Source organism: Panthera pardus, unplaced genomic scaffold, assembly GCF_024362965.1.
Source record: "Panthera pardus isolate Hobbes unplaced genomic scaffold, ASM2436296v1 HiC_scaffold_3, whole genome shotgun sequence".
Taxonomy (NCBI): Eukaryota; Metazoa; Chordata; class Mammalia; order Carnivora; family Felidae; genus Panthera; species Panthera pardus.
In genome coordinates, this window is record NW_026526876.1 from 7,816,380 (window position 1) to 7,952,799 (window position 136,420).

Genomic DNA, 136,420 nt, shown 5'->3' on the forward strand with positions numbered 1-136,420 from the left:
TCTCTCCCTCTTTCTCTTTCCCTCCCCCACCTGGACTCTCTCTCTCTCTCTCTCTCTCTCTCAGATAAATAAATAAACTTTAAAAAAAAAAAAAAAAAGGAAGAGAGTTGGGTGTGGGAGGCTGTGGGGGTGAGGAGGCTGGTGCAGGAAAAAGGAGGCAGGAGGGAGGAGAAGAGTCCGGGGAGCAAAAGGGAGAGGTCCTGAGGGAGTGAGATGATGGGGGAAAGGATGGGGTGGGGAAGGGTGACCGAAGAGCCATGGAAGAGAGAAATCGAGTTGGAAGCAATTGGGGAAGAGAGCATCTCTCAAAGTGTGGTCCTGGGACCCTGTTTGACAGGTAGGTTCTCAGTCTCACCCTAGACCTTCTGAACCAGGGACTCTGGGAACTGGGCCCATTTGTCTGCAGTGCAAAAAAAAAAAAAAAAAAGAAGTCCCCCTGGGGATTCTGACACAAACCTCATTTTGAGAACTGCTGGGATGAACGGCTGGCTGTATTATTTGAAGCAGCCGTGCTTCCCCACGATCCTGGGTCTTTCCAGTGTTTTTGAATGTCTGCCTTGGGCACAGTGGCTTGGAAGAGAGGCCAGGATGGCCTTGATGTGACTCTCACACATACTGACCGCCTCGTGCTCTTGACCTAACGACTCCCTGCACCTGCAGAGACTGTGCCCCCCCCTTGCCCTCCGTCACCCCCAATGCCCCACCATTGGTGCCACCAGCCTCCCGCAGCTCTAACACTGAGCAGCCTTTCCCCGGAAGGTCCGTGGGCCTGGAAAGAACCCTCGGGAGCCTCTGATCCTGCGTTCCTCCTCAACTGATTCAACATCAAGGCCCTCCCTCCTTTATTATTTCTTCCCTGCATCTCCCTCGCCTTGAAATATGTTGTCTGCTAAGGAGACTAATCATTAAGGAATAATTAATTCATTTCCCCATGATTTATTAATCAAACAGCCATAGATGGGTATGCAAAGAGCAGAAAACAGGTGTATTATGATTTCCATTAGAGTTCTGAAACCTTCAAAACAATCCATTCCAACTGCCACGAGCCCCGAGGGATCCGGGGAGGAACAAATGAAACCATAGACTGCAGATCTCAACCGCCTGCAAAGAGCAACCAGGAGAACGAACTCACAGGCTGTTGGGCGGCTGCTGTTCTGCCCCTTCCTGCCCCCCGCTTTCCCAGCAGGAGCCCCCTCGCTTTGCTAGCGTCCCTCCCTGGTTGCCTGGGAGGCTTGTCAACCAAGGCATCAGGACGCAGAGGCGACAAGGGGCAAGACCGGGGTGGAGCTGGGAGAGGCCTGCCTCCAACAAGGAATTTCTCGAAAAACTTCTGCTCTTGAAAAGTCGCACAAATGTTGCCTTTTGCTCCATGACACATTTGTCTTGCTCACTACTTTTTAATTAATGTTTATTCATTTTTGAAAGAGAGAGAGCACAGGCAGGGGTGGAGCGAAGGGGGGGGGTACACAGAATCCGAAGCAGGATCCAGGCTCTGGGCTGTCAGCGCAGAGCCCGACACAGGGCTCGAACTCATGAACCATGAGATCGTGAGCTGAAGTCAGATGCTTAACCGACTGAGCCACCCAGGCGTCCCACTACCTTTATTTTTTTTAATGTTTATTTATTTATTTTGGGAGAGAGACAGAGGGTAAGCGGGGAAGGGGCAGAGAGAGGGGTGGGGGGGAAGAGAGAGAGAATCCCAAGCAGGCTCCATGCCGTCAGCACAGAGCCTGATGCGGGGGCTTGATCCCATGAACCGTGAGCGGAAATCAAGGGTCGGACGCTCAACCCACTGAGCCACCCAGGTACCCCTTGTTCACCACCTTTAAAATATCCCCAAGTCTTCAACTGGTTTCATTTCACCTGTGGGTTTACCTTCCCCACACTCCTGACACAGACCCCAAGGGGGTCACACAGCACAGGTGAGAAGTGGTCCTCATGGTAGGTAGCAATCCGCCCCCACCCCCTGGAGGCTCCTCAAGCCCACGGCATGCAGATGCGCCCCAGGCCCTCCAGGCAGGAGGCCGGGCGGGTCCAGCCACACCTAGAACCCCCACTCACAATCAGGGAGCACCTCTCTTGCCCGAGCACCTATGTTTCCACGTGAGAAGGCTGAGGCCCCAGCACGTGAAACAACTCACCCAAGGCCACACAGCCTGCTACTCACAGAGCCTGGATGGGAACTTAGGTTTTCCCTCCTCGTCTGCTGCCCCATTTCTCCTCTCTGGGTGGACACACGGGGCTGCCAGTGACACAGGACTCTCTCAAGGCCCGAGAGGGCTGCTTGGTGGGTCAGGCTGTGTTCAGCGAAACTTCCGGAGCCCCTTCTATAGGATGGGAGGATCAAGGCCAGCACGACGTACTTCAGACGGCTGTTTGAGAAGAATGCTGGGCGACACACGTCAGGGGCTTTGGAAAGGTACAAACAAGCCAGCGAAGGCCTGCGCGTAGCTTCGCTCATTCAGTCCCGTCCTTTCTCTCGCCCCGTGTGCGACTCTGGGAGGCTGACTCTGACAGTGACGGCCAAGGCGGCCCACGAACCACGTGCCCCGACACGTGGTCTCTAAAGCCAACGGAAGGCATCGATCAAGGGTCGCGTCACAGTGCTGTGGGCACGTCACGGCCTTCACCCAGGACTTCAGGGGCCTGAACTGCCTCCGGTAGAGAAACCCACTTATTGCCCTCGTCATTTAGTTGATATAAGCTGACTGTCAGGGGTCAATTACCCACCCACAGCAATGGGCAGACGCCTATAAATCGCCCCGCCCTCCCCCCAGCCATGCCCCATGCCACCAGTGGTTCAAACCGGAAAGAACCCTGGTTAATTACAAACGTACCAATCAATATAGGTCTACTTAAGTTCTAGACATTTGTACTTCCATTATCCTTCATTCCCAAACCCTGCTTGGTCTGCCTGACTTGGCGAAAGAGAGTCTTCATGCTTTTCATGTACCAACTTTTCAAATGGGTTTGATAGGCGTGGTGCACAGAACAGAAAACAAAAAACAAAACACCCTGCTTCCCCACAAACCAAGGAGGCTTACAAAGAGAGCTCAGAGAAGGTCTGGGATGGAATCAGAGTATAAAAGCAAGAAAGGGAAATCGAAGAGGAGGATGGCTTGGAACAGGCAGTTAAGTGCTTCGAACCCAAACCCGACAAGCTAGCCGAGTGGCCTGAGCTTGTGGGCTCATTACTTACCTTGTCCATAAATAGACCCTATTCTGTATTATAAATAGCTTTGCACTTGAAGAGTTTCTGAATGTGCTAGAGCGGCCGGGAGGGGGCGGGATGGAGGGAGGGGGCAAAGCTCATAAATCCAGAGCCTGCCCTTCCCCCAGCACACACATGCTTCCAACTCCCTGAATCCTGGAGGCCGAGTAAGAGCCACACAAGAGACATCCACACACATCATTTCCAGCAGCGGGGGCTTTAGTTTGGAGTGCAGTCTAGGACTTAGCATAACATAAAGCACCACCATTTGGTGGCAACCCCCACGAAGCAGAAAGCTGATAGGTGATTTGGCTGTCTTGCAAAGTGTAATGGGGAGTTTCCCCTCATTATTGCAAACACACACACACACACACACACACACACACACCCTGTGGTCCCTCTCCCCCTGCTGGTGGCCCTCCACCTGTCTTTCAGACTCAACGGAGGTAGAAAGAGCCTTGGACTGGCTGTGAGACCTGGGTTCTAGTTTTTTGTTCTTTGTTTTTTAAGTTTATTCATTTTGAGAGAGAGAGAGAGAGAGAACAAGCAGGTGAGGGACAGAGAGAAGGAGAGAAAGAATCCCAAGCAGGCTCTGCACCATTAGCACAGAGCCCGATGTGGGGCTTGAACTCACAAACTGCAAGATCATGACCCGAACCGAAGTCAGATGCTTAACCAACTGAGCCACCCAGGTGCCCCCTGGGTTTTAGTTTTAACCGTGCGTCTCACTGGCCAAATAACGGTTTTGCTAAACTCCCTGGGAGGCTCCAATGTCACCTGCAAAGTGGGATCTTATACCCATCGAGTGAGATAATGCATAGGACAATAACTAGCTTTCGTTGTTTACCACGTGCTAGCACTTTGCATGGCTTATCCTCTTTAATAGTTATTATAACCCTGCAAGGGTGTTATAATAGATGATCCAGAGGTTCAGCTAGTGACAGGCAGGTGTGGGATGGGAACCACGCAGGCTGACTCCCCAGCACTGTGAGATCTCCAGAGCCCACTCGGCCTGCAGGTCCAAGGTGGACATAGGTCTACATTCAGTGCGTCGGGGTTCCGCACTATGACGCAGATTCTTTTCCCTCCCCAGGCCCCAGCATTACTGGTAGGAGCATCTGCATTTTCATAAGCCCCACCAAGTGATTCTTATATATGCCAAAATTTGAGACCCTCTGGATTAGGAGTAAATCATGAAGTTTCACTTCTGGCCAAGATGGAGGGACAGAGATGGGATTTACCCTCCTGTCTGGAATGACCAAAAACAAACAAACAAAACATGTGAAATGACAACTTACTTATAAGACGTTGGGCCTCAGGTAATGAAAGGTGGAGATACATGAGAGACGGGAAACGAATAGGGTTATCCCAACAACTGCCCTGTCTTGGTGCCCGGAGGGAGTTCCCAGGCCACGGTGCAGGCGGTGGAATCCAAGTGAAGGCCGGCAAATGCTCGAGGTGACAAGGAAGGGAGGGTTCAAAGGTAACAAGGCGGCAGAGTTTAAGAACGAAGTACCACAGAGAAGAGCTGTACAGAAAGAGATCCGCAGAGGCTCCCAACTGACTTCCCGGCAGGCACAGATTGGCAAGGGTGGGTGGAAGGAAATTACCTAAGGCTGCGGAAAGAATCATCTGAGAAGATTTTTTTTTTTAAGTTTATTTATTTATTTTTGAGAGAGACAGAGACAACGTGAGTTGGGGGAGGGGCAAAGAGAGGAGGAGAGAGGGAATCCCAGCCAGCTTCCGTGCTGTCAGCACAGCGCCCGACACAGGGCTTGAACCCACAAAACCATTTAGATCGTGATCTGAGCCGAAACCAAGGGTTGGATGCTTAAACGACTGAGCCACCCAGGCGCCCCCATCTGAGAAGGCTGTAGATGGCACAATAAAAGGTGTTCGATGGGGCCAGGAAGAGTATCTGTTCCAACAAACCGCTCTGAAAACTCACACATTAAGGGGAATACTCGGGAGGGTCTTGCTTCCCTAGTGGCCAGAACTGGTTCTAGGCTGAATGCTACTGACAAATTTAAAGGCAAACCCCCAAAGGATCAAATAGTTTCCAAGCAATTTAACTGTGTCACAGAACAAAGTGTTCTAGTTTTTAACTGTGCAACTCGCTGGCCAAATGACATCGTCACTAAACTACCCTTGGAGGCTCCAATGTCATCTGTAAGGTGATTTAACCATGTTACCGAACGAAGCTCAAAAATATTTAGAGGAGTACAGGAACACCCAGCACCAAACAAGTTAAAGTTCACAATGCACAATGCCTGGCACCCAATAAAAGATTACGGGAGATGCAAAGAAGCAGGATAATATGACCCAGAATTCGGAGAAAATGCAATCGTAAGAAAGTAGAAGAAAACTGTACTAAGGCACGTCATACAGAAATTGCTCAAAACCCAGTGAGAAACTGAAAAGCTTAAAAGTACCAGAGAAAAGACAAGTTACCTACAGAGAAACAAACATAACAATGACAACAGATTTCTCATCAGCAACAATGAAAGTGTGAAGACTTTAAATTTATTTTTTAATGTTTATTTTTTAGAGAGACAGAGCACGAGCAGGGCAGGGGCAGAGAGAGAGGGAGACACAGAATCTGAAGCAGGCTCCAGGCTCCAAGCTGTCAGCACAGAGCCCAATGCGGGGATTGAACCCATGAACTGCGAGATCATGACCTGAGCCAAAGTCGGACGCTTAACCAACTGAGCCACCCAGGCGCCCTGGAAGTGTTAACACTTTAAAGTGTAGCAACGTCTTTAAAGTACTAAAGAAAAAAAACCTGACAGCTAAGATTTCTATATCCAGCAAAAATATCTTTTAAAAACCAAAGGCAAAATAGAGATGTTTTCAGAAATTCAAAACCTGAAACAATTCATCACTAGCAACACTACAGGAAATTATAAAAGAAGTCCCTCAAGCAAAGGAAAATTACATGAGATGGAAATACGGATCTACTCAAGGAATAAACGTAAAAAGAGTAATAACTATATGGGTAAATATATAAGATTTTTAACGTATTACTTAAATCTCTTTAAAATATAATTAACTGAGCCTGGGTGGCTCAGTGGGTTAAGTGTCTGACTTCGGCTCAGTCATGATCTCACGGTTCATGGGTTCGAGCCCTGCGTCGGGCTCTGTGCTGTCAGCTCAGAGCCTGGAGCCTGCTTCGGGTTCTGTGTCTCCCTCTCTGTCTGCCCCTCCACACTCACGCTCTGGCTGGCTCTCTCTCAAAAATAAATAAACATTAAAAACATTAAAAAAATTATTTTAGAGAGAGAGCAAGAGTCAGTGAGAGGGACAGAAGGAGAGAGAGAGAGGGGATCTTAAGTTGAGGGACTGAGGGACTGACTGATAAGCCCCCAACATGAGGCTTGATCCCATGACCCTGGGATCATGACCGAGCCAAAATCAGGAGTCAGACACTCAACCGACTGAGTCACCCTGACAGACACCTCTGACAAAGTAGATTTTAAAGCAAAGAAAATGACCAGAGATAAAGAAGTTCATTTCATAGTGATCAAGGGGAATAATGCATTAAGAAGACCTAAAAATGCACCTGATTAACAAAGCTTCAACATACATTAGCCAAAAACTAATGGTACAGCAATGAGAAATAGACAAATCCACAATAATAGTCCTAGATCTCAACATCTTGTCACAATAACTGATAAAACAAGTAGATAGAAGAACCAGCAAGGAGATTCAGCACTTGAACAATATCAACAAACTTGACCTCATTGGCATTTATAGAACATTCCACCCAACAGCAACAGAATATATTCATTCTTCTAAAGTGAACATAGCACATTTACCAAGACAAACCATATTCTGGGCCATAAAACGAGTGTCGATAAACTTTAAATCATTCAAATCCTACCAAGCACATTCTCTCACCACAATAGAATTCGGTTAGAAACTAATTACAGAAAGATATCTAGAAAATCTCCCAAATATTTGGAAAGTAATTATTACATGTTTAAATGGTTCATGATTCAAAGGAGAAATTAGAAATTAGAAAGTATTTTGAGTTGAATAAAAATGATACCCCACAGGGCGCCTGGGTGGCTCAGTCAGTTGGGCGTCCGACTTCAGCTCAGGTCATGATCTCACAGTTTGTGGGTTCGAGCCCCATGTTGGGCTCTGTGCTGACAGCTCAGAGCCTGGAGTCTGCTTTGGACTCTGCGTCTCCCTCTCTCTCTCTCTCTCTCTCTCTCTGTCTCTCTGCCTTTCTCTCTCTCTCTCTCAAAAATAAATAAACATTTAAAAAAATGATATACAACATATCCAAATGTGTGAGATTCAGCTAAAGAAGTGCTTAGGAGGAATGTACAGTTTTGAATTCTTATATTAGGAGTTAAATAAACAACCAAAACTTCCATCTTTAAAAAAAAAAAAAAAAAAAACAGCAAAATAAACCCAAATGAAGCAGAAGGGCAGAAAAAAAGAAAGATCAGACTAGAAATCAATGGAATAGTAAATTAAAAAAAAAAAGAAGAAGAAATCAATGAAACCAAAAGCTGGTTCTTTAATAAATAAAATTCATCAACCTCTAGCCGGATGGATTAGGCAAAACAGAGACACAATTTATCAACATCATAAGTGAGAAGAGTGATATGCATAGATTTTATAGAGATTTTAAAAATATTAAAGGACTAACACAAACAACTTTATGCCAGTAAGTTGGACAAATTAGGTGAAATGGACAAATTCCCTGAAAGACACAAACTATGAATGCTTACTCAGGAAAAAAACAAAATCGATAGCCTGTATCTATTAAAGAAATTGAATATTTAATTTTAAAAAAACATCAGAGAAAGGACATTTCTTTACACTGAAAACTATAAAATACTGCTGAGAGAAATGAGGGCTCAAATAAATGGAAAGATACATCTTATCCATGGGTCAAAGGATTTAACATTCTTAAGATGTCAGTTTTCTCCAAACTGATCTACAGAGTTAAATGACCCTAATAAAAATCCCAAAAGACTATTGTTTTAATTGGCAAATTCATTCCAGTATTCATATGGAAATGGAAAAGACGTAGCATCACCTGATTTCATGACTTGTTATAAAGCTGGAATAATCAATATCATGTGGTAAAGGCACCAAGAAGAAAATTCAATCAACATAACAGAGTCCAAAAATAGATCCAGAGATATATGAAGGACTTTTTTTTTTATTTACAAAGGTACAAATGCAATTTAGTCAAGAAAGGGTTAGGGGCACCTGGGTGGCTCAGTCGAGTGTCCAACTCTTAATTTCATCTCAGGTCTTGATCCCAGGATCATGGGATTGAGCCCTGTGTTGGACTCTGCACTGAGCATCAAGACTGCTTAAGATTCTCATTCTCTCTCTCTCCTTTTCTCTCCCCCGCCCCCTGGTCTTCTGCCCCACTTATAAGTTCTCTCTCTCTCTCTCTCTCTCTCTCTCTCTCTCTCTCTCTCTCCAAAATAAAAAAATAAAAGGGTAGTCATTTCAATAAATAGTATTGGAATAACCAGATATCCACATTCAAAAAATGATCCATGTCTAACACCTTGTACAAAAATAACTCAAAATGGATCATAGATCTAAACAGGATCCTAAAAACTAGAAAATTTCTAAAAAACAAAACAAAAATATTTGTGAACTTGGGGTAGGCAAAAGTTGTTGGACATATCAAAAGTACAATCCAAAAAGAAAAAATTAATGTATTAGACTTCTTAAAAATTAAAAACATTTGTTCTGGTGCACCTGGGTGGCTCAGTTGGTTAAGCATCTGATTTTGGCTCAGGTCATGATCTTGACGTTTGTAAGTTTGAGCCCCACATCGGGGTCTGCAATGACAGCACGGAGCCTTCTTGGGATTCTCTCTCTGTCCCTCTCTCTCTCTGCCCCTTCTCCACTTGGGTGCACGCTCTCTCTCTCAAAAGAAATAAACTTAAAAAGAAAAAGTTTGTTCTGCAAAAGACACTGGTAAGGGAATTGGAAAACTTTGCAAATTACGTTATCACATAAAGGACTTGTACCTAAAACATATAAAATACTCGCAAATTTTAACAACGAACAAGCAAACAAAGCAAAATGGGCAAAAGACACTTCACCAGACAGGAAGGCAAGTAAGAACATGAAAAGATGTCCAACGTCATTATCCATTAATAGGCACATTAAACCCACAGTGAAGTATCCTTACATACGTCTTAGGATAATGAAAATGCGAGAGACTGACGTCCCCAAGAGTTGGCAAGGATGTGGACTAGCTGTGATTCTCACACATTGCTGATGGGAATGTAAAATGGTACAACCCCATTGGACAAGTGTTGGACAGTTTCGCACCTTAAACAAACACCTACCAGATGACCGAGCCACTCCAGTCCCAGCGATTTACCCAAGAGAAAACCAAATACACATCCGTACAAAGACTTGGAGGCAGATATTTGTAGCAGCTTTAGTTGGAATGGCCAAAACTTGGAAACAACTCAAATATCCATCAACACGTCAACAAGTGAGTACATACACAAACTGCTGTGTGATCCATACAGTGGAATACTCCTCAGAAATAACAGAATGAATTACCGATGAAGGCCATGATGGGGATTCATCTCCAAATGCTAACGCTAGGTGAAAGAAGGCAGGTGTAAAAGAGTATGTATTGTGTCATTCCCTCTACATAAAACCCGAGAAAGTGGAGACTAAGCTATAGTAATGGAAAACAGATCCCCGGGAGGGGGGCAGGTGGGAGGGAGGGGGTTGGACAGGGAGAGAGGGATTTCAAAATTTAGTGTAGGGATTAAGGGGACAAAGTGCCTACTTTACCCCATTCCAGATTCCATAGCAGATATTGCCAATGTTTGGGCATCGTGATGTTTTCCTATGTACCTGGGCACGTAGGACACCCATTTATGTTTGTCCCAAGCCCTTCTCCTTGGGTCTTCCATCATGCAATGAGAACCTGGCACTCACTTCCTCATCTTCTCTGCAGAAAGGTCACATTTATCCACTACAAAGGCTCAGACTCCCGCCCAAGGCCAGTTTGGGTGGTTTGAGAGGTGTCTGGGAAATTCACCACTTTCCCCCTCTTGCCCACCTCCCTTTGCTGTAGTCCCTTTCTGTAGTCCTGGTCTCCCAAAACAAAGGGCTGGCAGAGAGAACATGAGGGCAACAATTGACCACAGGGATGACAAAATTGACTTGTGGGCAAACAGATGGGCGGTGGGGGGGGGGGGCGGGGTGCTGTTCATTGGGGGAGGTAAGCATGATGGCGGAGATCTTTGTCTATTTGGTTCTTTGAAATGTTCGAAATACCTAGAACACTATTTGGCACATAACAGATGTTCAATAAATACCCACGGAAGGAATGAACACTAAACATCTTAAGTTCTTCTTCTTTCTCTTTTTCCCATCAAAGGACTGTTTGTTTTTTTCATTGTTTTGTAGCTCTGCTTCTCCACTGAGAGCAAAGACCAATCTAAGATCATCTGTTCACAGCCTATCATTGCACTGCAAATGATTTCAAATCAGGGCCTGGCAGATTGGGGGCCATCGGAGGTATCTTACCTGAGACATTCGGTACTGGCAGTATGGAGCCTAGGATGGGGACGGGAGGGGGCCTGACAGAAAGTGCCAGACTTCTGAGTCCTGGGAATGCTGAATGCTGGCTTTTGGGGAGTTGGACCCATAGGTCTCTGGATTCTGTTGAAGGGTACTAGCGGTGTCTTTCTGTGATTGTGGGTATGTCATGAAAATTAAACTACTTCAGCATTGTTTATCAGCTGCATGATGCTAACTACCTATTTACATGAGCTACTTACCATTAATGCTGGATTAGCATACACACAATGAAATTGCACGTACATCAATCGCATCTACGTCAGATGAATTCCAAGGCTTCATTCGAGTAGGAAACACCATGAAGGATTTTGTCTCCTAAATGGCTCAAGCATTTGCCCACAACTTTAAGAGGCTTCGTTTAGCGAATTTCAAATCCCAGCCAACATTAGCCACTGTGAAATAACATGATATCTGGGATTTGCTTTAAAAATGATCCGGGACAAAAAAGGGGCTGGAGGGGGAAGGGTACATGAAACAAGATCAATGAAATCGATTTGGTAACTGTTGGGAGCTGAGTGATGGATGTTCATTAAATAATTACCTCTATTTCATGTATGTTTGAAAATTAGCTCAATAAAAAGATGTGGCGGGGGGGGGGGGGGGGAGGCTACTTTGGCATAGCTTAGGAGAGTATAGACCACACTCAAGGAGACCTGGAGATAGAGATGTCTCAGTTACTAGACACCTGCATTTGCACATTTGCACCTCCTATAACCAAAAAGTTCTCACTTGAACAATGAATTCTCAGTGATCCATTCTATCTATCTATCTATCTATCTATCTATCTATCTATCTATCTACCTACCTATCTATCCATCCATCCACCACCTATCTACCTAGCTTATCTATCAATCTATCTACCCACCTACCTATCCATTCATCCATCCATCCATCTATCCACCCACCTACCCACCTATCTACCTATCTTATCTATCTATCTATCCATCTATCAATCATCTGTCTATCCATTCATCCATCCATCTATCTAATCTCTATCTATCTATCTACCTATCTATCATTTATCTGTCACTCTTGGATCAACTGAATCAGAACATCTGAAGGAGGGGCCAAACATATTTTAAGGAATCCAGGTGACTCTAATGTGCAGCCAGAGCTGAGAAACACCAGTAAGGGAAAGTTTCTGAGGGTGAACCTCAGGTCAATATTTTTAGAATAAAACAAGCTGCTTTTACATGTCTGTGAGGGCACAGACTACACATAGGGAGGCCTGGGTGGCAGTAATAATCACCACCATTTATGAAGTGCCTCATTCCTTTATGCACAGAAACTCTTATCACCTCACAGCTTTCTTATAGGGAAAGTATGGCTGGAAGAGGGGAGGTAAATCTCACAGAATCAAATGGCTTCCAAGTGGCTGGGCTGGGATTCAAACTCAACCACCCAAGTCTTTCTGCTCCAACAGAAAAATCAAGAGGTCCATGGCTCTTGAACACTCTCTCCTCCTCAGCCCACCAGGTTTCTTCATCTCCCCAGTCTCACCCGGATAACCTATTTCCTCACTCTTGTGACATTTCAGCCAAAGCAACATCTTCTTCCCCGTTTCTCCAGGTTTCTCCCATTTCTGCTTATGAATGTTCAAAATCAGTTACAAAATGGCAGCCTTCTGTTGCCAATGCCCACTTTGGGTGTATCTATAAAAATCTATCCTTTTTTCCTTTATTAAAAAACATGTTCACCACATTCCATACGTCATGTTTCTAGCCTTGGATTTCTAGCCAGGTATCAGAGTGGTGGGACATCAAACAGACAGAGCTGAGTAACCAAAATTAATTCCAAAAATAACTCAAGTTCTTGACCGCAAGTTTAACGTGTAAGATATATGATAACTGTAACATAAGGGGAAGGGCCAAGGCACCTACATTATGAGAAGGTCTCCATGTTCCGTGAGAAGTGGTACAATATTGATTCTAAGTAAAGTGAGAGCAGGTATGTGCAGTATGTATACTGTAATCTCTAGAGACACTAAAAAAAACCCTATTTTTAAAAAAATTTTTAACGTTTACTTATTTTTGACAGAGACAGAGTGTGAGCAGGAGACGGGCAGAGACAGAGGGAGACACAGAATCGGAAGCAGACTCCAGGATCTGAGCTGTCAGACCGATGTGGGGCTCAAACTCACGAGCGGTAAGATCATGACCTGAGCTGAAGTCACATACTTAACTGACTGAGCCACCCAGGTGCCCCTAAAAAAACCCATTTCTGAAAAAAAAGGTAGAGTCAAAAACACAAAAGTAAAATTGAAGTGGAATTTTAAAAAGGCAGGAAAGTGGAAACCAGGGAACCAATTTTAAAAAGAGTCAACAAAGAGAAAGCAAATAGTAAAATGGTAGTCCTAAATCCAATACATAAACAAAAAGATACTGATTATACCAAGGGATTTTTTAAAATTATCCAATTATATGTTGTTTATAAAAAACTCACTTCAAATATGATATTAGTATGTTAAAAATAAAGGGATGGGAAAAGATACAGCGTGCAAACATGGCCACCAAAAAGTTGGAGTGGCTATATACATTATAAAATTATAGTAAAGTAGAACGAGCAGATTTCAGAGCAAAGAAAATTACCAGGGATGAAGAGGAACATTACATAATTATAAAAGGGTCAATTCACCAGAAGACAGAACAATCATAAATGTATATGTACCTAATAACAGAGCTTCAAAAAACATAAAGCAAAAACCTACAGAATGGAAATGCGAAAGAGAAAGGGACACATTCAGAGTCTGTTAGGAGACTTTACTTCCTCTCTGAGTAACTGAAAGAACTAGTAGAGAGAAAATCAGCCAAGTGTCAACCATAAAGTTGGAATTTTCCATCAGCTCAGAACTGATAGAACTGAACAACTATAAACCAACTGAATCTAATTAACATTTATAGAACACTCCACCCAACAACAGCAAAAATGAATGAAAAGACATTCTTCTCAAGTACATGTGGAACATTCAAAAGACAGACCATATGCTGGCTCATAAAACAAATCTTAACAAATTCAAGTGATTTGAAATCATACGATGTATGTTCTCTGATCACAACAGAATTAAACTTAAAATCAGTAATAGGAAGCGACCAGAGTCTTTAGTCCTTCCATGCTTTGGGGGTGGGGCTGAGGGCTCAGCTCAGCTATCAGACCTCCAGTCTCTAGTTTGCTCCGCCTTGAGGCCCTGCCCACCCTCTCACTTATTTGCAGGTGAAACATGCCTTTCTGACCCAAGGCAACCCTAAGGAGATCCTCACTCCAGGACAGGGAACACTCAGGGTGGCTGGGACCAGATGGGAACATGGGAAGAGAGGCAAATTAGGGAAACAGTGAGGGAGGTGGGAGCCAGGATACCTGGGAGTGTGAGTCCCCCAGGGAGCTGTTAAAATATACAGATGTCCCAGACTCCAACTCAGGCTTTACGAGGTCCAAGCACTAGAATGTATTAGAAGCCCAAGGCAATTAAAAAAAATTTTTTTTAATATTTATTCATTTTTTGAGAGAAAGAGAGACAGAGTGTGAGTGGGGGAGGGGCAGAGAGAGACAGAGAGAGAGAGAGAGACACAGAATCCAAAGCAGGCTCCAGGCTCTGAGCTGTCAGCACAGAGCCCGACGTGGGGCTTGTACCCACGAACTGTGAGATCATGACCTGAGCCGAAGTCAGGCGCTTTACCGACTGAGCTCCCCAGGCGCCCCTCTCCAAGGCAATTTTAATGTGCAATCTGGGTTAAGAAGCTTTCTTAGGTCAGGGATCACCAAACTTTTTCCATAAAAGGCCAGATATTAAACATTTTAGGCTTTGCAGGCCACATGTGACCACTGTCACGTCTCCCATTCCTCCTTACCCCCCTCCTTCTTCTCCTCCTTCTTCTATAATCCTTTAAAAACGTGCAAACCATGCCTAGCCCATGGGCAATACAAAGACAGGCAGCAGGCTGGACTTTGCTGATCTCACTCCTAGGTCAATGACCTTGAAACATTAACCCTTGGACTAGAAATGAGCAGACTCTGTGGCATATGGGCAAACACTGTGCTCCACGTGAGGGACACAAAGGTGAATGGCACACGTCCCCATCTCCAGGGAACGGGGGAAAGGAAGGGTTTCCGGGTGGTTTAAAAGGAAGTTCTAGAAAGAAGGGAAGACAGGAAGGTGTTGTGAGAGGGGATTGGCAGGGAGCTGGGTGATGATCCTGAGGAACTTGCCCACCAAAGGGGAGGGCATGAGTTGAAAGAGGGAGACTGACAAGAGATCACAGTGAACCGCCTTGTTCTAGTGACCAGAAGACACACAGACTCCCAGCCTCCACTCAGGCCAGGCGCTCTCCCTGCCCACACTCAGTCACCACTCAAGCTAATCTTCCCGTTGGGGCCAGTGAAGACATCACTTTGACAGCATCTGGCAATTTTCCCAGGAACCTCTTTCCTTGGTCCCTAACTGAGTACCTCATCTGTGCCCGTGAGCTCCCATAAGCTTAGGAAAAGGACCGTTGGGGATTTGGACTCCTAGTCAAGATGGTGGGGTGGGGGCGTCCCCTCCCTCTCTGTATCTATTCTTTGGGATCTGACACAGTGAATTAAGGCTGCACTGGATCACTAAAGAATCCCCCAGCCTCCCCTGCCACAGAAGATTTTATGGAACAACATGGACCAGCCCAAACTGTTAGTCCCCTCCGCAGAAGCAATTATTAATCTTTGTCATGTGTGTTGTTCCAAATATTTGGTGTATTTATACCAACTGGGCCATAACACCCACCACTGTGTATTTCAGATGTCTGTTCAAACAGTTAGGGGTGGAGAAAAAAAAAAAATCAAACAAACAGCCCACTTAGGTTCTCGTAAGAAAACCTGATGAACGCTGCTGGGTCAGCTGCATGAAAGTATTGGGTGATTTCATGCAAAGAAATTCTGTCCACGGGGCTCAGTTTCAAAGACAGCGGGAATGAAGGGTTGAGTTTCCTTGCCAAAGTCTCTCTTCCTTAATTGCAGGAAGAGAAAACTATCAGTCAGCTTTTACAATTACCCGTCCCCGGGACATCTCCTGATCACTGATCACGGAAAGGCAAGAAAGCTAACATGACTTGCAAAGAATGAGCTCCTGGGGGAAGAAAATCAGATTCTCCCCCTTTAATGCAAGGGGGCGGGGGGGGGGGGGGCAGGGGGAGGAGCAGAGAAGGCTAGATTGATGGAAGAAGCAGCTCCAGGACTGATCAAGTCTGCACAGGAGCCAAGCAGGCCTCTCCCTGGTTCACTGCCAGCAGCAAAGCTCCCCGTGTTGCCATGAGATGTGAGTGGGCAAAGAGGACTTCAGGCCCCAGAAGGAGGGTCTATGTTACTATTGCTGGACGTTATCAGGAGAGGAGGAACCGGAAACCCGGTCTCTGCCCAGAATGAAAGCCACCACCTGATCGGGCAAAGACCCCATGAGAAGGGTATCTAAGGGCTTGTCTTGATATATAAATGCTTATGTCTGTAAATAATCTTATTTTCATCCAAGAGGGCAAAACAGGTCCTCAAATACAGATCAGGCACCACCCAGTGGCAGCTCCTGGAATTACAAGCACAGGTGTTACTGGATTTGGCTACTTTCTTGCAAAGCTAACTCCCAGAAGTGAACAAGAGTACAGAGCACCGCCAGACCCCAGCTTGTGTTTCACTACAACCTCGCTGTAATTATGCACCCACCTCTGGCCTCATGTTTTGGTGTCTACAAAGGGCTGACACAAATAATGCTAATAATATTCCCTTGCATCCGCGTGGCCTTCCTTTCAGAATGTACAAAACTTTCACATAAATGACCTCAAACCATGGGCAGCAGGTGGGCAGGAAGGCATAGTGACCAGGGAAGTACCCAGGGAAGGGACAGGAAGGCGTAGTGACTCCCATTGTATTAAGAAAGGAAATAGGGGCTCCTGGGTGGCTCAGTAGGTTGGGCGTCCGACTTCAGCTCAGGTCACGATCTCGCGGTCCGTGAGTTCGAGCCCCGTGTCAGGCTCTGGGCTGATGGCCCAGAGCCTGGAGCCTGCTTCCGATTCTGTGTCTCCCTCTCTCTCTGCCCCTCCCCCGTTCATGCTCTGTCTCTCTCTGTCTCAAAAATAAATAAACATTAAAAAAAATTTTTTTTTTTAAAAGAAAGGAAATAAAGGGGCACCTGGGTAGTTCAGTAGTTTAAGCATCCAACTCTTGATCTTGGCTCGGGTCATAATCTCATAGTTTGTGAGTTCAACCCCACATCAGGGTCTGCTTGGAGCCTGCTTGGGATTCTGTCTCTCCTTCTCTCTTGCCCCCTTCCCTGCTTGTGCGCTCTCTCTCTCTCTCTCTCTCTCTCTCTCTCTCAAAAAATAAAAATAAATAGAAACTTCCCCCCCCCAAAAAAAAAAAAGAAAGAAAGAAAGGAAATTAAGAACCAGAAAGACAAAGTAACCTGCTCAAGGTCAAAGATGAGTTAACGGCGAAGCCAGCACTGAAACCTCCCCGGTTCAAGTTCAGTGAGGCTCCCTCATGATGTGCCCCTCACAGGTGTGGCTGACCGACACACCTGGCTGTAGCTCGAGCCACCTGAGGAGCTCCAAAAACATCCCAGTGCCCAGCTCCCACGTCCAGGAACCGATTTAACCAGCATGGGGGTAATACCTGGTCATCGGTGCTTCATAAAACTCTGCAGACGAGGCTCGGGTGCAGCCAGGGTTGAAAACCATGGTGCTGGAGAAATCGAACAGAAGGAGATAAAGGAATGACACTCAGTCTCAGAAAGCTTTATCGCCACTAAAACGCCACATACACCAGGGACTGTCTTAAGCATCACGGAGGCGGAATCCAGAACCGCCCTTCTGAGACCCATCCCTCGGTACACACGGACACATCCAGACGCACACGGACCTCTGCCTAAGACACACATGCAAAGTCACATCCAGACACACACACACGTATGACACCTCGATGATAACATAAAGGGTACATTATGCTTTTCTGTATTAGGACTGGCCCTCTTTTGTAAATAATTCATACCCACACCTCATGGGGGACTACTGGGTTCCTACCACTCCAGGATTATAGGACCCGCCCCCTCCTCCCCCCCCCCCCCCCCCCCCACTGCCTGCTGCATCTACTGGATGTTCTTCGTCACCCGTGTCAGAGAGCAGAAGTCGGGAAAGTCTCCCAAGCCCTGGCCCATCCCCCGCTTTCTCCCATCTGAGGACTACAGCATCCAGAGAGGTCTCGGGTCAGCCCGTCCACACCACCCAGGAACAGGTTGCTGAGTCAGCAGGGTTAGCTGTGGGTTCAAGGTCAGTCTCGTCTCTACACCCAGGGCTGGGAGACAGCACCCCCAATACGGGTTCAGATCCTCTGGGCACCAGGGCAGAGCGGTCGTTCATTCATCCAGCTAATATTTATTAAGCACTTGCTATGTGCCAGGCCCTGGACAGTGAACCAAACACACAAAATCCCTGGCCTCGGGAAGGTTCCACTCTAGTTGGATGGGCAGACAGGGGCGGGGGGAAGGGAAGATAAAAAACAATACATGTGCATATTAGCAAGGAATTGAGGTTAAGAAATAAAGTAAGAAAAGGAGCTCGGGGGCTCAGGTTGGGGGAGCCTGGGTGGCTCAGTCAGTGAAGCGTCCAACTCTTGATTTTGACTCAGGTCATGATCTCACAGTTCGTGAGAAAGAGCCCCACGTCGGGCTCTGTGCTGATGGTGCGGAACCTGCTTGGGATTCTCCCTCTCTCTCTGCCCCTCCCCTGCTCATGCTCGCTCACTCACTCTCTCTCTCTCCCCATCTCTTTCTCTAAAAATAAACAAATAAACATTTAAGAAACAAAAAGAAAAGGCAAATCCACAGAGACAGAAAGTGGACTGTCGGCTGCCAGGGGAGGGGGGAACGGAGAGTAAACTCTTCGTGGGTACAGGGCCTCTGGGCAGTGAAGACAATGTTTTGAATGGACGCAGTGTTACGGCCTTATAGGCAAATGCAGGCCTGGCCTTCTGGGCCCAACAGTGAGTCCCTGACTCCTGGGCGGTGAGGAGTTCCCGCCCACGGGCCTGGAGCCGATGGTCAACACCCGGTTCAACTGACCTTTCAAGAAAGCTGGGAAAACAGCACAACACAGCCCATCAAGCGCAAAGACAGAAGGGTAAAGATGGCCAGGACACTGAAGAATCCAAGAACTTTTCTAAGAGGAAAGGCTGTAAGAACTATGAAGTTTAGGGGTGCCTACGTGGCTCAGTCATTTGAGCTTCCAACTTCGGCTCAGGTCATGATCTCACGGTTCGCGGGTTCGAGCCCCACGTCGGGCTCTGTGCTGCCAGCTCGGAGCCTGGAGCCTGCTTCGGATTCTGTGTCTCCCTCTCTCTGCCCCTCCCCAGCCCACATTCTTTTTCTCTCAAAAATAAATAAACATTAGAAAAAAAAAAAAAAAGAAATAGGAGGTTTAGCCAGACGAGTAGAAGACAGAGGGATGTCTTCTATCATCCAAACACTGGAATGAAACCAGATTAGGTCTGTGTGGACCTAGATAACAGAATTAGGACAAATGGACGGAAATGTAAAAGTGGAGGTTTTATTAGATATGAAGAAAAACGTTCTAAGAACTTACGATGTGGGGGCGGGGAGGCAGCTAGCCCATACGAGTGGCTTTGTCAGGAGAAAACATAAGGGGGTCCCCTTGGGACGAGACCCTTCACACAAGCCCACTCTGAGGCTGGCACAGCCTGGAACTGGGGCCCAGGCCCAGGGAGCTGTGCCCTCGCCTATGAGTCGGCCACAATATGCATGACCCGGCTGGGCAGCCCTGTGTGTCAGCATGACGGGCTGCTCCTGGACAAGCAGTGGGTCCAGAATGTTCCAGTCACTATGGCTGTGTAACAAGCCACTCCAAAGCTTAGTGGCTTAAAAACCATAACGTCGGGTGCCTGGGTGGCTCAGTCTGTTAAGCGTCAGACGTCAGCTCAGGTCACGATCTCACGGTTTGTGGGTTCGAGCCCCGCGTCGGGCCCTGTGCTGACAGCTCAGAGCCTGCTTGGGATTCTGTGTCTCCCTCTCTCTCTGCCCCTCCCCCGCTCATGCTCTGTCTCTCTCTCTCGAATTAATAAACATTAAAAAAATTTTTTTTTAAAACCTGTAACATCATTTATTTTGTTCACAGACGTGCAAAACGGGGCAGGGCTCGGCAGAGATAACCTGTGTGTGCCCCACTCTGTGTCGGATGGGGCGGCCTGGAGACTGAGGGCTGGGACCCAAGCTGGGGCCACCCCAACACATGGCCTGTTCACGAGGCCCAGCCTTCCTCACAGCGTGGCCGCTGCGTTCCAAAGCCACGCGGCCCAAGACAGAAAGCAGCAGGTGTCTCGCCTTTGAGGACCGGTGTCCGAGGTGACTTTGTGCCGCTCCCCCCTCGACCTAGTCCTCGATGCAGTTCCCCCTTGAAGGAGGGGGAACGGACCCCGCCTCCTCACTGGGGGCCTGGCAAGGTTTTAGAAGCACATGCGGAACTCTGACGAGTGTCGTGGCCTTTTTTGGGGGGGAAATACAACCTGACACGTGGGAAGAGGCGACGTGAGTGTCTGTCGGGCAGGAGCCCAAGGACACACACAAAGAGGCAGATATGCTCACCCTGTCCCACAAAGCCAGGAGCCCGGGAGACCCACAGGCCGACACCCCATCTTTCCGCAGGCCAGCACCGCAGGAGGCCAGAGCCCCAGTGAGCCCTCAGTGATGAGAGGCCTCTTCTGTCCTATGCAGACGCGGGCTTCGAGTCTCTAGCGATCCCCTGACACACACCGCAAGTTCGAACCCCCAAGCAGGGACGCTTTGCAGGAACACATGACAGCTGCGCCCTGACATCTCTGTAACTCTCCCAGAAGCGTGGACTTTCGGGGTGAGCCCGCGCTGGACCAAAGCCAGTTCCGCTGCTGTGTGTCTTTGGGAAAACTCCCGGACGACTCTGAGCCTCAGGTTCCCTAGCCTGGGAAAGGTGGAAGGTATGGAGCTGCCGTGGGGAGCATGTGACGCCCGGAGCCCAGCTTCAGAGCCCAGCCCCGCGTGCTGCTGAGGACGGTGCTGGCAGAGGGCCTCCCACGGAGAGGGAGGCCGCACCACGTGGCTGGCACGCGGCCGTCTCGCTGGCCCTCTCTGCGTACAGCCATGGGGACGCCTTGCCACCCCCACGATGGCCGGGCCACGCGTGTACCACACCCACAGCGCAGCTCGCCCAGATACGGCATCCCTGGATGCAGAGCCCTCCTTTCCAGAAGGTCACCTTCCCCGCAGCTGAGCTAAGGGGAGCGGCTGAGTCTAACGGGATTAGGTTAATGAGGTCGTGGCCGGGTGGCCTGCCCGTGTCTTAGATGGTTGCATTTTCCAGCTGGTGATTAAGAGACAGGCCCTGCAGGACTCGGGCTCATTACCATGTAACTGAATCTCCTCCCAGATGCCAGCCGAGGCACGGAGAGGTTAAGTACATCTCCCAAGGCCACGAAGGCCGGCAGGGCTCCTCGGGGACAGTTCCGGGATGCCGGAAAGTGGCAGGCACCCTGGGGACAGCACCTGAACCCGGAGCTCTTTCCGTCCACAGATGGCGGCCTGAGGACTGCGGGGGGGGGGGGGGGGGGCTGTCCCCTTGTCCTCAGCATCCGCCCAGCGCTGCCCGCGGGCCTCGAGCCCAAAACACGGGCTTGGGGGCCTCGCTGAGAGGAGTGACAGCAGCAAGAACCTTGGAGGTGGGGTGGCCGGGCCAGGGTCCTTCAGCTGAGCTGCTCGGGAGGCTGGAAGGGATCAGGAGGCAGTGCAATGAAGCGGCCAAGTGCACGGCTCGACACCCAGCCTCTACCATTTACTGGCTCGGCGCCCATGGGCAACGTACTACCCTCTCTGGGCACCAGCTTTCTCATCTGTACAGCGGCGATAATAACATCAACTATCTCATAGGTTTACAGGAAACATTTAAATGTTTAAATGTTTATTTATTTTTGAGCAAGAGAGAAAAAGTGAGAGAGAGAGAGAGAGAGAGAGAGAGCATGCACACATGACTGGGGGAGGAGCAGAGAGAGGAGGACAGAGGATCCCAAGTGGGCTCTCCACTGCCAGCACAGAGCACGGTTAGCCTCACTAACCCTGAGATCATGACCTGAGCTGAAGTCAGACGCCTGACCTACTGAGCCACCCAGGGGACCCTTCACTTTTAAGTCTTCAATTGTAGCCGTTGGTTCATGATTCAATTTCAGGTGGATTAAAGAATTGAGTTTTCGGGGCGCCTGGGTGGCTCAGTCGGTTAAGCGTCCGACTTCAGCTCAGGTCACGATCTCACGGTCTGTGAGTTCGAGCCCCGCGTCGGGCTCTGGGCTGATGGCTCAGAGCCTGGAGCCTGCTTCCGATTCTGTGTCTTCCTCTCTCTCTGCCCCTCCCCCGTTCATGCTCTGTCTCTCTCTGTCTCAAAAATAAGTAAACGTTAAAAAAAAAAATTAAAAAAAAAAAAAAAGAATTGCGTTTTCAAAAAGAATCTAAGAATTAAAAGATAGGAGGATGTGAGCTCACGGTCAAAATTTAAGACTCTGTGAATCAAAAACACTATAAATAAACGGTAAAATTCAATGTTACATATTCTGTATGACGCATAGAAGAGATGTGAATATACCACAGTCTGCATTCATTTTGACATACACAGGATTAATGACCCTACATTATAAATAAAGTTTAAAAATAGATACTAAAAGACCACTGTCCCGGGAGGAAAAATAAAAAACAAAGTATATGAATTGCAAAGGAGATACACAAAAGAAGAAAGGCAAGCAGTTGGCAAACTGTAAAATGTCTATTTTTTTAGTAACCAAAAAAAAAAAAAAAAAGTAAAATAAAACAACTACAAGGTACCTTTGCATTGACAAAAATTGGTTTTAAATAGTAATATCCGGTTACGAGGAGAATGTACAGAACCTGTTTCTACAGATGGGAATTTATGTGGTTATTATCTTTTAAAAAAAATTTTTTAATGTTTATTTATTTTTGACAGAGAGAGAGAAAGCATGAGCAGGGGAGGGGCAGAGAGAGAGGGAGACACAGAATCCAAAGCAGGCTCCAGGCACCGAGCCGTCAGCCCAGAGCCCAATGCGGTGCTTGAACTCATGAACTGCGAGATCATGACCTGAGCCGAAGTCGGACGCTCAACCGACTGAGCCACCCAGGCGCCCCTGTAGTTATTATCTTTTTGAAGGAGAATTTGGTGTTAAAACCTGGCACATTTTTAGCCCAAACATTCCACTTCCACAAATTTTATCCAGGAAAAAAAACCATAAATGTGTACAAAATGTATCATCAAGATGACTTACAGAGCAGGACACTGTTGGTTTCGTTAATGATGCCATATGCATTAAGGTAAACACGGGGGAGTCTGTTAGAGGGACACATAGACAGCATTTTCTTTTTCTTTCTTTCTTTCTTTTAAATTTATTTTTGAGAGAGAGAGAGAGAGAGAGAGAGAGCACGCGTGAGTGTGGGAGGGGAAAGGGGGCAGAGAGAGAGGGAATCCCAAGCAGGCTCCATGCTGTCAGCACAGAGCCTGACGTGGGGCTCGAACTCAGAAACCACAAGATCATGACCTGAGCCAAAGTTGGACGCTTAACCGACTGAGCCACCCAGGCGCCCTGACACTATTTTCCAAACTGGCCACCTTCCCCAAGTCCAGGGGGTTCCCTGAGCAGATTCAGCAGCTGCCCGTGGCAGGGGTGTGGGGGACCAGTAGCACGGGAGAAAACCAGGGGCCAGGATCAGGAAAGACTGGAAGCTTCCAGTCCTGTTTCAACGAGTCCTGTTCCACCATTAGGATGGTGGGGGCACGTGACAGAGCGCATGTGCGAGGATGCTCATGAAAATGCTAGCTCTCGTGTGTACAAGTTTGGAGTTATAGCTTTTTTGCTTCTTCTCCCAGAAAGTGCTTTGATAGATTACTGAGACCCCCCGCATCTCTTTCGGAGGAGGGAGGGTTGTCTGACACTGACCCACATTCCCTTTTAAGATGTCCCGGCAGTCTAGACGGAGCCAGGCTTCACCTTTGGCCTACTTGGCAGGTCGGATTTATCTCATCTACAAATTCGAGACATTTAGGAGATAACGTATCGATGTCAAGATTTGGGGATCGTTAAATCCAGCCAACGGTCTGCCGGGAGCTGATGGGAAGATGCTGTATTATCTATCGCTGGGAAACCAGCATCTCACAAGCCCCGAGGACAAGTATCTCGGAAATGGGGTGGAGAGGAGATTGCCTGATACGCCAGCCATTCCTCCTGTCTCTTTTGATAGAAGGGCTGCTGCTTACTATGGGGTGTCCTTGCTCTTTCGACGGGAGAGGGCAGGACAGCAGAGGGAGCTTGGAATGCGAAGAAGGGCTCGGCCTTTATAAAACGACCTCAGATTTATCTCTTTTGAGCTGTGCTTGAGGCTACATTATCCATTGGGCAGCCATCAAAGGTCCATGAAATCTCCAGCGTCCTTTTCAGCCCGGGGACACCAGAGCTACCGACGGAGTGTGTTTTGCGAGGGACTTAGGGGGCTGAAACGGTGCAGATCGACATGTCCAGGTCGACTGGGGGGCTCTCCCACAGAATGTAGAGGCTGGACGTGTTCTCTATCTCTGCTGTCCTCTACAGCAGCCACCAGCCGCACGTAGGGAGTGAGCCGTTTGAAATGCGGCTCAAGGGGAAATCCGTGGGTCTGGATGTTGTTTAATATCAACCAATCTATATTTAAATAGCCAGGTGTAGCTAGTGGCTCCCTCATTGGGTGGCTCGGCCTGGCGGTTCAGAGCGCACAGTCTGGCTTCGTACGGCCTGGGTCTGAACTGCAGCTACCCTCACGCCGATACTGGACGAGTTGCCTCACGTTACCTCTCTGGACAGTGGGGTGATGCCAGGACCCAAGCCTCTCCTGAGAATTACCTGAGCTGCTCTGTCTGTTATTTATGTGCGTGACATCCACTGTCCTCTCTCTTCCATCCCACTCTGTCCTCCAGAAGCAAGATCCCCACGGACACATCAGGGACCCCCTTGTCTTGCCCCCTGGCTTCCAGTTGGGTTCAGGCACCGAGAAGTGCCCACAGGAAGCTGGAGGGCAGTGGGAGAGAGAGGTAGCTTCCTCCCTGCCTGGTCGCCATGCTGAGTCCCTCTGCTGGAGGCCAGGGCCCAGCGGCTCTCCCAGCACCACCGGCCCACATCTTGGTGAAGAGTCTCTTTACTAAGGTCTCTTCGCTAACTCCACTTGAGGGTGTTTTCCATTTCCTGCCAGAGCCTGACAGGCAGGGTTAATGCTATTCCCGTCGTCATCACTCCACCACCCTCCATTATGACCACAGGACATTGTGCAGCTGTGTCCTAGGCTCGTCGGCCCCACTGGCTTCGTCTTTCTGACCAACCCCTAAGTCTTTTTTTTTTTTTTTAATTTTTTTTTAACATTTATTTATTATTGAGAGACAGAGAGAGACACAGCATGAGCAGGGGAGGGGCAGAGAGAGAGGGAGGCACGGAATCTGAAGGAGGCTCCAGGCGCTGAGCTCTCGGCACAGAGCCCGATATGGGGCTCGAACTCACAAACCGAGCGAGATCGTGACCTGAGCCGAAGTCGGACGCTCAACCGACAGAGCCCCCCGGGGCGCCCCTGACCAACCCCTAAGCCTTATTCACTGACCTCAGCTGGCTGGTTGGGGTCTTTAGAAGTGGGAAGATGATCATTAGAAAACAGGGGTTTTCCCCACCAGAATCCCTCCCCCCAGGGGACTGTCGGATACACTTTGTTAGCAAGCTCATGCCAGAGAACATTCTAGTTGCTGCTTTTCTGTGCTTCGCGTGAGAACAGTGAAAGCTTGAACCCGTTACCCGTGGCCCAGTGAGACCAGCACTCCCTTCCTGCCCCCCACACCAGCCTGCGCCCTGGTCACGCCCCTAATCACGGGCCATCGCCGAGGACTACTGGCATTCACTCTGTGTCCCTAAGGAAGAAACACAGCCGTGTCTCTGCCCACGTCAGGCCTCACTGGCTGGAGAGCTGGCCAAGGTCGGGAGCTGGCTGCTAGGTGCTCAGGGTGAGGACTAGGTGTGGGCATGACGGAGAAGACGGGACAATAGCTTCGAGCCCAGAGGGGTGGGTCCATTGTGCCAGTGAGCACTTCCTGCTTGCGAGGGGCCCAGAGCATCTGGGAGGGTTCGTGCGTGCAAGTGGGAGAAGTCAACCCAGGTCAATATAAGGAGAAAAAAGTAATTAATTGGGAGGATATCGCGTGGGTGCCACAACGGCCACAAACACTCGAGAGTCAGGTTCTGGGAAATGGGCGGCTAAAAGGCAGGCCCGACCAAAATCATGCCAAAGAGCCGGTCGTGTGGCTTCTGTCCCCCACATACTGGGCTCCCAGCTGGCCTCCTGCAGGTGCCATCGCCTAAATAAATGCATTCTGCCCCCTCCCTGCTTCTCTGGGTCAGCAGCTCCTGATTCAGAGTCCCAGGTGGGTGGGACTGGTTGGGAATCAAAGCCACTTGCCACATCCCTGCTGCCAGGGGGCTGGGAGGACAGTTGAGACCTTGCAGCTTCTGTGGGCTTTGTCTCCCACCAGGACACTATGGCAGGGAGCCCCCCAAACATAGGGGTGAGATCCTGGACAGCCATTGCCACAGGGTGAGACTGCCTGTGGCCTGGAGGAACCGCGAGCCTGCAGACCGGCCAATGTCAAATACTGACTTTATCGTGCGTAAGAACCAACCGGGGCAGGTGAGCAAACTTGTACATTCGCCACTCTTTAAAGACCTGGACCCCATCCGCCGATGATGGGGTCTGGAAATACACATGACACTGAGGCAGGTGGTCCCCAAACTCGCACAGACACCCAAGCAGATGCCAGTACCTTGCCCAAGTTGCTCTGAGGGTAAAGAGGAGGCTTGTATCTAACCCACAGGGAAAAACGGAGTCTTGAAGAATGAGGTGGGGGGGGGAAGGTCAGGAGGAGGAGGAGGACAATTCGGGCAGAGGGTATGGGATGAGCCCAAAGCACTACAGTGAGGCCCAGCATGGAGGCATAAAGGAACTCAAAGAAACGGAGACTGACAGGAAGCCAGAACAGGGTGAGGCCTGGGGGGTGGGCAGGGTCTGGGTGAGCCAGCAGCCATCCAAGCCAATCCAAGGGGGTCCTGCTTTCTCTTTCAGCCAGTGTTTTCAAACAGATCACGGCTCACTCCTGGGTCATGCAATCAGTTTAGTGGGTCGTGGCCAGAAGTTTTAAAACGTGATGTAGAAGAGAAACACAGGTTAAGTATCAATTCTTGGAAACTCTGCTTCACTTACAGAAATAAGTGTGTTATAAAGTCAATTGCAATGTAAAATAAAAAATTTTTTTAAAGTTCATTTATTTTGAGAGACAGAGAGAGAAAGCGTGAGGAGGGGAGGGGCGGGGGGGTGGTGGTGTGGAGAGAGAATCCCAAGTAGGCTCCGAGCTGTCAGCACAGAGCCCGATGTGGAGCTCAAACCCACAAACCATGAGATCATGACCTGAGCTGAAATCAAGAGTCAGATGCTTAAGTGACTGAGCCACCCAGGCGTCCCAGTAAAATAAATGTCTTACTGTAGGTCAAGGTACAGAAGTTTAAAATCCACGGTCGTGGGCAGAAACATGGTTTGAAGCTTTTTAAAAAGAATGGTATGATCGGGGCGCCCGGGAGGCTCAGCTGGCTGAACATTCGACTCTTGATTCTGGCTCAGGTCATGATCCCAGGGTCGTGGGATCGAGCCCCAGGTCAGGTTCCACACTGAGTGTGGAGCCTGCTTGGGATTCTCTGTCTCTGCCCTTCCCCACTTGCCCTTTCTCTCTCTCTCTCTCTCTCTCTCTCTCACTCTAAAATAAAAAATAAAAAGAATGCTAGATGATTAGATATGCAGTATCGTCAAAGACCCCTCTGCTGCTGGTTGCATGTGGACAAGAGCGGAGGAGAGACCCTTCGGGACAAGCCTGAGGCCCATCTACAGGAGAGATGCTAAGGGCCCAAACCTCAGCGGTGCTCACCGGAACAGACAGGAGAAGTTCCAGGCAAGATCGGGAAAGCCAGCACCGGCTGGAGGCCTGACCAAGAAGAGGACAGGCTCCCCGTTGCCGGGTGGGTGAGTAGGAGGACGATGGTGCCATTACCCGAGCTGGGGGACAGCGGGGAGATGCCGATTTGGCTCGCAGCAGAAGCAGACCAGGTGCAGAAAATGAGCTAAGGGCTGGACACTCTGATCAGGGAGGCCTGTGGAACCTGACGGGGGTTAGCCTGAGACGTGAGCCACCTGCCCTAAGCTAAGCCATCGGACACTGTCCCCGGGATCGCAGCTGTGTTCACTCTGCAGGGCCGCCCCGGACAGAGTCGCGTTCCTGCTCTGGAGGGCCCTTTCAGAGGGCCGGTCCTGCGGTTTCCGGCTAAATCAGTGAGCTCCCTGTCCCTGTCCTTTTTGGTTAGGCTAGCCAAAGCCGTTTTCGGTTGCTTACCACCAAAGAGCTCTGACTGCTAAATGGCACCCACTCTGCGGGTCTCCCAATGTCCGCGGCATTCAGGCGCCACCGTTGCAAACTGCAAAGTCCTGATCAGATGTAAAGAACGTCTCCCTGAGCCCTTCGTCTCCACTGGTGTTAGGATGCCACCCGTCCCTCCACCTGCTGGGAACCTGGGGCTCAGCTTGGCGCTAGGGCAGGCAGGAAAGGTTGGAGATGAGATTCGGAATGGTCCCGAACCGCCCCCACACAGAGCGATCCACCGGAACCGTCTGCATTCTGCGCTACCACCGCCCTTTACAGACGGGACAGAGAGGCTGTGACGGTCAGGAGAAAGGGGGAGGAGGGGGACCAGGCACAGGGACGGAAGCTGCCACCTCGGGCCGAGTAGAGGCAGGGCTCATAAACAGGTATCGGGGTCTTTTCTCAGAGCCCTCTCTGGCCCCGCCGGGGACTATGTTAATTGGCTCCTCTGTGCTCCCACCGCCCCTGGGCTTCCCGAGGGTCCTGGCTTTACTGTCTCCTCCAGGCAAGCACAGTGTATTCACTGTGCCCTCCATAGGGTGTCTCGCACTCCGCGGGCCCTGCAGGAACCAAGTGAACAGCGAATGAGGGATCCAGGGATCCTTTCTCCTGCCCAGCGGTGGCTCCAGTGTCCCTCTCCCACCGAAGCACCAGACCCAAATGCTGAGTACGCACAGCACCGCGTGGCCTGGTGACCCCAGAATCTGCCTTCCTGGTTCCTTCCCTCGGGGCTGTGGGCAGGGCTCCCGTTTACTCGGTGGATAAGCAGAAGCCAGGTCTGGTCCGGGTGAGGCGAGCACAGTTTGGTCATGAATCACACAGCAGTGGAAAATCCCCAGCCCGGCCCCCAGCTTGCCCGGGGCCTCGGTGCCTGGCTGGCAGGTGCAGGAAAGCTTGAGACCAGGAGCTCTGAGCAGAAACCCCCTTATCCAGCTGCAGCCTGGAGGCTCCGTGCGCCAGGCGGTCTGTGCCCAGAAGCCCCCTTCGTCTCCGGCCCTGCCTCTTTAACATCCAGCAGGGCAGGGCAGGGGGCTGGGGGGGGGGAAGGTACAGGCCTGGGGTATCCCACCCCCACGCAGTCCACCAGGCCCCTTCAAGGGTCTGGACAGAGGTCAGCAAACGTTTCCTGTCGAAGGCCACGTAGCAAATGTTTCAGATTTCGAGAACCAGAACTACTCAACTTTGCTATTCTAGCAAGAAAGCAGCTTACACAGCAAGCCGAAGAATGGGCTGGGCCATGTTCCAACAGGTCTTTAGGTATAAAAACAGTTGGTGAGGGGGCGCCTGGGTGGCTCAGTCGGTTAAGCATCTGACTTCGGCTCAGGTCACGATCTGGAGGTTTGTGAGTTTGAGCCCCGTGTCGGGGTCCGAACTCTCTTTCCCTCTCTTTCTCTGCCCCTCTCTCACTTGAGCTCTCGATTTCTCTCAAAAATAAAATTCAAAATAGTTAGTGGGCTGCAAAGTAGGGTTAGTGGACCTGCCAAGTCTCCCACAGAATCCCCCCCAACCCCCACCCCCAGGGCAGCGTCTAGAGCCGTGGTTCCCAACCCAGGTGATGGTGTCCCCCACGGGACACGTGGCAATGTCTGGAGACAGTGCATGTGAGAGCCCCCTCTCCCCCGCAACAACAAAGAATCATCCAGCCTAAAATATCAACAGTGCCCAGGTTGAGAAGTTCTGCTTTATTGCAGTAGGTTTCAGAGTGTGGCCGTTATCACCTGGGAAGCCATTAGACTCGAACTTTTTCAGCCCCTCCCCTGTCCCTACTGGATCAGCACCTGGGGATGGGGCCTAGCATCTGTATTTTAAGTCTTTTTTTTAACGTTTATTAATTTTTGAGAGACAGAATAGAGACAGAACACGAGCAGGGGAGGGGCAGAGAGAGAGGGAGACACAGAATCCGAAGCAGGCTCCAGGCTCTGAGCTGTCAGCACAGCTCCCTTCAGTGGTTTCTCCGCCCCTTCCCCACCTTAACTCCCGTAATTCCTCCTTTTAGAGGAAGATCAGCCCAACTGAGACCAACAACTATACCAAGTTGCAAATAAACACAACCCAGGGAGGTGAGAATTCCTGTCTTTTCTCTGCAAGACGCCCGGCTGGGGAATGGGGGCGTGGGGAGGTAGCTGGAGGCAAAGACAACCCTCCTTGCCTTGTCCCCCACCCCCTCCACTCATACTCTAAACTACACAATATGTATTACTTGGATATTCCCCAGGGTAAATTTTTCTCCCGGCCATACTTTCTGTTGGATTCCAAGAGTGAGCCAGAGATTTTGCTCTTTGCGATTTAATTACAACGTGTTTGCTCCATGGTTAAGAAAGTGGCTTCACCACTTTTTCACCACTTTTTCAAACACCAGGGTGTTTGTGTGGCTCAGTCGGTTGAACGTCTGACTTCGGCTCAGGTCATGATCTCATGGTTCATGAGTTCGCGCCCCGCGTCGGGCTCTGTGCTGACAGCTCAGAGCCTGGAGCCTGCTTTGGATTCTGTGCCTCCCTCCCTCCCTTCTGCCCCTCCCCTGCTCATGCTGTCTCTCTCTCAAAAATAAATAAACATTAAAAAAATTGGAAAAAAAAACCCCAAAACGGCTTCACCACTGTTCACACCTCTTAAAAGGCCCTTTGCTGGACTTTTGAAGGATCCCCTGGGGGGACTGCCCAGCCCAGGGCCGGGGTGGGGGGGTGGTGAGGAGGCCCCCACTGCTTGGACAAGGTCCATTCGACCTTCCCCTCTCACTGGGGCCCAAATGGGGCCAAAAGGGCGGACACACCAGGTGCATCAGAAGAGCCAGCAGCGCAAATGCCATTTGCATTCTGGGTGGAAGCAAACTGCCTGAGCCTGAGCCGTGCATGGTCTGTTAGCTCTGAGGTGGTGGGAGAAACACATAGCTGGCCTCGCTGGCCAGCCCCTCGGGAAGAGACGCGTAATGTCCTCGGTGCAGCTGACGTATAGGGACGGACAGACAGAGTCAGAAAGGAAGCTACCGGTCCGTGTCCCCGAACAGATCATTCTGGGATGAGTTTCTTTGCCCAAGGTGACTCACCTGCCCTCACCCAGCCATGCCCAGCCACACCCAGCCACAAACTTGCCAGTCCCTTAGGTGGGTCCCAGAGTGCCACTATTGGGAAACACGACACATCAGGTCAGGTCAGTCCCAAGTTCCAAGTCCCAGCTTCAGCCCTGGTGCCCGGGACTGGGGGGGGGGGGGGGGGGCACATTCTCTGGCTGGGGTCTGGGAGTAATCTGGAGGCAGCCAGTGGGGCTGATAGAAAAGACGGACAAACCCTTGACTTGTCAAAGCCCTCAATGCCATTCACAGCAGACATGTGCTTGGGGACGTCGGTCACTTCCCTGACTGCCACTCTCCTCATCTGTAAAATGGGACGTTGCTCTGGACTGGACTGCAAGGCTGCCAAATGTCTCCCACATGTGACGACACCCTACGGGCCACCCCCCCCCCTCCCCGCGCTCCACCTGCCTGCACCACAGACTGCCTGGCGATTCCTCCCGTGTGCTCGTATTTTATGGGATATTCACAACGCCCTTTAGCTTTCCCGTGAGTGTAGGGTTTACTGACCAGATAAAAAGAGAAATCTGGAGGTCAGGATCCATGTTTTATTTTTTTAAATTTTTTCTTTAAAGTTTATTTATTTGTTTTGAGAGTGAGAGAGAGAGAGAGAGAGAGCACAAGCAGGGGAGGGACAGAATCCCAGGCAGACTCTGCCCTGTCAATGCAGAGCCCGATGCACGGTTCAGTCTCACTGACCATGAGATCATGACCTGAGCCGAGATCAAGAGTCAGACGCTTAACTGACTGAGCCCCCCAGGTGCCCCCAAGATCCGTGTTTTATTTATTTATTTTTTTAAATTTTCTAATGTTTATTTATATTTGAGAGAGGGAGACAGAGTGTGAGCAGGGGAGGGGCAGAGAGAGAGGGAGACACAGAATCCGAAGCAGGCGCCAGGCTCCGAGGCATCAGCACAGAGCCCGATGCGGGGCTCGAACCCACGAACCCTGAGATCATGACCCGAGCCGAAGTCGGACGCTCAACCGACTGAGCCCCCCAGGTGCCCCAAGATCTGTGTGTTAAGCTCCACACTGCTGCACGGCATGTTGGATTCCTGTGTCAACCACCTTGATATTTCCAGAGACATATACATATTAGTTGCGTGATAAACATACATGGTAGATAGAGGCACAAAATATACCCACTGAGTGAGCGAGTGGGTGGGTTTAAATCTTGTAGCTCTTCCTGAGAGGACCCAGGACAGCTCCCCAGGCTCCTGTCTCAGGGCCTCTGCAGGGAACAGCCCCAGTGGGAAGGGCAGAAGCAGATGGCTGTCTCCCAGCGAGGAGGGCCAGCAGGGGAGCCCGCAGCTCCCTGGAGCAAACACGCACAGTGCCCCACAGTGAGCGTGGAAAGACCCTTTGTTTCCTCTGCGCTTTGTGTGCTACCCACCCCCCGTAACCCCCTCCCCCCCAGGGATGCAGGTTGCTAGGGAACCATCTCTCTGAGCACCTAGGGGAAGGGGCTGTGCTCACCAGGGCTCAGGAGCCTGTGCCTGCTCTCCGCTCCAGGAGTTTGTGGTGGGACCAGATGAGGCCTCCCCTGGACCATCACCTGCACTGAGGGCTTTCCCCCCCCCCCCCACCACACACACACAGAGTCAGGTGGTCGATTCAGGAAAGTGGGGAAAGTAAGATGCCCGGGATGCCCTGGAAAGAAACGATGGCTGCCGGTCCCTCCCTCTAGGGGAGAGAGAGGGATGGGCACTCCATCCTGTCCGGTGAGGCAAGATGATGATGGCAAGGCCACCAGCTCAGAGACGCTGGGAGATGTTTGGTGGCATTTGTTCTTTGGTGTGAAGTCCCCAAGGGAAGCAGAGAAATGCTCTGCTTTTTAGAACCACTGAAATCAGGGGTTCTCAGCCAGGAATATTTGCCTCTCTGCCCTCCCTCGGGGGGGGGGGCATTTAGCCACCTCTGGGGACATTTTTGATTGTCATGACTAGGAGGTGCTACTAACATCTAGTGGGTAAAGGCCCAGGACACTACTTAGCCATCCTACATCACACAGGACAGCCCCCACCCCAAAGGAAGAACCAATCCAACAACTTCTGCCTACTAGGCTCCTCCTTCTCTTTGTTAATCCCTGCTCATTGTTCGGATCTCCTCTTGTCCAGTAAGCCTTTCCAGGAACCCCAGGCTGGGTCAGTGCCCACCCCACTCCCCTTTTATTCTCTCACCGGCACCCTGCACTCAGCAGGTGTCTCATTCACAGTTCATCCCCAACACCCAGAATGGATAGCCTGATGAGCGCATACGTTCGGTCTCATACGGTTCTTCAAATCTTTCGTTCCTTAGCACAGTTGTCCCAGCATTTTCAAATTTTTTTTAATGTTTATTTAATTTTGAGAGAGAGAGAGAGAGAATGAGCAGAGGAGGGGCAGAGACAGAGGGAGACATAGAATCTGAAGCAGGTTCCAAGCTCCGAGCTGTCGGCACAGAGCCCGACATGGGGCTCGAACCCACTAACTGTGAGATCATGACCTGAGCTGAAGTCAGATGCTTAACTGACTGAGCCACCCAGGCGCCCCTGTCCCAACTCTTTAGACACATGTCAAATGCCTCAAAGGCGCTTACTGAGACTTAATAAGCATAGGTCCCCTCCCCTGCCAGCCCCACCCCTCAGCCCCTAGCCCAATGTGAAGCATAGGAGTGGACAATCAACAGCAGTTTGCTGCCTGCTTCCTGCCTGGCCTGGGCCTCCAGCCCACTCCCGCCAGGAAAAGGAGTGAAGGATTCCTGTGCATCTGCAGAGACTGAGAGCCAGGAGCCTGGACAGGACCCCCAGGGCAGCGAGGAAGGAATTAGCTCCAATCGCATTAACGTGGTTCTCAGGAAATGCTGTTGAATTAGAGGTTACAGCCATGCCAGCTGCCTCTTTTTAATAGGACACTAATGCTCATTCTGAGTAATTGCTCTATTTGCAATGGTTTCTTAATGTTCAGCTTCTGGAGACCTGAGAGGAAAGCATCTTGTGTTTCCAGTAATCAGCTCTCTGCTGGGCAAGGCAGGAACCCGAGCTGGGGAAAGGCCCTTCCTGGCCAGACCAGGGGACCCACAATGCAGACAGCCTGAGGAGGGGGCGGGGGCTGGGTTCCCTGGCCAGCTCGTGTCGTGCTCCCAGGACTTTGCAGAGGGTCAGCCCGTATAGGCAGAGGCAGGCAGGTCTCTGTGCACAAAAGAGCCTCACTGAGCCTTCTCTAGGGCTCCCTGCATAGTTATGCTGCTGCCTAAGGCAAGTCCCTGCTAAGTGTTCTAAGGGCGTCCGGCACCTCTCCCAGCATAACATTTATTATGCTTACCATCTTGATTCTGATAGCACTTCCCATCTTGGTCATTAGAGTAATTAAGGTTCATTGGCGGGGAGAAAAAGCAAAGTGTACAGAAGGAAACAGATTGTATTGCCACAGCACTCGATGATCATACCTCTCTAACATATTTTCTATGCAGACGCACATGTAAAGATCTGAAAACACCATTTTAAAAAAAAAATAGGGCTGATCACACCATCCACCCTGGTTTTTTGTTTGTTTGGTTTTTTAACACCAGGATGGCCATGCTTCATTATAATTGCTTATACAATTGTCTGCCTTTCCAATGAGTGTCTGCTCACTGTGGACAGCATCCATCAGGGAGGAAAAATTTTCCTCTACCCCTCAAGATTCTTCTGGCTGGTCTAAGAATTGACGTGAGAACAGATTAACCGAAGAAAATAAAAACGTATTGATGTGCATACAGGGAATCCACATAAACATTAGAGATTCCAAAGACACTCAAAATGAGGTGTATATGTCATTCTGGACTAAGGAGAATGGGGCAGGGGTCTGGGACTACAAAGGCAAGAAAGGCTATTCACAGAAAGAATGGAAAAAAATGAATGTTTGGTAAACAAATGTCTGCTGGGCCATCCAGAAACACTGGGACATGGGATTTTGATCAAACCAGCCTTGCTAGGCTCCTCCCTACAATACCTAGTTCATATTCTACTCTAGTATATTCTATAGCGACAGCACCCTTCCGGGAGCATGTCTTCTATCCAAATTCTTTTAGGCTATTAGGAGGAGGGAGAAAGAAACACCTATTGAGTTTTCTGTTTCTTCAAAATAGCCTTAAAAAATCCACCTGCCAAAAAGATACATGCTGGGAGGGGCAAATCTTGCTCTCCGGCACACCAGACTCCACCAGGCTCACTGGTACTCACTGAGCAGAGAGCTAGCACATGGCAATCACTCCATGAATGTTAGCTGGTGAAACGGTGTGCCAGTCAGGATTCCCTGGGTTGCAAGCAACATAATTAAAGTACCCAATTAAGCACCCAATTACAACCGGCTCAAGCAAAAAAAAAAAAAAAAAAAAAAAAGAATGATTTAGCTAAAACATCTTGGATATTCAAAAATAATTCTAACTTCAAATGAGACTTGATCCAGTAACTCATCCAGGACCTAATCAACCTTGGTCTTTATGTCTCTTTGTCCTGTTTTGTATGCTGCTAGTGTCATCTTTAGGCTCCTCGTGGTGGCCCAGAAACTCTGGGGACATGTCATGGCCTCACACCATCGCCATACAGTCCAGGAGAAGAAAGCAAGTCACTTCCAATAACAGTAGCATATGTTTTGGAGGGAGGGGACGTTCCTTTCTCTGAACCCATCCCTGTGGTCAAGGGCATGGGTGGAGCTGGGGGTGGGGTCAATCCTACCCAAGCCCCATGGGGGAGAATGGAGAATAAATGAAATACAGGAAAATCCCAGTGTTGAAAGGAAAGGGAAAGGAAGACATGAAGACCCACTACAAATGAATGATGGATAGATGGATGGACACATGGGTAGGGGGAAGAATGAATCAGCTCTTGAGGAGAGCATTATGGTTCTCACTCAGAGAAGGGAGTTTGTGAGGCAGATGGGATTCATGGGGAAGACAGGTGCCTGTCCTATCTCGAGAAGTTTTTGGCACGGAGCTGGGCCATTGTGTCCAGAGGAGGTCCAGTGGCCACCCCGTCACTGAATGAAGTCATTCTGTGCACAGGGCACTTCCTCCTTTTAGGTCTTGGTTTCTCCATTTGTAGAATGAGTTGGGGGCTGGGGATGGGCTAGGTTATGTCTCTTTCAGTTTTCAAATCCTATAGTTGAGTCATTTCAGACATTCTCCTCAAAAGTTAGCTGGCCTCAGCACCCCACCCTGAGGTCAGCCAGCCACCGGGAAAGAGTGAGGGTTAGCTGAGTGGACGGACACTGACCATTACTCGATCACCATGAGCCCCAAGTAGTGAAAAGGGAACCTGTAGATGCAGGAAGAGTATTCTCCTCCAGAATTCTCTGGAACTTCGGTGATTTGTGTCTGAAATGAAGGACTTTGGCTTGACTCTGAGTCAATAGGAAGCCTCGGAAGGTTTCAGGCAAAGGACTGCCATGACCTGACTCCCATTTTAAGAGTCTCCCCACCAGCTATGTTGAGACTAGAGGAGGTAAGTACCTTCTTACTCCACTGCTCTCGTCCCCTTCCTGCTTACCTCCACCTCTCCCCAGGGCAGCTGAGGGGGCCAAGAGTTCTGATCTTATACCAGTGAATCTAATCGTGAGGCTATGAGAGGGGAGACAGTTCCTCTTCTGGCTTGACAGCTTGGGAAATAAGGGATTTTTGTTTGTGAACAAACACCTCATGTCCAGGCAATGATGTAACAGCATACCTAAAGATAGACCTCTGCCTGGATTATTGGCATAGGCTCTCCACGGTCACTGACGCCAGCAGGATGGGACAGTCTATTCTCAACACAGCAGCCTGAGTGACTCTTTTTTTTTTTTTTTTTAATGTTTTATTTATTCTTAAGAGAGATAGAGAGAGAAAGAGACAGAGCATGAGCAGGTAAGGGGCTGAGCAAGAGAGGGACACAGAATCCAAAGAGGCTCCAGGCTCCGAGCTGTCAGCACTGAGCCTGACGCGGGGCTCAAACTCACAAGCCGTGAGATCATGACCTGAGCTGAAGTGGACGCTTAACCAACTGAGCCACCCAGGCGCCCCCTGAGTGACTCTTAAAATGGAAGTCCAACCACATCAGTCCTTTGCCCCAAACCCTCCTGTGACTTCCGGTCTCATTCAGAGTCAAGCCAAAGTCCTTGCAGTGATGTACAGAAACCATCTGTTTCTCTTACTCATCATGTTGTCTGTTTTCCCCTCTAGAACGGGGTCTTTTCTCTGTCTTGTTCGCTACACCAGTCTACCTCCAGTGCCTGATACCCAGGAGATGCTCAAAAACTATCTGTTGCCTTCTGCTGAACGCACCCTCTTCTTCTACCCTTCTTTTGGGGTGAGAGGCGGATGATAGCGCCTCTGAGCGTTTGCTGCAGTCCCAGGCTGGTATTTCCAAGCAGGGAGCAAGAAGATGCAAAGCGGAAATGAGGAGTTGCCCATCAGATCAACTTTGGGCCATCTGGTTATTTATGGAATCCACTGATGCAATTTTGGGTACTCTGAGGTCAAATAAACCTTTTGGTTTATTTCATTCTTGTACCACACTACCTAAATTGAGGCAGTCAAGAGTAAACAGAAACAAAATGCAGCTGCTGCAAAGACTTGGGAATTCTGCTTCCTCAGAGATTTGTCTTGGATAAGTTGGTTTCCTTCCACATCAGGGAAGAAACTGGAGCTCTGCCTCCCTGAGCCATCGGGTGTCTGGGTGTGCAAACCCCACACTCGGGGCTGTTTGTTTCCTCCAGAGCACTTGGCTTGAAATGAAGTAATGAGGTTGCCCATTGAGTGGAGGTGCCTTGGTTGCAGAAGAAATTCAAACAGGGATCCCTCCCTAGAGGGAGACCGGCAGGCCTTCCCACTTCATTGTTCTTAATAATGAAGGCAATTCGGCAGTAGGGAAGTCAGTCTCGGGGGCCTGCCCTGCGGACGGTCTTGGGACAAGTGCCTTCCCCCCGGCCCCCCCCCCAAAAGCCCTCCCGATTGCCCCCCCTGCAGGTTTGGTTCTGGGTGACCTTTCCACCCTCCGTTCCTCAACACCCCCCCCCCACCAACATCCCAGCTCCACCAAAGCTGATTGGACAGTGGTGATCAGGTGACCCACAAAGAGCCAATCCTGGGCTGGCAAGCTCCATAGACCAGAGTCTAGGCCAGTAGAGGGAGCTGGACCAGTCAGTTGTGCTATTTCTCCAGAATCCACCAGGGTGACGGTGCTATATCAGCTACGGGAGGAGAGCAAAACAAGGAGAGGGAGGTGGGGGTCGGGAGATCAGCAGGGTGATACAGAGAAGAAACAGAGCAGCTGAGTAAGCCAGCGAGGGGCGTGAGAATGAACGGACACTGAAGTAGCTGAACCCACATTAACGATGGGCCGTTACTGCCAAACCCAGCCCCGAAGCTGATGTGGATCCCAGACTCATTTCCATCTCCGGGCTCTGGGAATCCTACCATCCTGGGTCCCGGGTTCAGGAGCCCACCCTGGTCCCGTTCTGGGATTTCTGTCTTCTCTTGGTGCCTGTGCCATTCTCATGATAACCACCCCACCCCCGGTTTACTTACTTCTTGAGCCTACACAGTGTTTTGTCTCTCCTCCAACCACAAGGGCTAACTCGGTACAATGCCTTCATTAACTTGGCCAGGCATCAATACTAAAGAGTGAAGTGTTTGGGTAGGGAGAACTCGTCATCAAAGGGCTTTCTGATTTCCCAAATGATAAGCAAAGCAACAGCTGTTTAATCGAACGTGGGTTCCCCACCTAGACTTAAAAGCAGCTCCCGTTTATTGAGCGTCTGCCATGGAATGTGCCTTTTTTTTTTTTTTTCAACGTTTTTTATTTATTTTTGGGACAGAGAGAGACAGAGCATGAACGGGGGAGGGGCAGAGAGAGAGGGAGACACAGAATGGGAAACAGGCTCCAGGCTCCGAGCCATCAGCCCAGAGCCTGACGCGGGGCTCGAACTCACGGACCGCGAGATCGTGACCTGGCTGAAGTCGGACGCTTAACCGATTGCGCCACCCAGGCGCCCGGAATGTGCCTTTTCTAAATGCTTTACATATTTCCACTCATTTAATACTCCCAGCGCCATGGGGTCCTTCTGTTTTCCTATAGCCGCTTTACAGACCAGGAAGTAAAACTAGTATGGGGCATAGCTGGGATTTGAACCCACGGAGCGCTGTTCCAGAATCTGTGTTCTGAGGTACTCCGGTTTTCAGTCTGTCCGTACCAACTGCCCTTTCTAACGTACCCTAAATCTGCATTTGCTGCAAACCTCTTTTTTCAGTTAATATATTCTACAGATCCACAGTATGGAAAACAAAACCAAACGGAGCTTCTCTGATTGGAGATGGGGTGTGGGGTGATGCACCTGGAGTCCCAGCCACCTGATCCCCTTCCGTGCCCCCCACCCCCCACCCCGGGCAGTGGTCCCTGGAGAATCAATCGCCCCTTCTCTCCTTCCCCACAGGGAGTGTGGTTTGAAAAATCTCAAGTGTGTCTGTTTGTGGGCAGGGGGAGGGAAGCTAGGGCATGTGGGAGATAGGCTTCCAGAGGGACTCTGCCCTCCACGCACTCTGTAGACAAGTCAGGTCGCCTCTGAGATTTCAGGGGAAACACCTGTCACTCGCGAGGGGACCCAACTTTCTGTCCATCCCAGGCTGCTGCTTGGTAGCTGGGTCGGGCTGCTGCCAAAGCCTCTCTAGCCAATTATGTTCTTCCCAGATAGGCTGGACGCAAAGGATGAAAAATCAAGGAAGGAGGGAGCAAGATTTACTCCGTCCCTAGCTGCCCGCTCACCAACTAGGCACAGAAGCTACAGTACTTCCCACGCCAGTCATCAGCTTGAACTCTTGGGATTACTCTTCCCCAAATGTGAAGGGTTAACTCTCTCCCTCACTCCCTCCCCTCCCTCTCCCACTCTCCCTCTCCCTCCCCCCGCTCCATCTCCCCACCCAGCCCCCCTGTATGCCTGTATTTCTCAACCTCCCCTCTTGGTCCGGCTGCTTTCTATCAGGTATTTGGACTTTACCTAACACACAAGTACTACGTCATCAACCAAGAAATCACTCAATAATTGTTTGATTGTAGTAACTTCAAATCTCCTTTCTGATAAGTGAATCCTGCTTCTTTCCGTAGACTATGAGGTCTTAAAAACACATTTGCACAGAACATAATTCAGTTTTTAAGAGCTATAAGGCAGGTTTCCCCACAGAGATCAAAAGCACCATTTCCTGCAGGTGGCAGGCAGGGCCGTATCTATTTGTCTGCAGAGATAAGAACAGCCGGCCGCCACCCAAGCTGAGCTAATTCCAGAGCACGCCCAGCAGACTTGTGCTGGATGCCTTTTAACAGACTCTGCTGAAATGGGTAGCGGTGCTCTCTTGCAGCAGGTGGAAAGCCCTGTGCCCTGGGGCATAGGCACTGAGTGATGGTGTGTCAGGATCATTTCAAAAAATGCTCCCCAGGCAGAAACAGGGAGCCAAGTGAGGAAGGGGCGTGGGCAGGAGGACAAAACTATTCAGCAGGAAGGGGCAGTAATGTCTGGGGGCATGTGACACTCCAGCCTCCAGCTCTGCAAAACAACTTCTGACTCACACCCACGATGAAACCGCCCAAGGGATAAAGGGGTTTTTTCCACTCAGGTCTCAACTTTGGGACCAGAAGCAGGTCTTCGCCCCTTAATTCTGTCCTATTTGTCCATAAAGGCCCATAATTACGGCAACGGAAGTCAGGTTGTGGGAGCATTTTCTAGGCTAGCACTGAGCCATGTGTTTGCTCACTGGTTCATCCAACCTGTGAACCTTTTACTGCCAAGCCTGCTGTGTGCCAGGCTCTGTTTGGGGGTCCTGGGGATACAATGGTGGGTAAAATATAGAAAGTCTATCCTCTCAAAGGGCTCACGTTCAAGTGGGAAGAGAATTTAAAAATGCACAACTAAATACACAACATAAAGCAATGAGAAGCGCTTAGGAGAAAAATAAAGCAGGCTCAATGGGTAGAAAGTGAAGAAGGGTACTATTTCAGACAGAGGAGTACAGTCTTTAGGATAGGGTGTCCCCTGATGGTAACCTAAAGGAAGGGAGAGATCAAGCCACAGAGAGAGAACAATCCGTGTGGAAGAAATGCCATCGGGAAAGGGGACGGTGTGCGTGGTATGTGGGAGGGAAGCGGGGAACCCAGTAGGTATGGTGTAGAATGAGCAAAGGGGAGAGAGGCGGGACATGAGCTCAGAGAGGTCATAGGCCTTGTAGGAAGGACACAGACATAGAACTTTCTTCTGGCACCACTAGAGTGTTGAGATGAGGAGGGTCTTGATTTTTTTTTTCCTTTAGAACAGTTCTGGCTACTGTGGGGAAAATAGAATTGAGGAAGAAAGATGGGGGAAGCCCAGATGCCACCGAGGCAGCAAAGGCAACAGTTCAGGTGACAGCTTTAGCACTAACCCTCAGGGTGGACAGGAGTGGCCCCGCTGTGAACAGATTTCCAAAGTGGAAGTGACAGGTTTGTTGCTGGATTAGCAACAAACTAAGGAAGAGGACACTCTCCCTCGACACTCTCCAGCAGCCTTGCTAAAGCTGGTGGGAAAGTGTAAACTCAGGAAACACCTCCTGATCGCCTGTCTCTGGTGGCCAGAGGGGCTTGTGTTCCTGGGCCCCATGGGACTGCAACAATCAGAAGGACGGTTCAGAGCACACCCGGGCACTCAGCGCACAGACAGTGCCTGAAACACACACCCATTCTGCCTGTGAAAAAGGCCCATTTACGTGTCCTGGAACTTCAGGCTAAGGGATAGGCTTTAGGTGTGCCACACGTTTAGCGGCTACAAAGATACTCTCAGGGAATGCAGGCGGAAAGACATCATCTTCACAATCTCTCTTGGCGTGGCCACAGCTTGAAGGTACCTCCCAGAAGCGAGCTTATATACTTGTCCGAAGCCCTGATTCTTTCACCTGTCATCCAGGGAACACCTCCAGATCTCCTGGTCCAGAGGTCAACAGGGTCTACAACTGCAGTTGCATAGGACTGTACGTACTTACGTATGTTAAAAGCTGCTGCCTGAGAACCTGGCTTCCCATCAGCCTGGAACTAGGTGCTGAGATCACTCCATCTGGAACACACTTGGCACACGCTCAACAACTGGAACCTGTCAAGGGTAAGTCAGGCTACTTTGACCTTAACAAGCACGAGGGACAACCAAGAGCTAGGGCAAGTTTGAAAGATAAGGGTCCTCTTCTACACAGGGCCACTCCTTCAAGATTGGGAGGGGAAGCTGTGTGTGCCCCAATTCACAGAAAGAGAGGGAGCCAAGCAAAATGAGAAAACAAAGGAATATGTTCCAAGCAAAAGAAAAAGACAAAATCTCAGGGGAAAAAAAATCTTAATAAAACAGAGGTAAGTAAAATGTATAAATACATTTTACAAAATAACTGGAGCGCCTGGGCGGCTCAGTCAGTTGAGCATCCAACTTCGGCTCAGGTCATGATCTCACAGCTTGTGAGTTCGAGCCCCGCATCAGGCTCTGTGCTGACAGCTCAGAGCCTGGAGCCTGCTTTGGATTCTGTGTCTCCCTCTCTCTCTGCCCTTACCCCTTCACACTCTGCCTCTCTCTCTCTCAAAAATAATAAAACATTAAAAAAAATTTTTTTTAACAGTTCAAAATAACAGTCATAAATATTCTCACTGCACTCAGCAAGACAGGTGAACACAGTGAGAGCACAACAAAGAGGCAGGGAATACAAGAAAGTACCAAAGAGAAGTCACAAAGCTAAGAAATACAATAACTGAAATGAAAAATACACTAGAGGGGTTCAAAAGCAGACTAGATGAAGCAGAAGAACAGATCAGCCACCTGGAAGACAGGGCAGTGGAACTCACCCAAACAGAGCAGCAAAAAGAAAAAGAATTTTTAAAAGTAAAGAGAGCTGAAGAGAGTGATGGGATACCATCAAGCAGAATAACATTTACATCATAGGGGTCCCAGGAGGAGAAGAGAGAGAAAGGGGCAGAAAAATTACTTTAAGAAATAATGGCTGAAAACTTCCCTAACCTGGGGAAGGAAACAGACATCCAGGTCCAGGAAGCAAAGAGAGTTACAAATAAGATGAATTCAAAGAGGTCCACACCAAAACACATTATAATTAAAATGTCAAAAATGAAAGATAGAGAACTTTGAAAGCAGCAAGAGTAAAACAACTTGTTACATACAAAGGGATCACCATAAAACTCGTAATAGCTGACTTTTCAGTAGAAACTTTGCAGGTCAGAAGGGAGTGGCATGATATATTCAAAATTCTGAAAGGGAAGAAAACAAAACTTCTAACCAAGAATATTCTAACCAGCAAGGCTATCATTCAGAATTGAAGGAGAGATAAAGAGTTTTTCAGACAAGCAAAAGCTAAAGGAGTTCATCACCACCACACCGGCCTTATAAGAAATGTTAAAGAGACTTTTTTTCAAGCAGAAAAGAAAACGAGTAACCAATAACAAGAAAACATGAAAGTAAAAATCTCACTGGTAAAGGTGAACGTACATTAAAGGTATAAACCACTTATAAAGACAGAATGAAGGTTTAAAAAGTAGTGGGGTGTCTGGGTGGCTCAGTTGGTTAGGTGTCCAACCTCGGCTCAGGTCATGATCTCACAATTCATGGGTTTGAGCCCCGCGTTGGGCTCTGTGCTGACAGCTCAGAGCCTGGAGCCTGCTTTGGATTCTGTGTCTCCCTCTCTCTCTGCCCCTCCCCCATTCACACTCTGTCTCTCTCTGTCGCTCAAAAATGAAGAAACATTAAAAAAAAATTTTTTTTAAGTAGTAAAACTTAACTATAACTATAATAATTAGTTAAGGGATACACAAAATGAAAAGATGTAAAATATGACATCAAAAACATAAAACATTTGTAGGAGGGGCAAAAAAATGTAGAGGTTTTTAAATGCATTCAAATTTAAGCTGCAATCAACTCAAAACAAGCTAATATGCACATAGGCTGCTCTATGTGACCCTCATGATAATCACAAAGCAAAAGCCTATATTAGCCCCACATTGGGCTCTGTGCTGGCAGTGTGGGGCCTGGTTGGGATTCTCTCTCTCCCTCTCTCTGCCCCTCCCAGCTCGCTCTCTCTCTCTCTCTCTCTCAGTAAATCAATAAACTTAAAAAAAATTAACTCAAAATGGATTAAAGACTTCAACGTAAGATCCGACACCATAAAACTCCTAGAAGAAAACATAGGCAGTAAGCCCCTTGACATCAGCCTTGGCATTGAATTTTTAGGTTTGACTCCAAAAGCAGAGGTAACAAAAGCAGAAATTAGCAAGTGGGATCATATCAAACTCAAAAGCTTCTGCACAGCAAGAGGAAACCCTCAACAAGATGAAAACACGACCTCCCGCACGGGAGAAACCATTTGCAAATCATACATCCAGTAAGAGGTGAAGAAGCTAAAACAGAGAAGGAAGTCAAACAGCTCAACAGCACAAAACCCTACAAACAATCTGACTGAAAACGGGCAGAGGATCTATATGGACATTTTTCCAAAGAAGACACGGACAGCCCTGAGACACATGAAAAAATGTTCAACATCACTCGTCAACAGGGAAACGCAAGTGAAAACGTCCAGGAGGTTTCATCTTGCACCTGTCAGAATGGCTAGTCTCAAAAAGACAAGAAAGAACAGTGCTGGCAAGGATGTGGAGAAAAGGGAGCCCTCGTGCCCTGTTGGCGGGGACGTAAGTTGGTGCAGCCACGGCAGAAAACAGAATGGAGGCTCCCAAAAGACCGAAGAATACGCCTACCATATGATCCAGCTGTTCCGCTTCTGGGTATTTATCCCAAGAAAACAAAAACACGAGTTCAAAAAGATGTCTGCTCAGGGCGCCTGGGTGGCTCAGTCAGTTAAGCATCCAGCTTCGGCTCAGCTCACGATCTCGCATTTCACGAGTTTGAGCCCCACGTCGGGCTCTGTGCTGACAGCTGAGTCTGGAGCCTGCTTCGGATTCTGCGTCTCCCTCTCTCTGCCCCTCCCCTGCTCACCCTCTGTCTCTCTCTCTCTCTGTCTCATAAATAAATATCAAAAAATTAAAAATAAAATAAAATAAAAAACAAAAAGATGTCTGCTCCCCCCCCCCCCACATTCACTGCAGCATTACCCATAAGAACTGAGATGTGGAAACATCCGAAGTGTCCACTGATGGATGGTTGCAAAAGAAGATGTGTACCTATGTACAATGGAATACTACTCAGCCATGAACAAGGAGAAAATCTTGCCATTTAGAACAACATGGGTGGACAGGTTTTGAAGGGGCTCCGTGTAGCGCCTGTCTGGGACACAGGTGTGGTCAGGCTAGAGAAGAATACATTTTGCAGTTGGGGTCCACTTTCTGAGAATGTGACGCACCGTGACCTTGGAAAAACAGAGTTAGGACCAAGCGCAGACATGTGTGAGTTTTGCTTGCGAACATGGCGGAGGGGAGGGTGTTGAATAGAGTCCTTTCAAGGGTCTTATGCTAAGTGAAATACATCAGACAGAGAAGGACAGATACTGTATGATTTCACTTATATGTAGAATCTGAAAAACAAAAAGGAATAGACAAAACAGAACTCATAGATACAGAGAACAGACTGGTGGGTATCAGAAGGGTAGGGAGGCGGGAGGTGGGCAGAAAGGGCAAAGGGGGTCAGTTGTAAGATGCTATATATCAAGTTTACCTCAATTAAAAAAAAAAAAAAAAAAAGACCTGAACAGATTAAAATGAAATCACACGTAGGGTTGGGTGTAGGGCCAGGGGCGAAGAAGGCTAAAGACTGAGCCCTGGACCACGTGTTGGAAAGATGACAGAGATCCAGCAAAGGAGGCTGTGAGAAGCCAGGGAGGCTGGGCTCTGTGGCTGAGGGCAGAAAGTATTTCAAGGAGGAGGCCTGATCAGAAAGGTCAAAAGCTGCTAGTAAACGGGGCAACAGGACAAGGAGACCCCACCTTGGAAATGACAGGAGGGACGGATATGCATGGAGGTGGTAGCTGACCTCGATAAGGTCATAATCGGTAATCCCAGTATGCACGCGGCCAGCTAGACCTTACCTGCTCCATTTTACAGATAAGGAAGCTGAGGCCGGGAGGGGTCTGGTGATGCACCCGGGGCCACGTAACCGGTCAGTGGTGGGGACAGGATGGGGAGGCGGATGCATCTGGCCTTAGAGCTGCCTTGTCGGGGCCATCCGGGCTCCTCACCCCCTGCAGCCCCTGAGAGGGCGGTCTTGAATTTACCGCCAAGAGGGCAGTGTCAGCATGAGGTGCTCCTAGAAAGTAGCTTGATCCAGTTTGAAACAGAAGCCTGGGGTTTCGTTTTCATTGCTTTTATTCCTTTTTTTTAAAAATAGAAATCTATTTCTTTGTCTTTATTATTTTTAGAAAGAGAGAGAGAGAGCAAAAGCGGGGAAGAGGGGCAGAACGAGAGAGAGAGAGAGAGAGAGAGAGAGAGAGAATCCCAAGCAGGCTCCACACTCAGCACAGAGCCCAACACAGGACAGGGCTCGATCCCACAACCGAGAGATCATGACCTGAGCCAAAATCAAGAATCGGAGGTTTTTAAAAAAAATTTTTTAATGTTTATTTATTTTTGACAGAGAGAGAGAGAGGAAGAGACAGAGCACGAGTAGGGGAGGGGCAGAGAGAGAGGGAGACACAGAATCCGAAGCAGGCTCCAGGCTCTGAGCTGTCAGCACAGAGCCTGACGCGGGGCTCGAACTCAGGGACAGCGAGATCATGACCTGAGCGGAAGTCGCACACTCAACCGCCTGAGCCACCCAGGTGCCCCAACCCATCTTATTTTTGATGAGTTTTCAAGATGCAGACGTTAGTACCCTCCACCCTTTGGCGTGTATATCATTAACTAGAATTTAACATTTGCTTAAGGGTTTCCTTTTTTGAGATAAAGTTTGCAAACAGAGAAATTAACAAATCCCAAGCTTGCATATGCAGTTTGAACAAATACATACACGCCCGGGTAACTGAAACTTCTACTGAGATACAGAAAATTGTCACCACCCCAGAAAGTTCCCTCCTGCCCTCTCCCACTCTCACCCCACAGGCAACCGCTGACCTGATGTTTTTCACCATAGACGATTTTGCCTATTCTAGAATTTCACTTAAATGGAATTCTCCAAGCGTGTGCTCTTGTCCGCCTGGCTTCTTTGGCTCAGTACGATGTTTTTGCAATTCACTAATGCAATAGCATTTTTTAGTTCATTTCTTGTTTGTGTTAGTAGCATTCCATCATATGAATATATCACAGACTGTTTATCCATTCTCCTGTTCCCTGCAATAATTATTTTGATAAAAGAAATTATTCCCTAATGAATTTCTATTTGGGACGCTTCTGCTTTTCTGTTAAGAATTCTCTCATCGTTTAAGTTAGCAAACTGGGTCTGAGTCACGGCTCCGAGAAGCTGTGGGTTCCTATTTCAGGTCCAACTGTTACTAACTGGGTGACCCCGTGCCAGTCACCTGGCCTTACCAAGCCTTCCTTTTCCCAGCTGAACACTGGGAGCAAAAATATCTCAAGCGTGTGAGATGCTTCTCAGGATTAGAGCTGCGACTTCATTCCTTTGCTCCTTCATGTAACAATAAGTAACAAGTGCCTGCCAGGTTCTGACTTTGCTAAGCCCTGGGAAAGCATCAGGAGACAACAGCAGGCACCGCCTTTATGGGGCTTTCAGACTGGTGGTGTAGACCGACACCACACTGCACCGTTAATTATTTAATTGCCATTGTGATCAGGGCTGCGAGGGGAGACGGGCAGCTGCTGAGAGCCTGTAACAGAGCTGCCGAGAGCAGAGAGGAGCCAGAGTTAAGTAAGCAAACGGGAAGCCTTCTGGGCAGGAGCCACAGAGCTCCACAGCTCCCCGGAGGGGTGGAGAAGCCATGCCGGAAGAACAGGAGAAGGCTGTGCAAGAGAGGGGCGCAGGTGTCTACGAGAAGTGGAGGGGAGGGCAGAGGAGCAGAGAACAAGGGGAGAGGCTGGCCAGACTGGGTTTCTCGGACGTGTTCAAGCCTCAGAGCCACAGGCCGCTGGGGCGGGCGTATGCTTCACACAGGACCATCAGGCGGCCTTGGCGGCTTTGCTCAGCGCCAGCTCCCTAGTGCTCAGCACAGTGCCTGCACCAATTTGTGCAAGGAAGGCAGGGAGGGAAGGAGGCCTGACTTTAAGCACAGGTTTGAGATTTGCGTCTCGCTCGGGTCGCCGGCTGCAATGGAGAGACTGGGTGGGAGGGAGCGTATACGAGGTGCATGAGTTTGCTTGGGCCCCTGGAACAAAACAGCACAGGCTGGGTGGCTGTGTCCACGGACATTTATTTTCTCCTAGTTCTGTAGATAGGAAGTCTGAGGCCAAGGTGCCATCAGGGGGACATTCTGGAGCGGTCTCTCTTCCTGGCTTGCGCACGGCCGGCTCTTCACTGGGTCCTCACGTGGCTTTCCACTGTCCCTGCGTGGAGAGAGATCTCTCTGGTATCTCTTCCTGTAAGGACGGCAGTCCTATCGTATTAGGGCCCCACCCTTGAGACCTCATCTAACTTTATCTCGTGAAAGTCTCCATCTCCCAAAGCCACCAACACTGGGGGATAGAGCTTGAATACACGAATTGGGGAGCGGGACCACGGTTCAGTCCACAACATGGTGGACGCAGGGAAACCAGTGAGGAGGTTAGGGAAGAAACGCCGATGGCTTGGACTGGGTGTTGGCAACGAAGACAAAGGGTCATGGAGCAGAAAAGTCCTCCGGAATCGGTGGCGGACTTCAGAGGGAGGGAGGAGGAAGAGGTGTCCAGGGTAACACCTAGGTTTCCACAGTGGCATTCGTGCACTGAATGGTGGCCCTGAAAATGTCTATCTGCGACCTAACCTATTGGGAATTGGTGAATGGGACCTGTTTTAGAGAAAGGGGTCTTTGCAGATATAATTGAGTTGAGGATCTGCGGGGGAGATCAACCTGGATTACCCAGGGGAGCCCTAAGTGCCAACGATCCTGTCCATCCGTCTCCTTATAAGAGACAGAAGAATGAAGACAGGGACCAGAGAAGGCGTTGTGAAGGGACAGAGGGAGACTGGAGTCACGTGACCACAAGAAGCCACCAAAAGCTGAAAGAGGCCAGAAAGGAGTCTCCCCAGAGCCTTCGGCGGGGAGCCCGTTCCTGCTGACCCCTGGCTGGACTTCGGGTCTCCAGAGCGGTGGAAGAATGAATTTCTGTTGTTTTAAGTCCCCAGCTTGGTGGTAACCAGCCAAGTCACTCCTAGGCAACTAATCCAAAGAGTAAAAGGGTGATGGTGCCATCTGGGACGGAGGGAGAGCTGGGAGGGCCAGGTCTTGTAGGATGGGAGCAAGAGTCTGAGTTTAGATCTAGAAATCCAGACTTCGAGGTCACTTTAGGGTGTCAAGGACATCAAAAGGCAGCAGCCCGGTTCACAGTAAATACTCAACAGCTGATTGCTATTATCATTATTATTTACTTTTGCAGTGCTCTAACATTAGAAGCGATTGTTCCTCTTAAACATATCTATCTTAACTTTCCCTGGAATCTCGGCGGGGCGGGGGCGGGGCGGGGACGGGGCGGGGGCGGGGCGGGCGGTAAGCAGTTTGCACTAGGACACAGGCAAAGCTCAGCTCTTCCCTTGCAACGCTCCCATTTGGACACCAGTATTTCCTGGTACAAAGTTCTGTCTGTACCTCTTCCCCCGATCCCGACTCCGCAACCACCCAGAGAGTCTACACTGCAAGCAGGCAGGGGGAGCCAACAGAAACAGCCAGCCCCGCCTTGCCCTCCCTCCCTCTCTCCTTCCCCCCCGCCCCCCCCCCCCCCCCCCCCCACTACAGAGCCGCTGAGCCTCCTGGACTCCACTGGTAGCAGGAGTCCGCCACCTTGTGGACACCCACGGTCCTAACAGCCTGGTCCTGACTCAGGTGGGGATCAGAGAGAAGAGGGTTCCAAAGTCACTTCACCTTTCCCACCTCCAAGTACTATTCCCACCTTCACGGAATGAGGCTCCAAAAGTCAAGGGTAGGGGTAGTAACTCTTTGTGGTATTGAGAACGGCTGAGAGGCAAGCAAGCAGGCCCTGTATCCAAGTATGCCAGGTACCCCCACGAGAGAGATGGAAATAAGTGACCGTTCGTGGGATAGTCCAGGAACAGGAACAGCACACTCACACACAGATCAACCAGCACAAGGGAAAAACCAAGATGCGCTGGGAAAGCAATAAAAGCCGAGTGTAAGGAGAAGCAGGAGAAAGGACCCCTGGTTCCCACCAGAGGACGAGGGAAGTCCAACTGAGGCCAGGCAACGAACGACCCACCAGGGAATCTGAACAGAGCCAAGGCCATGTAGGGGAGGGATCCCATCGTGGGCAGGTGACAAGGGGTCTCGGAGTGCTCCCGGAGCTCACCGGCCTGCCACAGCCAGGCCTCAAGCACGCAGACCCAAACACTTAATGGGCCATCACGCGGAGAGCGGACTCTCGTGTGCTATTCCCCGTTGGCTTTCTGTCCTCAGTGTTGCTCGAGCGGGCTTTTCTCCCCGTGGCCACTGCCCCCCCCTCCCAGTCCCAGCCAGCATCACGTGTGGGCTGGTCTGCTGCAAGCACCTGCTGGCCAGTCCCTGCGCCTCCTCTGGGCTCTCTCAGCCTCGGCCCGCCCACGCCTCCCTCCTCGCCACCCCAGCTCAGCTCTCCATTGTACTCGGGATAAAACCAAGCTCCTTGACCTGCACCTGTCTCCACTCACACCGGGGCCCCGGCCTTCGCTTCCCAATTCGGGGCCTCGTGGCCTGCCCCGTGGTCTGCACGAAGCCCTGCCCCATACCTCCCTCATCTGCACTCACCCTTCATCTCTCAGTGCCCTCTCCAGGAAGTTTCTAGAAGCCTTTGGAAAAAGTCCGATTCCCCTGTTTCACACGTCCCTACTGCAGTCCTCCTTGCCCGCCCCTCCCCGCTGTGATCACCGGCCTGTTGCCGTGATTATCGCTCAGTCTGCAAACGCCAAGGGGCAAGGACCCGGCGCTTCTGTTCACAGTCACGTCCTCGGTTACCAGCATGGCGCCTGATGCAGAGGAGAGTCTGAATAAATATTTAGTGAATGTGTGAAATCAGCACGCTGCTAGGGAGCCGAGCGATGGATAGAAATATACGTCGACGCTACGTCGAACTGTCCACATTCTCCCTCCGTGGGTATAAGGGGAACATCCGGAATTTTGAGGAACATTATTCGAGGCAGGTGACTTTCACTGTCAATCAGTATGGGTGGGCTTTAAGGCTTTCATAACGTGGTCTGAGTCTTGCCGGTAGTAGAAATAACGAAGTTTCGGGGTGATGGTGGGGTGGTCCAGAGCCGATGGCCAAGAAAAAACTCTTGAAAAAGATGTCTTTGGTGCAAAATGGTGATTTTATTAAAGCCCAGGGACAGGACCCGTGGGCAGGAAGAGCTGCCCTGGGGTTGTGAGGAAAGACTGGTTACATACCCTCAGGTTGGGAGGGGGGCAGGGACAGCATAAGTCTCTAAGGAATTTTGGAAGCAAGGTTTCCAGGACCTTGAGGGGCTAGCTGTTGCTAAGGAAACACCATTTATTACCATCTAATAAAACCCCAGTCATGAGACCCTTCAGATGCATATCAGGGGGCCATAAGCTTAGAGTACGATTGCCAGCATATATCTTGGGGCAGCTGAGATAAAGGAAATTGACTTGCAGAATCCTCGAGGTTGGGATAATATTAAGCTCAGGTTCTCTCTTTGCCCCCAGCAAAGTGTCGTCATCGAGGCAGCTGAGCTCCTGGAGGACGGTCACTCTGCCCGTTTCAAGGACTTGTCAGTGGGCGGTAGGCAATAAGGGAATTGAATTTTTCATTTGCCTTAGTTTCCCACGTCGCCACGGCCAGCACTTAAACCCCGTTCCTTTGTTCTCGGGTAGGCAGGCGTGTCCCAGGAATATCACACAGATCCCGCCTGGAGGGAGGGGGTGCTGTTAGCCTGTCCTCTGCCCTCCGCTTGCCCCACGCTCCCTCATCAGAAACCCAGTCCCTTATGGAGACCAGGTGGGTTTTGCAAAAGCAAATCAATCCTTGCCCCGGTGAGGTACACGTCTGATTTCAGAGACCTTAGGTGCCGTCTTTAGAGCTGGGGGAGGAATCCCTCCATTGTCCTTTCCCGACCCCACCTCCCCGCCCCAACCCCTGCCAACAGCAACGCTTCCCTCACACAGACAGAATCAGCAGACTGGACAGAAGGGTGGAGATCCAGTGCGGTGGACGGAGAAAGGTGGATGGGACAGGATCTGGCACAGGCAGGATTCTTAGCCCCTGTCATCTCTGCCCCCACACACGGCATCCAGCGGGCATCACCAACACCCGCGTTCAGGACACTCACCGACGATGACCCTGCCGTGGACTCAGTCTCTCCTGCTCCACCCCATCCCTGAGTGGCTGATGACAGGACAGGTAAGGGGGATGGGTACAAGGTAAGTGAGTCTGTAAGAGAGAAGAACGGTGCCTCCTCAGCTGCACTCAGAAGCGGGCGAGATGGCTGGAGCCAGCAGGTCAGCTCGGTTTCCGCTCTGCAGGCGAGGTGGGTGTGAGGCCACACTCTCCAGAACTCTAGAATCACAGCACAGAGAGGAACGGAGCTTGTGAGGTGCCTCTCGGTCGACATCAGCCTGCGCGAGGACGTTTGACGGGGAACCTTGAGTGTCCCCGGCCGGCGGAGGAAAGCCCCTCTCCGGCCTGAGCTGGTGTGAGCTGGGCCTACCCTGGCCCACTGGATGGACAGGACTCTGGGTTTTCACGGCCACCAAGCCCCCTCTGCTGACACTCTTTTTTAGACACGCTCAAGGCCTCATCCGCTGCCCGTCAACCCCGTGGCCCCGGGAGGCCGGCTACGTCTGTCCGTGTTGAGTCTGCCGGTCTCTGCTCCGTCAAAAAATTCAAGTTACTGAATTTATAATCCCACTTGCAGGCACAAGCGAGCACCTCTGTTTCCAAGTCTTCCGGGGACAGGTATCCGCGTGCTGCCCAGGCACCGGTGGCTCCCGCTGCTTTCCTGATGCTGTCACGGCTCTGGCAGCTGGGGGACAGCCCGGCAGAATGGAGGCCTGTCGAGCCGCCCCTTCTGCAGAAGCCACCGTGACAGGCCCCTGCCCCCACCCACGTGGCATCATCTCGACCGTACTGTAACACTGCAGTTAGAAAGGGAGACGAAGTGACTCCTCAGGCAGACCTCTCTGGGATACTGGATTCTTTCAGACTTATTTCTTGGGGCGTCTGGGTGGCTCGGTCAGTTGAGCGTCCGACTTTTGATTCTGGCTCAGGTCATGACCTCATGGTTCACGAGACTGAGCCTCGAGCTGGGCTCTGCGCTGACAGCACGGAACTTGCTTGGGATTCTCTCTCTCTCTCTCTCTCTCCATTGCTCTCTGGCCCTCCCCCACTCATGCTATCTTTCCCTCTCAAAATAAATAAATATACTTTGAGAAAAAAACTTATTTCTCATGACTTTTCAGGCTAAGCCTTCTCTTCCCTGTCTTTGCAAAACACAGGATTTCAAGCATAGGTCTAAGTACTGATTCATGGTTTTACAAGCCATCGTTCTGCGGTCATGGGTGACGAAAGCCCAACTCGCACAGGCGTACGTAGAAAGAGGGGACTCTGCTGGCTCACAAAACTGAAGGGGGGGGCGCGGCAGCCCCCAGCGTTGAACGTGGCTGGTTCTAGAGCCTCAAGTGATGTCCTCTGGTACCTGCCTTCTTTGTCTCTGACCTCGGATTCCTCTACATGATTTCACCCTCAGGAAGGCTTTCTGCTGGAAGCTTTGGCATATATGTGGTCAGCTCAACACAGTCAGCAAAAAAAAAAAAAAAAAAAAAAAAAGGGAAGCAGTCTGGGTTACCAGACTTTGCAAAGATTTGGGACATACTCATACTAAAAGAATGATTCCTTGTCGATGTGAAAGTCAAATGTCACTAAGCACCCCATATTTTATCTGGCGACCCCAGTCCAGCACAGCTCCCAGGACCGAACGTGGCCAACTGGGATCACGTACCATCCCAGACCCAGTCGGTGCGGTCAGGAGGATGGGTTACGCCGAGTGGCAGCCTGGGGTCACTTCCCTATTTCTGGAAAGGGGGCAGCATGGTCGGCCCTCTGAGTATAATACATGCCCCAGGGGAGGGAGGTGGGTCCCTCCCCAAATAACTGGTGTGCTGACCCTAGAAGGAGGGGGATGAGCCCTGCACAGGTGAAAACAACAGATGTCTACACAGTGACCTTGAAGGTCCCAGACAATAGCGAAAGTTATAAAACTCCACGGTGGCTTTATGGCACACCATAGTTTACAAGGCACTTTACACACTAGTCTCTCCTTTGCCATATACTCCTGTTTGGTCGGCAGGTAGTATAATCACTCCCTGCATGAGTTTGCCGGGGCTTCCGTAACAATGTAGCCCAGACTGCGGGGCTTCAACAACAGACATCCGTTTTCTAGGATTCTGGAGGCCGGAAGTCCAAGGTGAAGGTGCAGGCAGGGCTGGTTTCTTCCAAGGCCTCCCTCTTTGGCTCCTAGATGGCTGTCGTCTTTCTTTGTTGTGTCTTCACGTGATCTTCCCTCTGTGTGTGTTGTGTTTGTGTGTCCCCATCTCCTCTTCTTAGAAGGACACCAGTCATGGGGGCGCCTGGGTGGCTCAGTCGGTTGAGCATCCGTCTCGATTTTGGCTCAGGTCATGATCTTGTGGTTGGCGAGATGGAGCCCCGTGTGGGGCTCTGTGCTGGCAGCATGGAGCCTGCTTGGGATTCTCTCTTTCCCTCTCTCTCTGCCCCTCCCCTGCTCTCTCTCTCTAAATAAATACGTAAACATTAAAAAAGAAAAGGACACCAGTCCTATTGGATCAGGGCCCACCCTAGTGATCTCATTTTAACTTAATTACCTCTTTTCAGATCCTATCTCCTGTGAAAGGTGAAATGAAATGGAGTCGCTTACGTCAAGCAGTTTTACAAGGGAGCCAGGGGACTATTAGGGAGGTGGTCCTCGAGTACATCCTCATTGGGTAGAACTTCTGAACTGGGCCAAACCACAAATGTTCCAGGGACTCTGCACGAACACCTGTAGTTGCCACAGGAATGGACTTCTGCTTGGTGGCATCCTTGGTGACCAATGATGTCCAGCCACCACTGGCTTTCTGCCACTAACACCAATCAAAATTATTTGTGAACAACATACACAAACATTCCCTTGTGTCTTCAGAAACCTGACTTGTGCTCCTCATGGGACACAATTTGGGCTGCTACCCGAATCTGTGCCCCCCCCCCAAAATGCAATTCTGGGACCCCCAAATAAATGCTTTCGTTTTATTTCAGTTCTGCCTCTTTTCTCGGTCGACTCTTCAAACACGGCCACATTCTGAAGTACTGGGTGTTAGGACTTTGATATATGAACTTGGCCGGGGGTGCAATTCAGCCTAAAACACTACCCTCTCCTTTATTAGTTTTTTTAGAAAAATTACAAAATAATTAATGTTTATTTATTTTTGACAGAGGGAGAGCGAGAGAGAGGGCATGAGCTGGGGAGGGGCAGACACAGATTCCGAAGCAGGCTCCAGGCTCCGTGCTGACAGCAGAGAGCGCAATGTAGGGCTTGAACTCACAATCTGTGAGATCATGACCTGAGCTGAAGTCAGACGCTCAACCAACTGGGCCACTCAGGGGCCCCTTTTTTTCAGATAAGAAATAGAACAGTGAGGGTGGTCAGGACTTGCTCTCGGGTTCCAGGGCTGATTGGGCAGTGGAACTCACTAAGAAGCCACATTCTCTGACTGGCCTTTATCCCCAACATGCAGCCATTGTTTCTATGTGTGCCTGTCTGTCCCCCCACCCCACCCCGTCCCAGCCCACAGACTCCCTACTCCAAGAACACACTGCAAATCCACCCACAGGGTCCAGGCCCTAAGCACGGGCCGGGCACCCAGCAGGAATGACACTGAGTTAAAGAAACTCCTACAGCATTTTAGGAGATTGAGCTAAAAGAAGGCCAGGAGCACGTGCTCCTGATTTGAAGTGATAAAGATGCCTTAGAACAGCAAAAATGATGAGGCCTATGGATGTGTAAATGAGCCTGGGGAAGACTAATCAGAGGGTAAATTACACAACAACAACAAAAAAAAAGGACTGTAAAACAAGCAAGGGGAGGACAGCGAATATTTCGGTGTCTTTAGTTCATAAGAAATTCATGAGCAATGCGCAGGGAAATTTTGTTGGTTTTGGGGGTGGGAAAGAATTGTAAATATGTAGAATATGTAAATACCTTTTATAATAAAAGCCCATGAAGATAAACGAGGCTGTCTGCAGAAAAGCTGTGAGCTGTGTAAGATGCTAACAGAACTGTCATCACTAAGAAATTACCATAATGCTTACAGGGCACTCAAAGTTCCTAGAGCTTTGGAAAGAAATGCATAAATACTAATCAGAAAATGCACACAGACAGAGGCCTCTTTCTCTCTCCGCCTCTCACTCTGCGTTCTCTTTTTTCCTCTAATGTGAGGAAGGTAGCTTTGGGGAACAGGCAGGGTGGTTGGACCTACAGGGTTCAAACATGACCTTCCACCACCCAGGAGCAGCACTGACTCCAGCTACTTCCGTTTTGACCTCAAACGTTCTAACTGATGAAGTTCTGCTTTCCAGCTCATCCCTTAACTCGGGCAACAGACCCTGCGGGCAAAGAGTCCCCAGATGGGGATCGAACCACCCCCTCAAACCATAAGGACCTTCCTGAGCCAGCAAGACCCTGCATGAGACCCCAACACAGGGTTCCACCTGACCTGCACTGCCACCTGCTGGCACACACCGACCCTCGCCCTACATTTTCCTTCCGTAAGCCTAGAAGTTTTTCTGGCACTTCGGAGACAGCGTTTGAGACGCTGGTCCGCTGTCTTGGCCTCACTGTGTTGGCCTCACTGAAACAAATTCCTTTCTTGTTTCGCCACCAGTGGTCGCCCTGCCTTTGGATTTTGTCAGCGCGAGTGACCGAATCTGGTCTGTGTGGGGGCCCCGGAGCCGTGTGCCATCTTGGGCAAGTCATCCAGTCGTTCTGAGACTCGCTTTCCCCATCTGTGAAATGGGGACACAGCACCTTCCTTGGCCACGCCTTCGGGAGAATCTAAAGGGGGGAGTAGTAAGGCTAAAGTAGTGCCACATCCTTACCCAGCGAGCGGCCGCCAGCGGCCACTCGACACCTGGGGGGGTGTTTGGGGAAAGAAACCGGCGCAGGACAAAGTGGGTTTCAGGGGAAGCCCACCCACCGCTGCCCTGTTGCAAGCCCCGCCCCAACCCCGCTGCCCCGCCCCCAGCCTCTGTCCGGGACGCCCCACCTCTAGGCCCCGACACCACATCCTCACCACGCCCCGAAGCCCCGCCCCCGCCTGCCCCGCACCGCCCCTAAGCCTTCACGCCTGGCCCCGTCCCCGACGCCCCGCCCCCACCTCCGCACCACCCCCGCCCCGACGCCCCGACGCCCCGCCCCGCCCCGCCCCTGAAGCCCGACGCCCCGCCCCCGGCCCGCCCAGACCCTTGGCCCCGAGCGGATGGCGCCTGCAGCGGGACGCTGGGCCCCCGGCCTGTGGCGGGCCTGCAACGGGCTCATGGCCGCCTTCTTCGCGCTGGCGGCCTTGGTGCAGGTCAGCGCCCCGGCTCCCGGCGGCGGGCGGGTTCCCGGCACGCGGTGTGGACTGACGGGGCCTCAGGGTCGGGGGTCACGCCCCGGAGCCCCCGCCCCTGTCCCAGCGGAAAGCCAGGCGCGTTCCCGTGACCGCCCGCCCGCGTCCCGGAGCGGAGACCCAGCGCGGTTGAGGGCCCGGGAGAACCGTCTGGGGCGCGGGTACCCCTCAGGTCTGCCTTGGGACCCCCGATAAGGGCTTTCCTTATTCCTCAGACGGGGGCGCCCACAACACCGGTACTGTGTGCGCAGTGTGTGCGGCCCCCTTGCGGCGCTCGGCCAGAAGCCCCTGCGACCCCGCCCTCCGCTAGACTCTGTCCCCGCCGCCTGGCGCCGCGCCTGGCACCTAACAGGACTGGGACGCATCGAGGAGCAGACCGGATACGGGAGTGGGGCACGGGCCGTGCCTGCTAATGCCAGACGTCCTGTCTTTCCAGGTGAACGATCCAGATGCAGAACTGTGGATGGTGAGTAAAAGCTGCTTCCTGCGTCCCAAAGAACCGTGGAGCCGTGCACGAAACACACAGGCTTGTTACCCATTTTGTCGCCCCTCCCGGCTCCATGTGCGGAAAAACTCAGAAATAAATTCTTTGTAAGCTCTTTTTCCTAAAGTGTCAGAGGGGAAGGGATCAGGGTAGTAATGTGTATGGGGGAGAGAACAAAGAATTTTCCAGACACAGGGGTCCTTAGGGTAGTATTCCCTTTGCATAAAAATGGGCCAACTGAGGACACTTTTCTGAAGACACAGAGTAGACCTCCCAAGGTCAACTGAACCATTCCCCGTGAGTTTCTACCCAGACACTCCAACAAACATTTGACCAGAAAATGGCAGGCTTAGGGTCTGTGGTTCCTCTAATTCAGTGAGTTATATTTATAAAGAGTAATCCGAGCCCATAAAATCTACAGGATACATCTAACCAATGCTCTGGCTGAACTGTTCGGAGGAGGGAGAGACCGTCCACACGTTTCCTGAAATGTCTGGATCTTGCCCAGTTTCTTTCAAAACGGATACGCAAGACTGCAGTATCGCCAGCCAACATGACTTTTGGCCTTGGAAGAATATTAGCAACAAATGGAAGTGTTTGGATTTGTAATGTGAAATCCCAGCCAGTCTTTTTAGTGCAGTGGAACTCCTTCTGATAGTGCTTATTGTCCAGATTCACATGCTCTCGCATCAAATCAAACTGCCTCTTCCTCAGCACGCGGGGCCATGTCCTGAGTTCCAAATATTACTTCCCTGCAGGCGACTCTCCAACACCCAGCTTAATGGTGAATTTGCAAAAGACTGCTAGATCTTTCCACCTGTATATCACACTGGCTCCTCAAACACCCCGAGGTCCTGCCCAGCATCTTTCCCTACAAAGCCCCCTCCTCCTCCTGACTCACCCATTTCTATCAACAGCTGAATCATCCTCCGGGTCATCCTTGCTCCAAACCACATCTCAGTCCCTTACTACCACCTTTGAGAGCCTTTCAGAAAACAAAACGAAGAACAAAGCAATCCAACAGCGCCCCGTGTAGGTCCGACCGCTTATCTGTACAGTCTCTGTATGTCACCTCTCACTTCACGCTTAGATGACATAACACCAACAGACAGCATGTCCCCGCAGACAGCCCTCCTTGCCAGGTTAGCCCTCCATCACCCCACGTGGACTCCTGTAATAGCTTCCCAATTCTTGGAGCTGCCTCTGATCTCTTCCGCTTCCCACGTATCGCTTCCTGCTTCAGAAACTTCCCTCGCTCCCCAAGATCCCTGAGTTACAACTCCCCAGGCTGGCACTCAACGCCCACCGCAGGATGGCTCCAACCCACCTTCCCAGCCTGGTCTTGGAAGCCCGATCCACCTGTAAAACTTACTGTGCCTCGCCCCTGGGATTTCTGTGTGTCGTGCTCAAGCTTCAAAGTCTATCTCAAATGCTACATCACTCAAGTCTCTCTCCCTCTTTCCCATAGGTTCTAACCGTCCTTCCTTCAAACCTTTAACACTAACCCATTCTGCTTTACATTTAAGTTGGTTCGGTACATGCCAGCTCCTGGGAGAACAGGGACCACTTACTCCTTCTTCTTGGTATTCCTCAGGCAACCTAACAGAGCCTTCCTATGGCAGTCCTTCTGTATTGACCGTTGAGTGAAAGAAAGAATGAATGGATGCAAACAGGAACCAGTACTACGTCACTGGGCCTTGGGGGCTTGTACCTCACACCTGACTCACTCCCACGTGCCCTACTTCATCTTGTTCACGGAGGACTCCTGTATCAGGATGCATATAGGAGCAGATAACAGAACATCTGCCTAGCATCAGGTTATAAGAGTAGAGTATCTCACTTAACAAGAAGTCCAGAGGGAGTTGCTTAGCGGCCAACAACGTGATCAAAGACCCGGGCTTCCTTTCTTCTCTGCCATCTCCAATGTGTGGGTGATATATTCTCTCATGTTCACAGAATGGCTGCTGCAGCTCCAGACATCATCCCCAGACAAGGGCATCCCAAGTAGGAAGAAGTAAGGCAGGAGCAAAATGATTTTTCCTCCTGTGCTTTCTTCCCTTTTATTGGGGAGGAAATGTTTCCCAGGAAGCCCTTCAGACAGGCTGCTAGTCAGTGTGTGCATACCAACTTGGTTTATGGTCTGGGATCCATCCTGCTCGGTCAGCATCCGGGCATTATTGGTTGTTAAATGCTCTAGGTATCAGCCTTGCCCCTACGAGACTTCTTACTACATTTCATGGCGGGAGCATGATCACCCTAGCTGAAGAGGTTGGGAATATAAATTGGCTTTTTTGGCTTTCATAATGGCAGGTGGGCAAGGGAGAGAGACACTAAGAACAAATGCCATGGGGCGGAAATTACCCACGTAATTTTCTCTCTCTTTGCTAACAGGTGGTGTACATGATCCCTGCTGTGCTGACCTTGCTTGTTGGACTTAACCCCCTTGTCACGGGTACGAACCCTGGATTCTGCAGGGAGATACAGCAAATCAGATTTCTTATAATAATGACGGACTCCCAGGAGAAACACGGGGCTGTCCAGGTCTTCTCATTTCTGATGATGAGAGGGGCTAATTCTAATCTAGATCACCCACACCATCTGCAGGCAAGTGTCACAAGGACCTGCCAAACCAAGACGGTCTTTTACCAACTCGGAACCCAAGATCGCTTATGCTCGTGGGCAACAGTGGTTCTGCGGGTTAGCCCGTGAGAGAGAAGGGCGTCTTTCTCTCCAGAGAGAAAGGCGCCGATTTCTAAAGCCACCAAGCTGATAGAAAATCAGCAACAAAGTGCTAAGTTGGTATCTCCAGAGTCAGTGGCAACCAGTGTCTATTATATGTTTACTCTTCATCAATTCTTCTTAACTCCGGTACCACTGCCGGGAATCACTTTCTTATTTGAACTCATTCAACCCCTGTGTATATGGGCGGCTACTCTATGTAGAGAAACGGTTTATAACATCCATACAAATGTCTAGGTTTTGCATTAATACGTATCACCCCCCCCAACCTCCCTCTGTCCTGTCGTAGTACCTACGACAATTTATTTCATGCTTTTTTATGTTTTCCCCCCACTAGGCTGTACGCCCCTTAAAAGTCGGACCATGTCTAGCCCATCTTTGCCCAAGCCCCGCTGAAATAAGGCCACGAATACGGTTTGGTACTTAATGCTTGTTGAGTGAATGGATGGCTGTAACACAGAGGCTTTATCATACATTTTGTAAACTGCTCCTTGGAATGAAAAAAAATATATATGTATACACACACACACGTATATACATATATATTCTTTTCATTTCACATACATATATAAAATCTGCCAGGTGGGTATACATATAAAGAAATTCCCTTAAAATATCAGGTCTGTGTTGCCCACAAGCTACCTACTTCGATGCGGGCAAAACATAGTCGCTTCGCCTTTTACAGCCCCAAAAACTCAACGAACCTAGAGGCGGACAGTTTTATACCATAAAACCGTGTCTCATAACAAAAAAGAAATTACATTTTACTGTGTTTACTAACATTTTCTTATTAACAGGGACTGTTGGTCCTGACGGGTTATTCTTCACTGTCGTGAAAACAGCTCCTTTGCCAGTGAGTCCTCAGAGTTCTCAGGGCCTTAGAATAAAGACCAGTGGCTCCCAGCTGGATGGGGAAAACTCACGTCCCCTAGATGCACACGTTCCTCGTACAGGCGCCGGGAACTCTTGTCCGCATCTTTAAGGTGCAGTGGTTTGGGCTCCATTAGTTGCCGGCAAGGAAAAAGCTGAACTCAAACGGGCTGTGAGCTCGAACGGAGACGTACTGGGGTACGTGACTGAAAGAAACGCAGGGGTGGTGCTCGCTTCAGGCACTGGCTCAGAACTCTCAGCACCTGTCTGTTCCACCATGTGCCGATGGACTTCAGTCCAGGGCCCCTCGTGGTAGCCCGGCAGGTCAAAGTTCACTTCTTCCTGCCCGCTCAGTCCAACAGAAGATAGGACCTGCTTTCCCGATATCTCCACCGACGTCTCAGAATTGAGTTGTCGGCCCTGATTTGTCAGCTGTTCTTCTGGAGCCAAAGCACCACCACTAAAGGGATGAAATGCACTGAATAATCAGGCTAAGGTCCAGTTGTCTGGGACACACGGCCAGGGGGGTGTGGGAAGGGCAGATCCCCAAAGAAAATGAGGGTAGTCATCATAGAAAGGGCACATGTCCACTTAAGCTGATTATTACTCCTTTAACCTCTATGACATTCCCCAAAACAAAACTTAAAGAAACCCCAGCTTTTTTTTTTTTTTTTTAAGTAAGCTCCACTCTCAACGTGGGGCTCGAACTCAGGACCTTGAGATCAAGAGTCACACGCTCCACCCACTGAGCCAGCCAGGCACCACCCCAGCCTTTTCTGAACGCTTTACCTGAAAGACTATGGCAGAGCAGATACAGAGAGGTCATGGTTTCCCTGGGATGTGATTCCATGACTGACAGTGTCAGAATATCTATTTTCAGGCAACATCATTTGGAAGAGTATCTCTGCTATACACACATTCCTGTGTATCGTGTGGGCTGTCGGCTTGGCGGGCCACCTCTGGCTTCATTCACAACAGAACGTCTTACATGAGGAAGAAGGCAGGTGAGCAGTGACTTTTGCTCTTTGGAAGGGGTGGGGTAGAACTGAGAAAGCTCCTGGTCCTCCGCAACCCCTGATCTGCACCACGATGACTCAGCTCCCTCAGCCACACCAGCAGGAGCAGGGAAGGTATCACCTCCTTGAGAGGAGCCTGGAGAAGCTGAAGGAATGATGGAGCCAGGATTCACAGCCAGCATTGCGTACCACATCCCACAATCACTGCTGGAGGCGGTCAGCACATGGGTTAGGCAGTTGACCTCGGCTCCCTTATAATGGACGAGCCAAGGAAGCCGTACAGTTAAGAGTCTGGTCGAACAAGGCGAAAACTCCATCGGCATTCTGGTTTAGTTGTGGTTCTGGCCAAAATCTTACCTACAAGCGTGAGCAGCCACCTCAGAGGTCAGTATTTTAAGTCAACGTCTGTCAGCCTTGCCCTGCTAAGTCTCCTGTCATCTCCTCCCTTTGTCAAGGCCATCTGATCCGAACTTATCACCTCTTCCTTTGCTTCCTCCCACCCTTGACTCCTTGGCCTGTTGCATAGCCCTCTTCCCTTCCTGTCCATCCTACTGCTAACACCAAGAGTTAGAGACCTAGAAGTTACTCGTCCCTGGCAGGGTGCTTCTTTGCCATAGGCCTTAATCCCTGGAAAACCAGAGAGCAAATCAGGTTGGGCTGAATCACCTCCACCGACTTCAGGCCCATGAGTTACTTCCGGTAACTTCCGGAGTTACTTCTGGCTTCCGGTGGTACCATGGCCAGCTATGACTGTCTTCTACTCTATGTAAAAGATGCTTTTAAGGCATATTTCTAGAAGCATCTACCCACCCCAAAATCATTAGTTGCCTCATACTACAAATCATTCCTCTCCACTAAGACGTGACCCATGCTCCTGCTGCACGTGCTTAATTATTTATTGATTTGAGCTCATCTTACCTAACATTGATCCCTCTAACACAGTGGTAAAGTGGTGCCTGTATGATCGATCTAGGATCGTTTCCCTGCTTGTACTCTAATCCTCCCCGTGACCTGAAGTGATTTCTGTGTTGTGCTGTTGTTCACTTAGAAGCTGAGGAGCAGTGATGGAGCTCACACCTGCCTCATAAGACGAAACCTGTGTTCATATAAGGCTTTAAATGGTCTGAAAGAAGTAACTGATGACTCATGGCCAGACTTGAAAATATTCTGTAGATGCTACGTATCTTGGGGGAAGGTCATCTAATAGCAGCAGCTGGTGGTCACGGAGAGAAAGGGACGATACACAGGTCATTTGCAGCTACTTCAAATATCTGAAATGTGTGCTGTTTTATAGGGAACTGTTTGGTCTGGTGATTATCACAGCATGGATGAGCCTATGTCACAGTTCATCAAAGTAAGTTTTCAACTCGTTAGCTAAAATCAGACGTCTTGAGGACGCCCAGGTGTCTCAGTGGGTGGAGGGTCTGACTCTCGATTTCGGCTCAGGTCATGATTTCATGGTTCGTGGGATCAAGCCCCGCATCAGGCTCTGTGCTGACAGTGTGAAGCCTGCTTAGGATTCTCTCTCTCCCTCTTTTCCCCTCCCCCACTCGTGCACCCTCTCTCTCTCTCAAAATAGATTAACTTTAAAAAAATGAACAAGTCACTTCAAAAATATAAACTAGCAAAACTGACACGAGAAGAAATACTCCAGGACAATTCCATAACTATTAAAGAAACTCTAGACCAGATGCCCTAACTGGAGAATTCTACCTAATATTTAAGGAAAAAATAATGTCAGCCTTTAACACACTCCCAGAGAACAGAAAAAGATGAAACACTTTACAATTCATGTTATGAGGACAGAATAACCTTGATGCCAAAACTTAGCAAGAACATTAAAAAAAAAGAGAGAGAGAAGAAAAGAAATTACCCAGCAGCCTCACTCACAACCACAGATTAGAAAATCCTAAATAAAGCACCAGTAAATAAAATCCTGCAATATGTCACCCAACCACCCTCTTGGGTCCATTCTATGAACACGGTTTGACATTCAAAAACCAACCAGTGTTCTCTATCATGTTAACAGAATAAAAGAATAAATAAACTCTCTTCTCAATCTATACAGAAAGGATACCTGGTAAAATTCACCGTCCATCCACAAGAGGTCTTAGGAAACAGGTGTAGAAAGGAACTAAAGCTGACCAATGGGATCTACACCAAAGCCTGATACTCAGTGGCCAGCAGTTGCAAACTTGCCTTCTGAGATCAGGAAAAGGTGAGGTTAGCCACCATTACGACTTCCGCTCAACACTGTTCAAGCTAGTATCATAGCCAGTCCGATAAGGCAAGAAAAAAATTAGAGGCACAACGACTAGAAAAGAAAAACATTCGCTATCCGTGGGTAACGTGATTGTGTACACAAAAAATCAAAAAGAATCTGAAAAGTCGTTAGAGTGAGTTTATTAGCATGATTGCTGCCCACTAGGTGAATGTACTCAAATCAACAAGTCGCGGAAAATGGTGAAAACAAAGTTAACCATAAATAAGAACATCGAGAAATCAACTCCCTAGGAATAAATCTAGAAAGAGATAGGCAAAAGCTCTACAAATAAATCGACAAAACACTGTGGGAGAGATTAAAGAAGACCTAAGCAAGTGGAGGGATAAACCTGTACTGGGAAAAGGGTAAGACTAATGAAAGAGTAAATCTAGAAACAGGTCCATCCACGCACAGGTAGACCCTTGACTCCTGACCTCGTGGCAGTACAGGTGCAGCAAAGAAAGGCAGACTTGTCAGCAAATCCTGCTGGCTCAACGGAATGCCCATGTGGCCAAACTTTCCCCACCTGACTTTCATAAACAGCCGTTCCAGGTGGATTACAAATCTAATGTGAGAAACAAAACAGTAAGCCTTTTAGAGAAGATAACCCCAAATCTCCAAGACCTTGGGGAGGAAAAGTTTTCTTAAACAGGATACAGAAATCATTAGGAAAAGATCGATTGTCACACTGCCTAATTAATCAGTGACTTCAGTTCCTCAAAAGACATCATTATAGGAGTGGGAAAACCTATTTGCAACATATATAAACAACAAAGATGTGCACTAAGAATAAAGAACTCCTGGGGTGCCTGGGTGGCTCAGTTGGTTAAGCTTCCAACTTCGGCTCAGGTCATGACCTCATGGTTGGTGGTTTTGAGCCCAACCTGGGGTTCTGTGGTGACAGCTCAGCCTGGAGCCTGCTATGTCTCTCTCTCTCTGTCCCTCCACACCTCATGCTCTCTCTCTCAAAAATAAATAAACATTTTATAAAAGGTAAAAAATAAAAAAAAGAACTCCCACAAATCAATAAGCTATATGCCAATAAAAATTAAGAAAAAGTCCTATAAAAATGTGTTCACCAAATTCAACCTTGATATTTGTTTCCAAAGCAATCCATAAATGTTATTGGATTTTTACTGATAATCATTCCTGTGTGTCTTTATAGGAATCCAGTTGGTGGAAGAATTCAGTTGGCTACTGCCATTGTAATCGCTCTCTTCCCATTTCTCTCTTGGGTCTACATATACATAAACAAGGAGATGCGGTCCTCCTGGCCAACTCACTGCAAGACAGTACTTTAAATGAAGCCAAGAATCCCATTATTAAAATGAGTATTGTCAATCAATGTTTTATAAACATGCTTGTAACAAGCCAATTTCCTAGGAACTTCAGGTAATCTCAGCTAATATTAGAGGTAATTAAAAAAAAATGCCAAGAACTTTCTGAGGATGTCTACGGTACGGCATAGAGTTGCATGGAACTGGTAAGAGAGGGGTCTGATATTCGATTGGGTCCCCGTAGAGTAGAGAAGGCCACAGAACAAAGTGAAGAGATATAAATTCTGACTCAGCTTACCCCTGTCTATATGACTTGGGCAAATATATACACCTCCTGGCGGATATGTCTTCATCTGTAAAACAGGATTAAAACCAGATCCGCTACTTACTTAATACAGTTGCCAGGATTAAAGTGGATAATATGAGAGCCTCCAAAATTACCAAGTGCTTATAAGGGGCTTACAGGTGATTAAAACAGAAGAAAACAGGGTTTCGGTGGAATGATAGAAACAGAGATTCAAGAGAGGGCTGTGCCCCCGAAATGAACTCATTATACTGGACCCGTGCAGTGCAGTGAGCTCAATGATGCCCAAGGAACGAGCACATCTTGGAAAGAGAGAGTTAGGTAGAATAAAGGAATTTGGGACCAGAAGGAAGCGGAATATTCACTACATGGTAAATGAGAAGTATGACCAAAATCGGTATTTTTTTAAATGAATGTCAAAGGTAACCCTGGGGAGAAGACCATCTGGGAGCTGTAGTCTCCAACGTGGCGACTTATGTTACCATAACCGTGGTGCGCGCACACACGACGTGGTAACGTGACCGCAGTGCGCGCACACACGCGTGACACGGTGACATCACCGCCGTACATACAAACGTCACGTAACATGCTAACATAACCATAAGATGTAGCACTGAGCACTTGTAATGTGGCTACACTGAGGAAGTAAATTTCTACGTTTTTATAACATGTCGATTCAGTTATTAGAAAAGTTAGAAATGTGTCTGCAACGCTTGTTTTAAGTGTGTTTGGAACAACATGGTTATGTGAATCTGCTTAATTCCAGTTTTTATATCTAAATATAGATGAAGTATTAACAGTGAAAATGTGGCGTCCCAATGGAGGGGTTGCTTGTATAAAACACACACTGGATTTTAAAGACATAGTACAAAAGGAATATAAAATATTCTCATATTGATTACATGTTGAAATATTTTAGCCGTATTTGCGTTAATATAAAATATATCATTAAAATTTGTCATCTGTTTCTATTTTACTTTTTGAAGCGTGAATGCTTTTATTTTTATTTATTTTTTTTTAATTTTTTTTTTTTAACGTTTATTTATTTTTGAGACAGAGCATGAACGGAGGAGGGTCAGAGAGAGGGAGACACAGAATCTGAAAGAGGCTCCAGGCTCTGAGCAGTCAGCACAGAGCCCGATGCGGGGCTCGAACTCACATACCGCGAGATCGTGACCTGAGCCGAAGTCGGACGCTTAACCGACTGAGCCACCCAGGCGCCCCGAAGCGTGAATGCTTTTAAATTACTTAAATGGCTCACATCGTATTTCTGTTGGCTGGCAATTTTGGGGGGTCAGCATCAAGCTCTGGGGTCAAAATACCGTCTCATGACATTTAGGAAGTATTTCACTCAAAAGAATATTAGTACCAATCATGTATCAGGAGAGTGGAAATAAGTCTGTCCATTTGTCTACTTTTATAGCCTTTAACACAATATTAAGGATTCTATAAATACTTGTTAAAGGAGGCACGTATGTTTTGTGTTTGGTTTACACAGTGGTCACTGGACAAGCGAAATTCTCTTTTCAAGGTTTAGATGAGGGAAAAGGGAAAAAGAAAATCTTGTCAAGTGTAAGCAACCGACGTGAAATTTATTTCAAGGTCGATAAAACACACATAAAGGATTTCAGTCCAGTGCACACTTAGTTCGCATGAGATTGATGGTTTTTACACCCCTTTTCATGTCACTACCAAAGTTACACAGGAAGAAGTGGATTTGTTTGCAAAGCCTGTACAGGATCTATCATCCAAGGAATGCCTGCTTCTGTGCTTAAAAGACCGTAATGTTCCAGCTTTTTAAAAAAGAAGTGACGTTCAAAATACACTTTCACCGTATCTGCGGCCCCCGTGTCACTGTGAATTCTGTGAATACACGCGGCTCCTTTGAGATCTCTCAGCACAGAAAACTTCTGGTAGGAGTGCTGCCTTCGGAAAGGCACTGAGATTGTTGTGAACTCTTTCTCCGCTGAGTTTAAGCAAGCTTAACGTTTCTATTATCAGAGCCCCTGCCTTCCCGCCCATCTTTTCTCTTCCCCATCAGCCTCTCCTCCTGCGAGGACTGAGAGGCACCTGTAACCACACTTCCCCAGCTCAGAAACCCGACAAGCTCACTTCTAACTCCGGGCTCGTCATTCAAGACTTCACAGCACGGCCCTCGCCGGTCCTCTGCCTTCGCGATTTCTTGCCATAACCCCAGGCACCTTTCGGGGAGTCTACACAGCATTACTTGCCACTCAACTCAGCGTGCCCTTTAACCTCTGCTGATGCTCTTCTGCCTAACACCCCATCAAGACCCTTTTCCTCCTTCTTCAAGTCCTCCCTAATCCCGTGAAACAAAAGCAAACCACCCCTCCGCTCCACATTCCTAGGCCTCTCTTCACACATTTGTATCTACGGATGGTAAAGTCGGTGAATGCAGGGAGCGCATTACAGTCACCCCTCTGGTGGGCCGAATAACGGCCCCCGAAGATCACCCGGTCCGACCCCCAGAGCCTGGGACTGTTACCTTGCATCACAAAGTAGACTGTGCACACATGATTAAGTTAAGGGTCTTGAGGTGGGGAGACGATCCTGGATCGGCCAGGGGGTGCCTCCCCGTCATCCCAGCCATCCCGATGAGAGAGAGGGAGGCAGAGGGAGGCTTGAAGAGGCTGCACTGGTGGCTCTGAGAATGGAGGCTCTAGAAGCTGGGATACAGATTCTGCCGCAGAGACCCCCGAGGGGGCGCGGCCCTGACAACAACTTGAGCTTGGCCCAGGGAATGTGGTTTCAGACTTCCGACCTCCAGAAACGTCAGATACGCGCAATCTAAGCCACCAACGTGGGGGTAATTTGCCACAGCAGCCATAGAACACGAACACACCCCTCGCCCCCGGAGCCCAGGTGCTCGGCAGGTGCACTCAGGCTGACTAGTATCGGTATCTTCTCGCTTGATGTTTCTTTAGGCCCTGACTCAAACTTGCTCCCAGCTTCAACGGTCCCGTTCGCCATCTAGTAAATGTTTCCACAAAGAAAACTTAGCGCGTGGGACAGCCGAGTCAACGTGCCCCATTCGTCTACACAGGGAGCGGAGAGTAAACTCAATCCCCCCTGCAGTCTCACACAGCACTAGCTGCTGCCCAGAGGGGCCACACCAGCAGGTGCACGGCTGTGCCGGCCCTTGATCCCGCTTTACTCAGAATCACGAGGGGACCGCGTGACTTCTCCGGAGGCCTTTCTCACGGCCTCGCGTGGAAGGGACCACACATTCACCCGTGAGACAACTTACTTTGTTTACAGGACAGGAATACAAGCCAATAAATGTACAAATATGTTGGGTATTCTGAGAAAAAAAAGTCCAAAGCTCATTCACACAGCAGGATACACAGAAAGAGTTTACCTGAGCTTATTTTATTATTACGAACGTTAAGTTACATGGTTAATACATGAATATATCCTCCTTGGTAAAAAAAAAAAAAAAAAAAAAGAAAAAAAAAAAAATTCCAGATCAGGCTAAATGAGGTCTGTCTTGAGGACTCGACCACCCCCCTCAGTCTCTGCCCTGGTTTATTCACGCCACCTGCATTCATTCTGTGTCCAGTTCTCAGCACCGGGTCCGTTATCCAAAAACGACAGGTCAGAGTATCTCGGGAGCTGACGCGCCCCGAGGACACAGATCCGTTTCGTCGTGCAAAGAGAATACGAAGCAAGGAGACTGAGGGCTCTGGGGTGGGGGCGGGGGGGGGAGATGAACAAAAACACAAAGCTCAGCCGTGCTCTCTCTCTCTCCAAAGGCAAACGAGATGGAACGCAGTGAGCCAGACTAACACCGGAAGGTGTTCTCCCTCTTATAATTCATGATCCTGTCCGGAACCCTGCCCCTCCCTTTCAGCATCATCTTGTCAGGGTAGACATAAACGGTGCCAAAAGCCTGGCTGTCCGGCGCCGTCTCTATGACCCCTTCTAGGTTGACGTGGTGCACACCGAAAGGATCCTCGGAGTAGCCACCATCGTGAGTGTGACCGGCGAAGAAACACACGACACACCTGTGGGACCAAATGACGGCCAGCGCGTCTCTGTAATTCCAGGCCAGGCACACACTGTCAGAGGCCTCTGGGTAAATGGGAAGATGGCCTGTTAGTTAAAGAGAAGAAGAGTTATGAGCCGAGTAGGAAATGTCTCTTTCATCAAAAGAAATGGCTAAAAGCTAGTACTCACGGGGAAGGGAAAAAAAAAAAAAAAAAAAGCACGTTGCTACTTCTTCCAGATGGACTAAGGCCAGAGAAAATCCACATACGCGAAGAACTGGCTAATCTACAGCCACATCTGTGCAGCGTAGACACAGGGAGGCAGTCCGCATACACGGGGAGAGGCCAGAACCCCTGGCTCCCTACGCCCAGAGCGTCTGAAGACGCACAGACATGGAGAAACCCTGAGGGCGTCCGCAGAAGTCAGGCTGTGCGGGAATCCGTCTCGCTGATTTCCTCAGACACGAGCGGCAGAGACGCAGAAAGAGGTACTCCTAAATGTAACAACAGTTCAGGGATGGGTCAACGGGTCATAGGTCACTTACACAGACACTCAGTGCGTTAAAATGGATGCACGCCACTGTAAACACCTCCACGAGATCAAGGCAGTCGGAGCCATTTAACGGAGGCGAAAAGTGAGGTAAAGCAGGGACTATTTATCCTAGGTCCCACAGGAGGTGCATGGAGGGAGAGCCAGGAGAGTCTCGAATTCCTGAACACACGTGAGGCCACCCCGTCTGTCGGTCTGCAGCGTGGGCACAACAGCTCACTTGGCTTTGCTTCTTCCCCTTACGTCACTTTCCTTTTCTGTTCCTTAAACTGTTGTTTTTATTCTGACATTTATTCTGAATTTTTGTTCTGTTTTGTTTCTATTTAGTTTGTACTATGGAGGATTAATAGCTCCCTAAAGTCAGAGCCAAAGGCGTCCAAAGAATTTACGAGTGTGCCCACGCACGACACACGCCCACTCCTGAGGCCGTGCTAAGGGCTCAGGGTCCAGAGAGGCCGGGTGACTTTCCAGATCGAGAGACCTGGAAACACGTGACCCAGGGACCGTCTCCCCATCCCGGAGGCCCCAGGCTGCCAGAACCTCACCAGTCCTCCTCTTCTTCCTCCCTGCTCCACAGACGTTTCCATGAATTCTCACTCCCTGCTTCTTCCTGGGAGCGCCTGAACACTCGGTCCCTGGGTCCCTTCTCCACTCGCGCCTGATGCCTTGGCGATCCAGGAATCCACAGTTGTGACCGTCACGGGCACCTTCCAAGTCCCTCGTGGTTACATCCCGCCCGGATTCCCCACCGCAAATGTCAGACTCAAACAGCCAAACTGCTTCCTCAGCATCTCCAGTGAGTCTAGCGGCCTCTGAAACTTCACGCTTCCAAACCCCAACTGCTGAATCCTCCACCCAGAACCCCGTCCTGCTGCGGTGTCCCCACCAGATCTCGGCCACCAGCCGCGCCAGCCTTCCAAGACGCAGGCCAAACGGCCTGTGGGTACCCAAAATCAAAGCGAAGGAGCACAGAAAAACGAAAGCCAAGGGCTATCAGCCATTTTAAACTTTGCCACAGAGAACCTGAGCACTCAGTTGTTAAAGGTTCGTTCATCCGGTTTCTCAGCTTACGGCAACAGGCAGAAACCTGAGAGACGCTAACGGAGACAGGTGCCCTGAAGTAAAAAGACAAGGGGGAAAGGAGGCTGGGGTGGGCTTTAGTCCCTGCCAAAACCACACGCTGAAAACCACACCAAAAGAACCACGTTGCTTCATTTCTCTGTTTCCTGATCTTTGACACTGGCAGGTTTGCCGGCACGACCCGTAGGTCCCTTTCCGTGCCAGTGTCCTCGGAAGTGACAGGGCCGGCCTGGCAGCGGGAAGCTGAACAGAGACAAGTCAACAATGAGACCAGCTACGGAGGAGTCAGGGAGTGTCGCGTCGCACCAATGACCCCGGGGCACCTTGTGTCCTCCCAGCCTGGAAGGACACTTGATCTAACGGTAGCCCCAACAGCCCTGCTCCGTCTACGTGTTTTCCCACGGTGCAGGATCACCAAGTAAAAACCACACTTAGAGACATACGCGTTTCTATCGCCAGCTGTCAGACTAGCCCGTCGTTTTCGAGGGGTTTTCGTGGCCATGATTCCATGTGATGCAACACTCAGAGAATCGGTCTGAAGGTTCCACGTTTACCCAGTCACACAGCTCACGCAAACACCCGTGCACGGAACGGCGTCCCGTCCCTGGGGCCCCGAGCACGGTCTTCTCAGCCACTGCGCCGCATCAATTCTACAGCGAGGATCGAAACTCAGACCCCAGACCAAGGACACCAGCCATACGCCAAGTCCAAATTCAGTTCTGTGTGTGTGCGCACACCTGCACCTCAGGTTCCTACAACCTACGACGACAGCAGTTCTGTAGAAGATGACTCTAAGCAGAAGCCTCGTAAATCTTATCTCCTTGCAGTGACGCGGCAGACGCAGCTCCAGATGTGAAGTACTGACCGCCACGTGCGTCTGTCACACCTGACACCCCAACGCTCGACAGCCGATGCCTCCATCCAGCGGCCACAGTGCCTGACCGGCTGAGGTCTTGTGGGGGGGGGGGGGGGGTGTCCTGGACCGAATTTCGCACTCAGATGTTACAGTTGACGGTCAACAAAGGTTTGAACTGTACGGGTCCACTTATACACAGATTTTTACAGGACTGTGAACGTGCCTTCTCTTCCTTATGACTCCCTTAATGACATTTTCTTTCCGCTAGCTCACTTATTGTAAGAATACAGTGCAGGATGCACGTAACAGACAAAATATGTGTCAGCCAACGGTTTACGTTACCCGTAAGGCTCCCAGCCAACAGGAGGCCACGTGTAGTTTAAGCTTCTAGGGAGTCACAAGTTACACGTGGATTTTCGACTGTGCAGGGGGCGGCACCCCATCCCCTACGTCGTTCAAGAGTCAACTGTGCTACGTAAACTGATCCCCCGTGCTGAAATTCTACTTTGAAACCTAAAAGGCCGACTCCCAGGCACTAACATGTGGCAACATGTTTTTGTTATTTTACAGTTCTTTCCTGGCTCGGCTGTAAACGTCAATCTTATACTCAGGTTCTCGGGGGGGGGGGGGGGGGGGGGGAAATGGAAGCATTCATTTCACAGCAAGAGGACATCACAACCGAAATAACTACCAGTGCACTTTCGACCTAACTCTCCCGTCCTCCACGACGCTGGTGCAATCGAGGAACTGAAATACTTACTCACAATCACCACCTTTTCCTGGTTTGTGTCCGAGAAGGTGAGGACTTCGTTCAACCAGTTCAGCTGCTCTTGGCTGAATCCTCCATTGAACTGGACAAACTGGGGCTCAGACAGTCCTGAAATGAATGAGGTACGTTAGACCCATCAACGGCCAGTTTCCCCCTCATTTGGGCACTCGAACTCGGCTAACGTGGGGACACTTGCACCTCTCCTGAGGAATGTTGGGCAGCGGCTGACTTAAAACGGGGAGCCACGAGGCACAGGGCAAAGTACGGATGAGGCGCGCTGCACATGCTCCTCTGCTTCCCTCACTGGCCTCTTCCTGTGTCCTGATGCCCAAGGCTCCCTCTGCCGGGCACCTTCCCATCTGTCCCCCACTCCGTCCCCAACACTCTGCCCACCCCGTGCTTCCCAAGGACGACTCCTTCCAACCGTCCAGGTGTCCGCTTCCATGTTTTTCTCTCTGGAGAGGCCATCTCTGACCACTGAAGCTAAAACAGTACGCGATCCTTTTCTTTAACACCCTATGTGATTTTCTCGGTAGGATCTATCACCGTGGAAGTAATTTCATTTGTTTCATTTATTCCCGGTCCCGCCCACCGTGTCTCTCGTTTCCTCCACTCAATCCACTAAAAAGAAAGGGGATGCTGTCAGCATGGCTTATGGCTCTGACTAGCTAGCCCTAGAAAAAGGGCCTGGCCCAGAAGAGACACTCAGACATCCGTGAAACGCATCTTCAACCGACTGCAACCAATGCACGTGCCATGGGGCTTGTGAGAAATCCTGACCCCGAACGACGGCGACGATATACTTTTACCTTAACCGTCCATCTTCCTGCTGAATAAAAGGTGGCTGAAGAATTTAAAGACAATGTATTAGATTCTCAGCTCAAAGGAATAATTCACCTTGAGGACTATTCAATTCCGAGTTTGGATTGTGACCCTTCAGTATCTTCAGACACTGCTGGTATTTTGCAGAGGACTGATCCACGCCCAAGACGCTCAAGTCGTAAGCATCCAGTAAAATGAACCGGAATTGAGGGAACGGCACAAAATGATAAGCATAGTAGTTCTCTGAAGGCACGGTCTCGGGATGGTGCACAATCTGGTCTTCCAGAAACTTTGTGTTAAGTTTAGAATTTGTTAAGTAGTTTCTGCTGAAGTTATAGAACTCGTGGTTCCCCCATGTATGATGAACGGGAACTTTAAGCATCTGGAATGTGTTCATAACAAGTTCCAGCGACTTTTCAGAGGCTTTATACTGCGCGTTATATCCGTCAATGATGTCTCCAAGCTGAAGTACACAGCGGGGCGGGCTGCCTTCTGTATTCCAGTGCTCGATAGCACCTTGTAAGTGGAGCAGACTGTGTCTGTAGTATCGCCGTCTGTTTCCTTGGAAATTATAGCCATCTTCTAAGTCAGCATACTGAATATCTGCTATAACTCCAAAAGAGAAGAGAAATTCCGAAGTCTCACTCAGTGGTCCAGGACCGGGCTTATCATCCATAACCTCCACACGGCTTTCTAAAACAATCAAATAAAACAAAATAAAGTAAAAAAGATATCCGCGTTATAAACATCTTAGTCTTCTGAATGGGCTGAAGAGAATGGTGAAGTGAACGTTAAGAGTTAACCTGCCGGGCAGCATGGCAGAGAGAAAAGTGCAGGGGTCTTAGAGTCAAACGGTCTTGGGTCCAAACTAACCGTCTTTGACACGGTTCCTTTCCCTCATCGTAAAATACATGATCATCTCTATTCTTCACTAAGAGTAACAGTTAACAAAAGGGTATTATCCTATCATGAACAGGCATTCTAATTCCAGGCAAGTCAGATTCACATCCGACAGAATGTGTCATTTTACACACAGACACACGCACAGTACTTTCTTCCACAAAAACCAAAATAATTCTATCAAAATGCCAGAACTCGGGGCGCCCGGGTGGCTCAGTCGGTTAAGCGTCCGACTTCAGCTCAGGTCACGATCTCACGGTCCGTGAGTTCGAGCCCCGCGTCGGGCTCTGGGCTGACGGCTCAGAGCCTGGAGCCTGTTTCCGATTCTGTGTCTCCCTCTCTCTCTGCCCCTCCCCCGTTCATGCTCTGTCTCTCTCTGTCTCAAAAACAAATAAACGTTAAAAAAAAAAAAAAAAAAAAACCAAAATGCCAGAACTCTTTTTTTCAGAAAGTTGTATATTACACTCATTCATTGCACTCGATATGTTAGATTCCCCCTCTAGGTTATTTTTGTGTCAGGCTGAATCTTTTCTTTGGTGGCCACACCACTTGAAATAACTTTCTCGTATTTTACACCTGGAATAACAGGGAGAGGAAATAAAGGTATGAGAGGAATCATTTTAAACAAACAAAATCCAGCACAAAAACTGTAATATTGATGTGACTATCTCCATTTCTGAGAAAACGCTCCTGGTTCTTCAATAGTTGGATTCTAATCTGAACCAGTTTTCAACCTGACGATTAAGTAGCCTGGCCCCACAACCAAAATGGGAACTACATAATCTTTTCTTCTTACATGTGATCTGTGCCCTCCCTCACTAGCCAACAAGGGATTTAGACCTGAAAAGCTATGATTTTATTAGATTGTTTATAACCTAAATTTAGAATCATTTGTAACACCTTAAAAGAGCCAAGAACACTAAAAATTAAAATAAAAATCAGAGGCGCCTGGGGGACTCAGTCAGTTAAGCGTCCGAATTCAGCTCAGGTCATGTTTTCACAGTCCGTGAGCTCAAGCCCCACTCTGTGCTCTGGAGCCTGGCGCCTGCCTGCTTTGGATTCTGTGTCTCCTCTCTCTCTGCCCCTCCCCCGCTCACACTCTGTGTGTGTGTGTGTGTGTGTGTGTGTGTGTGTGTGTGTGTGTGTGTCTCAAAAGTAAACATTAATTTTTTTTTTTTTTGTAAATCAAAGGCTATGGTCCTAAGTCTATTCTTATTCTTATTGACTATTCTCATTCTAAGTCTGCAGTAATAAACTGCGCTGTGATATCTAAGTTTATTAAGGCCTAGTTGTTTCTAAAACAACAAATCCATTTGGAATTTCTAAAATTACTTTCAGACTCCCGGTCCCACTATGGCTACTGGGTCCTTTGAACCATCTACAATAGGTGAAGTCTTAGTCAACAGATCGCTGCTGTCAGATGTGAAGGGGACCCTCCGCAGTCGGCAAAAGGGCGGGACTTCAATGTGGCTTGAGGACGACGGGACTTTATTCCGAAACTGGCGTTCACGAAGGACACGATTCTACCTGACCCACCCAATGGGAGCTTCCGCTACTTTCTTCCTTATTCTGGTTGGTGGAACTCTAGCCCTAACACAGGCAAAGCAGCACTAGAAAGATGGCAATCCTGAAAACTGGCTTGGTGTCCTTACACTTTTTTTTTCTTCTCACGTGCTCATTGCTTCCTGCAGTCCTCATCTGAAAATCCCAGTAGATAGCAAGGCAGTCAGTATGTGTGGGGGGTGAGTCAGATCATCTCATTTGAAAGGTGAAGAACTCAGATACAAAAAATCTACAACTCCTCCAAATCTGATGACAATCTGTAGTCATACTAGGTTTCAAATATTTGTGACTCCAAGTACGGATTAACGGAAGAATCCAACCAGAAGGTAAGTGAGTAAAGGTATCCCTGGAGCGTTATTACCAAAGCTTCAGAGAAAACGATTTCTGGGAACGCTGTTCTCCCTTGCCAGAAAAGCCTCTTTGTTTTTGTGTTTACGCTCAGAAGTTTTCAGGTGATGACTGGTATAGTGGATCTCCTAGAGGGAGCTTTTAGTCCCAATTAATTTGATCTTCTCCAGAGACAGCTATCATTTTTGCCTGCCTACCCAGTATTCATTTCCTGTTCTTGTGGTTAACAGCACGCCCGTCTCTTTAGACATCTACACAAATCCTCACTCTCAGCACACGTGGTGTGGCCTTCCCTTGCTGGCTGTGGAAGCGTCCCTCTGGTCGGTCAGGGGCAAGCACGTGACCCAGGCCGAGTTAGCCAGCACCAGCTGCGTGCGGGACTGTTGCTGGAGTTACCAGCCCAACTACCAGAACTATGGTGCAAAGCTGACGGCGAAGACTGGAGCTGCTGGGGAAGGCGACCTGAGAAGAAACCCAACCCAGATGGGAGCAGACCAGAATGATGGAAAGAAGTCAAGTTCCTGGAAACATTAGTTGAATGCCTGGACCCACCTGTCCCTGCTTGATCGTTTCGTTCTATCAGCCATTAAATTCTCCTCTCAGTAAAGCCAAACGGAACTGGCTCTAAGGTCCCATCAGATACACCTTCCACTGGAATACAGTTTAGAGAGACTCAAGGGCAAACTAAGATTTGCCAACCTCTTAATGAAAATTAAGCAGTGTGCAGAGAAGCAGCAGGGGCCACACACTTGGAAACAGTAGCATGTTCTGAGGTAGAAAGGAGACGTGTAATGTCAAAGACGTAGAGCTTTTAAAAACAAGGCTGGGGCGCCTGGGTGGCTCAGTCGGCTAAGCATCCGACTCTTGATCCCAGCTCAGGTCTTGATCTCAGGGCCATGAGTTCGAGCCCCGCACTGGGCTCTGCGCTGGGCGTGAAGTCTGCTTAAAAAAAAAGAAAAGAGGGGCGCCTGGGTGGCTCAGTCGGTTAAGCGGCCGACTTCAGCTCAGGTCATGATCTCGTGGTCCGTGAGTTCCAGCCCCGCGTCGGGCTCTGGGCTGATGGCTCAGAGACTGGAGCCTGCTTCCGATTCTGTGTCTCCCTCTCTCTCTGCCCCTCCCCCATTCATGCTCTGTCTCTCTCTGTCTCAAAAATAAATAAAACGTTAAAAAAAATTTACAAGAAAAAAGAAAAGAAAACAAGGCTAAAGACAGGGAAATACCATTTTATGAAATAAAGAAATTATTTTGAAAAACAGAAATGAAAATTGCTACTGCAATCTGTTAGGAGAAAGGCATGAAGCAGGGGGTAGGGGCCAGGCCACATGCAGGGAAGGACTGTTAGGGTCAGAGGTGAGTAAGGCGGGTCAAAAAGAAGAACCCCGAGTGGGCAGGGACTGACCCAAGAAACTAATTCAACGTCTTTTACAGTCTGGCCCTACAAGATGCCTGGAGCTCAGAAAGACTGCTCCTGGTGGACAGAGAGATAAAAAGCTCACACGCCTCCGGTAGGGAAACTAGGAATTACTAAACACACCAAAGGCATGAAAGTGTTTCAGAGTGGCCTCCATGGCCTCCGTCCTCCGCCAGATACACACAGAAGTGGGTGAGTACAGGGTAACTGCTGAAGTGAGTAATGGGCACGGGAGGTTTACTCTCTCTACTTTTCTGCGTGTTTCTAAATGTCTGTAAGGTTTTTTGAGAGGATTTGTAGAGAAGATCAAGTCTAGACGGATTAGAAGACCTAAGGAAATAATGTGCTCTTGAAAAGAAAGGAAAATCCCAAGTTTCAAGTGGGACTTTGTTCTCAAAGTCTGGACCGCACACCACTGTATGTGACATTACCGACGTTTTAGTTACCGGGCAGCAGGATGGCTGCTGAAGGCTCTAGAACTGAAGACCTGGAAGTGAACTGTAGGCCCAGTTTTTCCCGGAGCGAGATAACCCTCATCAGCACTTGTGAGATTCAACTCACTTATAGTGCACGGCAATCCACCTTGTAAATCACAAAGTACTGCAGGCTACTTTTTAATTATCCATCAGGAAATACACCTGCCTAGTGAACCTCAAAATAACCAAACTACTACAGCTTTTTATAGATCAGAATACGGTAGAAAACTCTACCAGGTTTTCAAAAACTTTATTAGTAAATTCCTACAAAAACTCCTTCCAATAGTCATGGTGCATGATACACAGGCAGCATTTTGTGAAAACCTCCTTAGGCATGAATGATTTTTAAGAACAGGAAGAAACGGGCACCTGGTGGCTCAGTCAGTTAAGCATCTGACTTTGGCTCAGGTCATGATCTCACAGTCCATGGGTTCAAGCCCCGCGCCAGGCCCTGTGCTGACAGCTCGGAGCCTGGAGCCTGTGCAGATTCTGTGTCTCCCTCTCTCTCTGCCCCTTCCCCACTCGTGCTCTGTCTCTCAAAACTGAATAAACGTTAAAAATTAAAAAAAAAAAAAAAAAAAAAAAAGGAAAGAAAGAAAAAGAGAGAGGAAGACGCCAATGTGAAAGGGCTACATACCATAGGACTCCAAAGATATGACATTCTGGGAAAGCAGGACCATGGAGACAGTAACGAGATCAGTGGTTGCCAGGGGTCAAAGGGGAAAGAGGGATGAACAGGTGGAGCACAGAAGATTTTAGGGCAGTGAAGCTATTCTGTATGCTACCATATCAGAGAATACCTGTCATTATTTATTTGTCAAAATCCAGGGAATATACAACACCAAGACTGAATCCTAATGCAAACTATAAACACTAATTATGATGTGTCAAGGTAGGCTCATCATTTGTAGAACTCTAGGGACACCTGGGTGGCTCAGTTCGTTAAGCATCCGACTTGGGCTCAGGTCATGATCTCACAGTTCGTGAGTTCAAGCCCCGCGTCGGGCTCTGTGCTGACAGCTCAGAGCCTAGAGCCTGCTTTGGATTCTGTGTCTCCCTCTCTCTCTCTGCCCCTCCTCCGCTTGTGCATGCACACGCTCTCTCTCTCTCTCTCTCTCTCAAAAATAAATAAGCATTAAAAAATTTTTAAAAATCAGGAAGAAATATCTCAGAGATGCTTATTTTCTGGAAACTTGCTACAAGATGATACGAATAAAACTTCAGTAATAAGACCGGCAGAAGGGTGAAGCTCCAGGTCGAAGTTCCCTCAAGCATCTATGATGAACTTGCGCATGAAGACGGCCCTACGCTATTGTCAAAGGAAACCAAAGCAGTGGGCAAAGAAGTCCAGGTATTAAGAAGGAGAGACTGGCAAGGGGAACCACTGTGATAGAGACACTCAGAGGCTAAGCCAGAAGCATCTTAGGGAAGAAGGCAGGTGGAGTCAGCAAAGTTTTTATATGCAGAGCCCATGGGATGGGTGGCTGTGGAAAGAAAAGGTGGGGGGGGGGGGGGCGGGGGTGAGCAGTCTGAGCATTTAATTGTGCTAAATATTACAGTAACAGAAAAGCTGAGGCTGGAAAGGTTTGTGGCTAGGCACATGGGGCAGGAATCTGGACCTGAGATGAAGTGAACAAGTTACAGTGCTGGGAGCTATGGGGGATGAGCTTAGGAACCCCCCCCCCCACCCCCGGGCTTACGCCAATGGGTTAACAATGCTTAAAGAAATACAAAGCCATTAAAACACTCAAACCTGAGTTTGGGTAAACCAAATTGGCACCCCGAGGATAAGGAGGCACAAAGGTGCCAGGACTAGGGAGGTGCAAAGGCACCCCAAAATAGAGAGGGGGTGCAGAGCCCCCAGAATAGAGAGGGAGGGGCAAAGTCCTGAAATAGAAACGGTGCAAAGGTGCCCAGTACACCGGTATATGAAATAAACAAGATTAGATATTCAAGGTGGAAGCACCCCAGTTTAGTCCTATGGCAGAAGCTGCTTTCACAGGGGGATAGGGCCAGGTTAGGTAAATTGGACAATGGACCCCATGCTGCAGGCAAAGCAGCCTGGAGCATAGACGGTTAACAAAAGAAAAGGTGCCTTGTCAACCCTGAGGTTATTCCTCCTACCTGTCTCATCCCCTAGGCTAGCTAAGATAAACAGAGGTCCTGCCTCCTGTCTGCTGTAAACAACCTTCAGCCCGACTTCCCAGCGCCTGGATTTTGTTTTGTATTAACCCAAACCCCCATCCCCGAATATCCTTAAGACCCCCCTTTCCCTCACGTCCACAAGTTAACATTCACAGATTCATTGTCCCTTTGTGCACGTCCATCACCACATTTATAAGCCTTCTGATCCTAATAAAAACGGGGAAGACCTTTGTTCGGGGCTCTTATCTTTTCCCAGATATTAGCCATCTCTCACTTTAATCCTGTGTCCGCTCTTTTGCTGGCCAAAAGAGAACTTTAGACTTAGAGTCAATGACAGGGAGCCACACAAAGTCAGGCTAGTCCTGTCCTAGTCAAGACAGCCTAACGTTAGGTCAAGCACAAAATCTGATCAGCCTGGTGGCTACTGATAGAACAAACGTTAGATGATATTATCTAGGTCCCGTCTCCTTCAAGAACAGTATCTAACTGAAAGGGGAAAACTCATTTGCTGATCTCCATGGTTTAAAAGTCGTAATAAAAGCGACAGGTTTACACCAGAAAACTTCTTAGGGATCTTTTAACACTAGAGTTTCACGGGTCCATAAAATCAGGTTTAGAAGTGTGATGAGCAATTCATCCCACATGTATTTTTAAAACACCTACTTTGAGTCAAGAATGGTTTTACAAATGAGTATTTTATTTAATATTATAAATGTAATAAGAAATAGTTGTAGGGGCCCCTAGGTGGCTCAGTCGGTTGAGTGTCGACTTTGGCTCAGGTCATGATCTCACAGCTCGTGAGTTTGAGCCCCCGCCAAACAGCTACTGTCAGCACAGAGCCTGCTTCGGAGTCTCTGGCTCCCTCTCTCTCTCTGCCCCTCCCCTGCTCATGCTGTCTTTCTCAAAAATAAATAATAAAAATAAATAATTTTTTTTACTTAAAAAAAAAAGTTGTAAAAATGCTTTGGTAAACAAACTAAGAATAAAGCTATTGAAGGAATCACTTTGGCAAACACAATTTAACAGACCAGCTAAAAACAACACTGAATTTTAAGCTTTATGATCGACATACTTAACATACAAAGGAGCAATTAAAAAAGATAAACAATAATTTTGTGTGCTCCTTGCCTGAGTTAGCAAGCTGTTACTGAATCTTTTTGGCAATTTGTGGGAAAACTCCTTGGGCAAACAAATACACAGAAATAAGACGATTAAAAAAAAAAAAAAGTTACCCAAGGGCAATCTCAGAACAGAAAATTTTACTTTGAAAATGATCTTAAGTGCACCATGTACTTGGAGCGGAACTTCCAGAAAATCCCAGTTCGACTCCAGAAGCAAGAAACTCAGGCATCACCGGGCTCCAACTTGACCGTCCTGGGCCAGTGGTGCGGGCTCGAGGACACAGCCTGCCCCAGTCCCCCAATCACTGGGACACGAGCTGCTTCTGCTCACTGGAAGCTCGCTGACAAAGGCCACGCGGGAGTGTGACCTGAAGTTAAGGAAGAGAATTGGGCATTTTCCAGTGTTTTGCCAATCCAGTGGGGTGGGGAGGCGTCAAGAGTGCAGACGCGAAGAGATTAAGAAGGCGAAGAGGGTGTGAGGGTGTGTGTGTGCGCGCGCAAGCTGTACCTCCGCGAGCATGGGAGGCGCAGGGATGCTCCGTGCCGTGAACGCGGGCTGCCCCCCAAGGCAGGGGGTCCCAGGTGAGGGCCTCACTCGCCAGGCTGAACCCGGGAACCGAGGCGGGGAGGGGCGTCGGCGAGAGCACCCTGGGACGCCGGGGCCCAGCGGGCTGAGCCAGAGCCGTGGCTCCCAGAGAGGTGACATCGCGGCGAGGGGACGACTGCGGGCGCCCGGCACTCCTACCCCACCGCGGCCGCCCCAATTACCCCGACAGGTCCGCCTCCACACTGGGGGCGCAGCGCAGTCAGAGCCCAGCGGCTCCCCGCCGGCGTCCAGGAGGACCGGGGCTCTGCGGGCGGTGACTGCCGCCACGCCCCCGCCGCGCGGCCCGGACGCCGCCGCAGCCTCCCACCCCCGGTCGGTCGGCCGCCCGCCCGCGCCGCGAAGCCCCCGCCCAGCCCCGGCCGGACCCGCCTCCAGCCGCAAGGAACCACCTACCGCGCGGCGGGTCCGCGGCCAAGTCCTCCCGGGCTACCGGCTCGGCAACCTCGCCACCAACGAGCGGAGCGGAAAGAGCGGCCCCCTGCGACTTCCGGAGGAAGTGGAGCCGGCGCCGGAAGTTGGGGGGCGGGCCAGAGGAGGCGCGGTCTCCTAGGTCCATGGCGGGCTTCTTACGGATACCGGGGTCCGCTATGCGGCTTCCGGGGAGCCGACTTTGGCGTCTCCTGCCCCACGGACTCGGGGTCTGGGCCCCGGCGGACGGGACCGCCGGAGCCTGGATGAGGCAACTCTGCGCGCTGCGAGAGGAGGCGCGACGGACCTCGGAGCTCGCACGCAGCTGCCGGGGAGACCGGCCCCTCTGCACGGCGACGCCACCTCCACCGGGGTCGTCGGGTCCCGAGCCGAAGGGCCGCAGAGACCCCACGCGGCCCTCCAAGCCCGGGGTGAGTGCACAGCCGGAGCCCTCCCTCTGTCCGTCGCGTCTCCACGCCGGCCCGCGACCTCCCCATCCCACTTGGTCGCAATCTCGGAAACCACTCGGCCGGGCCTGGAAGGGTCCTCGGCTCAGCCTTACGCGGTCACAGACTCTCATCCCGCGACCCCCTCGGTTTGCGGGAGGTCCCAGCGCGGAAGAGAGAACCGACGCCTCCCCGCGGTTGGATTCTCGGGTTTGGATTGTAGTGCGCTCTTGTGCCCCCTGCCCCCAAAATGAGTTCGGGGTGTTCTTGAAGGTCTCAACCTTGAACTGACCAGGAGTGAGGAATCCAAGCATGTTAATTCCTGTCACTTGAACGCCGCTTTAGATGTTCGATGTGTACGTTGAAATTGAGCAAAATGTGGGTCGTAGTTGCGTGCTGGGTATGCCCTCTTTGATTTCGCTCAGGTTCTAGTTCTGATCTGGAAAAACCTGAGAGCCGCTCCCCACTAGTGATGGTTAAGAGAAGTGGGTTTTAGAAGCTGGGGGGAGAAGGGTAATGAATTAGACCAAGGTAGTGGACATCTTACTTACCTTGGGACCTGAAAAAGAGTACAAAGAATTAACTTCATGCAATTTGCAAGAAGCTCCATTTTTAGATCTCTTCTACTTTGACTTTGTTACTTCTGGAAGCCAGAGTTAGAGTGACCTCCCAAATTGTTATTTGGTTTATTTATATTTTCCGTATCAGCACAAACACATAATTAACTGGATTTGAAATCAGCCACTATGGTCAGGGTCACACGTGTTAACAGTCCTGGTACTTGAGCTTCAGGTCCTCTTTCACATGAAAGGAAATGGACTTAGGGAATTTCTTCTTGAAAAGGAATGCCTCTGTAATTGTGTTGGGAGCCCGGATGGAATTGCATCCACAGATACTGTCAAGTATTTTTTTTTTCAGTTTATTTTTTTTAACATTTATTCATTTTTGAGAGACAGAGCTTGCATGGGGGAGGAGCAGAGAGAGAGAGAGAGGGAGACACAGAATCCGAAGCAGGCTCCAGGCCCCGAGCTGTCAGCACAGAGCCCGATGCGGGGCTGGCTCGAACTCACAAACGGTGAGATCGTGACCTGAGCCAAAGTCAGACACTTAACTGACTGAGCCACCCAGGCGCCCCAGTATTTTCTCATCCCAGAGCAACACGAAACATTCTACATGTTGAAGAAGATCAAGATGTGTGTTTATGTATGTTAAAAACTACCATAGTAATAAATGTAGGACGATTGCATGTTTGCATCTGACTAGTATTTTTGTTTGTAAAATCTCTGCCCCAGTAGCCTGTTTCCTGGAAGTCTTTAGCATTCACATTTGCTATTGGTGGAGCCTTATTGGCTGGAATGAAGTACTTCAAGAAAGAAAAGACAGAGAGTAAGTAGATATCCTCTGCTCAGCTCTGAATAAAACCTTTCTTTTTTTTTTTTTTTTAGCATCTTTTATTTTGTTCTTAAACTTTTTATCTTGCAATAAAAGTTTTTAGTGTTTTTTTATTTTTGAGAGAGAGTGTGTGAGCAGGGGAGGGGCAGAGAGAGAGGGAGACGCAGAATCCGAAGCAGGCTCCAGGTTCCGAGCTGTCAGCACAGAGCCCAACGCGGAGCTCGAACTCACAGACTTCGAGATCATGACCTGAGCTGAAGTCGGATGCTTAACCGACTGAGCCACCCAGGCACTCCTATCTTGAAATAATCTTAGATGAACAGAATGGTTATAAAGATGACACAAGAGAGTTACTATGTACCTTTCACCTAGCTTTCCCTATTGTTAACAAATTATATAACCATGGGTCATTTATCAAAACTCAGAAATTAAGATTGGTTCAGTACTGTTCACTGAATTCCAAACTGGATTTGGAATTCACCTGGTTTCTCATTGTGTTTTTATCTGTATTCAGATGCCACTGTGTAACAATATGAAGACTTAATTGTGAACAGATGGGAGCGTGGGTGGTATGACGCCCAGAGGGTTCCCAAGGATGACTTAGATGCATTCCAGCCATCGAGGTGCTCGTGACAGGGAAGCAGACACAGAAGGATTTCACTAGAAGAGGTTCTCCCCAGCCTCTGAAGGGCCAGCCCCTCCTACAGACCACCAAGTATCAGCAGAGGGAAGGGCCACAGGCTGACCTTGGATGATGGAGAGAAATAGGGAGAATCTGGTCAGGGAGTGCCAGGAACTGCTCTGGCTTAGCACTTGAAATGTCCAGAAATTGGCTACGAGAACTTTATATTTTAGTCACTACTCCAGGCTTTTAAGATTGGGTTTAAAAGTTTCTAGTCAAACTTTAAAATATAACACGGGGCACGTGGGTGGCTCAGTCAGTTAAGCGGCCGACTTCAGCTCGGGTCATGATCTCGCGGTCTGTGAGTTTGAGCCCCGCGTCGGGCTCTGTGCTGACAGCTCAGAGCCTGGAGCCTGCTTCCGATTCTGTGTCTCCCTCTCTCTCTCAGACCCTCCCCCGTTCATGCTCTGTCTCTCTCTGTCTCAAAAATAAGTAAACGTTGAAAAAATAATAAAAAGATAAAATATCACTTAAATCTGTTCTGGTTCTTCAGAGTCTGTTTTGAAGCCGTGATACAAAGGATATGTTTAGATCTGGGAGAATTCATAGGCTTCTAGAATCTTAGCAGTAGAAGGCCCATATTGATATAGAGACCTGTTTGTTTTGTGTAACAACCAGTATTTTATTGATGGGATTTTCATATTCTAGTAAGAAATTAAGCTCCTTTAGTTTCACAAAGAAACAAAACAAGCCAGGAAAAGTAGTGGCAGAGACCATTCTAGAATAAGCAAGCTTTTGACTTTAGTTTGGAATTTCACCTGCGATAATATTTGTTTTATTAAAAACCCTATTGTGAAACGATATTTAAAGTATCTCCAGAGGCACATGGGTGGCTCAGTCAGTTAAGTGTCTGGGTTTCGGCTCAAGTCGTGATCTCACAGTTTGCGAGTTCGAGCCCCGTGTTGGGCTGTGCGCTGACAGTGTGGAGCCTGCTTGGGTTTCTCTCTCTCTCTCTCTCTCTCTCTCTCTCTCTCTCTCTTCTCTCTGTTCTCTCTCTCTCTCTCTCTCCCTCCCTCCCTCTCTCTCCCTCTCTCTCCCTCTCTCTCCCTCTCTCTCTCTGTCTCTCTCTCTCTCCCTTTTTCTCTCTGTACCTCTCCCCTGCTCTTTCTCTCAATAAATAAACTTTAAAAAATTCAAGTATTTCTAAACCATTTGAGAGTGTTTGCTGACATGCATCATCATCTCTACTCCATTGTGTACTTTTTTACAGACAGGCAGGTACGTTCTCCAATTTAATCATGATACAGCCACCAAAATCGGAAAATGAACATTGACATGTTCACTACCATCGAGTCTTCAGGCCTCATTCAAGTTTTGCAACTTGGCCTTCTTGGTAGCAGGAGTTCAGCTCAGAACCAGGCCTTGTACCTACTTGTCTCTTTAGGCTCCTTCAGTCTGTAGCAGTTTCTCCATCTTTACGAGACTTGGATGACCTTGAAAACTGTGAAGATCACAGGCCAGTAGTGTCCCTTAGTTTGGGTTTGTCTGGTTTCCTCGTGATCAGATTCGGGTCACGTTCCTTCAGCAGGAATGTCACTGAACTCGTGCTCCGTTCTCGTTGCGTCTAGTCTGGTGGCACAGGGCCTCCTTTGGTCCCGTTACTGATAGTGCTCAGGTTGAGGGTGTGTCTGTCAGGCTTCTGTCCCGAAAATGTAATTAGTATATATTTCGTGGTGTGCATTTACACACTTAAATGTTCATCCCAGTCCACATCAAACTCTCCGTTTATTTATATCCGTGTGGACTCGTGCTCTCCTACGTATTTAATGAATCGTAACCCATATTCTCTTTATTTTGATGCTCCACTGTCCCCTGTTGGTCCCTGGCAGCCTGAGCAGCTCTTGTTCCTTGGGACACGTCTCCAGTGTTCTTTGAGTTCTTCCTTCGGTCTGACGTGACAGGATGTTCCAGGCTCGTCTTGTACTTCTCTGCCATGGCCCTGACACCCGCCATGTCTCCAAAAAGCCCTGTTCGCTTTTAGTGGAGGATGATACTTAGAACCCAGGGCTCGTTGCTGCTGGGTTGTGTCCACTGCAGGGTCCTCTCAGTGGACAGATGTGGTTACATCTACGTTTGCTTCTGTGTGAACGCATCTTGCAGCCAAAAGTTGACCCTGGCACCTCCAGTTTCTGCACAGTACTACAGACTGCATTTGCGTTTTTTCTCCCCATCTTTCTACCTCTTGCCACGTATAACGCTTATCTTTAATTTACTTACTTGTTACTAATCCCCTGTATAGAACTGAGGTCCCATCACTGCTGTCCCCACCCCATTCAGATGCCCTTGGGACACTCAGGTTAAGACTCCTGGTGCCAAGCCACCCCCCTGCCCCACTTGGGCTCAGACAGTCCACTCTGGGCCCCTGTGGCCCCTCCCCCACCACGGCCACACCTGATGACAGGACTGAACTATTCCAAAAGAAGAAGAAATAACTTTACCACTTTCTTAGAGTCCTCTCTACATACCATTCCATTCAATTTGGTTTTGTTGCATTGTCATAGGATTGTTTTTCTTGAAATATTTTTTAAGTTTCTAGAAAACAGACTGTTTAGCACATTTTGTGCCCCCACAGTCATTAGTACAGTACTGACCGTACATCAGGCATTTCAGTACCTGTGGTTAGATTGACTTGTTTAACGTGAGTGTTTGTATCTCTTTAAGAGCTAGAGAAGGAGCGGCAGCGGAGCTTGGGAAAGCCTCTCCTCGGGGGCCCGTTTTCCCTCACGACTCATACTGGAGAGCCCGTCACTGACCAAGACTACCTGGGTCAGTGGGTCCTGATTTATTTTGGTTTCACTCATTGCCCTGATATCTGTCCAGAAGAACTAGAAAAAATGATTCAAGTCGTGGATGAGATAGGTAAGCCACCGCTAACTGTAAAAACTACTTTTCCGTAGTTTCACGTCCTCGGATTTCCGTTGGGCAAGGTGTTGTAATTATTTGCTTTCTGAGAATATAAAATTTCAGCATCAGGCTCATTTGCTGCTTTGATCCCCACGACCATATTCTCTACCAGAGGGAGCTTGTTCTGATGCCAAATGTTAAATTGCTTAAAAATGTGAGTGAGGTCTGGTCTCCTTCAGCGCTGCTTAATGTCCCTTGATTGTAGACATCCGTCACTGACACTGTCGTCGTCCCCGTGACGGACCAGCAAGACGGCGGCGTGGTCTGTGATGTGCCGTCGGCCGCACTGGTTAGGCCCAGACAGGAGGCAGGCCTCCATCCTTAAACCGGATTGTTTCCGGGGATTCAGTCCTCACTAATAGTTCACCTTGCCCTTGAGGTGTGGTGGGGGGAAAACCGCAAACATCGCGTTGGATCAGAACACGAGATGCCCACGTGACGGGACCCCGGTAACGCGTGTGCACCGGTGAAGGTGCTCAGTAGGATTCTTATCTGATCCCACCGCAGATACTCTGGGGACCTGCTCGCAGGCCGTCCCATCCCTTCCCCGTCCTCTCCTCCACGCTTAGGTGTCTCTGTGTTTCCCTAACCCTCGCTGTAGCACTTCCCGCTCTCTCTGCTGTAACTGCCAGCGTTCATCTTTTCCCCCGGAGCGTGAGTACTGACCAGTGGGAATATTCTTTCAGATGGAATTCCAACTCTGCCAAATTTAACTCCGCTTTTCATCACTATCGACCCAGAGAGGGACACCAAAGAAGCCATCGCCAAGTATGTGAAAGGTAGGTCCTATTAATAATGCTTTACATTTGTGCAGCTCTTAGAGTTCTTGAAAGATGGATTCATTCGACCTTACGTGCCTCGTGGACACGGGAGGACAGATGGTGTCGTCGTCAGGTTTACAGGTGAATAAAAAAGGTGAGGCTCAGTTGTGACCGTGAATAAGCAAATAAGAAACAAGTTTCTCAATTCCTGATGCACAGCTCTCTGTATTTTGTCACAGGAAGGACCGGACTTGGCCTCAGATATCAACTAAGTTAACAGAATCTTGAGTTGAGAGGCAGAACACATTGCTTCTCCTTCTGCCTCTGTACCTCATTCTCTCTGTAATAGGACAGATGTACATCCTGGGAGTATGGACATTGGGAGATTCACGACATTATTATTTTTTTTTTTTAAGTTTGCTTATTTTTAGAGAGTGAGCGAGCAGGGGAGAGGCAGAGAGAGGGAGACGGAGAATCCGAAGCAGGCTCCAAGCTGTCAGCACAGGGCCCGACACGGGGCTCAAACTCACGAACTGTGAGATCATGACCTGAGCCAAGTTGGACGCTTAACTGACTGAGCCACCCAGGTGCCCCAAGATTAGCGACATTATGAGATGTGAGCACAGTGTGAACTCCTACCGTATACTTTATAAATCCAGAACATTTAGTATGAGAAGCACATTTATAACTTTTCATAGAAGAATCTCAGTTGAAACATCACATGCAGGTTAAAACCTAAGAGAAAGCAATTCTCAAGACCAAGTGCCGGTAGAATTAAGGATGAACGCCTACGTTCTTAGGAGCTTGGGCAAGTTGCGTAATCTCTTAGGATCCAAGTTTCTTCAGCTGAAAACATGGCGGGAATAAGAATCTGTTTTGTTGTTATAGGAGTGACAGGAACATGGGCACTCAAAAGTCAGGAATTGGAATTTTAAGTCTCATTATGGTGAAATTGATTTAGGCCAGAGGAGCTCATGAGTACTTCTACATTTAATTTTGTTATATGACCCCTTGCAATGTGTATCATCTAAAGCTTTGAGGTTTTTTTAAAAGTGTGTTTTGTGAAGGACCTGCTGTATCTTGTCATTTAACGTATTTATTGAGATACAATTGACATATGATAACATGTACATATTCAAAGTGCACAGTTCTCTTTTGTCATGTCTGGACTTGTGACACCATCACCACCACCAAAAAATGAATATACCTGTCACCCCTTGTGCCCTTGCCCCTGTCCCATCCCCAGATCTGCTGTCTGTCAACATAGATTAGTTTCCATTTCCTAGAAGTCTGTGTCCACAGAATTATTTAGTGTACTCTTTTGTTTTTAGTGGCTTCTTTCCGCATAATTATTTTGAGACCCGTCCATGATTTAGCATGTTATCAGTTGACTCTTTTTTATCTTCTGAGTAATATTCCAATGATGGACACTGGAGTCACTTTCAGTTTGGAGCTATTTACAGAGAGAGACAGCTGCCAAGACCATTCATGTACAAGCCTCTGTACAGACACATACTTTTCATTTCCCTGGTAAACGCCTGACTGCTGGATCGTGTGGTGGCTGTGTGTTCATCTTTTTAAGAAACTGATAGTATTCCAAAGTGGTTGTACGTTTTCACATTCCCAGCAGCCGTGCATGAGAGCTCTGGCTCCTGCCCGTCTCCCCACACTTGGTGTGGTTTGAAGAGCACTTTATTGGTTTAGAGACAATTAGAGACCCTTCTTTTAGTTTCATGTGTAAGAAATCTTTGTCCAGCCCAAGGTTACAAAGGCTTATGTTTTCTTAAAGTTTTAGAGCTTTTATTAGATATTCAAGGTGAATTTGTGTTCACTGTTTGCAGGTTAGGCAGAAATTTGAACAATGGCATAGTTTATTCCAAAAGCAGTAAAAAGCAGGTATAACTCATGGGGTGATAAACGATCTCTGATGGAAGTGTGTGTTACATTGGCGGCTATTTTCTTTTTAACCATAAATTAACCAAATCCTAAATATCTCCCGATAAGTAGGCATCTGAGTTCCTGTAACTGAAATGCAAAACCCTTGCGGTAATATTCTCCACCAGCACATACATGCAGAGATGGTCATCTTGACCAGTTGCACTGGATGGGGTGGGCGGATTTGAAAATATTTAAGTTTGGGGCACTTGGGTGGTGCAGTGGGTTAAGCGTCCGACTCTTAATCTCGGCTCAGGTCATGATCCCACAGTGCATGAGTTTGGGCCCCGCATCCAGCTCTGCACTGATGGTGCGGAGCCTGCTTGGGATTCTGTCTCTCCTTCTCTCTGCCCCTCCCCTGCTTGTGTGCTCACTCACTTGCTCTCAAAATTAATAAAGAAACTTAATAATTTTTTTTACATTTTTAAGTTCATATTTAGAAAATTATTGCAATTTCAGCAATATTTTTTAAAAGTTTTGGATATACAACTAATTCAGACTTCATTTACCTTTCTGTTTACTCAGAGTGGAAAAGAAAAACAAGCCATCGTGCTTTTTCAGTAGCTGAACAGATTTTCAATTTAGGTTGGATTAGTCCGAAAAATGAAAACAGGCTTTTTTCCTCTCTGCCTTTGGAAGAAGGCACTGCTGCCCAGTGTTGTACTTCCATCCCCGTGGTGGTTTGGTGACTTCACCAGCTCACTTCCATAAATCCCAAAAACCAAACAGTAAATACATGCCGAGAGGTTATTTGCTAGAAGATGAGACACAGCCCTGGACCAGAGTCGAGTGAATTGTGAAGCAAAAAGCAAACCTCTTTTTCAGGATACAACAAAACACTGTAATGCTTAATTCGTGGTAGTATCTTTAAGCTTGAGCATGTCTCAGAACCGTATCTGAGTATTTAAAAACAACTAAATTAATAAGAAATGTGATTTAAATGATTAGAACATATTCCCTCCAGATCATTACAAGAGGACTTTGAAAGGATTTCACTTCCATGTGATAAGGAACCAGCTTTGGGTTTCAGTGATTTTTTTCCTCTTTTCAGTTTCATTGATTTCTGCTCCAGTTCTTTTCTTCTCACTTTGGATTTAATTTGCTCTTCTTTTCCTAGCTTCCTAGGGGGATGTTTAGATTCCTGATTTTAGGTCCTCTCCACTGTATAAATTCAGTGCCACAAATATCCCTCGAAGGACTGCATTGGCTGCATCCCACACATTTCGATAAGTTGTGTCTTCATTTTCACTTAGTTCACAATACTTTTAAATATCTCTTGAGATTTCTTCTTTGACCCATGTGTTATTCAGAAGTATGTTTCGTCCCTGTGTGTCCTGGGATTTTCCAGCGATCTTTCTGTTACAGACTTTGAGTTCAACTCCACTGTGATCTGAGAGCACACGTATGGTTTCTGTCCTTTTAAATGTGTTAGGGTGTGTTTGATGGTTCAGAATGTGGCCTGTCTTGGTGAACGTGACTTCTTCATTACAAGGGAGAGTTTGCATTTGTTCTGTGTGCGTGTCTGTTCCCGTGAGTCACGAGGGGGGGACCAGGACACACGGGGAGAAAGCAGCAGCAGAGACTCTGAAGGCAGGGGATGGGGGGTGCTTTCACTCGCTTCTTATTTTTCACTGTGTTTCTCTCTTTTTTTTTTTAATTTAGAATTTTCTCCCAAACTGGTTGGCTTGACTGGCACCAAAGAAGAGATCGACCGAGTGGCCAGAGCGTACAGGGTGTATTACAGTCCTGGCCCCAGGGACGAGGACGAGGACTACATCGTAAGTAGACGCTCGAGTGCCGCCCACAGGCCGGTGCTCAGACCGCACGCTTGTGCCGGTCTGACAGTGGGCTGTAGAAATGAGAGAAAAGCTGAGATCATCACAAATTCCTCAGGAATTAGGGATATTTGAAAGGATAATAGAAGTATAATTTTTTTAAGGATGCTGATTTAATGTATATTCAGTGTCCTTATAATTGAATTGCCCATTTTCCTTTTTAGTGGCCCAGAAAATTATGGGAAAATATATGATGAGTGGTATTTTAGATTCAGTAGAACATGGTACTTGGATACCATGTTGGAAATAAAGAGAACCCATCATTTGGGGACAAAGCTTTATTTAAATTTAAAAATATAAGAGCCCTGGGGCACCTGGGTGGCTCAGTCGGTTAAGCATCCGACTTCGGCTCAGGTCACGATCTCACAGTTCGTGGGTTCGAGCCCCACGTCGGGCTCTGTGCTGACAGCTCAGAGCCTGGAGCCTGCTTCAGATTCTGTGTCTCCCTCTCTCTCTCTGCTCCTCCCCCACTCATGCTCTGTCTCTCTCTCTTTCAAAAATAAACAAACATTAAAAAATATATATATAGGAGCCCTGGGTGGCTCATTTGGTTGAGCGTCTGACTCTTGATTTCGGCTCAGGTCATGATCCCGGGGTTGTGGGATCGAGCCCAGCGTCAGGCTCCGCGCTGAGCGTGGAGCCTGCTTAAGATTCTCTCTGCCCCTGTCTCCAACTCGTACTCTCTCCCTCTCCAAAAAAATAATAATAATAAAATAATAAAACCCATTGTCTAGGTTCTCTATGTCCCCAGGGAAAAGGTGTAAGGAGCAGTGTTAGGCCATGGAGAACTGCGTTTTTGGAATGAGCAAGAGTTCTGAAAATCAAGAGAAAAGACTGAAAGCTGTAAGAAGATAGACTTTCCATCAGGTTTATTTTTATATGAATTATATACTTCAATTATATTCAATTCAAATATGAATTATATGCACAATTACGTGTTTACTATTTGCTTTCTGATGATGGCGACCAGAAATGCGTTCATTCCTGCACAGCTCATACATTCTCCAGCACTGCCCCCGGAGCCCTAGGTGTCCACATCACCCGGTCCCTCTTCTTACCTGGGCTTTCACAGTGAAGCACCAACAAAGGGCATCAGCACCACCCACCCACCCGGTTTTCTTCTCAAACGGGACACTTTTTCCTGTCCATTAATAGTTGGCCTTGCCATTTAGTATTAGTTCAGTTCTTCCCCCTCAGCTGTCATGCTCTGGTTTCTCTGTAACATTGGTCGGGTGGAGTGATTAATTATAGGAGCCTGTCTCCAAAACATGGTTTGGGTCGGATGCCCAACTATACAATCAACTGCCCTTCGTGTGTTCTTTAAAATACTTTGAAATGTTGGTGTCGTCTTCCTTGACTGTTTGGTCTGGGACCCAGCAAGAACACATCATTTTCATGCTGTCTGCCCTGTAACCAGGAGTGACAGCAGGTGTGTGCGAGATCATAGACATAGACACGTATTTGGCCACGGAGATTTGTATTCAGTTATAAGATAGTCACGCAGATAATCCAGAATATGAGTATTACTTTTTTAAGTTTAAAAATTAAAATGCAGATATCTAAGTCTTATGGAGACTTCTTGGACCTTCTGGAATACATCCTAGACCCGATTTTGAGAAATACTGGTTTACTGCCCTAAGAATTTGACCTTTTGATCAGAACCAGTGAATTGTGCCTTTGAAGCTAATGGAACTGTATGTTAGCTCCACTGGAGTTAATAATAATGAAAAAGAACCAATGAGTTCTTTGCTAAATCAACCAGTAGGGGGAGGCACTCTCCAGCTTGTTAGGTTTTTCATTGGTATGACTTCTGTCCTTTGAGGTCACAGATTTTCGTCCGCAAAATGGTGTGGGAAACTTCAGTCAAGATTTAAGGACCCGCAGGGAGTGAGGGAATCAGGTTTTCTTAATCTCAAGCAGCGGTAGCAAAGGGGAAGCTTCTGGCTTTTGAGTGCCCGTGGAATCTTCAGACTGATAGTACATGTGAATTGGATGTGCCAGGGACGCCTGGGGGGATTCAGTCAGTTAATCATCCGACTTCGGCTCAGGTCAAGATCTCACAGTTCATAAGTTCGAGCCCTGCGTCAGGCTGTGTGCTCAGAGCCCGGAGCCTGCTTTGGATTCTGTGTCTCCTTCTCTCTCTCTGCCCCTCCCCTGCCCATGCCCTGTCTCTCAAAAATAAATAAATGTTAAAAAAAAAAAAATTAAAGAAATGGGTGTGCCAACCATTTAGGGTCCACTGGAAGCTATATATATATATTATTGATACATATATATATATATATATATATATATACATACATTATATATATATATAATATTACATTCGTATGTAAGTATTAAGTAGGAAGTATTTTTGAAAAACAACATAACTGGCTTTCAAACCCAAGAAAAGATGTGCAGTTCCACTCCTAATGAAAGAGTGTGAATTGTATAATGCAATGCTATTTTGTACCTGTTAGATCAGCAAAGGTCAAAAGTTGGAAATGTATTATCAAAATCTAATTTGGGGAAAAAGGGAATATGCTGTTGGGAGGAAATTTGGAACCATGGGCATTTCTGTGCATAGATGATAGGAATTTAACTGAGAGATCCTCTTCGGAAGCCAAAATTGTCAGTATCTGTCAGCGTTTAAAGTGGAATACTGTTTACCTTAGAGATTCTACTTTGAGGGATTTTTCTACACCTGTACCCTACAGTGTTGTTCATAGGGAAGAACCAGGCAACCATTTTTTAAAAGCTACCCTGTACTTACTGGCGGAGAACGGTGTCCAACACCTTGTTAAATGAGAAAGCGCCTACAGGACGTTGTTGCTTCTGTATAGAAAGAAGTAGGCAGGTATGTACACTCGCTAACAGATGTGGACAGTTTTCTCTGGAAGAATCCAGAAGGATCTGGTGGCAGTGGTTCCCTTGGAGGAGAACGGGAGGGACTCCTGGAAGTCTGGAAGGAGTGGCAGGCTTCCCCTGTAGAAGTTTACCGTATATTCTTTTCGATTTTTATGCGCATATATTTACTTTGCAAAACATAAAAATGCATGTGTCTGTGAAGCATACACACTGCTCCGCAGAACGCTGGCAGAGATCGTGCAGCAAGGTGGCAGCAGAAGCGGACTGTGAAATCGGGCAGGCCTGGGTTCTCAGCTTCGGTCTGGCTCTTACTGTTCTATAACTTCCTCTCCAGCCTGTTGGATTATTTCTAGAGGAGTGGGATTCCCTGGCTCGGGACGAAGTGGCATGTGACAGAGCTTGTCGGTGAACGTTGGCTTCCTGTATCTGTCCTGGGACCTACTAGAACTCTAAACTTGTGGGTTAGACACATACGACAGCTCTCGCTCTGCCCACAAGCCAGCTGGACGTTGAGACACGGCCACTGACAAGTTTGACAGATACGGGTAGAACAGTATTTTCGTTCTGTACTAGAAAGTAATTTCCAGTAAGAACACTCATAACATAAGTCCCCTGGAATTTTAGTTTTTTAAGGGAGTGAGAGAATCAAGTACAAAAAGAAACAGAAAAACGGAAGCTATAGATACAGAGGAAGGCGTAAAGCGTGAGCTGGAGACCCAGTTCTGAGTCGGTATCAGATATGCGGAGAAGCGCTGATCCCCCATCCTGCTCCTTCAGCGAATTATTCCAGGACACGTGAAATCACCAGCTGTTTGAGCTCTTGGGGCACATTCTTTCCTTCTGTGCGCAGGCAAGTGGCTCTTTCCATTTGCTCTGTGTTTACAAATGTGTGTATATAAAAAAGCAATAACCTCACAGACCTATAATGTGTGGCGGGTGTATTTGGGGGTGTCTCCGGTTCGGTATGTGTGATCACATTTCGGTCTTTCTTTTTGTCTTGCCAAATAGCAATCAAGCCTGCAATAAATTCCAAGGACTCCTTAAGCGCCAAGCCTTCTGCTCATTTAAAGTTGGATTAAGTGCAGGCATATAAATAAAAACTGTATGACTGATCCAAGCTTAGGTTAGAGGTAGGAATGTTTTCAGAACTTTGCTCGGAAAATAGATAACTGTAAGACGACTCCTCGGAGGGGTAGCATGTATGTCTCCTGAGGACGGCCCAGGTGATCTGCCTCAGATAGGATCATTCGGCAGAGTATATGCCAGCTTCCTGGGGGAGAAAAACCCTTATTTCCACGTTTCCACGTGAGTCACTAATATCAGGACTAAATAGCATTCCAGAATGTATAAATCATACACTTACAGTAGTGGTGACTTTTCTGGGTTCTTCTGATACAGTGTGGTAGGCAGCATTTGGGAGCAATGAGGTACCCGTTTCTTCCAAAAGCAGCATCCATTTCTTGGAAGTCGATTCTCCCGAGATCGAGTGCATGTGTGTGTTATGGACAGAACCAGAAGAATCCCAAATTCTAGCTGATGTCTAAGGCAGTAGTCTGTGGAGAGTGCTGGAATGCAAACGATTTTAGATATTTGTCACCGTGAATTTATGAAAATAGGCTTAGACGCATTCTGTAAACGATACATGTTACAGAGGTTATTTAATCATTAATGTGAAGTTCTCATCTGCAGCATTTAATCAGAAAAAGAAGCGACTTATTTTGGTAATCTTTTTGTCCTTTCCCTCCCCCACCGTTTTCTCTGCAGGTGGATCATACAATAATAATGTACTTGATTGGACCAGATGGCCAGTTTCTAGATTATTTTGGCCAGAACAAGAAGAATGCAGAAATAGCTGGTTCCATTGCTGCGCACATGAGGGAACATAGGAAAAAGAGCTAGCCAGAGCAGTGGCGCCGGGTGGATGTTCTCTTGCCAAAGAGGAGAAAAGCTTTGTCTCCCATAGGAGCCAACATCTATCTGTGTATATACATATGCAACCGACAGAATGGCCTTCGTACCGCAAGAACATCTGTATTGTGGACATTATGGGTGCAGTACAAATGGGTATTATGTTACCCTTGGGTTCAGCCAAAATCGATTCTTGGAACTGTAAAGATTACAACCGAATAGTCGCTTGAGACCGGAGGACCAAGTTACCGTGAAGCTGTGGGATGGACTCAGGAGAGACTCAGCAGGTGCATTTCTCCACGTCAGAGGGGCCCTCGGATCAGCACTGCTGTCTCTCCTGTGTCCTGGACCCTTGTCACCCGGGTTGTGGGGCTGAATTTCCAGGAAGAGTAGTTTCCACAGTGCCCTTGCTTTCCTCTTCGAGTTCTTGGTGGCTGGTAACAGTCAAATTAAAATCGGGCTCTTGGACATTCACAGTTGGGTTTTTAGACCTGAAAGCATTTAAGTATAGTCTTCCGTGCGAACAGACACCATGGTCAAGTTTGTATTGTGCTTCCATCGGCACCTGCTGATTTTACAAACGAAGAAGTCTGTTGTTTGGGGAAGATGGGTCAGTTTCTCGGGTCCTTTTATGTGATTTTCATTTAAATGTGCCGGGTTTCCAGCCAGCTACCAAATGGGCAAAGGAGGATCTTGAATCGGGACTGTGGCACAGGGTTCTCCTCTGCCTTGGCTGGGTTGCAGTGGGTGTGAAATAAAGGTGTGCTCGGTTTTGCAGCTTGGACAGTGTGACCTTTCTTGTGGTGAAGGGTGGGTGCGTCCACGGCAGCACAGACCCGCAGACTCGGGTGGGCCCCTTGGGTGCTTGTTAGAGCTCAGGTTCCGGCCAGGGCTGGATTCGCAGGTTCCGGGTGGGACGCAGACCTGTACGCTCATTTTTTTTTTTTTTTTTTAATGTTTATTTTATTTTAGAGCGTAAGTGGGGAAGTGTAGAGAGAGAGAGACACAGAATCCAAAACAGGCTCTGCACTGTCAACACACAGCCTGATGCAGGACTCGAACCCACGAACCACGAGATCATGACCTGAGCCGAAGTCAGACTGAGGGAGCCACCCAGGCACCCTGGACCCCTGTGTTCACAAACAACATGTAGGTGCCTCAGATGCTGGTGGCCTGGGGATCAGGCTGGAGAAACCGTTCTGTGGGGAAGCAGCGTTTTGATCTGCACAAGTGAAAAGCTGACCCATCCTTTGGTGTGTCTGTTAACAGCGTGCTGTGCACACAGCCGTTGAGGAGAACGAGTAGTGGTGTGAATCCTTTGTGAATTCAGCTTCCCTGGGCGTCTGGGCTCGAGGGTCCCTTTTTCCTACCAGAAGCGGCCACCCAGGGCCAAGTACTCCCCAAGTTTTCAGTAAATCCTAATGCAACGGGTACAGTTTATAGTCAGACACACTCTTGCACATCACTTAGGTTCCACGTGCACATGATACAGGCCTGTCGCGGTTTTTAAATTCACAATACTTGCGTTAAACCTACAAGAAATACGTCAAAGTACATGAAAAAGGAAAACCTTATACTCCAAAGCGGCCATGGGCTGCATGGTCACCGCCCCCAGGATTCGGATGGTGAAGTGCTGATCCCAGTACCTCAGAATGGGACTGTATTGGCAGAGGGCGTCTTTGCAGAGGTGACTCAGATAAAATGAGGCCGTTAGGGTGGACCCTCGCTCAGTGTGACTGGTGTCCTTAAAGAAGAGGGCGGGGGCACAGAAGACCAGCTCCATGAGAAACTTAACCCCACTGACACCTTGATCTCGGGCTCGGAGGCTCCAGCCTGGTGAGAAAATGAGCCACGCTGAAGCCCCCCCCCCCCCCCCCCCGCACCCCGCCCCCAGTCTGTGTGGCTTTGTGCCAGCAGCCTGACCGGCTGGCACCTGGCCGTTCTCCCGTATCCGGTAGAGAAGAAATAGCCACAGGACTGAGTTCCTGTAAACGCCAAGGTGGAATGACTTTCCTAGGAACCTTGTCAAGAAGGTGAGGGGCTTCGCTGAAGGACTGGTCTCATGTGACAAAGAAAATACCAAATGTCTAACATGCCAGACGTGAGAGAAGCTGGTCTGCTTTAGGCCACAGGACATTTGTGTGGGTCACTTTGCAGCAGGCTGGCCCCAGATAAAATGGAGTCTTCGTTCTCCGATGTCACAGGTTAGAGCTGCACGAGGATCCAGAGAGCAAACGGCGGCTTTTGAAGAACCGCATTTGCTGTTCGTTCCAGTGTCAAGTTTAAAGGCTTAGAATCAGGATGTTAGAAGCAGGGATGACGTCAAATCTCGTTTTAAGCGCGAGGGGACAGTCCCAGAGATGCGGCTACTGCCCTTCCTCGTGAACCTAGGTTAGAACGTGGGTCTCCGTGCCCGGTCAAGCCCCTGCGTGACCCACTGCCGTGGGGTGCTGACCGTGACCGTGTGAATCCAACCAAGCCTGGGGGTGCACTGTGGCGGGCAGGCAACCTTTCCAGTTGTGAGTTCGGGGAAATCAGAACGAAGGCTGCCTTTCAACAAAGTATCCCTTGCAGACCTTCAAGTGCTCATGCTGGGCTCTCCAAGGGAATTCGTATTTTTAGAAACGCTGTTGTTTATTTGAAAAGTAGAAGAATCCTCCCTGTGCAGCATGCACGGAAGTACTTCATGCACCCGGCTATCCGCGAGGCAGCTGGTAACCTGAGGTCCAGGGGGCGAGATTCACTGAACACACACCCATTTGGTCAGTCCACAGTAAAACACCCGAGGGCTGGAGGCTAATGGGAACCCAGTAGAGCGATTTGACGTTGTTGTTGTTGTTTATGTAAGCTCTGTGCCCAACGTGGGGCTTGAACCCATGACCCTGAGATCAAGAGTCGTATGCTCTACCCACGGAGCCAGCCAGGTACCCCCCACAGTAGAGGGATTTGGAATTGCAGATGAGTTATTTTAAAGTATCTTTTGGGGCGCCCGGGTGCCTCAGTCCGTTAAGCATCCAACTCTTGATTTCACCTCCCCCACTTGCTGTCTATCTGTCACAAAATAAAGTATAAAAAAGTTAAAATATCTTTTATTGCTTTAAGTCCATAAAAAGACTAAATTTTTGAAGTCATCCACAATCCCTCAACATCTTTTTTTCATATAGTACAATTTAAATCTGCGTGAGCTACTTTTAAAAGAGCAGCCACCCACGCAGAGCATTTTTCATCCACTGAGTTTATACTTTCTACTCATAGTCACGAGTCCCATTACTCTTTAAAAAAAATTTTTTTATTAACATTTATTTATTTCTTGAGAGTCAGAGACAGAGCATGAGCAGGGGAGGGGCAGAGAGAGGGAGACACAGAATCGGAAGCAGGCTCCAGGCTCTGAGCTGTCAGTACAGAGCCCAACATGGGGCTTGAACTCATCAACCATGAGATCATGACCCGAGCCGAAGTCAGTCGCTCCGACCGACTGAGCCACCCAGGCGCCCCAAGAGTCCCGTTGTTCTTAATGATATGGGTGGCTCCTCCTATTTGCTAACGGGATGTAGTTACCCCTTTAGCCAAGCGTTCCTTTTTTTTTTTTTTAATTTTTTTTAACGTTTATTTATTTTTGAGACAGAGAGAGACAGAGCATGAACAGGGGAAGGTCAGAGAGAGGGAGACACAGAATCGGAAACAGGCTCCAGGCTCTGAGCTGTCAGCACAGAGCCCGACACGGGGCTAGAACTCACGGACTGCGAGATCATGACCTGAGCCGAAGTCGGCCGTTTAACCGACTGAGCCACCCAGGCGCCCCTAGCCAAGCGTTCCTTAACACCTCCAGAACTCAGGCGGTCATCATTCATTATTCGTTGCTAAGATGTATTTTAAAGTCTATTGGCTCTTCTTCCACAATTTTACTATATTCTCAGTAAAGGAAATTTGGAATATACACAAAAACTGGAGGGAGTAAGTTAAAAATCACCATTATTCCCAAACCAAGAAACAGCATTGGGATGTATTTACCTTGAATCATCAATATTTAAAATCTCTTACGGGCACCTGGGTGGCTCAGTCAGGATGAGCATCTGACTTCAGCCCAGGTCGTGATCTCACGGTTCGTGGGTTCGAGCCCCACGTGTTGCTACGGTGACTAGCACAGATGATGCCCGGCTGTTACGTGACTCTTAATTGTTATAGTTTTTTATATTATTGTATATATATTTTGGTGGGTTTTTTTTAAGTTTATTTTTATTTATTTTGAGAGAAAGATAGCAAGTGGGGGAGGGGCAGAGAAAGAGGGAGAGAGAATCCCAAGCAGGCTCCACGCTGTCAGCACAGAGCCTGATGTGGGGCTTGAACCCACGAACTGTGGGATCATGACCTGAGTGGAAATCAGGAGCTGGACACTTAACTGACTGAGCCACCCAGGCACCCCTATTACTGTACATTTATTGATTGCTGACTTTGGTCAATAATGAAATTAGCCCACTGTTCTCGCCAAGGTTAGGTGGTGGATTAGCCAGAGACAAAATACTTTTCAGGGCAAACTTGAGCTGTCCTGTCCGTGCTCCCCTGACCCTGTCACGCACACGTGCACACGTGCACACACGTAGTCCAGAGCCTCTCCTGCAGGTGCTGGAAGTTGTGCGCTGAGCACACAGCCTGCGAGCTCACCCAGAACCATCACAGTCTTGCTCCTCAGGAACGCGTGGCACCGAAACCAGATCTGGTTTCAACACGGACCGTGCACGCCGAGCTAACCCTTCGGAGACCTCTTTTCCTGCCCGTGACCTGGGAGTGCTCACAGCACCGCTGGCCCTGGGTCAACGTCACAGTCACGAGAAGCCGAGGAGAACAGCACGTGCCTAACATGCCTCTAGGTGGGGGCTGCCGTTCCTTCTGGCCCTGGTGAGCGTGGGGGTTTGGGCCTTGCTTGACAGACGGTGTCCACAAGTGGGTTGGTTAGAAGCGTGTCCTGCCTTCCCTCCGTCACGGGTCCACTTGAGCCTGCCTTGAAGTGTGTGGTCTCGTGACAGGCCCCTGCCTGTTCTGACCCCCTCCCCGTACTGGCACGCACGTACCTCCTGGACCTGTTTGGTCGTCCTGCCTTAACGAACTGCTCACATCTGCTTGCTTAAATGGCATTCAGATTTAGAGACAAGTTTCTTGGAAAAAAACCCATAAGGCTCGAACCAGAAACTTGAGGCATTTGGTCGACACAAGAACACCAGGGCACGATTATACGGTAAGAGCAGGCGGTGTGACGGGGTCCTTTCTCAAGGACCTGGTGGGCACGGAGGCCTCATGAAGTCCCCTTATCTGTAGTGAAGTAGACGGAGTTTGAGCAGATGTATTAAATGGTGTCAGTGAGTGCTGTGAAGAAGAGAAGTAACAGTTTGAAGAGTGATGGGGAGGACCGGCATTAACTGGTCATGGACGGTCCTTTGGGGGGTGACCATCTGAAACCTGAGAGCGAGCTGTGTGAGTACCTGGGGGGAACCTCCCAGGAAAAGGGCCCTGACCCCGGAGTGTGCTTGGGAAGCAAGAATAGCAAGGGGCCTGGCGTCACAGTAGCTCAGGGAGCCAGGGAGGACGGCAGGTAGAGGCTGGAGAAGAGGCCCGGTGTCACATTCTGTGCACGGCAGGGACTCTGGCTCTACAGTCTACGGAAGGGCTGAGAGCAAGAGCCTGGCCCGACCCATCTGCACAGAGCCCCCCGCTGTAATTGTTGCTTTGGTTCACGTAGGAGTCCGGGTTCTAATGTACCCCCTCATTGCGGGGTGGGGGCGGTCTTAAAAGTCACGCACCCTGTGTACTAATTCAGGAGAACATATCTGGCTGTCTAATCGAAAGAAAACGAATTTTCTTTTTTCCTTTCATGGTGGGAGTTTTAAAAGCCAATCCAAGTGTGGAATAGTTCAGCGGACTTGGTAACGCCCGTCACCAAGCTGCTTTCATTATCGCTGCAGGGCTGATCTGGTTTCAGCTACAGGCACCCACCCCCACCCACCCCAGTGCCCCATGGGTGTGACTCTGGAAGATGCCAGCTCTGTCTTTGCAGAACATAGCCACAGTGCCATCATCACATCCAGAGAAGTCTTGGGCGGGGGGGCGCTGCGTGGCTCAATCAGTTAAGCATCTGACTTCGGCTCGGGTCATGATCTCACGGTCTGTGAGTTCGAGCCCCGCATCGGGCTGTGTGCTGACAGCTCGGAGCCTGGAGCCCGTTTTGAATTCTGTGTCTCCCTCTCTCTCTGCCCCTCCCCCACTCATGCTCTGTCTTTCTCTCTTAAAAATAAACATTAAAAAAATAATTAAAAAACAAACCAAAACAAAGAAGCTTGGGTGTTTTGTTTAATATCAGCAAATAGGCAGTCAGTGAAAAGTCAAGTTTACAATTGGGTGCTTTCCTTGCAAGGGGCCTCGACACCGTTGTCACAGAGGTGCGCTGTGTCCAGGTTGCACGTGGACTCTGTGTCCGTGTCTGCACTCAGCCCAGGACACGCGGGATTTCGAGTGGCACGGCCCCCACAAGCCTCCATGCGTTCCCCCTCAGGAGTGGCGGTGTTTGGGCTGGACCACATGGGAAAGGCTGCCCCCCACCCTGCTCTTAGTTGTTTTCTTTGCGCAGCAGGAATAACTGAGCACAAAGCCAAGCGCCACGAGGACAGGGAAGACTAAGGCACAGTGCGTCTGGCGCTCCCACCCCGGCAGGAGCTGGGTGCTTACTGATGGCAAAGCTCAAAGGGACAGCGTGAGCCCGTCAATGACACGCACATCTGAAACGTATTCAGCTCTATGGGGCTCCCGGGTGGCTCGGTTGGTTAAGCGGTGGGGGGAGTGGACTGCACAGAGACGGCCCGGCTGTGTGAGGCACAGAAGCTTGCTCAGAGGCTCCTGGAGGCTTCCTGGGCCCGGGACACCACGGGCCGCCAGCGGAAGGAGGGAGCAGGCATGTTCCTCGCTGGCCGCAGCCATGAGCAGCAGCTGGCCGTTGTCAGTCAAGCTGGGGGCCGCTCTGATGATTCCTGTGCCTGTCAAGGCCCTTTTTAGGGACGCACCCAGGGACACGGCCGTGTAGTCGAGCCATCTGAAGTATTCCTGGGCGGGTCTGCAGTTGGCGGCCCTTCAGCCATTTTCCATGAAGATGATGCCAAAGCTGAACCTTGTGGATGTGTGCGGGCCTTCCGGTCTCAACCAGTCCTACCAAGAGCCCTGGGCTGTGTCCGCTGGGCCGCGAGGTCTCCACGATGGCCTTGAGGCCTTTATGCCAACTGGCTATGGGACGTGTCGCAGACCTTCCAGCAGGTCCTCGTCGTGTGGGGGAGGAAAGGCCCGAGTGGGGACTCCTCTGCAGGTTTGTGGTAAAACCAATACAAGAACCACCTCCCAGCCCTTTCACCCAAGCGTGGCCCTGGGCCAGCAGTGTCGTGGCACCCCGGGGCTTAACTAGAAAACACAGGGTCTCAGCCTCCCCTCCAGAGCTCCTGAATCAAAAACCTGCATTTTCACGAGACCTCCAGGTGATTCGTAACTCACATGAAGGTTTGAGAACCACTGTTCCACGACACGTTGACCTCCGTCCCCTCTAGGCCGCAGAGCCCCCTCATTTCTCCCCAGGAGGAAGAGGGAAAGTAAAAACTAATAAAGTAATTCATCTTCCCCCAACCAGGAAGCCCTCTCTTTAATTAATTTTCCTTCCATCAAACACATAATTTGAAAGAGTCTCTCAAGTAAACAAATTCCATTTTCTGATAATGGTTGGATCGCTCCATTTTTCAAATTTTAATCAAACACATAGATCACTCCCTGTCAGAACTTCTCTGCAACAGAGGATGCCGAGGGTTTCTCTGTTGATGTAATTACAGCAAAAAGCAAAAAGATACGCTGTTAGGTTAGCCTGTGAGGCCTTATCAGGGCTAAATGCAGTATTTCCCCGTGGGCATCTTGGAGAATTGAATTGAAACAAGATTGAGGAACGTTGCCCTCCAGTCGCCCCGGGGCTGATGAGAATAGCTCAAGTAATGAAGTAGGTCTGGGAGAGGCTGAACTTGCCTGTCTCCCGGGCAGCTCAGGCTCTGGTAAGACTGAAAGTGGGGCCACGGAGCCCTGCAGAGGATCACCTTCCTTCCTCAAAAGGGCCTGGCAGTTAGCGTATAATTTAGGCATATCCACAACATAGATCTCACGCATACGCCTCAATAAACCTTACTTTAAAAAGTTCCAATGGCATTTTTGGGAAGCTCAACAAGAAAGATTCTGAAATTAATCTGGAAAAATAAATATGAAAAATAGCTATGGAAAAGCTATACAGGAAAGTACAAGAAGGTGGTAAAAATAATGGCAAAGAGAAGAAAAAGACTTGCCTCCCCAATATTATGACATATTACCAAGCCATCAAATTTTAAAAGTGCAGGGTATAAACCGCATTCACCATATAGATCAAATCACACGTAGAAATAGGGAAACAGATACATGCTTTTATAAAACTTTGTAACAAACGTGGTATATGGGTGACGATTCCTAACAATTAGTATCAGAACTGAATGAACTTAGTGAAATGAAAAATGTTAGATTCTTAAATGGAATCGATTAAAATGGACGTAGGTAGATTAAGAATTCAGGAATAAAGACTAATAATAAAGGCTCTGGGAGGCAATACCTGTGAGTAGTTAGCTATCCCACTGGGGGTAAGTTTACCCCAGGTGACACGGTGCGTGACCTGCCCACACGCCTAAGGGCAGCAGTGGATGGTCTGCTGTACCACACGGTCACACGCGCTGCAGCCCGGGGGCGGCCAGTTCACAGGCTGGACCACTCAGCTCATCCCTTGGGTACTCGAACAGAAGAAGGTAACTAAGCCGGTCAGCTTCGTGCACGCAAGGCAGTGAGCAAAGGGGCCCTGTGGGCAGAGTAGGGGGCAGGCAGACAGAGACAAGCAGGAACCCCAAAGGAGAGACCATTCCTTGAGCAGCCATCTCAAAGCTTTTGGAGTAACAGGTTTTTAAATAAGAAATGCAGCCTCCAACATATGTACCCTTAGCTATTTATAAATTATATGCACATACTACTCCATGAATACACCTGTCAGTGGTTGCCAGAGGTAACACGTGGGGGAAAAAAAAAGACAAAAACGGGAAATTTGAAAGGCTGAGATAGCAAATAAATGATATTTTTAGCCTGGGTGATGTGTACATGGGAATTTGTGTTATTATTCTACAAACTGAATGTGTATAGTTGTGTGTATCTTACGTATGTTTGCTCTATTTCCCTATACAAATTTGAAACATATATGCAGCTAAGCAGAGGGGCTGACATTTTCTTCCCCCATTCAAACTGACCCTGGAGACTTCCAGAGTGCTTCAGCGTGCCTGGGGATTCCTGGTTTAGATCTCACCTCCACCTGCTCTTACAGTGCCCACCCTCCCCATCCCACCTTCTTTTTCTGGAGCTTCTGAATGAGCCCCTGTTACTTGCCAGCATAAAAGCCTACCTAAAATGGTAGAGGAAGACTTTGTAAAACATGGTTCTGAAGGCAGAAAGCATAGAGTAAGTCACTGCTAGGCTTGATCAAAAAACATATGTAACAAAGTTACCAACACCAGTACATAAGACATGTTTACAAACCCGTTAGGCAATAGAAGATAAACACCCACCGAAAAGCTGAGCAAAGGATATAAAGAGGCAGCTCAGAAAAGGAGAATATCAAATAGTTAACAGCCATTTAAAAAAAGAAAAGCATCACTAGTGATCAAACAATGAAAATTTAACAAGAAGAATTTTTGACAGATTTGACGATTTTGACAAAATGCTAAAAAGAACGTTACTCACTGCGCGTGAGGGAGAAGTGGACTGTCTCGTGGAACTGGTGGGTTATAAAAGTGTGGCAGTCTCTCCGGATGGCAATTTGTCATTCTGATAATATTTTTTAATGTTTATTTATTTTTGAGAGAGAAGGAGACAGAGTGCAAGCGGGGAAGGGGCAGAGAGAGAGAGAGAGGGAGACACAGAATCCCAAGCAGGTTCCAGGCTCCGAGCTGTCAGCACAGAGCCAGAGGCGGGGCTCGAACTCACAAACCACGAGATCATGACCTGAGCCCAAGTAGGATGCTTAACCGACTGAGCCACCCAGGCGCCCCCAGCAATTTGTCATTCTAAAGCAAGCCTGCAATTTCATCTTTATGCATTTACCCACGAAAAGAACCATAGACATGCGCAAAGATCTGTTCATTGCAACATTTTTGTAACAGCAGATAATAGAAATTGTAAACCACAAAAAGCAACCTAGGTGACCCAGCCTAGGGGGAATCTGTAAGGTACCCAGCTACAGGGGATAAACCATCGTACATTCTTAAGGGCAGCACCATGGACCCTTGAAAGGGAATGGTTGACTAATGTTTAATGATATGAAAGATATCCAATATATACTTCACGCGGGTAAGTAAGGGGCAAAAGTTTGATCTCATTTTTTATATAAACCCCCCAAATACATACCAAAGTGATATTAACAATGATGATATGTTTATGGATTTTTTTTTAAATTTTCTTACTTTTGAGGATCTATTTCCTAAACCCACCTAAACGAACATGTTTTAATTTTGTGATGCCTAGGTGGCTCAGTCGGTTGAGTGACTTCAGCTCAAGTCATGATCTCACAGTCCATGGGTTTGAGCCCTGTGTCGGGCTCCGGGCTAACAGCTCAGATCCTGGAGCCTGCTTTGGATTCTGTGTCTCCCTCTCTCTCTGCCCCGCCCCCACCCCCCCACTCACACTCTGTCTCTCTCTCAAAAATAAATAAACAAAAAAAAATTACAAAAAAAGAGAAAGAGATCTTTAGGAAAAACACCCTAGTATCAGGAAGACAACTAGTTTATCCCTGTGTCAATTTTAAGCAAATAGTTGCTGCTTCCTGTAAGACAATTCTAAGGATTACGAAGCTGTGACCTGGCTCAGATGGTGTGTGTTGATCCACTGATGATGTCTGCTGGGATCATGAGAAGAGGAAGTAGCTACCTTGACCTAGTACCTCCCGCCATGACACAGAAATGCTGGAGTTTATCAATGTTGTCGTCTGTTTTTGAATTGCTTTCGACTGGGGAGAGACAGGGCCAGAGTCACGTTCCCACTTCCAGCCCCGGGAAAGGTCCAGGAAGGAAACGCTCTTGGTAACACACCGTCACAGACACTCACCCTGGACTTCGTACGTGGAGAAAGACAACCCAGCTGCCTCCCACATGCCACACACGATTTGAGGATGCAGACAACGCCTTTCGTCCCAGTGGATCTCTCCTGTGCTCTGAATCACAGAACCGAAAGAGAGCAGAGCTAAAGGGAATGTAAGGGATCATTTGATCCAACTCCATGTTTTTCTTTTTACAGAAGAGGAAACTGAGGACCATATGTTTAAGACATTTTGACATGTCGAGGATAAACGTTACTTGCCATCAGGACCCTGTTGGAGCAGTAGGACAGCTGGGTGCACCACACTCCGAGCAAGGAAACCCAAACATGGGCACCGACTCATAGTTTCCACAACAATTAAGTGGGGATAATTCCACCTGCTCTGGGATTGCTGGGAGGCTCAGATGAGATAAGGAGCAAATGAGGAAGTTATTGGTAATATACACAAGAGATTACCAAAATCCTTGACATATGAAAGTTCTTAAAATAAAAGAATATTAGCATCTACAGAGAAAAAAGACACAGGCCATGAAAACTATTTATAGTAGAATTACAAATGACCAGAAGTAGAGGAGGTTCAGCCTCACTCATAACAGAGGAAAAACAAGGGAAAACCTCAGGAAGTTACATTTTTCACCTGTAAACCTGGCACAAATTGGGGGCACTTGGGAGGCTCAGTCAGTTGAAAGTCCGACTCTGGATTTCGGCTTAGGTCATGATCCCGGGGTCATGGGATCGAGCCCCAAGTCTGGCTCTGAGCTGAGCGTGGAGCTTGCTTAGGACTCTCCCTCCCCCCACCCCCACCCCACTCTCTCTCTCTCTCTCTCTCTCGCCCTCCCTCTCTCTTTCTCTCTTTCTCTCCATCTGCCCCTCTGCCACTCATTCTTTCTCTTAAAAAAATATTTTATATATATATATATATATATATATATATATATATATATATATATAAACTGGCACAAATTAGAGTGATGATACCCAGAGTTGGCAAAGTGTGGGGAAATAACCCTTACACAGGGAGGAAGGCAGGGGTGCATGTGGGGGCGGGGGTTGTGAATGGATGTGATCCTTTGGGAGACTTGTATAGTGGCATGGTTATATGAACCAAAAGCAATACGTTTCAGTAATCCTACTTCTAGAAATGTATCCTACAGCAATAGATAAATGCTCAAAGATAAAGGATATTCGTCACTATATTTGTTAAAACGGGATTTACTACATTAACTATGGTACATCTACATAGTGGAATTGCATGGCACAATTAAAAATGATGATGCAAAGTTTCTGACATCGTGGGGTGCCTGGGTGGCTCAGCTGGTTAAGCATCCAACTTGCAATCTCGGCTCAGGTCATGATCTCACGGTTCATGGGTTTGAGTCCTGCGTTGGGTTTTGCGCTGACAGTGCAGAGCCTGCTTGGGATTCTTTCTCTCCCTCTCTCTCTGCCCCTCCCCTACTCACTCTTTCTCTCAAAATAAATAAATAAACTAAAAATATATATATTATTATATATAATATTATACATATATAATATTTAATGTATACATTAAAGTTTCTGACATTGGGGCGCCTGGGTGGCTCAGTTGGTTGAACATTGGACTCTTGATTTCGGCTCAGGTCATGATCTCACGGTTTATGAGATTGAGCTCTGTGGTGGGCTCCATACTGAGGGTGCAGTCTGCATGGGATTCTGTCCCTCCCTCTCCCTCTGCCCCTCCCTCACGTTCGTGTGCTGTCTCTCAAAAAATAAAAATAAATTTTAAAAAATTAAACTTCCTGACCTGGAAGGATGTCCACAATAACATCATGTAAATGCAAAGTTGATTACAAATACATTTTTGCACAGTATCATTTGATTTTTCAGTAAGTATGTGCTGCTTTAGTAGAAAATATGTACAATCTCCCCTTTTTATTTTGAAAAGACAAATATGGATAGGCATATAAAAATACTTGGAAGTAATATATAATACTAGCAGTTATTAGTCTCCGTGGCGGAAATTATTATTTATCTTCATTATCTTATATTTTCTTATAAAATAAAGATTTTTATATGAATGTTAATTTTATTATCAGAAAAAAAATATTGACAAAAGGAACATTTCCCACAAGGTCTGGTTGCTACATCATTTGTAAATGTACTCTTCACTCATTATAACTCTGTTTCCTGAGAACCCCTGAATCTGCTCTTCTAGAATGAATTATTTCACTGGAGAGATGGTCTGTATCCCAGAGGACTCATGTTTCTGGCTGGAGCCCCTTATAGAAGGACAATCCCATTTTTACACCTAAGAAAATTCACAATAATTCCTATCTAATAGCCAGTTGAGCTCAGATTTCCTCAGCTTGTCCCCAAATGCCATTTCAAATTGTTCCAGACTGTTCTTTCTTCCCTCTCTCCCCACCTTCATTTCTTTTTTTCAGTCTAGGATCCCACCAAGGTTCATGTATTGGATCTGGTTCTATCTCTGTGGTCTCTTTTAACCTCAAGCAGATTTTTTTTTTTAAATAACAATTATAGACTTGGGACGTGCCTGGGTGGCTCAGTTGGTTGAGTGCCAGACTCTTGATTTCAGCTCAGGTCATGATCCCAGGGTGGTGGGATTGAGGCCCATGTCAGGCTCCGAGCTGATTGTGCAGACCCTGCTGGGGATTCTCTCTCTCTGCCCCTCCCATGTTGGCTCTCTCTCTCTCTCTCTCTCAAAATGAATAAATAAACTTTTAAAAAAGTAATGACACATTTTGAAGTCTTGGCCAGTTTTTTTCTTGTGGAATGTCCCACATTCTGGATTTGACTGGTGATTTCTTCTTCACGGGGTCACTCCTCTGTTCCTCGCTCTACTTTCTGGAGGCATGACGCTGTGTCCAGAGGCCTGGTCAGGTTCAGGTTAGACATCCCGGCAGGACTGTCTCAAGGAGGATATCCTGCACCACCCGTGGGAGGATGTCAGGTTGTGGTGCCCCGTTTCATCACCCAGTTAGGGTGGTAAATATCCTTCTCCCTAACGCTTTGACCCAGTGGTTTTAGTGTCATTAATGATCCCTGCTCTGACCAATTACAACGGAGGTAGCAAAATGATACTGCTCATTTTCTCATTCTGTCTGGTCTGCTAGTGGCATTCTTCTGGGAGGAAGAATCCCCTCACTCCTCAACCTGGTCTTGTCTTACTTCAGGACTCACTGACTATCTCCTATACAATCTGTTGATATTCAAACGCAGTCAGTACTCTACCAGACACTCCAACTGATTCACACTAACAGCTCCAATTCAAATGAACATTCCTGGGTTCTTCTCGCCTTCTTTTTATTTTACACTTGTGCCGTTTTTCTCATAGAGAGTGAAATCTTGGTTCCCCATGCAATGCTTGTTTTTTATGAAAATTTTGTTATTTGCATTATCCAAAAACATCTAAATTGTTCCATATTCTAACCCGGTGTTACAACTTGCAATAAACCTATGGAGAAGCCTGTTGGTTGTTTTTATGCTTTGAACACATCTCCCTAAGAATATCCAGAGTATTTTTCAGAATTGACAGGAATGAAGTCTTTTCTGTGTGTGGGTATGTTATGAATTTGATACACTTTAGGTTTATTCGTTTTGTTCGTGTTCAATTTTGGGAACGGTTTTTTTTTTTCCTTCCTTTTTAAAAAAAATATTTTTTCTGAATACATAAACCACTGACGTGGTTCAAGAGTCAAAAACCACATTAGAAGGCAAAGCTCTCATGACCCTATTCCCCCTCAAAAGTAGCCATTTTTATTGGTTCCTGGTGGATCCTCTTTTTTTTTTTTTTTTTTTTTTTTTTTTGCGTAACCAGCATCTTTGTGATGCTGAATCATCCTCCTCGATAACCATCCCATAGATAAATCCTTGGTCTACTTTCAATCTTTTACTGTTATCAACAGTTCACAATAAATAATCTGATGCTTACGATGGTTTGCCATTTGTGGACTCCTATCTTCGGGGTGGATTCTTAGCTGTGGTTCTGCTGGGCCAAAGAGAAACTGCATACTCAATGCAGTGAATGTGTAAAAATTCTCCTCCATAGCAAGTGCACGCTTTTTCACCCTCCAGAAAAGCACGAGAGTGCGTGTTTTATCACAGCTCCTCAAGAGACTCTGTTGTCCAGCATTTGGATTTTCTCCACTCCCACTGACGAGAAAGTGAAATTTCAATATAGGCTTCTCTTAAAATAAGGATGGGCGTTTTTTTCCTATCTTTAAATGCCACCTGTGTATCTTTCTCTGTGCATTGTCCCCTTGTTTGTTTGTTATTTGTTTCTGAGGGTTTTGTTTTTCTTCTCAACTTGAAGAAATTTTTGATATATTAAGGAGGTTATAGCTCTTTGCCATTTAAATTGCAAATATTTTCTTACAGTTTGTCACTTTCTCCTTTTAAAAAAAATGTTCATTATTGAGAGAGAGAGAGAGAGAGAGAGAGAGAGCACGAGCTGTCAGCACAGAGCCCGACATTGGGCTTGAACCCATGAACTGTGAGGTCAAAACCTAAGCCAAAGTTGGATACTGAACCGACTGAGCCACACAGGCGCCCCTATTTTTCCTTTTTTTTTTTTTTTATTGTTTATTTGTCATTTGTCTTTTGACTCTGCTAACTTTTTGTCTTTTGACTTGTGAGGTGTTTTGTTTTTTTGGTTTTTTTCAAGAAGGCCCCATGCCCAGCATGGAGCCCAATGTGGGGCTTAAACTTACGACCATAAGATCAAGACCTGAGCTTAGATCAAGAGTTAGACACTCAACTGACTGAGCCACCCAGATGCTCTTTGACTTGTGAAGTTTTAATTATTATGATGCTGAATTTCTGGTTGTTGGTTTGGTTTTTTTTTTTCTATTTTACCGCTCTGAATTCTAAGGCGTGGTAGGCCTTCCCCATTCCCAGAGTATAAAGGATTCCACTCATGTTTTCTTAGTGCTTGCTTCATTTCTTTACATGTGGATCTGATACATTTGTTATTTTATCTGGTGTGTGCTATGGGGTATGGATCCAAATTTATCTTTCCCAAATGGCCATCCAGTTGTCCCTCCAACGCCCATTAGAGAGACTCTGTCTTTGCTCCACTGACTTGAAATGTCGCCTTCATCCTAAACCACATTTTCATATATATGTGGGCCTTTCTCTGGCCTTTCTACTATGTTTCTGTGGTCTGTCTGCCTCTTCAGGCACCAGGAAGCAGTTTTCTATTTTTTTTTAAGTTTATTTTTATTTATTTTGTTTTTTTTTTTTGTTTTTTTTTTTTTTTTTTATTTATTTTTGGGACAGAGAGAGACAGAGCATGAACGGGGGAGGGGCAAAGAGAGAGGGAGACACAGAATCGGAAACAGGCTCCAGGCTCCGAGCCATCAGCCCAGAGCCTGACGCGGGGCTCGAACTCACGGACCACGAGATCGCGACCTGGCTGAAGTCGGACGCTTAACCGACTGCGCCACCCAGGCGCCCCTATTTTTATTTATTTTGAAAGAGAGAGAGCGTGAGCAGGGGAGGGGCAGAAAGAGAGGGAGACAGAATCCCAAGCAGGCTCCATCCACAATGTAGGTACAGACAGAGCCTGCTGTGGGGCTCAAACCCACGAACCGCACCATCATGACCTGAGCCGAAATCAAGAGTCAGATGCTTAACCAGCTGAGCCACCCAGACACCACAGGAAGACACTTTTCTTTTTCTTTCTTTCTTTTTTTTTTTAAGTTTATTTATTTTCAGAGAGACAGAGACAGTGTGAGTGGGAGAGGGGCAGAGAGAGAGACAGAGAGAGAAAGAGAGAGAGAGAGAGAGAGAGAGAATCCCAAGAGGTTCCCCGCTGCCAACACAGAGCCTGATGTGGGGCTTGAACTCACGAACGGTTAGATTATGACCTGAGCCCAAATCAAGAGTCAGACGTTTAACCGGCTGAGCCGCCCAGGCACCCCAGAATGACACTTTTCAATATGTAGACTTTATGGTGTATGCTTTGGTTTCTGGGGGAATGTCCTGCCTGTGGCTTCTTTTCTCAGGGTTTTCTCTACTGTGCACATAAGGAATCTAGAATTAACTATCCTGCTCCAGAAAAGAAAAAAATGTTGCTATTTTTATTGGGATGGCAATGAACTTCTATAATAACTTGGCCATAATCGGCATCTTCGTGATGTTGCATCATCCTATCCGGTAGCAAGGAAAATCCATTTGTGTGTCTTTCACTACTATGGTGAGACTTTGGCGCATATATCGCATTAAGTTTACGCGTTAGCGTTTTCTTTTCTCTTTTGCCACGGAGCCTTTTCTGCAATATGAGGTCAGGTCTTCCAATTGCTTATGGCAAGGTTTTGTTTTTCTTTTTTTTTTTTTTTTAACAGCTCCCCAGGTGACTCTAAGGTACGGCTAAACTTGAAAACCACAATTTAAAGTGAAAAAATTCAGTGCTATCCTTCGATTTAAAGGCTATGCCTTAAATCTTCACCAACTGCCGCTGCCCAAACCAGCCACCACTTTTTCTCCCTGGCATCCCATCGGTAAGCTCTCGGTGGTCTTTGAATTTTGCCTTCCATGCCTGACATGCAGCCCGTGGCCCAGTTGACTTGCTTCCCTCTCTACGGCATTGTTCTGACCCCTGCGTTACTCTCTATTCCTATCCCCAAATCCCCTGGCAAGGCCCTGGGCCATGCCTGTGCCTTCCGCTGGAATGCCCGTCTTCTCCCCATCAGCTCAAGACATTCTTCCCGGCTTCAGTCATGCTCCGTGCTCCCAACCACAAGGGCCCATCAATCACCTGAATCTAGAGCACGCTTGTGACAGCAGCACAGCAGGTATGGGGCTCATCATCCCCTCTTGGCCGGCCGGGCCACTTCCAATCCTGCCCTGGCTGGCTTGCTTGCTCATCTCTGTGCTCTGTGGGTTCTTTCCTTATGCTTTCCGGGGTGGGAGTTATCTCCTGATCTGCTCACATTTTAACACCTCCCGCCCTTCACTTATAGATTCAGGTTTGACCTTTTCAAGCAGTTTGCTCTGGTTCACTTCACAACCTCCTCCTGGCTCAGGTCCTAACTCCCCAACCATCCATGTCCCTGAACTCCTCCCACGTGCACAGTGAGGCAGTTCAGAGCACGGATTTGGCTTCAAACCCAGCAGCATTATAGTCCCGGGTGTTCATTTACGAGGCTTTGAACTTAGCTGTACATTTGGAGATTTTCCTACCAGAAAGCTAGGAAGAGTGGGTGTTGGCCGAATTAGATTTAAGAATAGTTATGGGCCCCCCGCTCCCCCACTTGAATTTCAACCTGGGGCTCTGGGCATGGGCTCAGGACCCCCATCCTTCCCTCCAAGTGCCAGGACCGGCCTTGGCTCAGCATGACCGAGTGCCTTGCTTGAAGTGACACCTAATCCCCACCACAGCGGGACACGGAGAAAGCACTTGATCTAGGAGGCATCTGCTCTAAACGCTGACTTCATGCTCTGGCAGAGAGTGGCCTCGACGGCACTGCACCGTGAAGCTAGAGCCCCGGGTCCCCTTGCACGGCGGGCATCAAACAGCAGCAGAAGACAAGGGCTCGGGAGGAGACGGCCAGGCTCGGGGAAGGGGAGTCCAGCCGCCCTCATTACTGCCTCCCAAGCATTCTTGAGACACAATGCACTTGGTTTCTAACTCATCCAGGAATAAATGTGGCTCTCTGCCCTGGCTGAGGGGATTAGCTCTAGCCGAGTGAGTGCTGAAGGAACAAGGGTTCCTCCTGTTCCCAAAAAGCCGGCTAATAATATACTAATGAGTCATCTGATTCCCCTCTTCCCCGATCAGAGGAGAGACTCCATGCCTGCAGACCATTAGCTTAGCCCCTGAAAGCCGTTCCCTTCATGCGGGGAGAGGTTCTCCCCTTTAAGATCTCTCTCTCTTTGGATGGACATCTTTCAAGAGAATATTCATATTATATAAGTCCTTTTCCCCCTCATCTCAATAAACAAATGTTCAATATGATCTACTCAGGGTCCTCAAGAAAACCAGCCTTGCTGTACTAACTACTTGGAAGCCTTCAGATACACGGGAGAATGTAAACGTCTACCATGTGCCAACGCATGGCACGGCCTGTCTGATAGTTTGAGATCCTACTGAATGGACACACGTAGTCTGTGAGGCAGCTGCCTCATCCCCATTTTACAGATGAGGACACAGAGGCTCAGAGAAGTGAGGCCCAAGGCCTGCACTTTACAAGGTGACCTGTTACGACCGTAGCCTACCGACGTCACATATGCACACACGTGGCTCTTCCCTCTCCTAAAGACGCTTTTCCAGAGTGCCAGATCTTTTAATTCTTAATGTCTAGAGTTTTTCATAATTTTTTTTTTATTTAAACAGATTTTATTTTCATTTTATTTATTTTTAGAGAAAGAGCACAAGTGGGAGAGAGGGGCAGAGGGAGAGAGAGAGAATCCCAAGCAGGCTCCATGCCTAGCACAGGCTGGGACCGTGACCTGAGCCAAAATCAAGTCAGACGCTCAACCGACTGAGCCACCCGGGTGCCTCTCTAATGTCTAATTTTTAACCTGTTTTCTGCACTGGCACTGTTTTCTGTGCTGTCACTTCTGCCTTCCTGGGAGCTCCTCCTGGAGAGCTGAGTCCATCCTGGACTCGAGTCCTCTTCCTTATGGCCTTGGGCAAGCCCCCCACCCCCTCATTCCATGTCCTCACATGCAGAGGGGCTTGTTTAGCAAATGGCCTGTCCAGTCTTTCAGCTGACGCTTCAGATCCTATGACCACAAACGTGATGGGGAGAAGGGAGAAAGGCTGGGTGATTCTGGAAAAGCTGGGGTTGGCGGCCACTGACATTTCAGAGCGGGTGCTGAGCTTGACCACGTGACGGGTACTCGAAGGAATCCTACACAGAACATGGCCCCTCGGTTTCCAGAGGTGGGTACGGACATGGTCGGACAGAGAGATGAGTACATGGGTGGCTACAAAAAGGAAACCCTGAAGTCCCATGAAGTCCCTCCCAGGCACCGTGAGTGCTTGAGAAGGAATAGCATGGCCCACCCTGCCCGCCCACCACCCAGAGGCGCCAGGCCCCTGTCACAGGTGCTCAGCACCCCCAAGCTTCCTAACATCCCTGGTCTCAGAGGGGATGGTCCTAATCCTAATCCGGCCTCCCGAGATGCCCAGCAGATATCAAAGGGTGTCACCGAATAGGCAGGACGAGCCCCAAGGAGACCACAGACCTTCGGGGCACGCCCAGAGACTGGGAGGCCAGTGTTCTCTCCCCGGAGGAAGTGGGGCTCTAGGGACGGGGGTCCCAGTCCAAACTGGAGGAGAAGGGGCAGTGAAACCCAGCCGTCCCAGCTGGCTGGTGCAGCAGGCAGGGGGGTTAGCATGGAAACAACGACTCATCATGTAGAATAGAAACCACTCAGCGTAAGCCTGCATTTGCCATTTCCTCTGAATCTTCCTGATGTGACCCACACAGGGACCAGCATACAGTGGGTGTTTAATTATTGTCCCTTCATCACGGGGACTGTGGCCCAGCTCCCCCTTCCCTACTGCATGCCTCTCTGCACAGCCTCTTGTCTGGGCTCAGGACGGGAGGGTCGTTAGGTGGCAGTTCCTGTTCTCAAGTGGGAACACCCAGTTCTGGCCACAATTAACCACAGGATGCCCACCTGGCCACCCTCCCAAGGGTTTGGCCAGGGGGGGAAAAATGTGGGTGGGGTGAAGGAACAAACAAACAAAAATAGAAGGAGAATGGGTGAAAGTTTCAAATATACCCTTACTCTTTTTTTCTTTTAAAGTTTATTTATTTTGAGGTGGGGGGGGGGGACGGTCAGAGAGAGAATCCCAAGAAGGCTTCTTACTGTCAGCACAGAGCCCGACGTGGGGCTCAAACTCACAAACCATGAGATCAGGACCTGAGCCGAAGTCAAGAGTCGGACGCTCAACCAACTGAGCCGTCCAGGTGCCCCAAATACACCCTTACTCTTGTCCCGAGGTTTTATTTTTCCAATCTCAATTTGGAAACACCCGCATGTGTCAGACAGCCCCCTGCGCCCCCCCTCTCTGCAGGCCCCACTGCTCCCCCATGCCCCCCACCCAGGCCAGCAGCTGGTCCTCCCCGATTAGTAATATATCTTAATAACAGCGGGTCCTTAAGCAGCTGTTGCTGAGAATACTGGGGCCAGAATAGCTCCCTGGAATTCATGTACTTGGTGGTCCTACTGGGGTTTCAAAAAGGATTAAGTTAAAAATGATCCTAATAAGGCAGAAAGTTACACGGTGAAAGCAGCAGGGGGGAGGTGACGGAGGAGTTACTATTATGGGTGTTGTTGTTGGTATTGTTCCCGGCACAAACTCTACCGTCGCACAGCCTTGTCCCAGCCCTGTGTTGTGACAAAAGTCTTGCTCACAATTCCCAGAGGATTTAAGTTTTCGTCCCCTTTGCCCCGCGGTGGGATGGGCTGCACTCTGGCCTCAGGGCCCGGCTCGCCCTGACCGCCAAGTGCCAGCCGCCTGTGGACCGGGCCCTCTGCAGCCAGACGGCCACTTACATCCCCACGGGTGAGGCCGTGCCAGCCCCAAGCTCAGAGAAAGGCATCTCAAACTTCCAACCTCCACAGCTGGAAAATGGTGACGGATCCCGCTCATTTCTATATATACCTGTCCCTTGGCAACGACCAAAAAAAACGTGAGGAAGGAGCTGGTTCTCGGCCTGTGGTGTCGGTCATTCTCTTTCCAAATATAGAGAAGGGCTGAGCCGTGGGCTTGGCGGGGGGCCTATAAAAGCCCAGGAGGCAGCAGCCCCTCTGTAGCTCCCTCTCTCCCCGGGCGGAGGTAAGTCACAGCGCCCCTCTTGGGGGCCCTTTTCAACTCTGCGTCCCCGGGGGACACCGACTCCGAGTGGCTGGGCGCTGGTGCGGGCCCTGCCTGGCTTTGGTAAGAAATCAGTTAGATGTGGAGCTGGATCTCTCTGGGCCAAGTGGCCATCCGCCTCTGCCTCCAGCAAGCCACCGAAGCAGGGGGCCTTCAGGCCCTCCTTCCACCTCCGCTCTCTCCCCTTGACCTCGTCGTCGAGCGCCCTCTTGGGCAGGAACCCGCTGCACACGCCGTGGACCGTGGCCTGTCCGTCATGGCTCGCTGTACTCCCCTGGCGTCTCTGATCCGTGCAGATGGCCGGCGGGACGCAGCGCCTTCCCTGCCCTCACCTGGCCCACCTGGGCTGTGTGTCTGTCCGGTGCCCTGTCCCCTCAAGCCCACGCCGGCTGTGCGGCCGGGAGCCAATGTCAGGGAATCTTCTCTGCTCATCGAAGTCTAGGAGACCTGCCCCTGCGGGAACCAGAAGCTTCCTAACAGGGATTACGACCTTCCTGCCCAGTTCTGAATGGCAGGCCCTGCTGATAGCAGCCAGATTTGGGGGCAGCCTGGGTTTTTACTGCCTTAATGGCTTGCTTGTGGGTCACGTCCCACCTGCTCCTCCAGCTGCCTCTGGGCCAAGGCCCTTCCTAAGTCATTTGTCTGTTAGTCTTACTTAGTTATCCCACAGAGAGCCGTTTCAAAGCTGAACCGGATGCTCCCACGTGCCCTGACTTTGCCTTTTGCGTATTTATTGCAGGTCAGGTTTTCCACGGCTGCTGCTTCCTGCTGCCTTCCTGTGGGTGTGACTCTCCAGGTAAGAAAGGTCCAGTCCCTCTGAGGTTGGAAGGCTCCAGGTAATTCAAGGTTACCAGTTTCTCCTGCCTCCCAGTGGCCTTGAGGGCTCAGAGCCAAGAGGGCTCAGACAAGCACAATTTAGGCTGGAGAGGAAACTTCCAGACGGATGCTGGCATCTGACGCCACTTGTAGTCTTAGCAACCGAAGGAAGCAGAGGCTTCCTTGTGTGAGGAGAGAGCACCTTGAATCCAAATGCCCCCAAATTCCTTAGCGATCTGCCACTTAGCACCCTGCCTTTGAAGAATGGCGTTTATTTGTCAAGTTTCCCTCGGCACCACCGGGGCTTCGCAGAAGAGGAAAGTGAGGTGCAGAGAGCTGCACTCGGCCCTGGGGCCCCTTCCCATCCAAGCCTCAACTAGTCAGGAGCCTGGATTTCCTGTGCTCTGTGCATTTTGTGCAGAGAACCCACCAGGCAAATATGTGCACATTTGATTTTCGCAGCCCTGGGGTTCCGTGGGTGGAGCCCCGGGGAGTGAAGGGCGGCTCAGGTAGAGCCGCAGGGACTCGGGCCTGGAACGGGGTGGGGTCCCCTCCAGGGCTCACCTGCTGGTCCGCCTTCCAGTGACACCATGAGTAGTGACACTGAGATGGAAGTGTTCGGCATCGCCGCTCCTTTCCTCCGGAAGTCGGAAAAGGAGAGGATCGAGGCTCAGAACCAGCCCTTTGATGCCAAAACCTACTGCTTTGTGGTCGACTCAAAGGAGGAATATGCCAAGGGGAGAATTAAGAGTACTCAGGATGGGAAGGTCACGGTGGAAACCGAAGACAACCGGGTAAGCCTTGCGCACGCCCCCTGCAGGCCGCTGGGCCCTCTGTCCATCCCTGGGGTCCCAGCATCTGTGCCCCTGCCCGCGCCCACACGGCTTCCCTGGTGTCCTCGGAGAAACCCTAGTAACGATGGCCTCAGGCTGCAGGGTGGGCGAAGATCCCGGTTGTGGCTGGTTAAAGCAATTCGCGTTCAGGAGCCTTTGCTGATGTTCACAGCACTCTAGGGGCAATGCAGGGGTGTGGGGTTGGGAGTCCAACTGTGAGAAGATCTCCTTTAGTAAAACACTCTTGCTTGGTAGCCTGGGTTTCCCTATTTCCTTCTAGTAGTAGCCATCTGAGGAAGCATGGAAAGTATGAAGTATGGGAAACGGGTAGGGGGTCCTAGTGGACCACACAGGCGCCATGTGAAAAGGCAGCCTCCCTCTATGTGGCCTATTACATTCTGGCCCAGAACATTGTGGGGGTGCTTGGAGAAATTCTGGACTTCACTACTCTCTGGAATCGAGACCAGAAGAATCTGGAAATGTTCCGAGAAAAGTTTAAAAGAAAATTAAAAGAAGAACAAGAAAATCTGAAAGAGAAGAGGAAATAGTGTCAGTGGGTCGGGGTGAAGAAAACAGGCAGTGAGAATTGCCCTTCGATGCCACCATGCACCGGGGCTCCGGGAGGGTGGCTCTTGGGATGTGGCAGGTGGCGAAGCTGAGAGCGGGTCTGCGAGGCAGCAGGGAAGGGGAAAGCCAGACATAACCAAGATGGTCTGGACCCGTCCCAAGGAGGGCTAGTTGCATGGGGTGGTTTAAGTAGATCCCTGCTTGAGGCCAGGAGAAGGCAGGTTGCCCGCCCGCCAGCCTTGCCCAGAGATGGGACCATTGCAGAGAGCAAAAGGCACAATCCCTGAGTGACAGAAACAATCACGTGCTGTCACTGCCCCATCTTCTCCCGCTGTCAGAGGGGCCTTTTCCCCAGGGCTTGCCCCTTGGGATCCAGGCTCTTTGTGGGATCCAGACAGATACCTGCAGGGGGAAACACACACAGCGGACCCCAGGTAGTCCTTGTACCTCTTCCCACGCAGACCCTGGTGGTCAAACCCGAGGACGTGTATGCAATGAACCCCCCCAAGTTCGACCGGATCGAGGACATGGCCATGCTGACGCACCTGAACGAGCCAGCCGTGCTGTACAACCTCAAGGACCGGTACACCTCCTGGATGATCTATGTGAGTGCCCACACTTCCTGGGGCGTCTGATGGTGCTGGGGGGTGGGGGCAGGTGGGGACATTTGTGTGGGTAACAGCATCAGAAAGCCTAGTGTTCGACTCAGCTGTCCAACAAAAGAGGGGAAATGGGAGGAGAGGATGAGGGAAGGGGCTAGAGACAGACAGCAGGTGACAGAGGAAGAGGGGACTGGGAAGAGAGGCTGGAAGCAGGGAGGGAAGGCAGGGGCAGGAAAGCCAGGCTGAGCTCCAGGTCTGGGCAGGGTCATTTGCCGGAGGGCCAGCGGCTCCCCTCTCTCAGTCATCTGCCCCATTGCTGAAGAGAAATCAATCTCTCCTGTACAAGTTTAGCATAAGGAAAGTGAGATAATAATAAAAGCAAAGGCTTTCACGCACACTCATGCACACACACACATACACCCCGTTTTTACACTCCCACAGACCTACTCGGGCCTCTTCTGCGTCACCGTCAACCCCTACAAGTGGCTGCCGGTGTACAACCCCGAGGTGGTGGAGGGCTACCGAGGCAAGAAGCGCCAGGAGGCCCCGCCCCACATCTTCTCCATCTCCGACAACGCCTATCAGTTCATGCTGACAGGTGCGTCTCCAGAGGGGGGGATGGGGGTGGCGCTGGAATGGAGGGCCAGCCTGTACCCTCCAGCACGAAGAGAGGAGGGTAGAGGGACTTAGGCTGAAAGGGTCCAGATCTTTTAGGGCCTTGCAGGGGCCCTGCTAGAGAGTTTGGGTTGAATGCAAGCATTGCGTAAAGCCTGTGAAACCGACATGTTTACGGGGTGAAAATAAAGATTGCCAATGTCATGTGGTCCGGCCTGGTTAGATGAGAAGTCACTGGCTGGTTTGAAGCAGAGCCTTACCCTCTGAGTCTTACTGTCAAAGAGGAGGCTCTTGGAGCCACCCCTGGGACCACACAGAATGCTACAGGCAAGAGGACCGGCGTAGTGAACCTGGACCGCCTGACAAAATGGGGAAGTTCTTTCTGCCGCCATCAACTCTATTTTATTTTCTCCTCCTGCAGACCGTGAAAACCAGTCCATTCTGATCACGTAAGTGTCATAGCTGTGGCTCTTTGTCTCCAATGCAGGAGGCAAAGGTGCTGTTTGCTCTGTGGATTAGAAAGGGGGCTCCTGGATGGCTCAGTCGGTTAAGTGTCTGACTCTTGATTTCAGCTCAGGTCATGATCTCACGGTTCATGGGTTCGAGCCCTGCATCGGGCTCTGCACTGACAGTGCAGAGCCTGCTTGGGATTCTCTCTCTCCCTCTCCCTATGTCCCTTCCCTGCACATTCTGTCTCTCTCAAAATAAGTAAAGAAGCCTAAACAAATTTTTTTTAAATAGAAAGTACCTAAAGCAGAGTCTGTGATAAAAAGATGGAGATGGTGATGGGCAAGAGGGTATGTGCAAGGTCTCAGGAAACTGGGATCGCCCGCCGCTGGGGCAGCTCAGAAGTGATGAGGCTTCCCTGGGGCCTCTGCCTTTCTGAGTAGTTTCTCACATTGGTCTAGTAGGTGTGTGTCCGCTGTGGCTCAGGGGTACGTCCAGGCCTCTGTGTGACATCTTGGGGAGGCAGTTTATACCTACAGGACGTGTTTCTTTCTCTCTCTCTCTTTGGGTCACAACAAATAGCGGAGAATCCGGGGCAGGGAAGACTGTGAACACCAAAAGGGTCATCCAGTACTTTGCAACAATTGCGGCTACTGGAGACCTGGCCAAGAAGAAGGACTCCAAGATGAAGGTATAGGGAAGGGGAGGGGTTTGCCCTGCTTCTGCTTGTGACCATAGTCTCAGCCTCACAGCGAGGGGTGTGAGGAGGCCACACTCCCCTCTCTTCAAGGCAAGGAGGGCAGGCTCAGACTTGAAGTCCTCAGAGAGCCCATGACTGCAGACAACCCAGTATGGGGTCAAGCTTACACGACCAGATCCTGTGATTTCCTACGAAACAGGGATGTAAGGCTTAACTAAGGAAGGTCATTTGGGGAGCAGCCCAGAGAGCTTTTTCTTTTTTTCTTTTTTTCTTTATTGATCTTTTAAATGTTTATTTCTTTTTGAGAGAGAGAGAGAGCACAAGTGGGGGAGGACAGAGAGAGAGGGAGACACAGAATCCAAAGCAGGCTCCAGGCTCTGAGCTGTCAGCACAGAGCCCGACACGGGGCTCGAATTCACAGACCGCGAACTCACAGACCGAGAGATCATGACCTGAGCCAAAGTAGGTTTAACTGACTGAGCCACCCAGGTGCCCGGAGAGCTTTTTCTTTTTATGGCAGAATCACATGTACCAGTTTAGGAAAACTGTAGCCACACGTGCTTTTCCAAACAAACAGATGACAATAGTACCACATGAATGCAGATGACCCAACTAACTGAAGAACCGAGGGACTGAATGAAGCATTATGGGAATTTTACATCAAGACACCCAAGTGTACCCAAGGACGGTAAAACCTTGGTTTGCGAGCAGAGTTCGTTGGAGAAACAGGCTTGTAATCCAAAGCACTCATGTTATCAAAGTGAGTTTCGAGAACCATTGGCTCAGTTGGGATCATGTGACATTGAGCATCATGTACTACTTGTATTGCAAGACACTGCTCATTTATCAAGTTAAAATTTATTAGAAGTGTTTGCTTGTCTTTCGGAACACTCACAAAACAAGTTACTCGCAACCCAAGGTTTCACTGTATTACAAAACAGCAAGAGGGTGTGAAGTGGGCCATGTTGAGGATTTGTCGGTACTTGAACTGGAAAAGTCAAGGAGGGGTGGGCTCTGCCCTGGACAGCAAGGGTGGGTGGGAGTGACAGGGCCAGGGAGTGGTTCCCCCGTCCCTCGCGGCTTCTTCCTCCCCGCGATTCCTTGCATTAGGGGACGCTGGAAGACCAAATCATCAGCGCCAACCCGTTGCTGGAGGCTTTTGGGAATGCCAAAACCGTGAGGAACGACAACTCATCTCGCTTTGTGAGTCTGAGTTCAGTTCAGCTGGGGTTTTCTCTGGGGCCCTCAGGACAGGCAATCTTCCTGTCCTCTCGGAGGCAACAGGCTGTGTGTGGGGGGGGGGGGGGGGGGGGAGACAGGCAACGATGGAATGGAACACAGCAACCAGACCATTTTAGATAATGATGCCTTCATGAAAAGCTCCACAAATGGGGTGTGTGATGGAGTGACTGGGGGCAGGATCTCCTTAAGACAGGAATGGTAGAAAAGGGATCTGGGGGGGGGTACTGGCCCATGAACCCCAAGATCTGCAGGATGAGGAAGGACAAAGGGAAAAGCAAGCACACTCTGGGGCGGGGGGAGACCTTATGTAGTCAAGGGACCCGAGAGAGTTCTCATGGTGGCAGCAAGGTGGGCAGGAGGTAGGTCCCAAGAGGTGGGGGAAGAGGAAGACAGAGGTCTGGTCATGTGGAGGCCACAAGAAGGGGGTTGGATTTTATTCAGGAAGCTACTGAGGGATTCTGTAAGCAGGGAAGTGATATGGTTTGATTTACATCTTGAAAAAAAAATCACTCTGTTACCTTATGACTGGATGGGGTGGGGGCCGTTTGGAGGAAATGTGGAGCAAAGGGCATGGAAGAAAGGGGGCCCTCAAAATGGACAGAGAAGGGAGAAGGAGACATACTTAATTTTAGGTAGGGAAATAAAGCTCCTGTTCACACTGCCCAAGAGACTAGCGGGAACATTTGCAACCGCTTAGACATTGGTGTCTCTTCCTCGCCCCACCTCCCATAGGGCAAGTTCATCCGAATCCATTTTGGAACCACCGGGAAGCTGGCCTCTGCAGATATTGAAACTTGTAAGTAGATTACGGACAGGATGGCGGCTCGGGGTGGTGGGGCCGGTTTGGAAAACAGTGCCATGTTTGTGTTCATAGATCTGCTGGAAAAATCAAGAGTGACCTTCCAGCTGAAGGCTGAGAGAAGCTACCACATCTTCTATCAGATTCTTTCAAACAAGAAGCCTGAGCTCATAGGTGAGGCGTCCGGGCTCTGGCGTCACCGGACCAAGGAAAGTTGCACCTGTATATAGGGGACTAGGTAGCCAACGGAAGAAGTTTGTTTTAGGAATAGATGAGGCTATTTTGACAGTGATGTGTCAATTTGGAAAAAAACAAAAAACAAAAAACCAGAATCCAGTGGACAGGAACAAGATGAAACCATGACTGGATTTAGCACTGGTTCCAAAAACACCTTCTCAACAACTAGGCATTTAATTGTCCTTCCGCGCCCTCTAGTGTCCTGACGTAGGACCCAACCTCTCCCCAAATACCTCGAGGCACCAGGACAGGATTTTCACCTGGCCCCTTGTTCCATACCCAACAGAGGCTTAGGTGAGCAGGGTCTTTGCTCATTGGCTGTACTTGGCCCGCCTTCTGGTCCCAAGCCTGGAAACACGCTGCAGCCTTTCAAGGGGTTTGGAAAACCACCTGTGCTTCCCCTCCATGGGGGCTCCTCTCCTGACCCCCACTAAGCCAGTTTTCTGTATTACATTTTCCCAACCTACACTGATATGCACCATTCATGTGCAAGGCAAGAGAACTCTAATGCTCTCTCGGGCTCCTAATCTACATTGCCTGGGCAGGCTGCAAAGTCTTCCCTGGACTTTAAATGGTCAGCCACAGCCTGAGTAGTGGGAAGCTGTTGAAGAGATTTTTAACTCTAAGCTCAATTTGGGCTCCAGCAGTGAGAACCTCAGCCCAGAATCCAGGAGATCAAATCCACTGGGTGGATGTTTTCTTTGCACCTGGGGGACCTCTTGATTTTGAATCTGTCATTTCAGAGCTGCTCCTTATTACAACCAACCCTTATGACTACCCGTTCATCAGCCAGGGTGAAATCCTGGTGGCCAGCATTGATGACGCAGAGGAGCTGTTGGCTACCGACGTAAGTAAAACAGAGGCAATACGTGCGGGGTGCCCCTCCTCCATCACGAGGGTCCGCGGACTAACATGCTGTTCTTTGAATGCCAGAGCGCCATTGACATCCTGGGCTTCACCCCAGAAGAGAAGTCTGGACTCTACAAGCTGACGGGTGCTGTGATGCACTATGGGAACATGAAGTTCAAGCAAAAGCAGCGGGAAGAGCAGGCAGAGCCTGACGGCACCGAAGGTACAAAATCACCACAACAGGACATAAGCCCGAGCTGGGGGGGGGGGGGGGTCCGTGGAGATCATTTGGTGCCTCGTTTGAAAGCAATTAATCCTTCTTCCACCTGGAGAGGTGGACCTCTCTGGGGCTCTGATGCCTAGTGTTACCATCCCCATTTGCTGAATCACTGGAATGGGCTTGTTTCCGAGGCAATGAGACATGACCGGGGCTTTCCGGAACCCAGTCCTACCTTTTCATAAAAGCTATCATATCCTCTGAGTGACTTGGCTTCCGTTGGCCACATACCAGCAGTTTAAAGATATGGAACATGGGCGCCTGGGTGGCTCAGTTGTTTGAGCATCCGACTTTGGCTCAGGTCATGATCTCATAGTATGTGGGTTTGAGCCCCATATCGGGCTCTGTGCTGACAGCTCAGAGCCTGGAGCCTGCTCGGATTCTGTGTGCGTGTCTTTCTCTCTCTGCCCCTCCCCCACTCATGCTCTGTCTCTCAAAAATAAATAAACGTTTTTTAAAAATATAAAGATATGGAACATAAAACAAGACAACCTTCACCAAGCTTTGAAACATCTGGATGATTTTCAGAGTGGTTCCTCTACTTTGCCAAGCCTGACGGGTGTCCCTCTGTCTTTCTTTTCCTGGCAGTGGCCGACAAAACAGCCTATCTGATGGGCCTGAACTCTTCGGACCTCCTGAAGGCTTTGTGCTTCCCCAGAGTGAAAGTTGGGAATGAGTATGTTACCAAAGGTCAAACCGTGGATCAGGTAAGTGGCTGCTTAGAGGCTGGGAGAGACACAGGCACCCGACGGCCATCACCTTCCAACCCCAGTGACCTTTCCTCTAACAGGTCCACCATGCTGTGAATGCCCTTTCCAAATCAGTTTATGAAAAGCTGTTCTTGTGGATGGTCACTCGCATCAACCAACAACTGGACACAAAGCTGCCAAGACAACACTTCATTGGTGTTTTGGACATTGCGGGCTTTGAGATCTTTGAGGTTTGTGTTCCCAGTGCTCATGTCTTCACGTGGCTGTGTGTGGAGGGACTGGTCATGATGATCCTAGAGGGAACAGGTTGAGGTGAGCAACCTGTCAGAGCAGCACACCCTGTAGGGCACCGTAGGGTGGATCAGGTAGAAGAGAAGTACTTTGTGGGGTGGGGGGCTGTATAATTTCAAGAGAGGAGGAGATGCGTGGTAAGTGGAATTTTATAAAAGACATTGTGAAGTGGATAAAAGAAAGAACTCAAATGCAATTATTGGCATAGGAAGAGCCAGCCACATAGAGAAGTTGATAAGCCAGTCACGGGATTTTCACATAAATACCCTGCTGTTCTAGGTTCTCATATAGCCATCCGTGAGAGCATATATTTTGTGTCTACAAGAGACACAAGGCATGCTGGCGAATGAAAGATGAGCTTGTAGTTTGTAGAGGAAAACAGAAGGTATGTACTGTGCACCTAAGAGTAACTACAAAATAAGCAGACCGTGCTTGGTGCACAGGAGAGATCCCGACCATGGGGACTCGGGGGACAGAGAAACACCTTCTAGCTGGAAGTTAAGAGAAGTCTCCAAGGAGGAGATGTGATCTGGGCTAGACCCTGAAGAACATGCCCGTGTCGGGGGTGGGGGGGGGAGTGAATGAGTTAGCAGAGCCTGAGGCAATGAAGAGGGAGGCTGATGGGTCTTTGGTTTTCGACGTCTAACTCTGCATGTGAACTCTGTATTTTGGCATCAGTACAACAGCCTGGAGCAGCTGTGCATCAACTTCACCAACGAGAAGCTGCAACAGTTCTTCAACCACCACATGTTCGTGCTGGAGCAGGAGGAGTACAAGAAGGAGGGCATTGAGTGGACGTTCATCGACTTCGGGATGGACCTGGCTGCCTGCATCGAGCTCATCGAGAAGGTGTCCTGATCTGTCCACTCAGTAACCTCGTCTTGTCTACTCTGCGGCTCACTGCTGCAGCTCACATGTACCTCACACGCATTTTGCTTTGCTTTAATCCAGCCTATGGGCATCTTCTCCATCCTGGAGGAGGAGTGCATGTTCCCCAAGGCCACAGACACCTCTTTCAAGAACAAGCTGTACGACCAGCACCTGGGCAAGTCCAGCAACTTCCAGAAGCCCAAGGTGGTCAAGGGCAGGGCTGAGGCGCACTTCTCGCTGATCCACTATGCAGGCACTGTGGACTACAGTGTCTCGGGCTGGCTGGAGAAGAACAAGGACCCGCTGAACGAGACAGTGGTCGGCTTATACCAGAAGTCCTCCAACAGGCTCCTGGCACACCTCTACGCCACCTTTGCTACGGCAGATGGTAAGAGACTCCACAGAGCGCCTTGTGTCCGTGCTGTCTCCTGTGCCTCAGTTCACAGGCCCAAAAGATCCCTGTAGATCTGATAAGAGTGTGCGCCATCTTTTATGTCTTTCAGCTGACAGTGGAAAGAAGAAAGTTGCCAAGAAGAAGGGTTCTTCTTTCCAAACCGTGTCTGCCCTCTTCAGGGTAAGAAAAATACAAGTTTATTTGCTTGCAGTTGGTTTAAGCGATGGAGACAACCTTGGTTTATTCAAGAATAGTAATGTGGTCTCAATCTGATTGCTGTTACTCGGGGAGCTGAGTGGCAGTTTGATAAAATATGAACCTATAATAATATAATAATTATATAAATATACAAATATGTAAATGAGGTGTAACAAATGTGGGTCCAGAATTTCATTATCACTTTGTACAGCAAGGAGTTGGGCTAGATGGCCTAGGGGGTGAGTCCTCAGCACAAACCTTCCAAGTTGCCAAAAGGACACAGGCAATAGCATCCCAAGCTCCCTGTGGAGCCAGACGCATTTCTGGAATTGATTTCAGAGAGCATTTTGTACATGGTTAGTCTCCAGCTGACTGTGAAGCAAAAGGCTATTGTTATCGGTTACTTGCCTGCACCTCTAGCCATTGGGGTATTCAAAGAAAGAGTTAAAAGATTTCGTCCTTTACAATTCATGGTAAGTTCAAAATAGATGCCTCATTTTTCATTACGATATATCTCTGTCTCTGTAAAAGCCTACAGCAGCCTGTCAAATGTAGTCTTTTTCTTTTAGGAAAACCTCAACAAGTTGATGTCAAATTTAAGAACGACTCATCCTCACTTTGTGCGCTGTATAATTCCCAATGAAACCAAAACTCCAGGTAAGACACCTGCTGGTGCTGTACATGGTGCCCAGTTTCCAGGAGATCCTGCGTGAAGCTGATGTTTCTCACCTCTCTTCTCAGGGGCCATGGAACACAGCCTTGTCCTGCACCAGCTGCGGTGTAATGGTGTCCTGGAGGGCATCCGCATTTGCAGGAAGGGATTCCCAAATAGGATTCTGTATGGAGATTTTAAGCAAAGGTGTGTGATAAAATGTCATATACGCTTCTTGCTGAGGTGTGTAGATGCTGGGATTTGAGAGGGAGAAATACTGGTATGAAAAGGCCCGTTTCAACAGAGCAGGTACAGAGTTTCAGGTAAAATGATTGACGTACCTCCTGGCCAAGTATGTATGCACTTCTTTCTTCCATGTTTTCTCAAGAGCTTGTCTGATATCAAATATGGCAGAAAAAGACCTTCCCTGAGAATCAGGAGGCTTGTATTAAAGGCCATCACCCAGCAGTGTGACTGTGTGCGAGTTTCTTTCCCTCTCTGGACCTTGGCCTTCTTGCCTATTAGGAGAGAGGCCCAAACTAGTTGGTCTCCAATGTTTACATCTTTGCTGATGGTCTATGATTGTCCCTGTATCTACAATGGCAGATACCGAGTGCTGAATGCCAGCGCAATCCCTGAGGGACAATTCATCGACAGCAAGAAGGCTTGTGAGAAGCTGCTGGCGTCCATCGATATTGACCACACTCAGTACAAATTTGGGCATACCAAGGTAATGCCTTGGTTCTGACAGATGCTGGCCCATAGTCCCTTTTAGACTTCTCCAGCACACAGACTCATATCATCCTTCTCCCCCGGAAGGTGTTCTTCAAGGCTGGCTTGCTGGGAACGCTGGAAGAAATGCGGGATGACCGCCTGGCCAAACTGATCACCCGGACACAAGCGGTGTGCAGGGGGTTTCTCATGCGTGTGGAATTCCAGAAGATGGTGCAGAGAAGGTCGAGGAGGGTCTCTGTTCAAGCATGAGCCCTTTGGGGAAGGCAGCGGTGGGCGGGGGGGCTCTCTCCTGGAAATAATCGATGTTTTCTTTTCAGGGAGTCCATCTTCTGTATCCAGTACAACGTCCGCGCCTTCATGAACGTCAAGCACTGGCCCTGGATGAAACTCTTCTTCAAGATCAAGCCCCTCCTCAAGAGCGCAGAGACCGAGAAGGAGATGGCCACCATGAAGGAGGAGTTTCAGAAAACCAAAGACGAACTCGCCAAGTCAGAGGCGAAGAGGAAGGAACTGGAGGAAAAATTGGTGACTCTAGTACAAGAGAAGAATGACCTACAGCTCCAAGTGCAAGCTGTGCGTGTCTAGAATTTTTTTTTAACTTTTCTTGTAGATTTGATTATTTAGAAAAACTGGACTTGGGGTGGGATTTTTGATTTTTAGTTGGGGTGCTTCATAAAGGACTTCATGTATACCAAGGTGCTGGAAATGTCACAAACCTTATCTCATCAAAGGAAGTCATGATTCTTTTTTTTTTTTTTTTTTTTTTTTTAAGGAAAGTGAAAACTTGTTGGATGCAGAGGAAAGGTGTGACCAGCTGATCAAAGCCAAATTCCAGCTGGAGGCCAAGATCAAGGAGGTGACTGAGAGAGCTGAGGATGAGGAGGAGATCAACGCCGAGCTGACGGCCAAGAAGAGGAAACTGGAGGACGAGTGTTCAGAGCTCAAGAAAGACATCGATGACCTTGAGCTGACCCTGGCCAAGGTTGAAAAGGAGAAACATGCCACAGAGAACAAGGTACTCTCTCTCCGTGGGTCTTTCCAGCTTCGTGTAGTCCTTGCGAACCAGACTTCATTTCTTCTTCTAATTGCTTGTGGCCTCTTCTTAGGTTAAAAACCTTACTGAAGAACTTGCTGGGTTGGATGAAACCATTGCAAAGCTGACCAGGGAGAAGAAGGCCCTCCAAGAGGCCCACCAGCAGACCCTGGATGACCTCCAAGCCGAAGAGGACAAAGTCAACTCTCTGAGCAAAATCAAGAGCAAATTGGAGCAGCAAGTTGATGATGTAAGGAAATAGTACTAATTGGGAGTCCCAGAACTTCAGGGTTGGAAGAACCCCCCAAATCCTCTGGTGCAGAGCATTTGTTTTCAAAAGGATATGGTGTCCTTTTCAGCTGGAAAGCTCCCTAGAACAAGAAAAGAAGCTCCGTGTAGATCTGGAAAGGAACAAAAGGAAGCTGGAGGGAGACTTGAAGCTTGCCCAAGAGTCCATATTAGATCTGGAGAGTGATAAGCAGCAGCTGGATGAAAGGCTCAAGAAGTAGGTCCTAAAACCACTGCTTTCAGTCTTCCAAGCCTCTGGCTGTTCTGTCTTCACGCATTCTACATTTCCCTCCACAGGAAGGATTTCGAATACAGTCAGCTGCAGAGCAAAATGGAAGATGAGCAGACTCTGGGCCTCCAGTTTCAGAAGAAGATCAAAGAGCTACAGGTAGGAGGAATCCTGGACTTTTCTTTCACATGAAGGTCGCCCACCGTAGGCTGGGTGCCGCCTGCTGTAAGCCATTGCGAGCAGGTGGGCAGGACCACGGGAATGCCCGCCTCATTGGTTGCCTTTCTGCTAGGCTGACCCAGCAGCGATGAGCAATTTTTCCATAGTTTAAAATAAAATACATAACAAAGGTGTTTGGGGTCAACATGTAGTTGAAGGGACAATATCCTGGGTTGGTCACTGCAGAGGTAATGACCACGCTGGGGCAGGAAAAACTTGTATTAAAGGAAATGAGCAACGTTTCCTCCTATAGGAGAAGCTTAAACTTTGGTTTATCTAATGAGAATGGAAACTAGCCCATGCTTGACATGCAGGGTGAGTCACTCTAGGGACCGACTGCCCATGGGTGAATGGCTGCCCTCCACAGGCTCGGATTGAGGAACTGGAAGAAGAGATTGAGGCAGAGCGGGCAACCCGTGCAAAGACAGAGAAGCAGCGCAGCGACTACGCCCGGGAACTGGAGGAGCTGAGCGAGAGGCTGGAGGAGGCGGGAGGCGTCACCTCCACCCAGATCGAGCTGAACAAGAAGCGGGAGGCCGAGTTCCAGAAGATGCGCAGGGACCTGGAGGAGGCCACCCTGCAGCACGAAGCCACGGCAGCCACCCTGAGGAAGAAGCACGCGGACAGCATGGCCGAGCTGGGGGAGCAGATAGACAACCTACAGAGGGTCAAGCAGAAGCTGGAGAAGGAGAAGAGCGAGTTGAAGATGGAGATCGACGACCTGGCCAGCAATGTGGAGAGCGTGTCTAAATCGAAGGTGCTCTGGCAGGACGGGGCCCAGTGCTTTTGCGGAGAGCCGCCTCTGGGTCTTTGCGGTCTGAATACGGACTTGGTTCTCTCCCCCTTCTCAATCCTTTAGGCCAATCTAGATAAAATATGCCGAACTCTGGAGGATCAGTTAAGCGAGGCCAGGGGCAAGAACGAGGAAATTCAAAGGAGCATGAGCGAGCTGGCCACACAGAAGTCCCGTCTGCAGACGGAGGCTGGTGAGCGATGGGATGGGAGGGGCCACGCCTTCTGGTCGCCTATGGTGGGGGGCGACTGGTCGACAGGAAAGGGCAGCACTGTGTGGGGAGAACCTCTAGGAAAGCATATTATCAGAGAAAATCCATTAGAATAACAAAAAAGGGATCATTCAAAATATCATGAAGGGGGGGCACCATTCAGAGTTCAGTAAAAACAGGGGTGAAGAGAAGCAGACCAGAATGAGAAGGGATCCAGAACATCACCTGGCTCAAGCTCTTTCAACACCAATAATACCTTGCATCAAGAAGGATCTAAATGTCAGAAACAGGACTAGAAATAAGGCTCTTGGCTCTTCCATATCTTGCCACGCACGAATTCAGATATGTGGTATGGAGTCAAGTGTTTCAGACAATAGATCAAGAAACACGGCCGGGTTGGATAGGCTCCTGCTGGGTAGTAGTGGAAATACAGGGAAACATTATCTGGGGCTTTCACCTAGGAAACGTGCCCTGCCCCCAGCCCTGCTCCTCCAGCCCATCATCCCAGTGAATCAGTCAACCCTTTGCTAGCAGCCACGACCAACACAGGGAAGAAGAGAGGCTTAGTTGCCACTTTCTATAATAACCTTGGGAATTTCTTGGGAATTCACCTCTGGAGTCATAAGGCCTCTCCACCCACCCCCCCAACTCTCCCCTCTTCCCTCCGCAGAAGCATAGAAACCTCAACCTACCACCTTTACCCAAGAGTCTAACCTCAAATCACTAGCTGTAAAGTCCTAAGAAAGCATTAGTTCTCTTTCATGGCAAACCAATAAACAGCTGGAAACACCAGCCACTGGAAGGTCTGATGGGCATTTTTAGGTGGTAATGGTTGTTTTTTTTTAATGTTTTATTTATCTTTGGGAGAGAGAGAGGGAGAGAGTGCAAGTTGGGGCGGAGGGGGGGGGGGCGGGCAGAGAGAGAGGGAGACACAGAATTCTAAGCAGGCTCCAGACTCTGCTGTCAGCACAGAGCCCGATGTGGGGCTTGAACCCACAAACTGTGA

General features: G+C 48.9%; 4 protein-coding genes across 7 annotated transcripts in view; 3 read left to right on the forward strand and 1 right to left on the reverse strand.

Moving 5' to 3' along the window:
- Positions 1-57,908: 57,908 nt before the first annotated feature.
- On the forward strand, positions 57,909-66,795 carry TMEM220 (transmembrane protein 220). Its single transcript, XM_053892870.1, has 6 exons — positions 57,909-58,039; positions 58,515-58,544; positions 60,954-61,014; positions 63,052-63,175; positions 64,482-64,541; positions 66,616-66,795. Exons 1-6 carry the CDS (start codon positions 57,947-57,949, stop codon positions 66,749-66,751), a joined length of 504 nt encoding a protein of 167 aa, XP_053748845.1. The 5' UTR covers positions 57,909-57,946; the 3' UTR covers positions 66,752-66,795.
- Positions 66,796-68,255: 1,460 nt separating this feature from the next.
- ADPRM (ADP-ribose/CDP-alcohol diphosphatase, manganese dependent) lies at positions 68,256-84,183 on the reverse strand. 3 transcript variants are annotated; one of them, XM_053892869.1, is made up of 5 exons: positions 83,675-83,798; positions 83,245-83,447; positions 75,191-75,808; positions 74,285-74,401; positions 68,256-71,144 (listed from the first exon to the last, which is right to left on the reverse strand). In XM_053892869.1, the coding sequence occupies exons 3-5, from the start codon at positions 75,789-75,791 to the stop codon at positions 70,834-70,836; spliced, it is 1,029 nt and encodes a 342-aa protein (XP_053748844.1). In that variant the 5' UTR covers positions 75,792-75,808; positions 83,245-83,447; positions 83,675-83,798; the 3' UTR covers positions 68,256-70,833. The 3 variants fall into 3 exon arrangements, with proteins under 3 accessions (XP_053748844.1, XP_053748843.1, XP_019268958.2); XM_053892868.1 differs by having other exon boundaries at positions 83,222-83,447; XM_019413413.2 differs by lacking the exons at positions 83,245-83,447; positions 83,675-83,798 and adding an exon at positions 84,080-84,183.
- Positions 84,184-84,187: 4 nt separating this feature from the next.
- On the forward strand, positions 84,188-99,584 carry LOC109245857 (protein SCO1 homolog, mitochondrial). 2 transcript variants are annotated; one of them, XM_019413419.2, is made up of 6 exons: positions 84,188-84,525; positions 85,836-85,926; positions 89,276-89,380; positions 90,205-90,297; positions 93,877-93,992; positions 98,664-99,584. In XM_019413419.2, the coding sequence occupies exons 1-6, from the start codon at positions 84,241-84,243 to the stop codon at positions 98,796-98,798; spliced, it is 825 nt and encodes a 274-aa protein (XP_019268964.1). In that variant the 5' UTR covers positions 84,188-84,240; the 3' UTR covers positions 98,799-99,584. The 2 variants fall into 2 exon arrangements, with proteins under 2 accessions (XP_019268964.1, XP_019268963.1); XM_019413418.2 differs by having other exon boundaries at positions 84,189-84,525; positions 89,276-89,473.
- Positions 99,585-121,520: 21,936 nt separating this feature from the next.
- Positions 121,521-136,420, forward strand: part of LOC109245863 (myosin-3) — a 22,046-nt gene continuing 7,146 nt past the window's right edge. The window contains exons 1-27 of the mRNA XM_053892892.1: positions 121,521-121,603; positions 122,207-122,417; positions 123,485-123,628; positions 124,067-124,223; positions 124,662-124,689; positions 125,270-125,378; positions 126,498-126,590; positions 127,362-127,425; positions 127,504-127,602; positions 128,409-128,512; positions 128,599-128,737; positions 129,380-129,498; positions 129,582-129,731; positions 130,471-130,641; positions 130,744-131,050; positions 131,166-131,236; positions 131,824-131,911; positions 131,996-132,113; positions 132,513-132,636; positions 132,726-132,862; positions 132,959-133,214; positions 133,414-133,656; positions 133,748-133,924; positions 134,034-134,179; positions 134,260-134,350; positions 134,778-135,167; positions 135,270-135,396. Of these exons, the coding sequence (XP_053748867.1) occupies positions 122,214-122,417; positions 123,485-123,628; positions 124,067-124,223; positions 124,662-124,689; positions 125,270-125,378; positions 126,498-126,590; positions 127,362-127,425; positions 127,504-127,602; positions 128,409-128,512; positions 128,599-128,737; positions 129,380-129,498; positions 129,582-129,731; positions 130,471-130,641; positions 130,744-131,050; positions 131,166-131,236; positions 131,824-131,911; positions 131,996-132,113; positions 132,513-132,636; positions 132,726-132,862; positions 132,959-133,214; positions 133,414-133,656; positions 133,748-133,924; positions 134,034-134,179; positions 134,260-134,350; positions 134,778-135,167; positions 135,270-135,396 (3,856 nt within the window). The 5' untranslated portion in view covers positions 121,521-121,603; positions 122,207-122,213. The remainder of the gene's footprint in view (positions 121,604-122,206; positions 122,418-123,484; positions 123,629-124,066; positions 124,224-124,661; positions 124,690-125,269; positions 125,379-126,497; positions 126,591-127,361; positions 127,426-127,503; positions 127,603-128,408; positions 128,513-128,598; positions 128,738-129,379; positions 129,499-129,581; positions 129,732-130,470; positions 130,642-130,743; positions 131,051-131,165; positions 131,237-131,823; positions 131,912-131,995; positions 132,114-132,512; positions 132,637-132,725; positions 132,863-132,958; positions 133,215-133,413; positions 133,657-133,747; positions 133,925-134,033; positions 134,180-134,259; positions 134,351-134,777; positions 135,168-135,269; positions 135,397-136,420) is intronic.

Coding starts and splice junctions, on each gene's coding strand:
- TMEM220 (XM_053892870.1), top strand. CDS start 57,947: ATGGCGCCTGCAGCGGGACGCTGGGCCCCCGGCCTGTGGCGGGCCTGC. Junction 61,015..63,051: donor ACTTAACCCCCTTGTCACGG/GTACGAACCCTG, acceptor ATCTATTTTCAG/GCAACATCATTTGGAAGAGT. Junction 63,176..64,481: donor TTACATGAGGAAGAAGGCAG/GTGAGCAGTGAC, acceptor GCTGTTTTATAG/GGAACTGTTTGGTCTGGTGA.
- ADPRM (XM_019413413.2), bottom strand. CDS start 75,791: ATGGATGATAAGCCCGGTCCTGGACCACTGAGTGAGACTTCGGAATTT. Junction 74,402..75,190: donor GGAATTGAATAGTCCTCAAG/GTGAATTATTCC, acceptor CATTCATTTCAG/GACTGTCTGAGCCCCAGTTT. Junction 71,145..74,284: donor GGAAAAGGTGGTGATTGTGA/GTAAGTATTTCA, acceptor TTTAACTAACAG/GCCATCTTCCCATTTACCCA.
- LOC109245857 (XM_019413418.2), top strand. CDS start 84,241: ATGGCGGGCTTCTTACGGATACCGGGGTCCGCTATGCGGCTTCCGGGG. Junction 85,927..89,275: donor CAAGAAAGAAAAGACAGAGA/GTAAGTAGATAT, acceptor TATCTCTTTAAG/AGCTAGAGAAGGAGCGGCAG. Junction 90,298..93,876: donor CATCGCCAAGTATGTGAAAG/GTAGGTCCTATT, acceptor TTTTTAATTTAG/AATTTTCTCCCAAACTGGTT.